The 121,896-nt window shown below is 37.9% G+C and overlaps 5 protein-coding genes across 14 annotated transcripts; 3 read left to right on the forward strand and 2 right to left on the reverse strand.

Moving 5' to 3' along the window:
* Nucleotides 1-32,825: 32,825 nt before the first annotated feature.
* med10 (mediator complex subunit 10) lies at nucleotides 32,826-34,370 on the reverse strand. The gene is made up of 4 exons (XM_079879627.1): nucleotides 34,108-34,370; nucleotides 33,837-33,920; nucleotides 33,493-33,595; nucleotides 32,826-33,206 (listed from the first exon to the last, which is right to left on the reverse strand). The coding sequence occupies exons 1-4, from the start codon at nucleotides 34,227-34,229 to the stop codon at nucleotides 33,111-33,113; spliced, it is 405 nt and encodes a 134-aa protein (XP_079735753.1). The 5' UTR covers nucleotides 34,230-34,370; the 3' UTR covers nucleotides 32,826-33,110.
* A 2,043-nt stretch (nucleotides 34,371-36,413) lies between these two features.
* ube2ql1 (ubiquitin conjugating enzyme E2 QL1) lies at nucleotides 36,414-46,176 on the forward strand. Its single transcript, XM_079879628.1, has 2 exons — nucleotides 36,414-37,496; nucleotides 42,717-46,176. The coding sequence occupies exons 1-2, from the start codon at nucleotides 36,789-36,791 to the stop codon at nucleotides 42,846-42,848; spliced, it is 840 nt and encodes a 279-aa protein (XP_079735754.1). The 5' UTR covers nucleotides 36,414-36,788; the 3' UTR covers nucleotides 42,849-46,176.
* Nucleotides 46,177-68,100: 21,924 nt separating this feature from the next.
* Nucleotides 68,101-91,558, reverse strand: nsun2 (NOP2/Sun RNA methyltransferase 2). Its single transcript, XM_079878210.1, has 19 exons — nucleotides 91,339-91,558; nucleotides 90,954-91,111; nucleotides 89,586-89,690; nucleotides 89,380-89,485; nucleotides 87,933-88,004; nucleotides 87,717-87,801; nucleotides 87,419-87,611; nucleotides 85,595-85,669; nucleotides 84,949-85,079; nucleotides 84,408-84,481; nucleotides 83,210-83,340; nucleotides 80,040-80,136; nucleotides 79,600-79,808; nucleotides 79,052-79,144; nucleotides 78,444-78,579; nucleotides 77,474-77,554; nucleotides 76,726-76,864; nucleotides 71,212-71,251; nucleotides 68,101-68,803 (listed from the first exon to the last, which is right to left on the reverse strand). Exons 1-19 carry the CDS (start codon nucleotides 91,420-91,422, stop codon nucleotides 68,488-68,490), a joined length of 2,325 nt encoding a protein of 774 aa, XP_079734336.1. The 5' UTR covers nucleotides 91,423-91,558; the 3' UTR covers nucleotides 68,101-68,487.
* A 456-nt stretch (nucleotides 91,559-92,014) lies between these two features.
* srd5a1 (steroid-5-alpha-reductase, alpha polypeptide 1 (3-oxo-5 alpha-steroid delta 4-dehydrogenase alpha 1)) lies at nucleotides 92,015-98,799 on the forward strand. 6 transcript variants are annotated; one of them, XR_013822036.1, is made up of 7 exons: nucleotides 92,015-92,435; nucleotides 92,561-92,727; nucleotides 94,353-94,454; nucleotides 95,458-95,608; nucleotides 96,634-96,707; nucleotides 97,479-97,826; nucleotides 97,943-98,799. XR_013822036.1 is itself a non-coding variant. In XM_079879183.1 (6 exons), exons 1-5 carry the CDS (start codon nucleotides 92,125-92,127, stop codon nucleotides 96,698-96,700), a joined length of 798 nt encoding a protein of 265 aa, XP_079735309.1. In that variant the 5' UTR covers nucleotides 92,015-92,124; the 3' UTR covers nucleotides 96,701-96,707; nucleotides 97,479-98,799. The 6 variants fall into 6 exon arrangements, 5 of the variants coding, with proteins under 5 accessions (XP_079735309.1, XP_079735310.1, XP_079735312.1 ...); XM_079879183.1 differs by having other exon boundaries at nucleotides 97,479-98,799; XM_079879184.1 differs by having other exon boundaries at nucleotides 96,634-96,705; nucleotides 97,744-98,799.
* Nucleotides 98,800-100,867: 2,068 nt separating this feature from the next.
* On the forward strand, nucleotides 100,868-120,383 carry tent4a (terminal nucleotidyltransferase 4A). Of its 5 annotated transcripts, none has more exons than XM_079879190.1 (13): nucleotides 100,868-101,822; nucleotides 105,657-105,780; nucleotides 105,894-105,940; nucleotides 106,775-106,895; nucleotides 107,043-107,150; nucleotides 109,749-109,877; nucleotides 110,126-110,339; nucleotides 111,373-111,499; nucleotides 111,594-111,700; nucleotides 113,003-113,184; nucleotides 114,721-114,867; nucleotides 114,959-115,012; nucleotides 117,878-120,383. In XM_079879190.1, the coding sequence occupies exons 1-13, from the start codon at nucleotides 101,119-101,121 to the stop codon at nucleotides 118,025-118,027; spliced, it is 2,214 nt and encodes a 737-aa protein (XP_079735316.1). In that variant the 5' UTR covers nucleotides 100,868-101,118; the 3' UTR covers nucleotides 118,028-120,383. The 5 variants fall into 5 exon arrangements, with proteins under 5 accessions (XP_079735316.1, XP_079735314.1, XP_079735315.1 ...); XM_079879188.1 differs by having other exon boundaries at nucleotides 114,959-115,114; nucleotides 117,878-118,591; XM_079879189.1 differs by having other exon boundaries at nucleotides 114,959-115,114; nucleotides 117,881-118,160.
* Nucleotides 120,384-121,896: the final 1,513 nt, after the last annotated feature.

Consider the following 121,896-nt stretch of genomic DNA (forward strand, 5'->3'; position numbering starts at 1 on the left):
TAGTCAAGGTAAGCCCATCTTCGATTCTCTGCTTATTTTGTATTTTTAACCTCACATAATTCTGTATTTTAGTTAGACGCGTTGCCACAGTAAACAAACAGCCGCGAGTGAAACTTACTATTATTATTGTTGCAGTCTAAGTTGCACGTAAGCCTTTGCTCCTAGCACTTTCGATTTGGCACATTTTCGCGTCATTCACTTAATTGCCCGACCGAAACAGCATCTGTAAGAATAAATATAAATTGAGGAGATTCAGATCATTCCGTCAGGACAAGCGAACAGCATACTAGAGGCACGGCAAGAGCGCGCAAGTGTGTTTTTCTAGAATACTCTGTTCTCCTGTTATTTCAGTGCTGCATTTTAGTCAAGGTAAGCCCATCTTCGATTCTCTGCTTATTTTGTATTTTTAACCTCACATAATTCTGTATTTTAGTTAGACGCGTTGCCACAGTAAACAAACAGCCGCGAGTGAAACTTACTATTATTATTGTTGCAGTCTAAGTTGCACGTAAGCCTTTGCTCCTAGCACTTTCGATTTGGCACATTTTCGCGTCATTCACTTAATTGCCCGACCGAAACAGCATCTGTAAGAATAAATATAAATTGAGGAGATTCAGATCATTCCGTCAGGACAAGCGAACAGCATACTAGAGGCACGGCAAGAGCGCGCAAGTGTGTTTTTCTAGAATACTCTGTTCTCCTGTTATTTCAGTGCTGCATTTTAGTCAAGGTAAGCCCATCTTCGATTCTCTGCTTATTTTGTATTTTTAACCTCACATAATTCTGTATTTTAGTTAGACGCGTTGCCACAGTAAACAAACAGCCGCGAGTGAAACTTACTATTATTATTGTTGCAGTCTAAGTTGCACGTAAGCCTTTGCTCCTAGCACTTTCGATTTGGCACATTTTCGCGTCATTCACTTAATTGCCCGACCGAAACAGCATCTGTAAGAATAAATATAAATTGAGGAGATTCAGATCATTCCGTCAGGACAAGCGAACAGCATACTAGAGGCACGGCAAGAGCGCGCAAGTGTGTTTTTCTAGAATACTCTGTTCTCCTGTTATTTCAGTGCTGCATTTTAGTCAAGGTAAGCCCATCTTCGATTCTCTGCTTATTTTGTATTTTTAACCTCACATAATTCTGTATTTTAGTTAGACGCGTTGCCACAGTAAACAAACAGCCGCGAGTGAAACTTACTATTATTATTGTTGCAGTCTAAGTTGCACGTAAGCCTTTGCTCCTAGCACTTTCGATTTGGCACATTTTCGCGTCATTCACTTAATTGCCCGACCGAAACAGCATCTGTAAGAATAAATATAAATTGAGGAGATTCAGATCATTCCGTCAGGACAAGCGAACAGCATACTAGAGGCACGGCAAGAGCGCGCAAGTGTGTTTTTCTAGAATACTCTGTTCTCCTGTTATTTCAGTGCTGCATTTTAGTCAAGGTAAGCCCATCTTCGATTCTCTGCTTATTTTGTATTTTTAACCTCACATAATTCTGTATTTTAGTTAGACGCGTTGCCACAGTAAACAAACAGCCGCGAGTGAAACTTACTATTATTATTGTTGCAGTCTAAGTTGCACGTAAGCCTTTGCTCCTAGCACTTTCGATTTGGCACATTTTCGCGTCATTCACTTAATTGCCCGACCGAAACAGCATCTGTAAGAATAAATATAAATTGAGGAGATTCAGATCATTCCGTCAGGACAAGCGAACAGCATACTAGAGGCACGGCAAGAGCGCGCAAGTGTGTTTTTCTAGAATACTCTGTTCTCCTGTTATTTCAGTGCTGCATTTTAGTCAAGGTAAGCCCATCTTCGATTCTCTGCTTATTTTGTATTTTTAACCTCACATAATTCTGTATTTTAGTTAGACGCGTTGCCACAGTAAACAAACAGCCGCGAGTGAAACTTACTATTATTATTGTTGCAGTCTAAGTTGCACGTAAGCCTTTGCTCCTAGCACTTTCGATTTGGCACATTTTCGCGTCATTCACTTAATTGCCCGACCGAAACAGCATCTGTAAGAATAAATATAAATTGAGGAGATTCAGATCATTCCGTCAGGACAAGCGAACAGCATACTAGAGGCACGGCAAGAGCGCGCAAGTGTGTTTTTCTAGAATACTCTGTTCTCCTGTTATTTCAGTGCTGCATTTTAGTCAAGGTAAGCCCATCTTCGATTCTCTGCTTATTTTGTATTTTTAACCTCACATAATTCTGTATTTTAGTTAGACGCGTTGCCACAGTAAACAAACAGCCGCGAGTGAAACTTACTATTATTATTGTTGCAGTCTAAGTTGCACGTAAGCCTTTGCTCCTAGCACTTTCGATTTGGCACATTTTCGCGTCATTCACTTAATTGCCCGACCGAAACAGCATCTGTAAGAATAAATATAAATTGAGGAGATTCAGATCATTCCGTCAGGACAAGCGAACAGCATACTAGAGGCACGGCAAGAGCGCGCAAGTGTGTTTTTCTAGAATACTCTGTTCTCCTGTTATTTCAGTGCTGCATTTTAGTCAAGGTAAGCCCATCTTCGATTCTCTGCTTATTTTGTATTTTTAACCTCACATAATTCTGTATTTTAGTTAGACGCGTTGCCACAGTAAACAAACAGCCGCGAGTGAAACTTACTATTATTATTGTTGCAGTCTAAGTTGCACGTAAGCCTTTGCTCCTAGCACTTTCGATTTGGCACATTTTCGCGTCATTCACTTAATTGCCCGACCGAAACAGCATCTGTAAGAATAAATATAAATTGAGGAGATTCAGATCATTCCGTCAGGACAAGCGAACAGCATACTAGAGGCACGGCAAGAGCGCGCAAGTGTGTTTTTCTAGAATACTCTGTTCTCCTGTTATTTCAGTGCTGCATTTTAGTCAAGGTAAGCCCATCTTCGATTCTCTGCTTATTTTGTATTTTTAACCTCACATAATTCTGTATTTTAGTTAGACGCGTTGCCACAGTAAACAAACAGCCGCGAGTGAAACTTACTATTATTATTGTTGCAGTCTAAGTTGCACGTAAGCCTTTGCTCCTAGCACTTTCGATTTGGCACATTTTCGCGTCATTCACTTAATTGCCCGACCGAAACAGCATCTGTAAGAATAAATATAAATTGAGGAGATTCAGATCATTCCGTCAGGACAAGCGAACAGCATACTAGAGGCACGGCAAGAGCGCGCAAGTGTGTTTTTCTAGAATACTCTGTTCTCCTGTTATTTCAGTGCTGCATTTTAGTCAAGGTAAGCCCATCTTCGATTCTCTGCTTATTTTGTATTTTTAACCTCACATAATTCTGTATTTTAGTTAGACGCGTTGCCACAGTAAACAAACAGCCGCGAGTGAAACTTACTATTATTATTGTTGCAGTCTAAGTTGCACGTAAGCCTTTGCTCCTAGCACTTTCGATTTGGCACATTTTCGCGTCATTCACTTAATTGCCCGACCGAAACAGCATCTGTAAGAATAAATATAAATTGAGGAGATTCAGATCATTCCGTCAGGACAAGCGAACAGCATACTAGAGGCACGGCAAGAGCGCGCAAGTGTGTTTTTCTAGAATACTCTGTTCTCCTGTTATTTCAGTGCTGCATTTTAGTCAAGGTAAGCCCATCTTCGATTCTCTGCTTATTTTGTATTTTTAACCTCACATAATTCTGTATTTTAGTTAGACGCGTTGCCACAGTAAACAAACAGCCGCGAGTGAAACTTACTATTATTATTGTTGCAGTCTAAGTTGCACGTAAGCCTTTGCTCCTAGCACTTTCGATTTGGCACATTTTCGCGTCATTCACTTAATTGCCCGACCGAAACAGCATCTGTAAGAATAAATATAAATTGAGGAGATTCAGATCATTCCGTCAGGACAAGCGAACAGCATACTAGAGGCACGGCAAGAGCGCGCAAGTGTGTTTTTCTAGAATACTCTGTTCTCCTGTTATTTCAGTGCTGCATTTTAGTCAAGGTAAGCCCATCTTCGATTCTCTGCTTATTTTGTATTTTTAACCTCACATAATTCTGTATTTTAGTTAGACGCGTTGCCACAGTAAACAAACAGCCGCGAGTGAAACTTACTATTATTATTGTTGCAGTCTAAGTTGCACGTAAGCCTTTGCTCCTAGCACTTTCGATTTGGCACATTTTCGCGTCATTCACTTAATTGCCCGACCGAAACAGCATCTGTAAGAATAAATATAAATTGAGGAGATTCAGATCATTCCGTCAGGACAAGCGAACAGCATACTAGAGGCACGGCAAGAGCGCGCAAGTGTGTTTTTCTAGAATACTCTGTTCTCCTGTTATTTCAGTGCTGCATTTTAGTCAAGGTAAGCCCATCTTCGATTCTCTGCTTATTTTGTATTTTTAACCTCACATAATTCTGTATTTTAGTTAGACGCGTTGCCACAGTAAACAAACAGCCGCGAGTGAAACTTACTATTATTATTGTTGCAGTCTAAGTTGCACGTAAGCCTTTGCTCCTAGCACTTTCGATTTGGCACATTTTCGCGTCATTCACTTAATTGCCCGACCGAAACAGCATCTGTAAGAATAAATATAAATTGAGGAGATTCAGATCATTCCGTCAGGACAAGCGAACAGCATACTAGAGGCACGGCAAGAGCGCGCAAGTGTGTTTTTCTAGAATACTCTGTTCTCCTGTTATTTCAGTGCTGCATTTTAGTCAAGGTAAGCCCATCTTCGATTCTCTGCTTATTTTGTATTTTTAACCTCACATAATTCTGTATTTTAGTTAGACGCGTTGCCACAGTAAACAAACAGCCGCGAGTGAAACTTACTATTATTATTGTTGCAGTCTAAGTTGCACGTAAGCCTTTGCTCCTAGCACTTTCGATTTGGCACATTTTCGCGTCATTCACTTAATTGCCCGACCGAAACAGCATCTGTAAGAATAAATATAAATTGAGGAGATTCAGATCATTCCGTCAGGACAAGCGAACAGCATACTAGAGGCACGGCAAGAGCGCGCAAGTGTGTTTTTCTAGAATACTCTGTTCTCCTGTTATTTCAGTGCTGCATTTTAGTCAAGGTAAGCCCATCTTCGATTCTCTGCTTATTTTGTATTTTTAACCTCACATAATTCTGTATTTTAGTTAGACGCGTTGCCACAGTAAACAAACAGCCGCGAGTGAAACTTACTATTATTATTGTTGCAGTCTAAGTTGCACGTAAGCCTTTGCTCCTAGCACTTTCGATTTGGCACATTTTCGCGTCATTCACTTAATTGCCCGACCGAAACAGCATCTGTAAGAATAAATATAAATTGAGGAGATTCAGATCATTCCGTCAGGACAAGCGAACAGCATACTAGAGGCACGGCAAGAGCGCGCAAGTGTGTTTTTCTAGAATACTCTGTTCTCCTGTTATTTCAGTGCTGCATTTTAGTCAAGGTAAGCCCATCTTCGATTCTCTGCTTATTTTGTATTTTTAACCTCACATAATTCTGTATTTTAGTTAGACGCGTTGCCACAGTAAACAAACAGCCGCGAGTGAAACTTACTATTATTATTGTTGCAGTCTAAGTTGCACGTAAGCCTTTGCTCCTAGCACTTTCGATTTGGCACATTTTCGCGTCATTCACTTAATTGCCCGACCGAAACAGCATCTGTAAGAATAAATATAAATTGAGGAGATTCAGATCATTCCGTCAGGACAAGCGAACAGCATACTAGAGGCACGGCAAGAGCGCGCAAGTGTGTTTTTCTAGAATACTCTGTTCTCCTGTTATTTCAGTGCTGCATTTTAGTCAAGGTAAGCCCATCTTCGATTCTCTGCTTATTTTGTATTTTTAACCTCACATAATTCTGTATTTTAGTTAGACGCGTTGCCACAGTAAACAAACAGCCGCGAGTGAAACTTACTATTATTATTGTTGCAGTCTAAGTTGCACGTAAGCCTTTGCTCCTAGCACTTTCGATTTGGCACATTTTCGCGTCATTCACTTAATTGCCCGACCGAAACAGCATCTGTAAGAATAAATATAAATTGAGGAGATTCAGATCATTCCGTCAGGACAAGCGAACAGCATACTAGAGGCACGGCAAGAGCGCGCAAGTGTGTTTTTCTAGAATACTCTGTTCTCCTGTTATTTCAGTGCTGCATTTTAGTCAAGGTAAGCCCATCTTCGATTCTCTGCTTATTTTGTATTTTTAACCTCACATAATTCTGTATTTTAGTTAGACGCGTTGCCACAGTAAACAAACAGCCGCGAGTGAAACTTACTATTATTATTGTTGCAGTCTAAGTTGCACGTAAGCCTTTGCTCCTAGCACTTTCGATTTGGCACATTTTCGCGTCATTCACTTAATTGCCCGACCGAAACAGCATCTGTAAGAATAAATATAAATTGAGGAGATTCAGATCATTCCGTCAGGACAAGCGAACAGCATACTAGAGGCACGGCAAGAGCGCGCAAGTGTGTTTTTCTAGAATACTCTGTTCTCCTGTTATTTCAGTGCTGCATTTTAGTCAAGGTAAGCCCATCTTCGATTCTCTGCTTATTTTGTATTTTTAACCTCACATAATTCTGTATTTTAGTTAGACGCGTTGCCACAGTAAACAAACAGCCGCGAGTGAAACTTACTATTATTATTGTTGCAGTCTAAGTTGCACGTAAGCCTTTGCTCCTAGCACTTTCGATTTGGCACATTTTCGCGTCATTCACTTAATTGCCCGACCGAAACAGCATCTGTAAGAATAAATATAAATTGAGGAGATTCAGATCATTCCGTCAGGACAAGCGAACAGCATACTAGAGGCACGGCAAGAGCGCGCAAGTGTGTTTTTCTAGAATACTCTGTTCTCCTGTTATTTCAGTGCTGCATTTTAGTCAAGGTAAGCCCATCTTCGATTCTCTGCTTATTTTGTATTTTTAACCTCACATAATTCTGTATTTTAGTTAGACGCGTTGCCACAGTAAACAAACAGCCGCGAGTGAAACTTACTATTATTATTGTTGCAGTCTAAGTTGCACGTAAGCCTTTGCTCCTAGCACTTTCGATTTGGCACATTTTCGCGTCATTCACTTAATTGCCCGACCGAAACAGCATCTGTAAGAATAAATATAAATTGAGGAGATTCAGATCATTCCGTCAGGACAAGCGAACAGCATACTAGAGGCACGGCAAGAGCGCGCAAGTGTGTTTTTCTAGAATACTCTGTTCTCCTGTTATTTCAGTGCTGCATTTTAGTCAAGGTAAGCCCATCTTCGATTCTCTGCTTATTTTGTATTTTTAACCTCACATAATTCTGTATTTTAGTTAGACGCGTTGCCACAGTAAACAAACAGCCGCGAGTGAAACTTACTATTATTATTGTTGCAGTCTAAGTTGCACGTAAGCCTTTGCTCCTAGCACTTTCGATTTGGCACATTTTCGCGTCATTCACTTAATTGCCCGACCGAAACAGCATCTGTAAGAATAAATATAAATTGAGGAGATTCAGATCATTCCGTCAGGACAAGCGAACAGCATACTAGAGGCACGGCAAGAGCGCGCAAGTGTGTTTTTCTAGAATACTCTGTTCTCCTGTTATTTCAGTGCTGCATTTTAGTCAAGGTAAGCCCATCTTCGATTCTCTGCTTATTTTGTATTTTTAACCTCACATAATTCTGTATTTTAGTTAGACGCGTTGCCACAGTAAACAAACAGCCGCGAGTGAAACTTACTATTATTATTGTTGCAGTCTAAGTTGCACGTAAGCCTTTGCTCCTAGCACTTTCGATTTGGCACATTTTCGCGTCATTCACTTAATTGCCCGACCGAAACAGCATCTGTAAGAATAAATATAAATTGAGGAGATTCAGATCATTCCGTCAGGACAAGCGAACAGCATACTAGAGGCACGGCAAGAGCGCGCAAGTGTGTTTTTCTAGAATACTCTGTTCTCCTGTTATTTCAGTGCTGCATTTTAGTCAAGGTAAGCCCATCTTCGATTCTCTGCTTATTTTGTATTTTTAACCTCACATAATTCTGTATTTTAGTTAGACGCGTTGCCACAGTAAACAAACAGCCGCGAGTGAAACTTACTATTATTATTGTTGCAGTCTAAGTTGCACGTAAGCCTTTGCTCCTAGCACTTTCGATTTGGCACATTTTCGCGTCATTCACTTAATTGCCCGACCGAAACAGCATCTGTAAGAATAAATATAAATTGAGGAGATTCAGATCATTCCGTCAGGACAAGCGAACAGCATACTAGAGGCACGGCAAGAGCGCGCAAGTGTGTTTTTCTAGAATACTCTGTTCTCCTGTTATTTCAGTGCTGCATTTTAGTCAAGGTAAGCCCATCTTCGATTCTCTGCTTATTTTGTATTTTTAACCTCACATAATTCTGTATTTTAGTTAGACGCGTTGCCACAGTAAACAAACAGCCGCGAGTGAAACTTACTATTATTATTGTTGCAGTCTAAGTTGCACGTAAGCCTTTGCTCCTAGCACTTTCGATTTGGCACATTTTCGCGTCATTCACTTAATTGCCCGACCGAAACAGCATCTGTAAGAATAAATATAAATTGAGGAGATTCAGATCATTCCGTCAGGACAAGCGAACAGCATACTAGAGGCACGGCAAGAGCGCGCAAGTGTGTTTTTCTAGAATACTCTGTTCTCCTGTTATTTCAGTGCTGCATTTTAGTCAAGGTAAGCCCATCTTCGATTCTCTGCTTATTTTGTATTTTTAACCTCACATAATTCTGTATTTTAGTTAGACGCGTTGCCACAGTAAACAAACAGCCGCGAGTGAAACTTACTATTATTATTGTTGCAGTCTAAGTTGCACGTAAGCCTTTGCTCCTAGCACTTTCGATTTGGCACATTTTCGCGTCATTCACTTAATTGCCCGACCGAAACAGCATCTGTAAGAATAAATATAAATTGAGGAGATTCAGATCATTCCGTCAGGACAAGCGAACAGCATACTAGAGGCACGGCAAGAGCGCGCAAGTGTGTTTTTCTAGAATACTCTGTTCTCCTGTTATTTCAGTGCTGCATTTTAGTCAAGGTAAGCCCATCTTCGATTCTCTGCTTATTTTGTATTTTTAACCTCACATAATTCTGTATTTTAGTTAGACGCGTTGCCACAGTAAACAAACAGCCGCGAGTGAAACTTACTATTATTATTGTTGCAGTCTAAGTTGCACGTAAGCCTTTGCTCCTAGCACTTTCGATTTGGCACATTTTCGCGTCATTCACTTAATTGCCCGACCGAAACAGCATCTGTAAGAATAAATATAAATTGAGGAGATTCAGATCATTCCGTCAGGACAAGCGAACAGCATACTAGAGGCACGGCAAGAGCGCGCAAGTGTGTTTTTCTAGAATACTCTGTTCTCCTGTTATTTCAGTGCTGCATTTTAGTCAAGGTAAGCCCATCTTCGATTCTCTGCTTATTTTGTATTTTTAACCTCACATAATTCTGTATTTTAGTTAGACGCGTTGCCACAGTAAACAAACAGCCGCGAGTGAAACTTACTATTATTATTGTTGCAGTCTAAGTTGCACGTAAGCCTTTGCTCCTAGCACTTTCGATTTGGCACATTTTCGCGTCATTCACTTAATTGCCCGACCGAAACAGCATCTGTAAGAATAAATATAAATTGAGGAGATTCAGATCATTCCGTCAGGACAAGCGAACAGCATACTAGAGGCACGGCAAGAGCGCGCAAGTGTGTTTTTCTAGAATACTCTGTTCTCCTGTTATTTCAGTGCTGCATTTTAGTCAAGGTAAGCCCATCTTCGATTCTCTGCTTATTTTGTATTTTTAACCTCACATAATTCTGTATTTTAGTTAGACGCGTTGCCACAGTAAACAAACAGCCGCGAGTGAAACTTACTATTATTATTGTTGCAGTCTAAGTTGCACGTAAGCCTTTGCTCCTAGCACTTTCGATTTGGCACATTTTCGCGTCATTCACTTAATTGCCCGACCGAAACAGCATCTGTAAGAATAAATATAAATTGAGGAGATTCAGATCATTCCGTCAGGACAAGCGAACAGCATACTAGAGGCACGGCAAGAGCGCGCAAGTGTGTTTTTCTAGAATACTCTGTTCTCCTGTTATTTCAGTGCTGCATTTTAGTCAAGGTAAGCCCATCTTCGATTCTCTGCTTATTTTGTATTTTTAACCTCACATAATTCTGTATTTTAGTTAGACGCGTTGCCACAGTAAACAAACAGCCGCGAGTGAAACTTACTATTATTATTGTTGCAGTCTAAGTTGCACGTAAGCCTTTGCTCCTAGCACTTTCGATTTGGCACATTTTCGCGTCATTCACTTAATTGCCCGACCGAAACAGCATCTGTAAGAATAAATATAAATTGAGGAGATTCAGATCATTCCGTCAGGACAAGCGAACAGCATACTAGAGGCACGGCAAGAGCGCGCAAGTGTGTTTTTCTAGAATACTCTGTTCTCCTGTTATTTCAGTGCTGCATTTTAGTCAAGGTAAGCCCATCTTCGATTCTCTGCTTATTTTGTATTTTTAACCTCACATAATTCTGTATTTTAGTTAGACGCGTTGCCACAGTAAACAAACAGCCGCGAGTGAAACTTACTATTATTATTGTTGCAGTCTAAGTTGCACGTAAGCCTTTGCTCCTAGCACTTTCGATTTGGCACATTTTCGCGTCATTCACTTAATTGCCCGACCGAAACAGCATCTGTAAGAATAAATATAAATTGAGGAGATTCAGATCATTCCGTCAGGACAAGCGAACAGCATACTAGAGGCACGGCAAGAGCGCGCAAGTGTGTTTTTCTAGAATACTCTGTTCTCCTGTTATTTCAGTGCTGCATTTTAGTCAAGGTAAGCCCATCTTCGATTCTCTGCTTATTTTGTATTTTTAACCTCACATAATTCTGTATTTTAGTTAGACGCGTTGCCACAGTAAACAAACAGCCGCGAGTGAAACTTACTATTATTATTGTTGCAGTCTAAGTTGCACGTAAGCCTTTGCTCCTAGCACTTTCGATTTGGCACATTTTCGCGTCATTCACTTAATTGCCCGACCGAAACAGCATCTGTAAGAATAAATATAAATTGAGGAGATTCAGATCATTCCGTCAGGACAAGCGAACAGCATACTAGAGGCACGGCAAGAGCGCGCAAGTGTGTTTTTCTAGAATACTCTGTTCTCCTGTTATTTCAGTGCTGCATTTTAGTCAAGGTAAGCCCATCTTCGATTCTCTGCTTATTTTGTATTTTTAACCTCACATAATTCTGTATTTTAGTTAGACGCGTTGCCACAGTAAACAAACAGCCGCGAGTGAAACTTACTATTATTATTGTTGCAGTCTAAGTTGCACGTAAGCCTTTGCTCCTAGCACTTTCGATTTGGCACATTTTCGCGTCATTCACTTAATTGCCCGACCGAAACAGCATCTGTAAGAATAAATATAAATTGAGGAGATTCAGATCATTCCGTCAGGACAAGCGAACAGCATACTAGAGGCACGGCAAGAGCGCGCAAGTGTGTTTTTCTAGAATACTCTGTTCTCCTGTTATTTCAGTGCTGCATTTTAGTCAAGGTAAGCCCATCTTCGATTCTCTGCTTATTTTGTATTTTTAACCTCACATAATTCTGTATTTTAGTTAGACGCGTTGCCACAGTAAACAAACAGCCGCGAGTGAAACTTACTATTATTATTGTTGCAGTCTAAGTTGCACGTAAGCCTTTGCTCCTAGCACTTTCGATTTGGCACATTTTCGCGTCATTCACTTAATTGCCCGACCGAAACAGCATCTGTAAGAATAAATATAAATTGAGGAGATTCAGATCATTCCGTCAGGACAAGCGAACAGCATACTAGAGGCACGGCAAGAGCGCGCAAGTGTGTTTTTCTAGAATACTCTGTTCTCCTGTTATTTCAGTGCTGCATTTTAGTCAAGGTAAGCCCATCTTCGATTCTCTGCTTATTTTGTATTTTTAACCTCACATAATTCTGTATTTTAGTTAGACGCGTTGCCACAGTAAACAAACAGCCGCGAGTGAAACTTACTATTATTATTGTTGCAGTCTAAGTTGCACGTAAGCCTTTGCTCCTAGCACTTTCGATTTGGCACATTTTCGCGTCATTCACTTAATTGCCCGACCGAAACAGCATCTGTAAGAATAAATATAAATTGAGGAGATTCAGATCATTCCGTCAGGACAAGCGAACAGCATACTAGAGGCACGGCAAGAGCGCGCAAGTGTGTTTTTCTAGAATACTCTGTTCTCCTGTTATTTCAGTGCTGCATTTTAGTCAAGGTAAGCCCATCTTCGATTCTCTGCTTATTTTGTATTTTTAACCTCACATAATTCTGTATTTTAGTTAGACGCGTTGCCACAGTAAACAAACAGCCGCGAGTGAAACTTACTATTATTATTGTTGCAGTCTAAGTTGCACGTAAGCCTTTGCTCCTAGCACTTTCGATTTGGCACATTTTCGCGTCATTCACTTAATTGCCCGACCGAAACAGCATCTGTAAGAATAAATATAAATTGAGGAGATTCAGATCATTCCGTCAGGACAAGCGAACAGCATACTAGAGGCACGGCAAGAGCGCGCAAGTGTGTTTTTCTAGAATACTCTGTTCTCCTGTTATTTCAGTGCTGCATTTTAGTCAAGGTAAGCCCATCTTCGATTCTCTGCTTATTTTGTATTTTTAACCTCACATAATTCTGTATTTTAGTTAGACGCGTTGCCACAGTAAACAAACAGCCGCGAGTGAAACTTACTATTATTATTGTTGCAGTCTAAGTTGCACGTAAGCCTTTGCTCCTAGCACTTTCGATTTGGCACATTTTCGCGTCATTCACTTAATTGCCCGACCGAAACAGCATCTGTAAGAATAAATATAAATTGAGGAGATTCAGATCATTCCGTCAGGACAAGCGAACAGCATACTAGAGGCACGGCAAGAGCGCGCAAGTGTGTTTTTCTAGAATACTCTGTTCTCCTGTTATTTCAGTGCTGCATTTTAGTCAAGGTAAGCCCATCTTCGATTCTCTGCTTATTTTGTATTTTTAACCTCACATAATTCTGTATTTTAGTTAGACGCGTTGCCACAGTAAACAAACAGCCGCGAGTGAAACTTACTATTATTATTGTTGCAGTCTAAGTTGCACGTAAGCCTTTGCTCCTAGCACTTTCGATTTGGCACATTTTCGCGTCATTCACTTAATTGCCCGACCGAAACAGCATCTGTAAGAATAAATATAAATTGAGGAGATTCAGATCATTCCGTCAGGACAAGCGAACAGCATACTAGAGGCACGGCAAGAGCGCGCAAGTGTGTTTTTCTAGAATACTCTGTTCTCCTGTTATTTCAGTGCTGCATTTTAGTCAAGGTAAGCCCATCTTCGATTCTCTGCTTATTTTGTATTTTTAACCTCACATAATTCTGTATTTTAGTTAGACGCGTTGCCACAGTAAACAAACAGCCGCGAGTGAAACTTACTATTATTATTGTTGCAGTCTAAGTTGCACGTAAGCCTTTGCTCCTAGCACTTTCGATTTGGCACATTTTCGCGTCATTCACTTAATTGCCCGACCGAAACAGCATCTGTAAGAATAAATATAAATTGAGGAGATTCAGATCATTCCGTCAGGACAAGCGAACAGCATACTAGAGGCACGGCAAGAGCGCGCAAGTGTGTTTTTCTAGAATACTCTGTTCTCCTGTTATTTCAGTGCTGCATTTTAGTCAAGGTAAGCCCATCTTCGATTCTCTGCTTATTTTGTATTTTTAACCTCACATAATTCTGTATTTTAGTTAGACGCGTTGCCACAGTAAACAAACAGCCGCGAGTGAAACTTACTATTATTATTGTTGCAGTCTAAGTTGCACGTAAGCCTTTGCTCCTAGCACTTTCGATTTGGCACATTTTCGCGTCATTCACTTAATTGCCCGACCGAAACAGCATCTGTAAGAATAAATATAAATTGAGGAGATTCAGATCATTCCGTCAGGACAAGCGAACAGCATACTAGAGGCACGGCAAGAGCGCGCAAGTGTGTTTTTCTAGAATACTCTGTTCTCCTGTTATTTCAGTGCTGCATTTTAGTCAAGGTAAGCCCATCTTCGATTCTCTGCTTATTTTGTATTTTTAACCTCACATAATTCTGTATTTTAGTTAGACGCGTTGCCACAGTAAACAAACAGCCGCGAGTGAAACTTACTATTATTATTGTTGCAGTCTAAGTTGCACGTAAGCCTTTGCTCCTAGCACTTTCGATTTGGCACATTTTCGCGTCATTCACTTAATTGCCCGACCGAAACAGCTGTACTCACTCAAGCGGTGAAAGCATTATCTGTATATCGGTGTAATTTGCGCGCTGTCGCGGAAGCGTCAGCGGAAGCGTTCAGCCTCCTCGTGTGAAGACCGACTCGGGTAAAGACCATCGACTCTACCTGCGCGACTCCACCGAGCAAGGACACCAGAAAGGCACTTAAGTATCTCCTTTTCCCTTTTCCTTCACTCTTTTTATCTTATTGTTCACCTTAAACAACATGTGCTTTCAACACATTACTGTTATCACTCGGCAACGCCCTTTTATCACGCTCAAAAGGCAGCGCAATACTGCCAATCTGCGTCCCATTCTCTCATCCACACACACTCCTCTCTCTCTTTCCGTGGGTCTATGGAATTGTCAGTCAGCAGTCAATAAAGCTGACTTCATTCCAGCCTTTGCATCTCATTCTACTCTAAATATCTTGGGCCTGACTGAGACCTGGATTCGTCCAGAAGACTCAGCAACCCCCGCTGCTCTCTCTAGCAATTTCTCTAGCAATCACTCCCCTCGCCAGTCTGGGAGAGGTGGGGGTACAGGGCTCCTCGTTTCTAACAATTACAAATACTCTGCGCTCTCTTCTATATGCAACAACAACTCATTTGAATATCATGCTATTACACTCACAACTCCCATTAAGATCCATATTGTAGTCATTTATCGTCCCCCAGGTCAGCTGGGTAATTTTGTGGATGAGCTGGATGTGCTGCTGTCCTCCTTCCCTGAGGACGGCACCCCACTTCTAGTCTTTGGTGACTTCAACATCCATCTCGACAAGCCGTATGCAGCAGACTTCATCTCTCTCCTAGCCTCTTTCGATCTCACACAACTCATCACCACAGGTACTCACAAATCAGGCAACCAACTGGACCTGGTTTACACACGCAACTGCACCACAGACAACATCTTGGTGAGACCTCTCCATGTCTCAGATCATTTCCTCATTACCTTCAGTCTACAACTCTCTACCCCTGCACCACCAACCCCACCACCAGTCACTTTCAGGCGAAACCTGCGCTCACTTTCCCCCTCCCATCTTTCCTCTGCCGTCTCATCTTCTCTTCCCCCACCCCCACAATTCTCATCTCTGGATGTGAATACCGCAACGGATACCCTATGCTCCACTCTAACCTCTTCTCTAGACATTATCTGCCCTCTCTCCTCCAGGCCAGCACGCGCCACTCCCTCTAACCCCTGGTTATCTGAGGTTCTTAGGGAACACCGGACCGAACTCAGGGCAGCGGAGAGGAAATGGCACAAATCAAAAGACGCATCTGACCTGAGTACGTATCAATCTCTCCTCTCTTCCTTTTCTGTTGATGTTCATGCTGCAAAATCTTCATACTTCCACAACAAGATCAACAACTCCCCCAACACACGATTACTCTTCAAGACATTCAACTCTCTCCTCTGTCCACCTCCACCACCACCCGCCGCCTCCTTAACTGCTGACGATTTTGCGATCTTCTTCACCGACAAATCAACATCTATCAGCAGTCAGTTCTCAGCTCCACACACACACGAACCCAGACCGACCCCTTCCACAGCCAACATCCCTCTGCCCTCCTTTTCTCCACTAACCGAGGAAGAAGTATCTACACTTCTCCTCTCCAGTCACCCTACCACCTGCCCTCTAGACCCCATCCCCTCACACCTTCTACAAGCCATCTCTCCCACACTTCTACCAGCACTCACACACATCATCAACTCATCCCTCCATACTGGCATTTTCCCTACAGCATTCAAGCAGGCTCGGGTTACTCCACTGCTTAAAAAACCAACGCTAAACACATCATTTGTAGAACATTACAGACCTATCTCTCTCCTACCATTCATTGCAAAGACACTTGAAAGAGCTGTTTTCAACCAAGTAACATCCTTTCTGTCTCTCAACAACCAGCTGGATGTCAACCAATCCGGCTTCAAGAAAGGGCATTCTACTGAGACTGCATTACTGTCTGTCACAGAAGCCCTACGGATCGCAAAAGCTGCTTCCAAATCCTCAGTCCTCATCCTCCTGGACCTGTCTGCTGCCTTCGACACTGTGAATCATCAAATCCTTCTGTCCAGCCTCTCAGCACTGGGCATCACAGGAACTTCACTCCACTGGTTTGAGTCCTATCTCACAGGTAGGTCCTTCAAGGTCGCATGGAGAGGCGAGGTATCCAGAGCACATCAACTGACCACAGGGGTTCCCCAGGGTTCAGTTCTTGGTCCCCTCCTCTTCTCCATCTACACCACATCACTGGGACACATCATACAAGCACACGGCTTCTCCTACCACTGCTATGCTGATGACACACAGCTCTTCCTCTCGTTTCAACCAGATGATCCCACAGTAGCTGCACGGATCTCAAGCTGCCTGGCAGACATCTCGACGTGGATGAAGGAACATCACCTGCAGCTCAACTTGGCAAAGACTGAGCTTCTCGTCCTCCCTGCCAATCCGTCTCTACAGCACAACTTCACTATCCAGCTAGAGTCATCATCAATCACCCCATCAAAGTCGGTGAGAAATCTTGGAGTAACGTTTGATGACCAGCTGACCTTCACAGATCACATTTCAAAGACAGCTCGATCATGCAGGTTTGCACTGCACAACATCAGGAAGATCAGGCCTTTCCTAACTGAGCATGCAACACAACTTCTCGTCCAGGCCCTGGTCATTTCTAGGCTTGACTACTGTAATGCTCTTCTGGCCGGACTTCCAGCATGTGCAACTAAACCTCTACAGATGATCCAAAATGCTGCAGCCCGTCTTGTCTTCAACGAGCCAAAGAGGGCCCACGTCACTCCTCTGTTCAGCTCACTGCACTGGCTACCTCTCGCTGCTCGCATCAAGTTCAAGGCATTGACGCTTGCTTACAGATCTATCACAGGCTCAGCTCCCTCCTACTTTCACTCACTCCTACGAGTCTACATCCCTGCCAGAAGCCTACGATCGGCCAACGAGCGACGTCTCGTGGTTCCATCCCAGAAAGCCACAAAATCACTTTCCAGAACATTCTCATTCACAGTTCCATGCTGGTGGAACGCTCTCCCCACCCTCATCCGGAATGCAGAATCCCTGACAACCTTCAAAAAACATCTGAAAACCCATCTCTTCCGGGAGCACTTAACCTCATAAAAAAAAAAAAAAAAAAAAAAAAAAAAAAAAAAAAACACCTCCCCTTTCCCTCTAAACCTCACTTATCGGGCTTATGCTACTCTGAATAATGCCTGAACTTTGTATCTTGAGCACTTCTTGCGCTGCTTTTTGTTTTTTGCCTCTTCATGATGACTCGCTTAATCTAGTCCTACTTTGTAAGTCGCTTTGGATAAAAGCGTCTGCTAAATGACTAAATGTAAATGTAAATTTAAATAACACTTGCCTGATGGCTAATGCTACCGCTAACCCGCACGTCGAGTTCACTTCAGTGATTAGGGAAAAGCGCGATTAAGCACACTTCTTTTTTACAAGGACAATATGCACAGTTTACATAAGCTAATGCTTCAAGGTACAGACATGGACTTTGTTATTAGGCATATCACTCCAGACTGCAAAGAATGCTTAACTGCATCCAGCAGGTGTTACTTCAGTCTGTCTCACTCAATAACATACTGTTATTCAGTCTCCCAGGCCTCTGAAATGCTGTCTAGCAGCACAGACTCTCTTTTCTAGGAGTGTAAAAAATGATGTATTGCTTTTCTTCTTGGTTTTACCTGCCCTCTGCAGTGCGGTGCTGTAAGTTATTTATGTCTGGCATCTATCGACTGCATTTAAAATCACATCAGAATGAATGAAGGTCCACACCTACATTTAATAATCTATTTTGCTGCTTCTGGTAATGCTGTTTGTCTACGTCTTATCTTTATTGATTGTCAGCCCACTGTTAAATTGTTCTTTCTCTCTTTTTTTTTTTTTTCTTTTTTTTTTTGAAAGCACATTAATTGAATCTGGCATATGCATAATTTTTAGTCTTTTTCATGCGCATAAATGACTATAAACGCAAATAGAGTGGGATGTGCACACATGGAAGAAGCTTAATGGGGATTAATTGGATTACTGCAGTTAAATCAGAAAGCTCAAAATTATGAGGTCTTCATGAGGAAATCCTATTTCAGTCACTAGTGCAGTTAGAACCTAAAGGTTATATAACATTATATAACAGCGAGTACAGTTTCATTGACCTCTTGCTGCTGGAGGATGCAAGTAAGAGCATCATCCTCATTGCTGGAGTTAATTGGTTTTATTCTTAGAGGCTTAACACTTACAGCAATCACTGACTGCAGTGCAGAATGACAAATAAAGCAAAACAGCCACAGCTAACTGTAGCATTATATTATTATAAGCATGTAAATTAGTATATTTTTGAGTAGCCTGTAGAAAGTATATTGGGACATACAGTGTCATGAAACTGACCACCATTGACCCCTTTGTATACTGTTTGACCTTGCATGTAAGCATTTAAAATTTAGCTAAATCAATTTACATAAAATTCATTATTATCTTAAGCCTTAAGTCTACGGCATTTGCAAACTGTCCAAACTGTCGTGAACTATATGCATACCTGTTTCAGAGCTTGATTTTATCCATCAGGAGTTTGATTGTTGGTTAGCATTAGCTATTAGCTTGTGCAGCTTTGTTTACATCTTGGCTTTGGTTAGGTTTGTTTCAAGTGGAGAAAGTTATTACATTTAGTAAAAGATTACGCAATCACATTTTATTTAACGACAAGCTACTTCAGTGACACACTCTCATGATTTTTTAAAAGCTTTACTTGTCTTGAAAAAGACGGTTGCTAACCAGTGGCTAAATAATGAGACTACAGAGGTTGTCTGGGTCATTTAACATCAGCATGCCAAACAGGTAAATTCATCTACTCACAAGATCACTTCACAGCCTCACTGTGTTTATAATCATGTTCTTGCAATCTATTCTAACTCAGGCTTTCAGGGGGAATCTTTTAAAGACTGAAAGAGTTGTCTGAAGGTTATGGTGACATTGAAGTCATGCGATTGTGGTATAGTTCATTCCTAGCCTATGTTTAGCTTTTAATTGTGGCGATTTAGGCTTCAAAATTTATAAACGTTGTGTTCATTTGTGAAAATTATCAGGATGTGTAAGAATCAAACTTTTGCTGGTCACTGATATTTTATTAATTTATTAATTTTATTAATTTTCTGCAATAATTCAAAAACCAATGGAAAAATCCTATTGGCTTTTTATTGAGGCAACTAGTGTGATGCTAACTTCCAGATTAGCCTACAAAAATACATTATCACAGCAGTGCTCGATGTTGAAAGACAACCGTCACAAACTCCTCATCTTCCAAAGCGCAAAGGGTTGAGGGCAATATTAGACCTAAAATCATGCACACTTCTACTGGAAATGGTACACTACCTGAACACTTCGGCATAATATTTTTTTAAGTATAGGATTTGAGATGTATAATCTTAATCTCACATACTGTGATATGCACATTTGGAAGTAACCTTCATTCAGGTTTAAAGAGCTTTCCATCTGACCTTTCATATGAGCATTTTAATATCAGCATTCAAAATTTGGTACGTTAAACTTCTTTTTATCCTTATAGTGAAGGGCATTCATTGTATATTCTCCACACGAACAAGACTGTGCCGTCTGGGGGAGGAATCCCGCGTGTCATGATACATTTGGCAAACAACAGAAGCTGGAGATGTGGTATATCAGCCCACTGGAGAACATCCTGCCCAGAATAAGTAAAGATTGATGGCGAAATCATGTCTGAGAACTGAATCAATAATTATCAGCAGAGCCATGGCTATACTCATCTTACAAAGCAATTAGCAACTTGGAAGGGATAACTTGAACTTGGGAATTTCTTAGAAAATTGGCATTGAGCATTAAATCGCATAATCGTAGGCAGATAGAAAGAATTAAACCTGCGGATGGTACCACGGATTAAAAGAATGTCCATCCCTTCAGTACAATAAGCCGGTAGCACTTTTGAACATGCTATGTACTTATTATAGTAATTGTAATAACTGGATAATAACTAGTACTAACCCCTAACCTACCCCTAAACCTAACCTTAACTCGTGTAGATGATACATATTACCCAGTAATATCTTAGGTAAGTAAGTACACTGTATGTACACGTAAGTGCATTTACTGTAAAATAAAGTGCAACCAATAAGACTTTCACAATAGGATGAATAGAAATAAGACAATAATAATTGAAAAAATAAGGGCAACATTATACTTATTTTAATCAGTCCACTGTAAACGGCATTGGTTCAAAATTGTTTGGAAAAATCACTACACAGTAGAAGTGTACAATGTAGTCATAATATGGGTCTTTTGTTGAGAATTAAATTAGGACATCTTACTGTACACCTACAACAGTGTAGGCAACTGTGACCACTAGTCCTTGAGTTTAAGATATGTGGGTTTGAATCGTGCATGTGGGCATGGTAACAGCAATCCCTGTTACATTTCATAAAAAGTCTAAAATCCTCTGCGTCATTCAATGAAATGCTGTATACATATACTGTAAGCATTACCATAAAAATAAAAGATATTAACCCAATTGTTCTAAACTGGATTTGCTTCAGGATCCAGACATTAGACATCAATCCAGGGATTTACAATGCATACCGCTCAAAAGTTTGGGGTTGGTAAGAATTTTTTTATGCTTTTGAAATAAGTCTCTTATGCTGCATTTATTTGATGCTGCATTTATTTGATCAAAAGTACAGTAAAAACAATAATATTGTAAAATACTACTACAATTTAAAATGACTGTTTTCTATTAGAATATATATTCAAATGTAATTTATTCCTGTGATGGCAAAGCTGAGTTTTCAGCATCATTACTCCAGTCTTCAGAGTCACATGATCCTTCTGAAACCATTGTAATGTGGTGATTTTTAAATATGTAAAAAAAAAAAAAAAAAAAAAAAAAAACTGCTTAATTTTTTTAATTTTTTGTGGAAATGTGATTTTTGATAAATAGCAGTTCAAAAGAATTGCATTTATTTGAAATAGAAATCTTTTGTAACATTATAAATCTCTGTACTGTCACCTCTGATCAATTTAATGCATCCTTGATGAGTAAATTTATTAATTTCTTTAAAAAAATAAATCTTACTGATTCCAAACTTGGTTGAGTATATCAAGTAATATTTATTTTTTATTATTATAGTATTAGTCACTATTTTTATATTTTATTGTGCTGCTCATATTTCCTTATTTTTTCCATTATTTGCCATCATCTAAAGCTCATTTAATCTTTAAAAACAGTAATAATTTAATAGAGGTTAAATGTAATCTTTACCAAATCTCAAAATGAATATCCATTTTTTATAATGTGCATTATAATGTTGTAATGTTTTTATCATTTAAAAATGTCTTGATTTTAGTGCTTGATTTTTATCATAGTCAGGTATCAGTCTGAATTTTAACATCATGCATTCTTAAAATCACTGGAAAAAGCTGGAAAATAACCAAAGATACCATATTGATCACCCACTAATATGAATATTGGATGGCACGTGTCCCCCTCAATATCTACGATTACGTCCCTGCTTTCACAGTTTTAGGAGCAAAAAGAAATGACTAGGAGATTCATGCCCCCTCCTCCCCTCTAGCTGAAGCCATAAAGACTTGATGACATTCAGATCTGCACAGAATTAAACTGAGGTTGCCCCCCTGCACATCCTCCCTGTGGGACACGTGTGCAAGTGCGTAAAGACACAGAGACGGGCTGTACTGATGATCTGGGGGGCAGAGAGCAGAGGAGACAGAGATTAATTATCTTCAAATGGCCATGCATAACTCACATCTGCTGCACCTAAAGATCCCGAGGCACGAGTTGGATACAATGTGCCTGTTTCAGACTATTAGACATGCAGGCGTCCATATCCTCCCCCCAACTCTATTCATGCAGGGGTCCCTGAATCATGATGGCTGACCCCCCTGCAAACCTCAACCCCCAAACAACTGCAAACCAATCATTTGAATTAGATTTTTTCATTTTAAGAAGGAAATATGAGGGTGCTTGGGAATGCAAAACTCACTTCTATAAAACTCGCAGCTAGATTGTATTGACACAAGTAAAATCTTACGTTGGATGGCTTGGAAAATAGTGGCATGACTTTTGTCAATAAGGTTCATTCATGTCTTCAATACAAATGGTGCATGTGTTACATGACACATTGACATTTAATATTTAGGTGTCCCCCTCCTCCACTGTCTTCAAGGTCATTAAAGTCGCTCCAGGTTTAAGTGGTAGACAGTATATGTCCCATTTGAGGTGTGTATATAAACACATTCATACACAAACACGTGTCAAAGGGGACAGAAGTGTGGGACAAATGGCAAGACAAAGGCAGGGTTGTGCCATAGAGTTTTATGGGGCTTGATGTACGTCTGACATCGTCCTTCCAGATCCAAAGGGGACATTCTGCTCACATAAGCGTCTGTCTTACGACACTGTGGAGTTATACATAAAATAAATTAGCATCCAGTTGGCATTTATAGCATGCTAATTACGATCCCTTCTGCTGAAGCCTTCTAAATTAAAATCAGAGGCATACGTATTGTTCAGAGTACAAATGTAATTATTTAATGAAGAAAACAAATGTAGCAGAATATCCCAGACTATTTTCCATACAATTAAACTAATTTCATTTACATTTGCATATTTTTATTATACACATAAGTAGAGGTGTCACAATATACTAGTATTGACGATAACCATGATATTTAAAAAATGACATGAATGATATTGTTAATACCACCAAATGATAATATTGTAAATTATCCAGCACCACAGTAACTATCTGGTTGACACTCCAACATAGTTGCCATTATTGCACCTTAAAGCTGCTTGCCACCAGTCACAAAATGGACAAAAAGTAGTAGTAGTGTGTAGCTTCTACTGAACATAATCATGTTGGAGGAAATAACAGACAAAAGCGAGACACTCTATCTGCAATGGTGTTAGGAGTGGATCTTCATGACCTTTATTGTAAAAATCGTACGTTGTCATACGATTCACATCATACGAATTCATACCAAATCACCACCTTGTAAAATAGTAACGTTTTCCGTGAGATCGGGTTGGACGCTTCACACCATGTGCCTTGTAAGTGTTCGCATTGCATCAAGTTTGTGCAAAAGTGCAAACGAAGTGGGAATCTTTTCAGTGAATGACAACGTAAATCAGTATATCACATGATTTTGTATATGGGGTCTCACATTACCAATACCCATTCACTTCACTATTATATTGAAAAGAATAGAAAAAAAAGTGATATAGATGTGGAATGACATATACAGTATAATGGCAGAATTTTCATTTTTGCATGAAATTTTCTTCCGAGTACTCGCTTATTTGCACATAATGAACCATGTGACCTTGTACTCCATTTAAATCTTTCAACATTAATTGGAAATTGAATCATCCCTTGAGAAGAGAACAAGTCAGGACAACATCCTGAGAATGCCCCTTTCCTTGTATATGATATCACACTTGGATCACACTAGGAAGTGTGAGAATACTATGCATCCCGGGCAGAGCTGCACGGAGGACAACAAGCACACAACCAGTAGACCCCATATTAATTATCCAGCTGCCAAAATCACTCATCTGTAAGTACCTGTGTGAAACAGGGATGGGCACTGATAGATTTTACATTGGTGCAACAACCAACATAACACCATCATTACTCCTACAGGAGGACAGTGGTTGAAACCTGAAAGCTGTCAACAAACAGCTCTAATTAAGCCTGTGGGAACTCAAAGAGCTGCGTAAGCCTCTGCGCTCTTGCAATGCGCTAGATGCTTGTCAGGAAATCATGCTGATTGTATATTAAATAAGAAGCCCTGGGGCTGAGGGAAGATAGACAGTGAGGAAGGGAAGAAATTAGGTTTGAATCCCAACGGGCCTGTGATATTCAAATGAATGCTGCAGGATGAGCAAACAAAAGCCTCTCCTTCTTGGAAAAGGGAAGGAGGTTTCTAAAAACAAGCCTCACTTCAATATCTTAAAGGGACAGTTCACCTAAATTGGTATTGTTTACTTATCCTCATGGCATTCCAAATTAGGCAAGACAAGTTCAAACAACTAAGCAACTGACTAGTCGATAACTACAAAAATGTTGCAATTCTCTTGGCAGCACTGGTGTAGCTAGCATGCTAATAGCACACCATGCTTTAGCTGTTACACAGTTTGCAGGGTTATATTCTTTGGAAAAGTTGCATATTTAAATTCATCCTCTTTAAAGTCAGCATGAAAACAAAACTATGTAGTCAAAATCAGAAAATTTTGAATGCTGTTCATTCTCTGATTACGTCATTCTGACAACTTGGCAGAACAGGAGGTGCGCTAAAATCAAGCCTCACCTACTCTTTTTTTTCTCAGTTTTCTCTCATTTTACTCAAAAAGTAAAGTCTTTGGTTCACCACCTTTAAAGTATCGCTGCTGCAACCATAAACATTCTGACAAACATCTTTTGCCATTGCCTTGCTTTTTAACAATTGCGTTTTTTTTAAACGTTCATCATGGTTATTGTGTTTGCGTGTTTTGTTCTATTAATTTCTGCCTTACGTAAATGCCCCCCATAGAAACACAAGTTAAAACCAATTACTTGAATCGTCATTCAGGCAACTAACAGATTAGTTAAAGGGCACCTATTATGACTCTTTTCACAAGATGTAAAATAAGTCTCTGATGTCCCCAGAGTATGTATGTGAAGTTTTAGCTCAAAATTCCCAACAGATCATTTTTTACAGCATGTTTAAATTGTAATTTTTTGGGGCTCAGAAAAACGCGCTGTTTTAGTGTGTGCCCTTTAAATGCAAATTAACTGCTGCTGCACGGCACAGGGGGCGGAGCCTCACGAGCTCGCGCTCAAAGTCAGGACAATCTCATCTGATAATATCAGAACAGAAACTCTCAGTTGTGGTGTTCATTTCGACTCGGAGTCGGACAATAATGCCCACAGAGCCAGAGAATATATGCTGTATGGACATAGAACAGGTATAGTTTAGTTTAATTATGGTTATAACTTATTTGTCATCTGCTTTTATCCACTAATACAAGCCTGCTGTAGCAAAACCCCGTCTGAATGATGACCAAAATATACTGATGAGTTCAGTGAAGTTTATTGTACATCACACAAAAGATGAGCGTTAGTTTTACTCCAGAGAATCTCTGTAAGAGCTGAATAAACATAGTATAAGAAGTACGCATTAAAGTCTTATCCATAAACTCTCTCTCTCTCTCTCCCTTTCATTATCAAAAACATACACAGCAAAGTACACAAAACACTCGTTACAACTAACAGTAAACAAATATACACACCTTTTCAGTGGGTGCTAAATAAACTGGTAAACCTTATATCTGTAAAATGACTCGAAGAGCTGTCATAAAGAGCGCGCTCGCAGTTTCATTTCTTCCGTGTCCAGTCACGTTAGGCCTGTTGCTCCGGAGAGTGTAAGCTTGATCACAAACAGTACAGATCCATCCTCGAGTAACAACGGGAGTAAATGAAGACTGCTATGTTCATTCTTACATCCATCAACAACACACCTCAATCGCTTAGGAGACATTCTTGTCTACAGCTGCTCAAGCGTCGAACACTGGTGGACTGTGTCTGTCCAGCTCCCTCAGGGCGGGTCTAGGCTCAAACTGAAGTGTCACTCAACAGTCGTGGGAGGGGCCTGCTCAATTCTACGTCACAATGCGCCGAATCTGAGAACAGCTCATTCTGAGACAGTGCTTATGATTTTTTGAGATTGTAAAAAAACCACTGGGTGGATTTTTATCATTCTAGGGTGGTTTTGCTCAGACACTGCCAACACACATTTATGTTCAAACACCATGTAAAAGTGAATTTTGCATAATAGGTGCCCTTTAATATTGAAAATATTTAGATTGTTTCATTAACCCATAATTGAAGACCATATACACATATATTTTTTAGACATATATATATATATATATATTTTTTTTTTTTTTTTTTTTTACATGAAACACAAAAGAAGATTTTTTGCTGAAGATTTTCTTGTGTGTGTGGAAAGGAGCTGCAGGAAGATTCTTAAAAAAATTATCCTTTTGTATTCTACGGAGAAACAGCAGTCTGGGTTAAAATCAACACGAGGGTAAGTATCATGACAGCACTTACATTATGGGTTGAACTATTTCGTTCAAGTAAACATTTGCATGGGTATATAAATGTTTAGCAATGTAAAGGTTGGTTTTTCTCCAGTGAAAGGGCGAGATACGGGATCGCATGATCTGCCGTGGCTTTGTGCCATGTCGGGATTTAATGAGGAAAGGATTGAGAGAGCAAGACTTCCATCTCCATGGAGACCAGAGAGATCAACAGCCTTGCCCTTTCTCTGAGCAACCCTCAAGGCTACACTTTCTACCTCCAAATGAGTCCACGTTCCTGGCACGGGAAAGTCGTACGTACTGACCATAAAAGCTGAACACCCACCAAGGAAACTTCCATCCTGTATGAGTCATGAAAATTTACGTATGAAGTGCGTCAAGTGTTGTTAAATTTAAGGTTTGAGATGTTTGCTGCTTTGATATTAACATGCACGCCCGCACTTGCACGCTAAAACCTGATCCATTTCAGCTAATTCAGAGCTATTGCAACCTTTGACCCTAAAGGGCAAAAAATAAATGACAAACTCAAACACACATGGGATGTGCAGTTTGCTCAGAACATATGTGTGTGTGTCTGCTGAATATGCATCAGTTCCTTTTCCGACACATGCCCCTTTTTCTCGTCCCCTTATACGGTGGCTTTTGTCTTCATCAGTGGCAGGCGGGATAAGTTGCTATGGTGATAACTGCAACAGAAGGCTGAGGGGTTTGACTTCCTCATGACCTTCACAGAAGGGGGTGATTGTCCTTGAATAGAGCCAATGCTCTCCTTCATGTGGAAAGTGTTTAATCAAGAGGAAAAGATGATCAAACTGTCCGGAGCTCTTCAGGATTGCACGCACAACTGCAATCACAGTCGGTCTGCAGCACCTTTCATTAGCATTGCAAAGCCATTACGATAATATTATCAAAGGTAGCATTGGGTTGCTGCTAACCAAGAGAGTCGTACGCATGTGATTCTGACTTGCTTGTGCTGGCATCATGTAAAATGAGGGTCAAAGGAACATATTTGCTGTGGGTTAAGACTCTAATAGTCATGGTCTAGTGGTTAGAGAGTCACACCTGAAGGTTAAGGGTTTGATTCTCAATGCTGGCAGGAAATGACTGAGGTGCCCTTGAGCAAGTCACTCCCAATCGCTCACCTGGGGCAGAGGACAAATTCTGAGTATGGGTTACCATACTTGGTCTTCACATGCCACTTAATAGAGCCACACACATGTATTCATTGAGAACATTTCTTGTTCATCAGTATGTGAAAAGTAATTTTACTTCCTGATATCATGCACACTTAAAGAGCCAACAGAGCATCAAATGTGGGGCTTGATAAGGCAAGTATTGATATTAAAAACATACTAAGGGGTAAATAAAATGGCACCGGTTTCAACTAAACGTAAAAATTTTTAAGCCGTTTAGCCATTCATTTACACAACAATGGCTTTTTGGGGGCCTGAAAACACAAACTTTTCAAAACGGATTTCAAAGTGCAAGTTTTTAAAAAAACGACACTATTATCGTCTCTGTGTAAACTACAAAAACGCAAATTGACGGTATGCGCATTCGTATTGCATGTTCAGTTTATAGGCGCATGGTGTTTCTTTACAAAGTGTCATCGCCAACTACTAGCCTTATTTGCATAATACAGTGTTTTTAGTAGGGCTGAACGATATGGACAAAATTTCATATCTCGATTTTCATGCCAGATATCTCGATATCGATACAATACGATATGACTACGTAAGTACTAAAAAAACAATACATTTAGAGTTTGTAAAATACACGATGATGTCTATGGAAGAGGTAATAATAATCCTTTCCATTATAATTCGACACGTTTTATTCATATCAGATACACATTGTGTAAGTAACTTCAATGTTTACTCTATTCTATTCCCAGCTCACCAGCCACTTACTTTTAAGTATTTCGGGAGAAGTGGATGAATTCACGTGTTGTAAACATAGAGGTTGTAAATCCAACAGATCCGATTCTCTGACCTGCGTCTGCGGCACAAACTCATATGCGCCCGCCATCGCGCATACAGCTCAACTAACGCGATCGTTATAATGGTGTTTAAACAACAATATACTTCCACTTGCATGTATTTGACAATCGGAATATCAGATATTTCATGCCATAGCTAACACATTTGTGAATATTCTGAATAAAAAAGGAAAAATGACATAAAGGAAGATCATCATTCATTCAGCGCTGTTGCTGCTGCGGTGTGTCACGTGACAAGCAATGACGCGTCACCATGGAAACGCCGCCCCCCCTCTCACAATATAGTTCCCACGTCCCTGGTAGTGTGCGCCATAGAATTATGTCTATGGTGTGCGCGCGCTGGCTTTAGCGGTGCATTCAAGGGCACTCGTAAAACTGATGTTTGTTGTGACTGCCAGAGTTGTATGCAGGGCGAGCGCGGAGAGGGAAAATCTATATCGTCTATATCGTTGCTTTTTTCGATAGTAATATCTTGAAAGTTCATATCTCGATATAGATACGATAACGATATATCGTTCAGCCCTAGTTTTTAGTTGTTTTCGCAGATCCGTGGGAACGGGGTTTGTTTTGACAACGTTGTCGTCCGTACACGAAAAATGCAACAACAACAACAACAAAAATTTGCTTCTAGTACTTTTCACCTGGCAGACAATTAGCACCAGAAATTTATATTGAAAGAGAACTAAAATGTCACCATTAACGTCTTTCTGAATTGCTAAAACACTAAACTCCATTCTCTGAACCAAATTCTCAATAGCCTAAACCAATTTGTTGAATAAATCACTCTTTCTGTAAAGCATTAAACAAGTTCAGGTAGTTAAAACACTGTTTGCAAATCTCATGCACAATTTTTGCAAAACTCTAAACACATTCTCACTCACTAAAACACATTTCGCACTGTGATGCACTTATGTTTCAAAACGCTTAAAGGAGAACTCCGGTCAATTTTAACATTGAGCTCATTTTCTTGTAAATTTGGAGTGCTGTCAGTACAGAGAACAACGACAAAAATCGGTGTTGCCTACACCGTGTTATCCTCTTTTTAAAATTTGCACCCTGTTGACTTCAATGGGGCAGGTTTTAAACCTGCGTTTAGCCTCTTAACATCCTTGATGTGTCATTACAAGTGCCCAGCCATGTGAGTGAGTTTATTTAGAGTGAACACGGTGAATCTGACTGCAGTAGATGTGAAAGAAATGAATAAAAGTGATGTTAATTCAGCCAGCGAAAATACCTGTATTTACTTCCTGTTTTCGGTCGAAGCCCACAGTAATCGATTGTCGAGTTCACGCGCGTGATCATAGATACTAAACCTATGCGTGTGAACTCGACAATCGATTACTGTGGGCTTCGACCGAAAACAGGAAGTAAATACAGGTATTTTCGCTGGCTGAATTAACATCACTTTTATTCATTTCTTTCACATCTACTGCAGTCAGATTCACTCGTGTTCACTCTGAAGGAATCACTCACATGACCTGTGCACTTGTAATGACAAATCAAGGATGTTAAAGGAGGCTAAACGCAGGTTTAAAACCTGCCCCATTGAAGTCAACAGGGTGCAAATTTTAAAAAGAGGATAACACGGTGTAGGCAACACAGATTTTTGTCGTTGTTCTCTGTATTGACAGCACTCCAAATTTACAAAAAAATGAGCTCAATGTTAAAATTGACCGGAGTTCTCCTTTAACACAGGCAGGCAAACGTTAAACACAACTACAACACTGTTGTCATCGTTTACACACACAACTCAAAATTGTTAACACTTATTTCTAAAGATGTGACCAAACCAACTGTACATAATACAAGTCAGTTCAGAATGTAATTCAAAATGTTGCGCTGAATGTTGATATCAACAATGTATGGAAACAATATTAGAGGAAGAGTATGTGTGTAAGAGGTGGTGAACAAGGAGGAAGAGTATGAGAAAGAGCAAGGTCTGGAGAATGTTGTCAAGGCTGGATCTGCTTTAAGTTTTTCCCTTTGCCTGCAGAGACAACATTGTCTGTGATGTGGACAAAGTCCTTAGGCCGGACCCAATATGAAGACATCATACTGAAGCAGAATCAATCTCTCTCACTGACCTTGATTTTGCAGTCGCACAACTCTTCTTTACTGAGTTTACTTTACTGTAACATACTATTCATTTAGAGTTTTCTGTAACCTTTTTGGCTTTTGCAGTTGGGTCACTGTATTTTCACAGTATGGAAGTGCTGAATATACAGACATTTAATAGGCCTACTATTATTACAATACATAATACAATACATAATGCAGGCCTACAATACAATATAATAAAATACTATACTTGAAGATACAGTATACAATTTATTCACCTTACTACTGTAAAATGTCATTACTTTTTTTTACGTAATGGCAAAATTTGTTTACACTTTGTTACAATACTTTTTTTCTGTAACTGCATGCTTTGGATTCTGTGTTCTCCATTTTTTGATGTAGTGTCTAACGAATGATCTGAAGTGTTTATAAGATTGACTCGCTGTGTGTATGATCTGAAAGCGTTGTTTGATTTTGAGCACAGATAAAATAGTTTTGAGGCAATTGTGGTTTGAAAATTTGGTTTTGTGTTTAAGGTTTTGAGAAAGTGAGTGATGTTTCAAGAAATGTGTTCTAGCAATTCAGAAAAACTGTACTATATTGAAAATAGATTAATTATAACATACAGGATAAGCATTATATAGAAATGATGTATAATTTCTTATTGAACCAAATAGTACAATTTACTGCAGTTAACACATGAATTTGGAGTTACATCATTTGTTGTCCCTGAAACATTTTAAATCCATTATTCAATAACTGGAGGACAAGTCATCGAACTGAATGTTTGTAATGTTGTTTAATGTTGATTAAGAAGTTGTTTTATTAGAAATTGTTTTGTGTATATGTTCATTTGCTGCCTCAATTGGCAAGGACACTCTTGTAATTCTCAGAAAGGTTTCTCTCCTGGATAAAGAAAAATCAAATCAAATATTAATGATATCATAGCAGTAAGTCATAGTATTACATTTTGTATAGAACGCTATATAGGCCAATAGAACGAGACAGCTAGAATGATTTAGATATTTTAAAATGATCACAACATTAAGACAAAACTGCTTAATTAGCAATATATTGTTAATTTCTTCCGGATGTTGTGTCACTGCTCTTCAGTTAGAAGATGTTGAAGAGGTGTTTGTTGAAATGAAGGTCATACTACAGAAAAAAAACATGATCCATCTCATGAGTCACAAGATGAATTCACGATTCACCCACAAAAACGTTTAGCCTCTGAACAAAGCCTGCAGGTTGCCCATGCACACCACCTCTCAAAGACGTATTTGGAAGTGTTTTTTTGTGTAACACTACTACGTCTGTCCTCCCACTACAGGTGTTGTGTTTGAGTGCTTACAAAAGATGAACTCTAAGAAAAAGGGCAGCTCTGAAAATTAAAAAGCAATGGAGAACTCACAGAGATAATTCTCTTCTGTGATGACCTTGTTCCACACACATTGAGACACATCTATACTCCCCTTTGTCAATCAATAATGTTTATCCATCTCTAAATGACTCTGCATATACTGTTTGTAAATCTAGCAGAAGTATTATTGTCATGGTAAAATAAAAATACAAATTTGAGCTGTTTAATTTTAAAATGTACACATAATGACATCACGCAACTGTCCGCTACATTCTTGTTGCATTGTATACTGTATTTGTCATTGCATTATACATTTCCCAAAAGTTCCTTTTTTAAATAGGCAGAGCATACTATGCAGTATGCAATCCACTATATTCCAGTCCAAACACTGGCTAAAAGTCTAAAGAGAGTCCTTTTGTGAAGGGGAGTGACTAATCGTACAGCAGATGTTCTGAGTTTGAACAGTCTTGAAAGACTTAAAGCCTTACAAAGGAGTTACAAAACCACCACCGATTGGACCAAAGGTATTTCAGACGCACGTTTAAATCTCCAGTCTTTGTTGCCCAAGTACAAAGCTTTACCATTCTAATGACCCATCTTTCAATGTTCAGAATGAGACATTCATAAAGAACGCCTCTGATTTGTCATCACATGAAAGACAGTCCTTAAATTGTCATCTAGGGTAAAGTCCCACTGTAAGCTCCCAGTTCAGCTCAGTCATGGCTCGTGAATAATGCCATGTGGTTTAAGGAGGACACGTACCAATCAACTCCATCACCACGGCACCAGACAAGTAGTGTGAGATTACACGCATGGCGAAAAAGAGCATGCCAGAAAGTAACTTGAGACCACTGGAGCCAATGCAACCGAATAAACACCCGATAAAGGTTATATAACAGCTTGCTGAAACGATTATACATTCAAAAACAACGTGGTCGATATAACAAAAAAGACTGGTTGTTGTGATTACACAAAATAATCATTTATTCAACTGAAAAATAAAAAATTATGCTGCGAAAATTACAATGCATGGAAAAAAAAAAAGCTTTTCACTGTTTCAAGGGTTTCTCAAAATATCCCTCAGTTTTCAAATTGTATTCTTGTGAATTACAAAGGCAAATACAAAGATGAAAAAGCTGTAAAAATTTGCATATTTGACTGATGAATTGAACCTTAAAAAACATGTTATATTAATATCAACATATGTACATCTTGCGTTTGAAGTGTTGTGGCACTGGTAAATCATGAAGGAGGGTCATCTCCATGAATGGCCTTATATTTAGCCATCTCTTCAGGAAAAACCTTTCCCAGCTCAGAAATGAGGAGGCTTTTAAATTTCTGGAGAGAAAAAGAGAAACCGCAAAATATTGTAAGAGGGTGAGATGATGTGCCTTTGTTTGTATTATTCAAAACATATCGGGAAATTGTCTATCTACAGCAGAAATGTATAAAGCAAAGAACTGTCTAATCTAGCATCTAACTGTCTATCTAATGAATATAATTACAATAACTATAAGCAGGAGTGGTAGCATAATTATAAAAAACTTATGTCCTTTTATAACAAATAACCTGCTGGCACTCCCAAATGAGTCATTCATTGTGTTAGTACTGGACCAATACTCACAGTCAAGGTGTCAATCTTTCCTTTGACCTGCTCATTTTTAGCCAAAGCTCTCTCTAAGCACTCCTTGGTGTAGAGTTGAGGGTTACGACCCTGATCAATATACCTGTGGGCACAGTGCAAAACATCAATAATCAATCATAGCAATTCATGTTTTTATACAGATGTGATATCTGATCTTTCTTGAATATAACAGGTATGTTCATTAAATTGGTACATAGAAGGAATGAGTGCAAAAGAAGGGTAATTTAAAACATAAAATAAAAAAGTCAATCAACAACAAAACATTTACAAGATGATTCAAGAAATAATCTCAATGTATCTCCATAATGAAATGTAATACTCACTCAAACACTTCCAACGGTACGTTGATATCATGTAGCTGCTGTCGGCATTTCTCAATGTCCTGCAGTCCTGTGATCATAAAATTCCTGAGGAAATAAATAACCCAATCATTTACAGGCTTTACTCGTGAGTCGTGACTGAATGAGGCAAAATGACAGATATTGAGCCAATAAAGTCTACAGCTAAAAACATCGCTATTACTTTCTAGATACGTTTTGTTTAAACCAACATGATGTTTGGGATTCGTGTTCAAAAAAACAGATTACAACTCACAGTTTCTGATTGAGTCCTGTTTGACTGCTAGGCTGAAAATCGCTGACAATAATTCCAAGCTGTCGTATGTTTTCGACGAATTTCTCGAGGTGTTCCTCGAGATTATCAAACTTTTCGGCCATGACGTGCTGTATTTTTAAATAAAGGTTAATTTTATCAAGATAAAACTATACAATTATTGACAAAAGACGGACATCAGCTCACGCAACGAAGCTTCCATGACAGCGTACTGCTTTCCGGCTGCGTTTCATCCAATAGCGAGTGAGAATGGACTGTTACCCTGGTAACAGAATCCTTCGTTGTGCTGTAAAGCGTTTCGAATTGCTGCAAAGTCATTGTTGAAAAAACGTTCCATATAATATAATTGTGAAATATTTTGGATTTACTCTGAAACAATTTCATTGACCAGTTTGACAGTATTACGCTAAATATAATTCAACATAACATATGGATGACATAATGTATTGGTTGATGGCCAGCAAGGTTCGTTCAAACACAAAAGATTAATGCAACTAGCCTACTGGTGCACTTACCTTTTCAATGCGAGGTTTAAGTGAAGAATGTGTATTGATTCATTGGAAGCTGATCATAAACTCGACCTCTTCCCAACCCAAACATTAGGCCAAAGACGCATTATTTATTTAGAGTTTTTATTATTATAATGCTGATAGCATCTTATATAATATTACAGTGATTTGTAGAAAACGCCAGGGAGAAAACAAGCAAATACACAAGGCTGTGCAATGATACAAAATTTTATTTATGAGATTTCTTTGTACCCAACAACATATAAAGCAGCCCTCATTTCAAATACAAGAGTTTAATTTTATATACACGGGTTTCTTGTATACAAACAATACCGGATGCGCGCGCATCCAGGAGGCAGAAAACCGCTAGCTGTTATGCCGAGTTCTGTAAAAGAACATTGTAATTAACGTAGATTTCGCATTGTTTGTAATTTCTTGTTGACTCAATAATAAATTGCAATTTCAGAGTTGGATCTGTTTGTGTTTCATATTAATATAACATTATGTAAAACGTCCAACTGTTTACGAATCAAAATCCGGACATACTGTGATGTATGTATGAATTATCATGTTAGACTAAGTTAGTAATGTAACAAATAAAATATAAAACATGAAATTAGATCATTGACAGTCTTATATATTAAGAATATATTACATTTTTTAGAAAGGATGTGAATTAAAACAACCACAGCAGGCAAGTTGATAAATTCTGTTAAATTTAAATTGACCAACTTATCTATTTGTTTTCTGACAGAAACGACTGATCTATATGACATTCTATATAGATCAGTGCAGGAAACACATGGAACGAATCACCGCTCCACATTTTGATTGACAGCCGTCACAACCTACTAGTGACCGTGTTTACTCCTTTCCTTTCAACCATTGGATAGGATTTAAAAAACGGCTGTTGTATTTATACTTCTGACGAAGCGCTGTTAAATATAGGTGAGAAACTACTCGGCAAAAATAATAAATAAAACTTACTCTGGTGAGATCTTGCCGGATCCCTACGCAATACATGACGATCTTTGGATTGTGGATGACAAGAAGTGGCCAGCAATTGTATGGCCTGATATATAGCCATAATTATCTTATTCAAGCAAGTGTGTATAACTTACAAGAGAAATTATTAGAGCGTACAAATCCCTTGATGCATACAACTACGTGCTATGTGGTCATGTGCAGCTCGTCAAATTATGAATAGAAAGAATAACATACAACTTCCTCCTTCTGTCCCACTCTTCCATTTGCCTAGATTTGGAATTACTTGCAACATGTATAATTTAAATGAGCAGATAAAACACAACAGATAGGCCTGCATGTAAATAAATTACGCAACAACTCCTTGGTATTTTGACTTAGCGACAACACCACCACTAACTGTAGCCTATGCTACTAGCCTAAACCCTTTACTCCAGTACGAAGACCGCGGGTCTTTCTGCCTCCTGGATGCGTGCGCAAGCAGTGATGACGTCGCCGAGAAATCCATGTATAGAAATTACATGTAAAAACGAAAAAAAAAAGAGAAAAAAAACATAGAATAACAATAAACAAATGCACAATACGCCAAATATGACTTGTCTTATAACAGAAAAATGTACTAACAATACAAGCGTTAATAATATAGATGTCGAGCAACGCGTTATTTATATTTCATCCACCAGCATCCAGACAAGTCCAGCGTCCAACGGCAGGATTGGTTAGGATGAGACTTCCGGTCTGTGATTGGACAGTTTAGAAGTCAATCACATAGCTGTTGCAACTCCAGCAAACAGTGATCAGGTCAAGGGCGGGACTTGTCGGAATACTGGTGTGAAGAAAAAAAATAACTCGTGCAGGACCCTTGATTACTCATTCCGTCCAGGTACAGCGGAAGCCAACTGACCTGAGGTGCTCCGCTCCCGCTCTTCTAATTCTTGTATGCCTGCGCCAGATTCTCGGTTCATTTTCTAGCAACGTTATCGCGCCTCCTGCAGCAGCCGCGGGTGTGCAGCCTCACAGGGAATTATAGGAGTAGGAATGCGTATTAAATGAGAGCTCTTGTGTTTCAGTGCACTCGCGGGGAGAAATGATGCATTGAGGAAGAGCTGCTTTGCGGGCGTCTTTTTTTCCGAGCTCCATTACACTCACCTCGAACGGCGAACCATCACAATGGCTACTCTTTTGAGAAAAATCGGGCTCATTCGACTGCACGACCGAGACACGGAGGACCCGAAGCATCACCACCAGGGCTCACTGAAAGGGACCAAAGGCAACCAGAAAAACAACAACACGAAGCACTGCAACACCAGCAACGAGACCAACAACATCCTCAGCACGCCCGAAATCAAAGCCAGGCGCTTCGACGTGTCCGGCAAGGACAAGCCAGCCGTCAAACAGGACAAACCGAGCAAGGACACGAAAGAGAAGCAGTTAACGGCTGGCAGTAAGGCGACGAGCGGCTCCGTGATGCCCCCGCCGGCGGCGAACCGACAGCACTGCACCCAGGTGCGGACGCGGAGGCTGATGAAGGAGCTGCAGGAGATCCGGCGGCTCGGCGACAACTTCATCACGGTGGAGCTGGCGGACGATAACCTGTTTGACTGGAATGTCAAGCTGCACCAGGTGGACAAGGATTCCGCGCTGTGGCAGGACATGAAGGAGACCAACACCGAGTACATACTGCTGAATGTCACCTTCCCCGACAATTTCCCCTTCTCTCCGCCGTTCATGCGCGTCCTCACGCCGCGGCTGGAGAACGGATACGTGCTGGACGGCGGCGCGATCTGCATGGAGTTATTAACGCCCCGCGGCTGGTCGAGCGCTTACACCGTCGAGGCCGTGATGAGGCAGTTCGCTGCCAGTCTGGTGAAAGGACAGGTGAGGATGGGTTATTGCCATAGCAGCGTTGATTTCTTCTCATCTCATGTTTCTTGACGCCATCCTCCATTTTGGCATCGGCGCACAGGTGAAAAGCGTGAAAAAACCATGCAACGTCCATTCAATGCGTTGTTACTCTGTTACATATGTAACTACGAAGTAAAACAGAATAAAACATGCCTTCATGTCGTTCCAGACCGGTATGGTTTTATTTCTACCCAAAAGATACCCCGGTCTCCATTCACTTCCATTGCATCTTTTTCCATACATCAGTCTTATAAATAAAGGTTCTTTATTGGCATCAATTGTTCTATGAAGAATGATTCTATGAAGAACATATATGCAACCTTCAATTGTACATAAGGTTCTTTAAATGAAGAAAATGTTCTCGCTGTGAGGAACCCCATTTGGAACCTTTGTTTTTACGAGTGCATTGAAGTATATGGTGGCTGAGGCTGTTTTTATCTTCCACGCCACACCAGTTTGGAACAACATGAGGCAGAATTGTCATTTTTGAATGAATTCTATCTTCAGCAAAGAACCATTGGTTATCAAGAACCGTTTTGGACCTCTATATAAGGTGCTTAATTTGTCTTTATGGTTCTGTGGAGATTATTAAAGCTCCTGATGTTCCATTGGAGGTTCTTCTGATCAGCGTATTGGTTCATCCATTAACAGAACAAAGCGAAGACTTCTTGGATTTATTGATGCTAGTCTAGGATATATGTGATTCTCTGAAGTACCATAAAAAAGGTCATCACATTGCACTGTAGGAACTTTAAAAAGAGTCTCTTATGTCATCAGAATAAAAAACCCATTTAGGCACCTTTATTTTTAAGAGTGTAGGGTGAAGTGTGGGTTTTGCTGTGGTTGCAAGCCAACAGAATTATAATCTGGTGCTATTTCGGGCCATTTTTCTCAAGAGTGTACTGCAGCCTGGATCTTAACTAGTAATGTGATTAGATGGGCTCCATAGATAGATCACATCGGTCATTAGATAGTCCCTTTATAAGGATGATTGCAAAGACCAGCGTGAGTAATGGAAATGGATGAGAATCCATAATGAAGCTAGAGACTTGCCATTAACCCTCTGCTGTAACTTACCTCAACCTGTCAAGAGCTTTAAAATGCCAAATTCATGATGAGTCTGAGGCAGCGGTGACTAGATAACAATTTTCCCCAAATGACCCAAAGCACTCAAGGGTAATTACAGTTTTAGTTGCCACTGACACAACAGACCCCCAATTATCATGCAGCTATTGTATTATAAAAGGAAAGGACAGGCCACATTTTGCTGCTGAGCATTCGTGGTTTATCATGGTTTAGCTACTTTGGAGAATTTTAGCTTCACTGAATCGTTCATTCATTCACTTCATTCACTTTTAACTTAATGTGCTTTGACAATCTTTTAAATTTTAAGTTTGTTTTTGTAGTTTTTCTTTGATTTTGGGAGATATTTCTGCATACCAAAGCTCAGACATTTGCTGTTTTTTAAGGCTTTCTAAATCAGAATAAATAAGCCATAAAACTATTGGGTCCCACTTTATATTAGGTGTCCTTACTAACATTTAGATTAATAATTTTATACAATGCACTTCTTGTATACGTAATTTTACTCTGTACTATTGCTAATGCTTAAGACCATTGCATGCATTGACCAATAGGCTATAGATTGGAAATGAAAAGACCTGTCATGTGTCTCTAATCAAGAGTATATTCTGCCTTACTGTAAGAGATCATCAACTATATTGCTTCTTTGTCATGTTAAATTTACAGACAACTTCCCTTTTGACATGAGACTGTAAGCAGCATCAAACAGGTATACGCTTCATGTGATGCTATGATGCAAAGAGCAACTCTGTTTACCCTTATCTGGCACATGTCGGTTACATAATCCCTACCGTCTGTGTTGTCCCAGAATGCACAGAGGCCGAGCGAGACCATTGACTGATCTCAATTCACAGGATTACCCATCCGGCACTTCACACGGGTACTGCGTTGCACTCTATACACACCAAACCAAAATAGCGTAGGGAGACGTCAGTGATGCCCTTAGCATGCTGCAGGGAAAACGCTGATGCAAATAACCTGGATTAACATCGGCACGACTCCCCACGCATTCTCGCTTTCGTCCCTAGCGCTTTCCACCGTTGCCTCTCAAGCATGAGAGAAGCGATTTCCAAGAGAGACCGTAAACAGAATAAAGCTTAATTAAGGCTCCATTGGCTCCTTTTAATCCAAAAATCACAGGCTTTTCTGAGAGGATGGGGCAGGCTTTTCTCGATTGAGCACAGGCGGTTACTTCTGGGCCATTAGATCTCATCCTGACTGATAGAGCCTGAGGGAAGAGCTGGCTATTTCTGTCTCACTGTCCCTGCTGTCTTACATCAGCACTGGCACTAGACTGACCTCAGTCCTGGGGCATCTGAAAGCACATCCTTTTTGCTCATTTAGTGGATGCTGGGTCTGTGAGTTCTCATACGTAGCCTGTAGTGGCATATTTGGATGGTTGTGGATTGCATGCCAAACCTAATCCTTCGACTGGTCTTAAAGTATAAATTTACGCCAAAATTTATAAATTTGGTCATTGATTTCGGTGAAAAAGAATTCGATTTTAGAGCAGCTTAGACGTCCAACTTTGTTGGAAAGGACATTCTGCCTACGTCTTATTTTGTGTTTCACATTGTTTGAACATTGTGAGTAAATAATTTTTTGGCCTTTTTAAAAAAAAAATTCAAATAGGCATTTGGTCTAATTTTATTTTTAAATATGCCATTTGTTCTGCCTATGCAGAGGCGTACATGTGTCTCACTGTCACACCTTAGCTTGTTTAAAATGTCTACCCCGTTATAAAATCATTTGTTTGGTTTGGTCATGCCAGGTTGTTGGCTGGTATTTTAAGGATGTCAGACCAAAAACATTGGCAGACTGCAGAACAGGATTTAGAGTTTGATAAATACTTTTCCATTTGCTATACAAGTACCTGGTCTTATTGTGCATGATTCATGTACATTATTCCAAAAAAAACAAAACTTTGCTTTGCTAACCTTTAATAAACATGTAATGATGCCAAACTCCCTTAATTAAAAAAGATAAACCCAACCCCTACATCTATCTATCTATCTATCTATCTATCTATCTATCTATCTATCTATCTATCTATCTATCTATCTATCTATCTATCTATCTATCTATCTATCTATCTATCTATCTATCTATCTATCTGTCTGTCTGTCTGTCTGTCTGTCTGTCTGTCTGTCTGTCTGTCTGTCTAAGACAGATAAGACATAAGTAAGGGGGATCCCATTTCTTTGCCTTGCAGCATTAAAAATCTCTTTTTTTAACTTTGAAATGATCACTTCAGGGAGGAATGACATACTATGAGAGCTGGATGTTTTACTGTGGGATGCCGCAATCATGGATGCACCATTGCATCATTTATATTCCCATTATCCTTTACCAGTGATCAAAATGGCTGAACCTGGTGTTAAAATGGTCTTGAAGCTTGTTTAAATAATTCAGCCTGAGGTTTTATCACGCACAGCCTCTTGATTTACTGTGTCTTCAAAGCTCAGAGCAGTCGGCTTTGAAATTGAAAATTGGAAAACCTCTGAAAATGGAGCACCAGGACCATTTAATCACACCATAATCTGTCATTCACACATCTGCTTCTGCATGTCAGTTACACAATATATGAAAAAACAGGTCAATAAATCTGGTATCAGACTACACACACCTAGAGGCCTAGAGGTTGATTTTGGCATACTAGACTGATCTGATTTAAGCATCTTTGATTGTTTGTATAGAAAACCTCAGACGGCTTTTTTGGGACTAAAGGGATTCACTTATAAGTACAATCATATACATGTATATAATTTATAGGGTTAAATTCGTTTTCTTTGCACATTACATGGAATAGTGCAATTGCAAATAACTCATTCAGCTCAAAATTTAGCATTGGTCAAATTACAAGTTAACATACTGACCTGCTCAACATTCAGAAAGGACCATAGTGTTTACACTCTTCAGGGTGTATGAATGTCTTACGTATAGTTGTTTGTTTGTATATTAAACTGGCATAGAAACCAATGTAACATGATTAAATTACACTTTACCTTTAAATTGTTAGACATGAATTATATTTGAAAGTTAAATGTTGTGTCCAACAGGAAATGTCACAATCCATTAAGATCATTGGTCATTTGTAATTTTTCTCTTGGACACACATTCCATGTACTGCCCTATGTTTAAGTTAAGAGGATGTTGAAGAATGATACTTTTCTGCTTCCCATCTCTTGAAATATAATGGATACGTTTAAGATTACGTATAGTGTGTCTCTCTGTAGCAGGTAGATATGTAATAGCTGAGAGTCATTTAGGTTGAACAAAATCTATCAAATTGCAAAATCTGACTTTAGAGTGCATATCCAGGAATCATAAACTTCTTGTCAAAATGTTTGGATCGTTGCAGCCGATTCTGGACAAAAGCGCCTATTTAGACAGGAAGAGACGTCTGATTTGCATGTTAAACTGTAAAATAATAATGAGAGAATTCCAAGACCAAAGCAGATTATCCAGGTGTCCTCAAAAATCTCATTATCTACAAAGTGCTTCAAAAATCTTTCAAAAATGTTATAATATTATTAAATAATATTCACCAATATTGTAACATAATATTCACTGCAAAATTGATCTCTGAAGTTTAGATACAATTTCTTTTGCATGTTCATGTTCATATTTATTATTTTCTATCTATCTATCTATCTATCTATCTATCTATCTATATATATATATATATATATATATATATATATATATATATATATATATATTCATAATATAGTTGTTATATATTCAGCAGTTATACACTGATATGATTATGAAGTATTAATTTATGTAACATTTTATATTTTTAACAATATTCATATCCAACTATCCAAAAATGTTCTATAAAGTTTAGATAAAAATTTGTATTGCGTGCTTATATTTATAATTATATAGCTTATGTTGTTGTTACATCATTTATAATATATTTAGCAAATTGTATGCTGATATGAAGCATTACATTTTTTATTTTTTATTTTTATGATTAGAATATTGTTTTGAGCACCTCATCCAACAATTCCATTTCCAGTATTCCTTTTGAAGATCATTAAATTCAGTATGTTTCACTTTGACAGATGAAAATCTTGATTTCTCCAAATGTTGTTTTCTCTTTAGGGTCGTATTTGCAGGAAAGCAGGCAAGTCTAAGAAGGCCTTTAGTCGCAAGGAAGCTGAGGCGACCTTCAAGAGCCTTGTCAAGACCCACGAGAAGTATGGCTGGGTGTCCCCTCCCGTGTCCGACGGCTGATGTCGCGATCCCGACATGGCTTTTTTCAGTTGGGTTTTCTTCTTTTTCATCATCAAACTTAACTACGAAAAAAAACAAAAGCTAGGGCATCATATCTTATACATCAACGTGGCACATTCACCATCACCCAGTCCTTCACTCTTCTTCATCGAGGTGCCATGGACCGAACACTCGCTGCGACATCACAATTACTCATGAGTGTGGGCGTCACTGCAGCTACATACAGCTAAGGACTCTGGATATGATTGAGGCTCCAAGCAAAGTTAAATGTGCACCAATCCCACATCCTCACTCTATATCCTTGTCTATCTGTCTGTTTTGCTTATTTTCTTCGCCATCCAATCCCTCTTTCCTTTTATAGCTGACAATGCATTGCACTGAACAGCATCAGACTTGCCTCCATTTACATGCAAATGACTTTGTTAACACTTAATAGATAAGCAGATCATTACACTACATTTGAGGTTCGGTTTTTCTGGTTTCCTCCTCATCGGCTGTGCTGTTTTTCACAGTTGGATGCAACATGATGATTGTAATTTATGTAGAGCTGTGCTCTTTCTTTTCCTCTGTACGCGTGGCAAAATTTAGACATCACTGTGTTGCGTAGCTGGTCATTGATTTCCAATGGAGAAAAAATACTCTAGGTCTTTGTTCAGACAGGCAGCAAATATCTGATTTTTCAAATTCAATTGTTTTTTTGAAGTCTGAACAGAAAAAAAGCCAGTTTACAAACCCATATGTGTTCAAATACAATGAGAAAGTCTGGCATCATGCTAATGCTTACATCAATACAATGGCAACCAACATAATCTGAACCAACACCAGATTTCATCACTTATAAAACAATGGACTGCCAGTCCTAAAGATCGGATTTGAAAAATTGGATAGATACGCAGTCTTTGTTGCTTATGCAGAGGTCAAAGAAAAAAAATGTGAACCACCTCTATTGGTCATTCTATTATTTGTTTTTGGAGAAGACCAAAAGCTCTTAATTCTGATGATTTAGATACCAGATGGCATTAACGAATGTCGACATCCCAATGGGATCTTAGTATTGGCGACAGAGAGAGGCATGTGACAGACATGGTGATGTTTGCACATGAGATGCTGAGTGTTCATCGTGGCATCTGTCCCCATGGAGCTCTTAGCGACAGGACAATGCCGATTGAGCGGACCCACCCCTTTGTGAGACAACATAGGGAATTACTGTAACTTGGCACCTTCACATGCCGATGCCACAGCTGATGCCCCAAACACGATCAAACATTAATTGTGCTGATTCACTCGTACTATTTTGGCTCATCGATCGATACGCTCGTGGTTGTGGGCCCCGATTCATCCGCCTTGCACTGACTCTGCATCACTGTGCTGTGTGCTTGATCAATACTAGACTAGAACAACAGTAAACAGGACAAAATGGCCGACAGCCCAGGATATAAGGTCTCATGACTATAAACATCGCTCTCGAACTGCGTAAATCAACGCACAATCTCAGTTATGACTTAAAACCTGGACTGGTAGCTGGTGCCGCTACTGTTGACAAGAGCCAGATGAAGAAGGACAGAGATGGAGAGAGAGAGAGAGACGCTGAGGGGGCGACTTCTTTGTTCAGAAACCTTGAGGAATGAGGGCGGCTCGTTTAGTTGCCTGATTGATGCTCCGAGAGAGCTGCAGCTCGACGCCTTGATGTTTATTGACTTCTCCTTCAAATGTCAGCGTGAATCCAGAACGGCTCAGATTGCATCTTGTGAGCAGTGAGATTTTAGACCCCACCCCACCCATGGTGCTCTTCATACGGTGTGTGAAATACAAATGACACAATAGTCGAGAAGGCAAAATCATGGGTGTTGCTGACATGAAGATTCTGTCATTTTCTCGCCTTGATGATGTTCTTTCTTCAGTGAAACACTAAAGGAAAAATGCTGAAGTGTTGTACTGGCTGCTCTTTTCCATTAAATTGTCAATCTCGAAAATAGTCTTTCGAAGCCATAGATGAGAGTAAAGGCCTAGGTAAAGAACTAAGAAAGTCTTGCGCTTCACTGTCCGTGTCCATTCAAATCTGGCACATTTAAACTCCACGAGTCAAATTTGATGTCAATGTTGTCATTGACATGATAAATCCTGATTTTGAAATTTGAATATGTGGAAATGTCAATGAGATACCGTATAAGAGCTACGGCGAATGGGAAGATTATACAAGATCCCACTTATATTGGGATTTTGTTGGCAACCCAAAGTTATCATGTCTTCAGAAGACTAGAATATAGCGTTCACAACCGTTGACCAATATTATTATACTTTATGGTGAACTTGACAGCCCCAATCCACATCCATGTTTACATGGAGAACCACCATAGAATAGAATGACCATATATATAAAGAATGACCATTACATTCTTCAAAATGTCTCCTTTTATACTACAGAAGAATGTCAGTCATACTGGTTTGGAATGACGTTAGGGTGTGTAAATGATGACGGACCTGTCATTTTTGGGTGAAAAATATTCCCTTAAAATTATGCTTCAAGGTTTGAAAAATCATAGAAGACCACCCTCAAGAAATTGTTGTGAGATGCTGTTTCATATGGTATTTTGAAGGTAGTCTTCTCCAGACATGAAACAGTATGTGCCAAATGCTTAATGTACTTTGTCACCATTTCCTTGTGTGTTTTCCCGTGTGTAACTGCTGCGCTCTCAGTAGAAAGACTCTCTGCTATTACTGACGATTTCAAATGTTAGATGAGAAGCTGCTAATTAATTTAAAACAAGGACGAAGAAACTGATGTATAAATGATACAACAGCAAATGCTGATGCCCTGAAGGAGGAAGGAGGCGAAACAACACTGTTGATCCGTTACTGATATATTTATTTCTGTCTGGTAGCTTTTTGTGTTATTGATATTAAGGTTCTCTAATGTCCAGTGCTTCAATCTGGTGGAAAGCACTACATTTTGCTGTATCCTGGTCATCGAAATTAAAAAACACGCTGGTCACTGGACAACCTGTAATTGGTGTTCGTATCACTGCAGTGATTGTAAAAACATCGCGTAAACCCTCGTGGGTGGCTTATTGCAGATTTCTGTCTAGTCGCAAATGGTATCTCTTATCACTACTGAAGTGCATTTGGTCTTCTCCAGACTCTGTTTGGACATTATTGAGAAGTGGTCGTGTGTTTTCCTATTTAGCGAGAGGAGATACTATACCAAGGACTTATTATAACCAGTCAAAAATATCGCGAAATTGGATGTTTTCCGGTTTAAAGCATAATTTTGTGATATAGTTTAGATCAGTAGTTTGCAGAAACTAACTAACAGAGTTAATCGTCCAAACGAGTGAGATGATTCTGTTGTATTATATCTGCATGTGGTCTGTGATTGTTAGCTAGCTAACTTGTTTTCTTTTTCTTTTTTCAAAAAAAAAAGCAAGAAAGTAATGAAAAAGAGCAGAAGCCGCTTCTTTGTATTTCTTTTCCCTCCGTTGGTTCAGTTTGTCCTAATTTTCTTTATTAATGTCTTTAAATGTCAAATTGTGTTCTATGAATGTGTTTTAATTTATTTGTAGTTTGCCAAAATGAAGATTTTGAAGCATGTTGCAGGCATTGTCACTGATGATAAAAAGAGAAAGAAAAATAAATGAAAAAATATAATATATGTGTACCTGAATTGAAAGGAGTCTGGTATATGTAGTGATCTCAGGCTTTCACAGGGTGAAAGGTAAAACTACAAGACAATGTGTTTTCTGCACTGCATAAACATCATGCCAGGATGTGGTCAGAGCAAAACCAAACAGGAATGTGCAATAAAGGCTGTAGGCTGATTCCACCCTGGAACAATTTTGTGTTTGTCGTCCTTGCTCTCTAGGATCTCTGCAGTCACTGAGGTTTGGAACATGCGGTTTTGTTCTGCGCAGTGGGTTCGAGGATATCAAATCACCCATGACGGTGAATGATAACACCAGCTTCTCACCAGAAACCCTTCAATGCAGTGCACTAGACCTCATTTCACCTCATTAAGACCATATGTACATTTCTAGAATATCTCTCACTTGTTGCCACAGTAATTATATTACGATATAACAACTGTTCATTTATTTGTTTATGTTTAAAACCCCTGACATAACAGCTCATTGCTGTGCAACAAAAATAATGATCTGCAATGGGTTCTGCACAGTGATATGTCTGCCAAGTGAGCATCTTTTACTATATTCTGGGTTTTAGCACAGCTGCTGTCAGGGATGGCAGGTTTGTGTCACACAACCAACCCAATTGCTATTCAAAACTCGGCCAATCAGGGCCAAAACTAGCCCAGTTGTGTTCCAGTTGTGTACAAATCGCGTTCCGGGGGGTTAAAAGTTTTCATTCCACTGAGGTCGCTTCAACCTGCGGACTAAAAAAACAACCCATGGCAAGTATTATAAAAGTATAGCTACTGGCTGCTGTGTCATACAGTATATGATATATAGTATAATAATAATTACTTTTCGGCATAGTGAGAATGACATTTGTATTAGATTAATGGCAATTACTCGAGAATGTAAAAAAGAATGACAAAATATCATTTTAAAAATAGAAAAAGTATATTTTTGATCACTTGGAATTACGAGTGGAAAAAAGTCAGAATTCCAAGGTATAAACTCGCAAGTGTGGAAAAAAGTCAAATTGTGAGAGAAAAAGTTACAATTACCTTTTTTAGTCTGTGGCAGAAACAAGCTTCCATAAATAGCCTATATATATTTAAAAACTTAAAATATATATATATTTGGTTTAATTTAAAAAAGTGAGTAACCTAGCTGCCTTTTCAATTTTGAGTTCATTGAAATAATTTTTTTTAGTTAAAGGGGACATATGCTAAATCCACTTTTTTAGCCCTTAAATGCATTTTGTTGTATATTTGGAGTGTTTAGAAGTACAGAAAAGTTGAAATTATTCTCTTCAGGTGCTTCGTTGATATCTTTATATTCTGTTTTGGCCTTATTTTTCAACCTGTTCAGATTTTTCTGTTATCTATGACGTTTTGTGAACTATTACGTCACAGTATTTGCAGCGGAACTATAATAAGGACATTGACTTCCAGCCCAACACTTCGAGCAATCCGCCATTTTTATTTCTCTCTGCAATTTTGTAGTCCAAGCTAAAAGATGCAGAAGTTACGACAGGGTAAGTTAAAATGTTCGGTTGTTGGATGTAGTAACCCACACGCTTCATTACACTGTCTAATGTAGATGAACTGCCGCGCTTGTGACAGGCATGTTTAACTGAAAGAACGAGCAGAGAGAGAGAGACCCGGTCGCGCGCACGCACTCTCTCTCTCTTCAGAGCCAGGCGAAAGTGTAAACAAGACACCGTCTCCAAACTAGACGCTGTCTTGCTCTCTCTCCCTCGCACATATTAATCAAAATAAATCGACACGGTGGTAAAAGGTCGGAAGACCAAAGTTTCATGTGTAAATACAGTAACACACCATTGCGATACATCCATATGAAGACGTTGTTCTGCAGGTTCGTCGTCTTCATTTTCATCTCGCTCCGGCTCCGACTCTGGCTCGAACATGTAAGGCTGGCTGGACAAGTCTTCCGTTGTTGACATTTTGTTAATAACGTGTGAATAAAAAGTTTCTGTGCCGCTAGATAATCGTATCTCTGCTATCAAAAGACAAAAATGGCCGAACGGGGTGGAGTTGAACCTCTGCATCCTGGAGAGGCGGCGGGGTATGAAGTGTCTCAATTGAATTTAAAGAGACCGCACCAAAACGAGTTGCTCTCAGACGCACATCAGAAAAGGGGTAGAAAAGGGGCCTGTGGAGCTATAATAATGAGGAATTCAGACCCAAGCATTGCAGTTCCGCTTTATATAGACTACAAATGTATGATTTATATGTAAAAAGGAACGATTTAAAAGCATGATATGTCTCCTTTAATACAATGAAGGAATTATTGTATTATTATTAGTTAATACAGAGGTTAATACACTGTTGTTGTTTTTTAACAGTGTATGACCCTGACATGTTTATGAAAGGCTTAGAAAGAGGCTCATGGTGTCATGATGAGGCATTTTTAGGTGTTAAGATTGACTTATTTGCATGGTTAAATAATAAAAATGCTTCATTTGAGGCACACAAATCATCAAATAACAGAGACTTGGTGGAGAAGGGCTCTTTTGGGGGCCCCAGAAACATGGTTGCATGGTTACATTACAGCACCACTCACATTTCCTTCAGAAAAATGTAAATGGAATTAGGAAATGGAATTAGCTTAAGTCAGGTTAAATGGAATACAGCAGTTGGTAGATCCAGGAACAGTCTCTACAGGAAGGAAGGACAGGTCTCATCCCCTGTTTACTCTGCCCTAGGGCGCACAAGGACACTGATAAGTACGTGTGGGCAGGTCATGAGGTCCGAACACATTTCTCACCCAAACAAAACACGAGCCAGCCTCAGTCACAGTCTGTCTGTGCTGAAACCACCTCTAATTGATCCCAGAGCACAAAGCAGTTTTCTCAGAGAGAAAATACAGAGAGAGAGAGAGAGAGAGAGAGAGAGTTTGGTCGCAAGCTAGCTGTTGTCTTATGCACAAGAATTATATTTGCATGCTTGAATTTAATAAATATGCAGGACAATGCTTTATTTATTTTCCCTTTTGACAAAATATTGCAAATGAAGCTTAGTTTAACTAGTCCACAAAACATTTTCATTTGCGATTCAGCAAAGCTATTTCATAACAGCGTTGTGAAACACTGCAAAGTTACATTTTTATTGACAATATTTTCAGCAATAAAGACTATATTTGTACTGTTCTCAGTCGGCTAGTTAGAATGAGAGCAAGCAATGACAGATTCAAAAATTACTTTTTTGAGTCTGTCCTTTGTAATGAATCATACGAACAAAGGAATCTGAATTATTTTTATCTAAATCAGTCGGACAAATTCAAGCATAAATCCTTTACTTAACTGAAATGACAGAAATCTTCACGCATGTACATTTATGCTGCAAATCTTCAACATGGATGAATCTTAGCATTGTCTGACTGCAATCAAATATCCAGGTGAAATCTAACTTGCTGAAATCTAACTTAAAGTTAACAAGCTGACACATTGTTAACTTTATCTCTTCAGCAAACAAACACAAATAAAGGGATATATAAGGTTTGTATACCTCTTTTGGAGACATTTTTTGGTCATCTGAAGAAATTAAAGCTTACAACTTTTAATATATCACACATGAACAATTATCAAATATCAAAGTAAGTTTTTTTTTTTAAATCAGGAATATTACAGTATATATTATAAATGATTTATCTGTGCACATCATGCCCTTATTATCTTTAATCAAAATATATTCTCCCACTTGCAGCAACATCTCTTCAAGCAGAACCTGTCATTTACAATAGAAATCCACAATCCAATCAATTCCCAATGGACAAAATCAAATCATTTTTTCTAGTTCAAGTTGCCATTTCACTCGGATATATGTCACAATAGAGAAGAAAAGACTACCGCAGCTTAAATTTCATGTCTTTTTTGAATGTATTCAGCTGCTTTTTACATGTAGCATATAGTTCAACTGCTTCCTTTATCTGAAGGGTGCTATTTAGCTTAACTAATTGTTCTCTAAAGAAGATTGTAGCTTATCTAACTACATTCTTTCATAGCATGCCCAACACTAACAATTCCTTTAAGACCAAGTCTCTATGCGTTCATGATAAACAGATAAAAAGCCATTCTGCATACTGCCCTCCCTCAAAGACTAAAACGGTTTACTTTGAATGAGAACAGATAATCGATATGACAGAGAACATTTCATATACAGCATTAAAGCCCTCCTGGTGTACTCCCAGACCAAACTAGATAGCGAAATTCACTTTAAAACGCAGTAAACAAGCACTGCTGGACGGCAAACAGCAGATAGGCAGCAGACAATACAGCTCCAGCCTTATTTTCCAGCCCTCTGAAGGTTTTTTCTTCAAAGAGCAGACAAGCCCAGTTGGCTGAGATAAAGGAGTGGGTGTATTTCCATTTGAATGCTGCTGGGTGGTGCTAATATGGTTTGCAGTGTTGCTGCACTTCCCAGAAGACAGTCACAATTCTGATTTCCTTCTGACCTTTGGGCCATGATGACTGTCACGGTCGACGAGGCGTTATGAGCAATGAGCGTGTTTCAAATCACACTGCTCTTTAATATTCATATTAGGCCTTCACAAAATTGTAGAAGCAGACCAGAAGGTCTGTGCAACCCCAACCCGAGTAATCATTGCTCCTAGTGAAGACATAAGTTACATTATTAATGAAAAAGGCATCCATACATTTACATCTGAGAGGCGAGCAAAAGCATCCAGAGTGGGAAGTGAGCCTTATATGTTTTTATTTTGTTCTTTTATTCAAGTACTCTAACTCAAGGACTTCAAGTAAACTAACTTAATTGAAATGTTCTAAATTCAAATATATATATATATATATAGTAAAAATGTTGCTGTGGAACGCAACAGTTTTCGCACTGCAGCAGTTTTTGCAATAATAGTGTCCATGTAAATCTCTTTCTTAAAGGAATGGCCCTGGTTCAACACAAATTAAACTCTATTGACAGTATGGCGTGTGATTAATTATTTAGCATAGAAAATTATTTAGGCTCTCAGTTTAGACAACAGAAAATTTGTTTTCATTAATGCACATAATATACATTTAAGCAAAGCCAATTCAGAGGGTTTAAAAGCAAAACGGTGCAGCTCATTTTTTAAAGCACTTGAATTTATTACATTAATTAAAATGTGTTTATTTTAGCTTTGGAGTTGTCTAAATTTTCCTTTTAGCAGTGGAACTGCTGTTCTAGACAAATAAATGTATGGTTTCTGGAAAGAAAGTTCTGTGCGTGGATGTAAAAAGTCAATCTTTCCAAGCATATAAGGTTACAGAGTCTATTGACTTTCAAGAATTGAAATTGGATATGACTTTGCACAGACAAGGTTACCAAGTGATGTTTTCACATTTTGTCTAGTATAAAGTTAACAGTTTGTAACTATACTATACTATACTATACTATACTATACTATACTATACTATACTATACTATAGGCTACTATACTATACATAAACTAATAAGAAGAAATATTCTGAAGACTGGAGTGATGATGCTGAAATTTCAGCTTTGACCATATGAATAAATTATATTTTCAAATATATTAAAATAGAAAACAGTTCTTTTAAATTGTAATACTATTTTACAATATTACAGTTTTTACTGTATTTTTGATCAAATAAATGCAGCCCTGGTGAGCATGAGAGACTTTCAAAAAAGCCTTCCCCAATACTTTCCAACGGAAGTGTATACAATTTACATACAATTTTCTTGTTTTTGGAATAATTTTCATAGATTAGTCATTCATAATAAGACCAGGAACACGCATAAGTAAATATGAATGTATGCCTTGTCTAAAATAGCTTGATATGCAGTCTTGTTAGCTATATAAAGCAATATATTTTCCTCTTCTGTCACCAAACAGCAGCAGCCACATGTGAGAAGTGAATGTGCATTTAGTCATTGTCTGAAGACCTCTATATCCTACACTAAAATATATTGGTGTGAATGTGTGAGAATGTCCTGGTTGTATAAGACTGCAGAGAGGAAGGCAGATCGACAGCAGGGCAGAGATGAAGAGCGCTAATGTCACCATGCACTGCAGCATGAGGATAGACTGGCTGTTGATACGCGTGTCTAAACCTGCGCCCTCATCTCAGACTGCGGCTGGTGTATTATGTAAGCGTCTCTCTCTCTCTCTCTCTCTCTCTCTCTCTCTCTCTCTCTCTCTCTCTCTCTCTCTCTCTCTCTCTCTTTTTTCCAGTGTTCTCTCTGAGCCAACAAGCTAGCAACCTTGTGAATATTTCAAGACTGTTGCGTCAACGCCAGTGTAGCAGATTGTGGTGGACTGTAAATGTTTTATGACACAGTGCATGTGGGAAAATGTATTTTTAGAGCCTTGTTGAAATCATGAACGTACTGTAACTCTGTACATCTCTCTCTTTTTTCAGCCAGGATGAGGACACTGACAGTAATAAATGAATCGCTGTCCCGCTGCATCATGCAGGAAGTCTCGCTCAAGGTGATTCCACGATTCTTCAGCTTTCTGCTCTCCAGAAGGATTTCCGTGATTTATGAAATGCTTCAGTTTGGGTAGGAAAAGGACACAGAGGACAGGAAGGAGGGGGATTATAATGACATCACATAGGCAGAGCTAGAACACTATGATCTAGAGATGAGTGATAACATTTATTTTCTTTTTGATCTGATACCAAGCACTTTCAAGACCAATTTTGATATCAGAACTGAGAACAGAAATTCCTGCTTTCTAATCTATCATTATTTATAAACAAACAAATCTGTCATTATTTACTCACCATCATGTCGCTGCAAAGCTCTGTGACTTTTCTTTTGTGGAACACAAAAGAAGATATTTAGCACAATGTGCAAGCTGCTCTTTTCTATATAATGAAAGTCAATGGGGACCAAAGCTGCTCTAGTTCCAAAAAGAGAAGCTTGAACATTCTTGCTAAATTATATCACCTTTTGTGTTTCACAGAATAAAGTCATAATGCTTCTTTACACAACCAAATTAAGGCTGCTCTGTGCCTGCTCAAAATTCAACATAAAGACGCAATGCAAAGCAGAACCTTATTTAACCAAGTGGAATCAACATATTTGTTGATCCTGGAACAACAATCCAATCAACCAATCAGATATAAGGGACAGGTTTACAGTTTATGTCAAGTTTAAGCTTACAACCGTGTGTCTTCATCAGTGTAATTCACATTTCCCTCTGATTTTAGGGATAAATAACTTGTGGTTAGGTTTAGGGGGGATATGGTTAGGGTTACATTTTCAGACAGGAATATAGTTCCAGGATCAACAAAATATGCTGACCCAGGAATGCATCTCTGCAAAAATCAAGACGTGCCAATGCCACACTGATCCGACCCACTTAGTATCAAAGTATACAATTATAACTTGTACATTTTTGCCACCTCTGAGCAGCATTAAACAGTCTATGTCAAAACACCTAAATGCCTTCTGAAGTGCTTATGTGCCATCTTTTCAGTATACATTTGGCAAAACAGGTTCAAACTGACATGACGGTGAATAAATTATCACAAAAAATTCATTTTGTGGTGAATTACCCCTTTAAATAAATCTAAACGGCAAATTATCAGACGGTTATCCATTCAGTTATCTTAATCCAGTCCAAAGGAGTGGAAGGAGGTGTAAGGCCCGTGAAATTGGTCCAATCTGCCGGTTCGCCAATACACGGGGAAGGAATCACGTGTTCTTGTCCTCACTCTTGCAAAGTATTGGTTGGTTAAATTTACAATACATTTAGTTATGTATACTCTCGTTTATTTCATCTGACTCTATAAATGAAAGGTTTTAATAATATCTGTGCCTCACTAAAAGTGAGCGAATGTTTGACAATTCCTTTTAACCATTAAATGAACAATGTCAAAATCAGTTAGAATAATCACATGTAATAATTTAATATTTCAGATATCGGAGATTAATTCCACAATCAATTCAAATATCTAGAACATGGTTATACATTGGTTACACCAAAGAATCTTACCCAGTTTGTACCTGAGATAGAGAGAGAGAAAGGGATAGAAAGAGAGAGAGAGGGAGAGAGAGGGAGAGAGAGACAGAGACCCTATTCCATTTGTGTCCAGCAAAGAAGACCCCCGATAGAGCACGCACACCTTCCTTTATCCTGTGTGCCCAGGTGATACGGGGGATGGGGAAAACCACCCTCAAATGGCTTAACCAGTTTTCTCTAAACTTCTATGAACCTTATTACCTTTTATTTTATCTATCTGGATATGAGATATCTGTACCACTCACTTTGAGACATTTCAAATGACACCAAAAACATAACAGTCAATGATAAACATTCACATTAAACCATATTCTTGTGTGAGTTCTTAGTAGTTTGCGGAAGTGAGGTCGTATGGGGGAGGTCAAATGGTAATTAGCCCTTTGTCTCAGACCAGGGCCTCAACCAGTATTTTCTGTCTTACAGAGGAGACAACATTTTCTTTCAAACTTTTGAAAGATATGCTTTAAATTTCAGGGTAAATAAATAATAATAATAATATTAAAAACATCATATTAAAACTTAGTATCGACATTATTACGTAAGGAGTCACCCATCCAAACAATCCACACATGCTCAGTTCATTATGTGTAAAACACATATTGATCTGCCAATCTCAGTAATCTTTGCACCGTTTATGAAAAATGGACTATGGTTTAACATAGGCGAAGGAGATCATCCACACTGCACCGGTTGATATCGAGGTTGCTATAATGCTTCTGTAGTTTAGTTGAATAATCTCTGCATGTGAAGGAAATAATCCTGGGTAATGCAGGTCAGGATAATCTGGGCTGGTTATATTGGGCAAATAATCTCACCGCATCAATGTGCTGAGTAAACCCAAATGATTCTGCTCTGTAATCTTCAATGAGATGAGTCAAATGGAGCTCTGAGAAATGTTCTAGGCTTATGTGGCAGTTTTCCATCTCTATATTTTAGACATTATTAAAGCAATAAACAAAAAGAGGATGTCAAGAGTTGTTATTATTAATAAAAATCTGAAGAAACATCTCTTTCACCAAGTAAAACAGTTAACAAAGTTCTTGAACTTTTAAAAATTATGTCCTTCATTAAGTTGCATCAAACTCAAAATACAATGAGGTCAGTGCAGTTGTCACCAAGGATAAACTCAAGAGCTCATTTCCATATGTAACAGCCGTACAGGTTTATGCAGAGGGTCATAGGGTGACCATCAGTCATTAAGGTACATTAATATTCATATGCTTTGGAAAACACAAATGAACACTCAAACAATAGTGGCACACTTGACTGTTTCTGATGACCTTAGAAATAATTTGATATAAAGGATTCTACTTGAATACTTAATAAAATGCTTTACAAAAAGTACAGTTTATTGCTTTGTTTAGATTATAATGTATTAAACATGCATAATATTTTTATCATGGATTTCATATGGGTCTATTACGGTGGCCGAGAGAGCTCAGCACGCCACGACTGAAGAAAACACACGCAAAAAGAAAAACATCAGCAAACTGAGAAAACATCTCCATCAGTTTGACAACACGTGCTGCAAATACTCACAATGCAACCAAACACAGTTCAACACGCTGCAAATATTCACAATGCACACATAATCAGGAAGTGAAAATAAGCGAAAAACTCACTTTTCAGGTCTTCAACAACACCACTGACGAGTAGATATTGAACAATAAGCATGTCAGTTCGTCGTTGTGGTGTCCCACTGAAACATTTCCATTGTGGTCTGTGCTATTTGCAGTGTGTTTCTGTATTTGGTTGCGTTGTGAGTATTTGCAGCACGTGTTGTCAAACTGATAAAGATGTTTTCTTAATTTGCTGGTGTTTTTTCTATTTGCATGTTTGCAGCGTGTTGAGCTCTCTCGACCACCGTAGTCTAGGACAAAGGTAAAGCAATAAAATGTGTATATAAAAGCATTTAAAAAAAAATAAAAAATTGGGTGGTTGGGAAGATTTTTATCTTAAAAAATAAATAAAAGTATTTTATGCTCACTGAGGTTGCACTCCTTAAAGGAATAGTTCACTCACCCTCAAGTTGTTTCAAACCTGTATGAATTTCTTTCTTCTGTTGAACACAAAGGAAGATATTTTGAAGAATGTTGGTAACCAAAGAGTTGATGTACCCCATTGACTTCCACAGTAGGAGAGCAAAATACTATGGAAGTCAATGGGGTACATCAACTGTTTGGTTACCAACATTCTTCAAAATATCTTCCTTTGTGTTCAGCAGAAGAAAGAAATTCATACAGGTTTGAAACAACTTGAGGGTGAGTAAATGATGACAGAATTTTCATTTTGAAGTGAACTATTCCTTTAATATGTTTGTGGAAACAGTGATGCATTTTTTTCAGGATTCTTTACTGCCACTATTGATAAATTGAATGCATCCTTGCTGAATGACAGTAGTTTTAACCTCAAACTTTTGAACAGTAGAGTATATATTTTTAAAAAAACAACTACTGGGAAATTAAATTGGAATATGAAGAAACAGCCTCTTCAGAGAATCAAGATTGACATGCAAAATCGTCTCAACCTGCAGTCATAATAAACCGCCATGCAAAGAGAAAGTTGGTTTCAGATTTTCCTATGTTAGTTCAGGTGAGATATGAATGAATGCAGCAATACATCATCAGGACATGACAGTGTGCAGACTGAACTCCAGACAGAAGTGCAGAAGAAAAACCATGGCAACCCTCAATCGTTTATCATCTCTGTGTACAACAAAAGATTTCTTTGTAGCTCCCGCTCCACTTTTCTCTTTTTGTAAAAGATCCCTTCTCTAAGGCCCATTGAAAATATCACCAATATCTGAAAATGAACACACTCTTCATTTCTCTCGTGGCTTTTGTGCCACCATTGGAGTTTGTCAAAAGGGTGATCAGTCCGGGGGAGACTGAAGGTTTGTGGGGTTGTGAAGCTAGATGTACGTCCCCTCGGGCCTCCACCCCCAACCTGTTACTCCTGTTACTAGGCAACACCTGCTGGCATGTGCTAAATAAAGATTAGCACCAGGCGAACTGCCTGGCAGCAATGTAAAGGCTTCTAAGAGACAAAAGCACAGCTTTCTTACAACTTTCAACGTCCACCTCACAGTCTCTTTCTTAAAATTACAGATTAACAGCCAGAAGCACATGTTCTAGTTCCTGTGGAAAAAATAGCATGCTAGACCAGATATGTAATTATAATTTTTATCCTGCATAAGTACATAAGGCATCAGTGTACAAAGCTGTCTACCTTACCCCAATTTGCAATGCTATAAGTTTATAAAAATTATTTATAATTTGAGCTGTCGGGTCCGATTTCACTGTAAATGTCAATTTGACGTCATTCATCTTTGCATGGTCACGTTATGTCCGTAAACAGAAAGAAGACCAAGCTATATGAGTGTGTTGCAGTTACCTCTCGTTGGTTTCAAATGGATTACATAATCAGATAATATTTGTTTTCGATTTGAATTGGTTCATTTTAAAAGCAGACATTTCAATGTCTCTCATGTCTGTGCGGCAAGTAGGTTTTGGATCATTTTTGTGACACGCTCCAGGATGTAGTTCACGGATACCGAGACGGCAGAAAGCGCATGCTGCTTGTTTTCTTTATTTTACAAAAGCATTTTGACTGTTATCATGAAAAAATCCTGTCATCTAGATGGCTGCTTTTGACAAGTCAATGCATGACTTGTCATCTAGATGGCTGCTTTTAATCTAGAAAGGTCTAAACAATCATCATCTAATCACCTGTTGTCAAAACCAAGAAACCCTGAACTGCGGAGAGCCTGCAGTCAACAGAGGAAAGCGACAGAACCATGCTAAAAAGAGAGTAAACATCAGCATGGCTTTTGAGAGGTGGTGCCAACTTCGAGATCTGAAGAGATTGAAGACTGACGCAGAGATTTTTCCCCAACCCAAGACATTTTTGGAGTATAGCTCAAAAGATAGCTAATTTACTTCATGTGATCTGATCTGACAGAGTAATCGTTTGATCTAATAGTTAGTAGTGAATAAAAAAAAAAAATGTAAATTGAATTTGGTCAGAACAAAAGTGGCAGATCTGTTACTTGCTTGTTCAGATTAATTTTTTTTTTCAGATATGCATACTAGGGCATACTTATTGTCTACGTTCAGACTGCAGGGAAAAGTGTACCCAAATCACCAAAAAAAAAAAAATTATCATAACAGTGTGACCAGCACAAACTACATGTAATCTGATCTTTTCGATTCTGATTTGGCCCACTTCCAAATCAGATCCAGGTCTGATGTTTTGCAATGCAACCTCAGTCTGAAAAGAATTTCATTCTACGTCATTTTAGATCATCATTCGTCACAGTTCATCTGATGGAAGTCACACACAAGATTTTACATACCGGTAGTTCTTTCATCCATGCAGAGGAGCAGGTCAAAGCACAACCCATGTAAAAAAAAAAAGAACTCCAAGTAACTTGCAATTTTATCTTTCAAACAGAGTTAACGAAAGAGAGGCAAAAGTTCCGTACTGCAGCTTTACTTATGTATTACTTAAGTACTTATGAACAAGAACAAACAACAATCACAGACTTTGGGAACACAAAAAACATCAGTAACTAATCGACAGAATAGCAAAACTTATACCATAATGATTGATGGTTGAAAAAGTGTTGATATGTAGTTTCTAGCGTGTTCTAGATGGTCAAAAGAGACATAATAATGATTAATACTGATCATTTTACAAAGTTAAAGTGGGATGTCTAAGAATATTTACAAATGGAGTCATGTGATGTTTGAACAGGTGTGACTGGGTGTACAGGGTGGAACGGAGTGAATGTGAAATGGGAGAAATGGGAGTGAACGTGAGAAATATGCATGGATATAACTGCTGAACGACTGAAAACATGGAGGAAAAATGTCTAATCCTCACAAAAAAACACAAGCTCATCCGCCGGTGCTCTCCTTCTGTGGCTGGCAGCCATTGCATAACCCTTTCATTACATAATCCCAAATGTACATTCATGACAGAGGTTTATCTTTAGCACTTTTTAGCATGAGGCATCCTGGAGTGTCCCATATGAGAGGAGGGGAAGGAGAGAGAAAAAACGGGCCCACCAACACCCCCGAACGTCCTGTTTTAGCATCAGAAGCATCATCATGATAAGGGGGACGCTCGAGTGATGCTTCACCCTCTTCCCACATACGAGGATTGCTTTGAATTTAAAATAAGAGTATGACAAAACCAAGCATGAACGTGGGGGTGTTCGGTTCAGGAAATAGAGACATTTAAAGCTGGATAATATAATATCATCCAAAAATCATTTTGTCTGGGGCTGGTGTTTAAAGATTTTAAACTAGAGAAAGCAATAGAGAAAACATGATTTCTAGTGAGTCAAAACTGCCCAATGAACTGAACCAAACTGCTCTAGATGGTGGATTAGCAAGACAACCAGCCAATGACATCAAGGTCAACAATGCAAAACCACTTTAAACTGGTATACAGGCACGGATTTAGAAAGCAGAGGCCCCTGGGCACAAAATCTTGGAGGCCCCCCTCCCCCTCGTAGGCTTGTGGCCCAAACTAACACAACATCTTAATTTTTAGAAACAGTAAAAGGAAGCTGTGGGTTTTTCTTTACTTTAAAACAAAACCACTTTCTCCAACTCCATTTCTTGTAATGTTAACTGTGACAGCAAAGGAGATCTATAAATGCACTGTTAGACATTTTATCGTATTTTTGCGGTAACTTACTGGCAGCACTATTGCCAGTAAGTTACTGTAAGTTCCCCTTTACAGTAGCTTACCTGTAAAATGTGTTTTACGATATGATGCCCTTACCACAATTTAATTTTACAGTATGATGGCCTTACTGCAATTTAATTTTACAGTAAGATGCCCTTACCGCAATTTAATTTTACAGTATGATGCCCTTACCGCAAGTTAATTTTACAGTAAGATGCCCTTACTGCAATTTAATTTTACAGTAAGATGCCCTTACTGCGACTTATTTTTACAGTATAAAACAGTACTATTTTATTATTTATATTTTACATGAATGCTATTGAATTTAATAAATTCCAAAAACGTGACTTGGGTCCATGTACATCAGCATATTCTTTATTCACTGTCACAATCAATTACATACATTTTTATTGTGATGCAACATAGGCAAGGCAGTTTTATTCATATAGCACGTCATACATTTTAGCAATTAAAAGTGCTTTACACAGTAAGGAATTAAAATAATCACAAAATAAAAGCAAGGAAAATTAAAGTGCCCCTATAATGGATTTTTGAAAATGACCTTTCATGTAGTGTGTAACAGCTCTAAGGCCTCGTTTACACTGTAAGTGAAATGTAACCCAATTCCGATTTTTTGCTCATATGTGACACAGATCGGATGTGTTCTATGACAGTGTAAACAGGAATAAAAGGCATGCATTCGGATATTTTGAGATCGGTTTCAGGCCTCATTCATATGTGGAAATAAATCAGATATAAATCAGATATGTGCCAATGTGACTGTCATATAAACAGGCTGATTGGATTTTCTGAGGCATTAGTCAACGTCTCCGCGGTTTAATGATGAGAGCAACCCCAACGCGCGTCTGCAAAGGGACGGATGGGCCTCGTTTACACTGCAGGTCTTGATGCCCAATTCTGATTTGTTGCCTATATCCAATTTTTTTGACCGTCCGTTTGTGACGTCAAGACGAAACATTAGCATATTGCCGACACCAAGGAAAACTTGAAACCCTTCAAACACTACAGCTGATCCCTGTGGATGCTGGATAGCATCATGTTGAGAAGACGCTGTGCTCTACAATGTGAAGGTAAAGCCAGTTTTATTTTCACTGCCCAAGAATGAGTAAGTGAAGAATCAGCGGTTAAAGTTCATCTTTACCACGATATCATAGCAGTATAATCCTAAACTTTTGCTGTGTTCCCTTTATTTTACTGACGACTGCTTCTCAAATCTCGGAGTTCAATGCAGGATTCGCAAACCGCTTGCTCTTGGAAGATGGAGTTCAAAATACTTAGTTTTGAGTTGTATATTGTGTAGGTCTCCTGCTAACTGGCTAACTCACGTTATCACTGTCTTACTTAAATACCTATGCTAATCAGTTTGTGGGCCACTATTACCTATAACTGTGTCTATTAATGCAGATTGTCTGTCGTTCTCACTACTTTGAGGAAAGATTAAGCATGGAGCAAGATTTGTTTTACCAACGTTTATGTTACATCAGTCATTCACGCTAGACCTCGGCTAATGTATGCATTGTAATTGATACAGTTTCCACGAGTTCACCGCAATAAATTAGAAAAATACTCTGTAAATAAATAAGCACAAGTAAAATAATCGGTTTGTTTGATGTACATGCACTTGTTAATGCTGATGGTGAGGAATTACAGTTGCAACATCTCATGATTTACCTCAAACTGAGTAATGTATCACTGAGAAACGTCCTGCTCGAGTCGTCCTTGCGATGGAGGTTCGGGTTGAATAACTAGTTCTTCCAGTGTTTCATTATTGGACTCACGTTTGGATTGATAAGGTAAAATCGACGTCATCGTTCGTTACTGTGTTTAGTTTATGGTGTAGGAAGTCACAGCCAAAAAACTGATCTGATCATGATACTTTTTTTGAATGCAAATAAATTATTGTTTACACACATACACACAAACTCATTAATTAATTTTATTTTAATTTAATTAAAAAAAAAAGAAAAGAAAAAAAGAGAAAAAAGGATGTCACACAGTTAGTGGGGTCTTGGAGGCCCCCTAGAGGTCGGAGGCCCAATCGGCCCGGTGGTAAATCCGGCCTTGCCGGTATATGTTTTTTTCTCTGAAAAATAATTTATTCAGAAGAAAAAATATGTTCGATGTTTGCCTTTTCGTACAAACTGCATATGCTAACTGCGATGGTTAGGTTTAGGGGTTGGGTGATGGAGCTTTACGCTTACTTTATTCTAAAAACTGTAAATTTTACAAATTATACAAATTCGGTAAAACATGAAATGGTTGCGTTTTCTCATGAGATCAGGTTGGGGTGTTGCAATGCTTTGATGTAATTTTCAAGTATTTTGCACCTGGGTTTCTGACTGTTTAAAGGAATGTAATTTAAGACTTTTAATTAAATACTTTTAATGCAAATTTCAAAAAGAATTTAAGACTAATTCTACAACACAACACCAATAAAAATACAAAAGCTGATAAATAGTGATGTGTTAACAGGGAAACATAATTGTACACACCACATCAGTCAATGCTGTTCTTGTAGGATGGAGATGAGAATGATTTAGCCTTTTGATGATATTTAATCATTTTTTTCTGGAACATAAAAAGATATTTTGTGAAATTTCTCACTGAAGAAATAAATTCATATGAATGCCATATGAAAACTTCTGATACAAAAGTTACATGAATGAAAGAGTGAATTTATCAGTCTCTGCAAAAAATAAAAATAAAATAAAATAAAAAATGTTTTTATAAGTCCCCCTGTGGTGAAAATCAAGTTTTTAATGTTGTTTATATGTCTATGTGGTGTTTTTATTATGCTTTAAGACAAACCATGTGCAAATTCATAAGTCAACACCATTGTTGAGTATTTTCTCTTTAAAACCGCAGTGAACTAAAGACAGTCTCAAAAGCGCGGTTTGAAATCGCTGGTGTTTCTGACGTCACAAACTACCTTGTAGCCAATCACTTCAACGAGTGGATCTCTGAGCTGGTGCAAGTGAGTGGAGGCGGGGGTAATTTGCATATTCATAGAACCGCATACGAAATGAGGCAAGGGTGTGGAGTTACATTCAAGCCATTTTAAAGCATGAAGACATTTTTTTCAAGGAAAAAACATTTAAATATGTAATTTTAGTGATGAAAGATGAGTTTTAAGGGATACAATTATTTACTACAGGGGGACTTTAAATCAGTTTTCAATATTGAAGACAGTAAAAAGTATTTGATACTTCAAGGACCTTGTGCATAAATGGTACAGTATATACTGTATAATATGAACTTTTTGAAGCGTCAAAGTGGTAGTTGCGTGGACTGTCAATGTGTTTCGAAGACGAAAGACATTTTTGGGTGAACTAACCATTTTTACGGCAATAATGAGGGCATCTTGACTAGCGAGAACCTCGTCTGTCAGGACTTGTGCACCGGTGTGACTGTTAAGGGGCATATTGGAAGGTGGATGCTTGTGAAGTAGATGGCTGGACCTCAGCTTCTTCATTCCCGTCAGCTGGGTGTGGATTTTCTGCAAGGGCTGGTGGAAGTTCTCAGCTGTGATGAGCAGTACTTAAATGCATTTCTTAAAGATTTATTTTGGATTAAAATTACCATGTTGTAATTGCTCATGTATTAGGTCACTTTGACCTTCTGTCCTTATAATGCCACTCAAGCTTGAATGTCTTTTTATTGTAGTCATCCTTTCATCAAAAGCAGATACATCCTTTGTTGAACTGAAATGCTTCCTTTTGCATCAAACTTTATATCAAACCAAGTTTTTCTGCGTTGCAGAAAGCCCTTAAATGGAGCTGGTATGGGCATGTGTTATGCAAATTACTAACCTCGGTCACGTGGTCGCTCATTTAGAATACTCCGAATTCAACAACATCAGAACGTGGTTAGGAACAAATTGTTAGGTTTTAGTGAGGGTTATATTAGATCTCTTTCATGTGCTGTGCTATGACATTCCCTGCATGTGGTGGTTGTGTCTGTGTGGTTAATTATGTTCGAGCTCTCTGCAGTGACCATAGTAACAATCTCCAAGGTCTGTAGGATCACTGCCTTGTCTCTAGAACAAACCAACACGCCAGAGAAAAGAGAGAGGGTTGAGTCTGTCAGTCAAAGCAGGAGACCAGACAGCTCCTGTCAGTCCGAGAGAAAGAACACTAACTGATAAACAGGAAGTGAGATGGATGGCTGCAGGGAAACAATTACCATGAGCTAACGAAGGGAGATAAACCAAACAGCTAGCATTCAACCCAAGACAGACAGAGAATTAAAGGCTAAAAAAGGGCAAGATTGTGATCATGCATTACCCTACCCGACAAGTTTGAATCAGGGAAGGACAGTGAAATAATACTGAACGGGATTGAACCACGACAGACAATACCGATCCTGACGAATCTGTGTGAAAACCAGAAGATGGATACTTAAGAGACAGATACGATTTTTCAGACTTACCCATCCCTATACTGCTGCATGACATGCTCACTAGAACAGGTTTTTTTTTAACTTATCCTGGAGGACCTCCTGCACTGCACATTTCGTAAATCTCCCTTATCTGACACACCCACTTCAGGTCTTGCAGTCTCTTTTATAGAGGTCATGAGTTGTATGACGATGTCTTTACTGCCTTTCTGGGGCTTGAAAGTGGTAATAACATTGATGTCTATGGAGGGGTCAGAAAGCTGTAGGATTTCATCAAAAATATCTTAATTTGTGTTCCGAAGATGAACGAAGGTCTTACGGGTTTAGAACGACATGAGGGTAATTAATGACAGAAATTTCATTTTTCGGTGAACTAACCCTTTAAAAGGGACAATGTGTAGGAATTTCTCCCATCTAGTGGTGAAATTGTATTTTGCATTCAAACGAATATTGCTCTCCAGCGCCTCGCTTTTTCAAATGCGTGTTGCATCTACGGTAGCCGTTACGTACCATAAAGCTATGACAGGATGTCTTTTAATAGCACTTCATCGAGTTCTACTGTCTGTCTATATAATAAAGTACACAACCAAGCAATGAAAAAAAGCTTGTAAAAATTAAGACTGTAACATTGACTTACCTGTCGAGAAGAAAGCAGGCAACTTCAGCGTCTCTTTTGAAAGCTTTCTCCTGCATTAGCTCTTTCCACCTGGAAAAAGCTATCCCGACATTAACCCTTGTTTTTTGTAATCTCCGGTCACTTTCGTTTTTACGGTCTACTTTGGACTTTTTCGACGACGAGGACTCCTTATCCTGTAACTAACCGTACAGTGCAGCCTTTTAAACTTGCCGGGGCAGTGACAAGCGCCTCTCACTGCTCTGCTCCACCGCTTCTGCTGGTTTCAGTCATGTGACGCTGGCTCTGAACGAAAACGCGTTGTGGAAACGCATTGGCCTAGTACTTTTTGTCCCTCTTTGCTATTATAGTTTTTCAAGATGGCGGAACTAAATGGAAGCCTCCATGGACCTACCCGTCCCGTGTATATACAGGTGCTGGTCATAAAATTAGAATATCATCAAAAAGTTGATTTATTTCAAGAATTCAACTTAACAGGTAAAACTAATATATTATATAGACTCATTACATGCAAAGTGAGATATTTCAAGCCTTTATTTGTTATAATTTTGATGATTATGGCTTACAGCTTATGAAACCCACAAAATCAAAATCCCAGAAAATTAGAATATTACATGAAATCACACAGTAATTACAGTGATACCATGGTCATTGAACCAGGTTTTGGTTCTTTTGGCAGTGTGGGCAGGTGCAAATCCTGCTGGAAAATGAAGTCAGCATCTCCATGAAGCTTGTCTGCTGAAGGAAGCATGAAGTGCTCTGAAAATGTCCTGGTAGACGGCTGCATTGAGTGGACAGCACAGTAGACCAACACCAGCCGATGACATGGCTCCCCAAACCAACACAGACTGTGGAAACTTCACACTGGACTTCAAGCATCTTGGATTGTGTGCCTCTCCATTCTTCCTCCAGACTCTGGGACCTTGGTTTCCAAATGAGATGCAAAATTTGCTCTCATCAGAAAAGAGGACTTTGGTCCACTGTGCTTTATTAAATCCAGAGTCAACGCAGCCGTCTACCAGGACATTTTCAGAGCACTTCATGCTTCCTTCATTTTCCAGCAGGATTTGCACCTGCCCACACTGCCAAAAGAACCAAAACCTGGTTCAATGACCATGGTATTACTGTGTAATTGCTGTGATTTCATGTAATATTCTAATTTTCTGGGATTTTGATTTCGTGGGTTTCATAAGCTGTAAGCCATAATCATCAAAATTATAACAAATAAAGGCTTGAAATATCTCACTTTGCATGTAATGAGTCTATATAATATATTAGTTTTACCTGTTAAGTTGAATTCTTGAAATAAATCAACTTTTTGATGATATTCTAATTTTATGACCAGCACCTGTAAATATAATAAATTCTTCGTTTACGAGGATAAGTCAGATCATTGGCAGAGGTATTTGTACACCATTGAGGACATATTTAAGAATAAAAATATTGATTTTAGATAATAAAATACCTAAAAAACTACACATTGTCCCTTTAAGGAAATCATCACTAGCTATGTTTCTACCCAAAGATGCAAATTTAACTTGCACAAAACCTGTGCTGTATTGGAATACCACATAAAACATTTGCGAATAAAGCACCATTTCCATCCAGACGAAACGAAAAAAACGTGATCTTGCTTTCAGAGGCGAATGGCTGTTGTTTGGGAACGCAGTCATGTACGCAGTTCAGGGAGGCATTTATACCGAACCACAGAAATCAGCATTTCAGATGCTGTGCAACGATATCTGTCCTCTGGCTAATCCAGTTATGCAGTAGAGGAAGTTATTCATTAAATGCATTTTTATTTTTTTTATCCGATAAACTATCCGACTGAATTGAGCGCATACATTTTTTAATGCACATTTCTCGAATTTATGCGCATCTTGGCATTTCTAACCAGTGTTTTTTAGGCGATATCCCAAAATGTGCTTAAAAATAGGTTGATGGCACTTCTGCTCACATGTAGGGTTGTGGGTTTGTTCGAATCCATAACCCTGGTGTGTCCACTCCTGCTCCTGCAGGGCCACCATCCAGCAGTTTAAATCTAATTCTAATTAACACACCTGAACCAGCTAATCAAGGTCTTCAGGATAACTAGAAACTTCCAGACAAGAATGTTGAAGCAGTTTGAAGCTAAACTCTGCAGGACATTGGTCTTCCAGAAGCAGGTTTGGACACCCCTGCTATTACTGTGTTACTTGAACCTTTTGTACTGTGAACATGAAATACACCTCAAATCCTGTATCTTAAAGACATGAGATTAATGTTAGCAACCAGACAACTTACAACATACTACAGCCCTGCAGAGTTTGGTTCCATTCCTGCGCCAACACAAATACCCCTAGTTTTCAAATAAGCCTGAAGGACTGGATTAGCTGGACCAGGGTTGAAGCTACACTCTGCAGGGTTGTGTAAACTACAAGTGCACAAATCCTGGTTCCAAACAAGCCCCAAAAACTTGCTGGTCTAAGGAACCCATAACTTTAGTGTGCAGAGATTCAACAGCTCTCAAGGGGAGGTAATTCTGAAGGCTTCGATTAGCTGCTTCAAGGAGATTAGTTCGGGTTGGAGCTGAACTCTGCAGGACTGTGGCCCTCCAAATCTACATCCAAAATCAGTAGGTACTACATTTGATGAGGAACGAACTTTGTACTTTTTAACAGTTACATTCTATATGAATGTAATCCAGGATGTACTACATTCATCATGATACCATTGTCATGTGATCTAACAGGATGTGTTGCTCTTCTCCTCTTGTCAAAGTGTCCATTGGATGTGCCCTTCAGAATCTTGGGAAAAGTAGGTAATTCAGGTACTTTCATCTACTGTTATGAATGTGGATGAATGGCATGTGCACACCACTTTAAAAAAAGTGCCAAACTATACTAAGATATTGACAAATGCCGTTTATTTCAAGTATTATAACAATGAATAAATTGGCATAATGTACAGTGTAAATCATGTACAAGTGTCAGAGAAATCAAAATGCACTGTAGGACTGAGCTGGTGTGCAACCATTAAACACTATAAATGCAAAATGACAGTTTAACAAAGTTGACTGAAAAGTGACTTAAATTTGTCCCTTAAACAAAAATGATAATAAAAACATATGCGACAGCAAATTCTTTAATCAATATTAAAAAAAAGCTCTGATAAAATAATTGTTTCCAAATCAGTTCTTCAGAGGTTAGCCAACAAGGTACTCCTGTACAGGAAAAACAGTGAAGGTCCAGTCCATTTTTCTCCAGACTCATATTAACCACTTAGATATCTAACTTATAGGCCCATCACAAGTGCTACCAACAGGTTCTGTGCTATTAGTGTTGGACTCTGAACCGTTTTGCTCCATTTCCGCACCTTCCTGTTTTACAAGATCAGACTCTTGGCTCAGGCCCTCAGCATCTTCTGTGCTTCCTTCCTGGGTTTCTGTTGAACCGTCGGTCCTCTTCCCTTGTTTGTCACGGAAGACTTCCACTCCCACCATGCGGAGGTAATGAAGACGCTCATTACGTGGGACGAAAGCCCTGATGGAAGTTTTCCCCCTCCAGCCGCACAAATCTATAGGACACTGAGGAGCGTCCTGATCCCTGGATAGATGAGAAGAAATTAAAAGTTTAAGTTGATACAAGTGGGAAAAGAGCCAAAGAATGAGTGACAAAGGGGAGGATGAGAGAAGGCAAGACAGAAAAAGGGGAAAGGAAAACAAGCAAATTATTGATCAGCTGCAGCGCAGACAGCGCCAGGAAACGGTGTGGAGTGTGACGGCGGCGGTTGGGGCACTTTTAAGAGCGTCTGTGATCAGATGGATGGAAAAAGAGAGTGAAAGATGATCAGGCGCGCTGTGCTGGAACAGGCAGTCATGTTTTCATATGGGGAGCCAGCAGCACGCTGCCAACAAAGGAGGATGACACCAGAGCGCCACGCGCCGCTAAACACAGTGACATCAGAGCTGCTCTCCGCACTTAAGTCACTCACTGTGATGAAACTGAAGAACAAGTGTGCACACATCAATGAGAAAATAAGTGCTTTATGGGGGCTTGTATTAATGCAAAAATAAACTGGCATTTTCAGATTGCCTTGATGGTGAGGGGCTAATTTTGACATGTTGTATTGTGCAAAAGGAATTCAAACAATGATGCTCTGCAGCAAACATTTATGAACCATACAGTATACAGTTGTTTTCTGTCATTTTGTTGACATTTTGGTGTTTAACAACTAATCACGGACTAAGTGCATCAGTACAAGTTGATTCTGTAGTTGCATTATGGCTTGGCTTATTGTAATCTATAATACCTTTTGCATGGAGACAAAGTGCCACTGCCAGTGATTTTTTTCTTAAATATTTGCCCCCTTGAAATAATTTTAATGTAATTAACATTTATAAATGACACTTCGGTCCAACATACAACACAGCATGTTGTACATTTCTTCAATTTAATAAATCAATAGTATACAGTCTAAAATACATTAAATACATAAATATCAAATAAATAAGTGAATAAAAAATAAATAAACTAAATTTTTCAAATAAACATCCAAGTAAATAAAATAAATTATATAAAAATAAAACAAATACCTAAAACATAATTTTAATAAATACAAAAAGTACAAATAATGAATAAATTTAAATATCAAATTAATAGTTAAACAAATATATAAACATATCTAAGTTAATGAATGTGGTTTTTAGAATAATTTCCACAAACAAAATAAAAACCACAATCGGTCAGGTACATTTTAAACAAGAAATTAGTAGTAGCTGCTGCGAGTACAGAGCATGTCTCATGTGCTGCGAGTTAACAATGATTTGGGGTTTGTTGCAGATTAGATTTACCGATTAAAATTTTGGGTGTGTTTGTGTGTGTAACAGAAATCGAGGGGGAGAGAGAGAGATAGGAGGACACACTTTCCCGCTGGATTGACTAGTTTTCCACACAGTAAGGGCCATCAATTTGAAACATGACTGTCTGGTTGGCCAAACAATGAGCTTTCTGCTGAGAGAGACAATCAAGAGCTATTTATCTGTGAAGAGGAAGCCGGGTGCATCAGTTCAAGCCCTTTAATTATCAGACAAGGGGCGTGATGGCTACAAAGCGCTCAATCTCCATTCATTTGTCTCCTGACTGGCTGATGAATGGCAGGAATGCCATCGCAGAGCCCTCTGTGTACGTACAACACTGTGAAAGTTCCTGCCCACCTAGCGAGCCATCTACCTAGAACGCATTTTAAGACTTCAACTGATGAAGAGGCCGCTCCAGAAATAAAGAAAACATAGGAAACAAAGCTGATCCCTAAAATCTAATTTTGAACCTTTTTTTGCAACGAGGAAGTAAGCTATTTTCTGTCAATATGTAAAACTTCCGATTCATTATCTGCTATAGGTAAGTAACTAGAAATATAAATGCAGTAAACTGTAAAACTATCTGCGCTATAAACCAGTGTGTTTATACTTACGACAATAAAATATGGTAAGAAACTGTTTTGCACAGCTAAAAATAACTGGAGATGACACTGGAACCCAAACACATTCAATTTACAAATGGCTGCGCTCACTCTTGCATTAAAAAGAAGGTGGATAGCCATCGCATATTAATCCCTTTTCATTCAGAAACTTTTTTCACTGAGCTCCATCACAATACATTTAGGAAAATCTGTGTGCCATGCTATTAATTTTTTGTGATGTTAGCTTAGCAACACGGTAACATCAAACTCTATTGGAATCAATTAGAGTCGTGTCTGTTGTGTGCTTCATTTAGAGCTGCGGCCTTTGTATTCCAAACCAGTCACTTATAGGTTACTTGATTAGGATAGGTATTTTGGTTAGGATGTTGCCTTAGAAGGCAGTTCACAGAGCAATGGTCTGTCATATGGAAGAATGAGGCATAGACTACAGGCTAGATCAGAACTCAAGTCTAAAAGGTTCTTTACTCTTGTTCCAAAAACAAAACAAAAAAACAACAGTATGGTATTATGGATTATAAACACGAGCACTTACTTTGGATCTGGTAAGTATCGTAAAACAATGCTGCCCATTTCTGGAGAAAGAGAGAACAACATAAACATCACAACTTTGTTGTCTATAAGATGATGCTGAACTTTATGGAAGGGATTCAAAGCAAATGGTACTGGACACATTGGCAATAACAACTACTATTATTTATTTACATATTAATTTACTTAAAAAATATATATATTAAAAAGTAATATACACACACATACAGTATCTCACAAAAGTGAGTACACCCCTCACATTGCAGCAAACATTTTAGTTTATCTTCTCAAGGGACAATACAATAGAAATGAAACTTGGATATATTTTAGAGTAGTCAATGTGCTGCTTGTATTGCAGTATATATTTACTGTCCTCTGAAAATAACTCAACATACAGCCATTATTGTTAAAATAGCTGGCAACAAAAGTGAGTACACCCTAAGTGATAATAGCTGTACGTCGTTTAACCATGCAAAGTCTGCCTGGCAGGACCATACAAATTTGTGTATCTTGTATTAGAGCAGTTACAATTTGTGCTTCGACTACAATTCTCTTATACTGACCACTGGATGTTCAACATGGCACCTCATGGCAAGGATTTGAGAATTAGAATTATTGCTCTCCACAAAGATGGCCTAGGCTATAAGAAGATTGGTAACACCCTGAAACTGAGTTACAGTACAGGCCAGGGTCATACAGAGGTTTTCCAAGACGGGTTCCACTTGGAACAGGCCTCGAAAGGGTCAATCAAAGAAGTTGAGTCCTCGTGCTGTGCGTCAGGTATAGAAGCTGGCTTCAAAAATCAGACGCATGAGTGCTGCCAGCATTGCTTTAGAGGTTGCAGAAGCGGAAGGTCAGCTTGTCAGTGCTCAGACCATACACCGTACACTGCAAAAAGTCTGTTTGCATGGCCATAATCCCAGAAGAAAGCCCACAAACAGTTTGCTGAAAGCAACCTGTCCAAGAGCATGAATTACTGGAACCATGTCCTGTGGCCTGATGAGACTAAGATAAACTTGTTTGGCTCAGATGGTGTCCAGCATGTGTGGCGACTAGAGCCCGACCGATATATCGGCAGGCCGATATTATCGGCCGATATTAGGCATTTTCAAAACTATCGGTATCGGCATTTATAACGGCCGATAAATGAATATTTCAAAAATAAAATAAAAACGGACGAAACACCCTTCAACCATGTTATGAGTGTTGGCGTTGTATAGTTTGTCCACCAGAGGGCACTCTACACCGTCCCTGTTGGCAACACTCGTGTATAACGCGCCACACATTCTGCAACCTGCTGATCCAGCCAGAGTCGGGCAGAGAGAACCGCGAGTGAGATCATCGGTGAAGTGTGTTCATGGTGAGTTGGTAACGACTCACGAGACATACATTGCTTGAATAACAATTAAAAGAACATCCCTATCAGTTCTCTTAACTCAAATAAGGATGACAAAATTCGTGACTCATGTCCAGTTTTGCTGCGGTTAAATAAGCCGAGAGTGAAGCGGAACAACGCGACGTAGGCTATATTCACATAAAATGTTAACACTGCAGTTCACAAAAGTTCATAATGTGCATGTGCTTTAATGCTTTGTCGGTTAAACATTTAATTTTAAATGCTGATGCGCTGTTCTAACGTGTGCGTTTCTCAGCGCGTTCTTTTAAAGAGACAGTAGCAATTGTAAACACATTGCCGCTTGTCCTTAAAGGGATAGTTCACCCAATAATAAAAATGATCTCATTATTTACAGGCACTCTAATGTTGTTCCAACTGTATTAATTTCCTTCTAATATTTTTCTAATATTAATAGTTTGAAGAATGTGGGTAACCAAACAGTAGCTGGTCCCCATTGACTTCCAAAGGAGAAAAATATACTATGGAAGTCACTGGGGTACATCAACTGTTTGGTTACCCACATTCATCCAAATAACTTATTTTCAACAGAAGAAAAAAACAACTTGAGAGAGTAAATTATGACAATTTGAATTTGTTGTCAATTTGAATGTGAAATTGTTGTTTTTGTTCAAAGGACTAAACGTTTAGTCTTAAAAAAAAATCTTAAGTTTGTATTTGTATACATTTTATTTATCAGAACTTTAATATATTTTGATGTTCCTCTGTTCTGTTGTGACAATAAAAGAAACAAGTTTCTTTTTAAAATGCATTATCATATTATTTTAGTTAAAACTCATAAATAACTACAAATAACTAATGTTAGGGAAATTTGTTAATGTTTTGTTGTGCGTTTCTGAAAAAAAATAAAAAATATCGTCCGATATATCGGAATATCGGATTTTAAAACCAACAAATATTTGTACCGGTATCGGCCTTCAAAATCCTTTATCGGTCGGGCTCTAGTAGCCATCAAAAGTTTGTACACACCAATTGTAAAGTGTGTCCAAACTTACTGTACTATAATACACATAAATAATATTGCTACTGTATTATAATATACACATAAATAATATCGGCCGATATATCGGTGTCTGGCTTTTTTTTTATCGGTATCGGCGCCCAAAAATCCATATCGGTCGGGCTCTAGTGGCGACACCCTGGTAAGGAGTACCAAGAACATTGTGTCTTGCCTACAGTCAAGCATGGTGGTGGTAGCATCATGAGCCGCTTTCCGACCAAGTAGTTACAGGAACTGTCCACTTCTAAACAGTTCTAAGAACTACTCTCCCCCAAACTCGGTTTTGCTGTTTGCGTTCGCACTGGCCAAGTGGCCATAGGAACTGGTAGGAGGGGTAAGGGAGTGACGCAAGCACGGTGACTTTTATTTTGACGGCGCGACGGACCTTTATTTTGGCGGCGCTGAGAACGCCAGAGCAAACAATGCTCGCATTCTCTGTGTTTATTAGTTAGCGATCTGTCTAACAGTACAGTTTAATGTTATTATTAGATAGAACTGCTATAGAAAGTAGACAGTATATGAAAAAAAGGTTATTAGCCTATGCCATGTGGTTGATGTCCAGTGTTGCTAGCTGGGCAGATAAACAATCATGTTTGGCTTGGTCCCCTCAAAGTTGCGTTGGATTTTCTCTTCAGCATAAAGGTTTAGAGACCCATCTATCACTGTTTTCCATGTTTGTATAGTTAGTTTATGGAGTAAATATATAGGCAATGATCTGTGTGTTTACATTCTAGCTGTTTTAAAAATGGCGGGTGCTGGTGTTCCGCGTGCGTTCGGTCAATCAGCGTACACTAACGTCACGGGTAGTTCCTATAGTGCTGTTTTAGACCCTACTCTGAAGTAGGACCTAAATTAGTTCCTCCAAATGGAGTTCCTAGAACTAAAATCGTTCCTAGTTCCTGCGGTGCAAACATGTCGACATCCGGGTACTTTAGCCAATAGTTCTAGGAACTGTGAAAAGGTTCCTCCGGTCGGAAAGCGGCTATGGTCTGGGGCAGCATGAGTGCTGCTGGTACTGGGGAGCTGCGCTTCATTGAGGGAAACATGGATTCCAACATGTACTGCGCCATTCTGAAGCAGAACATGATGCCCTCCCTTCAGAAACTGGGCCAAACGGCATAAAGACCCCAAACACACCGCCAATATGACAACTGCCTTGCTGAGGAAGCTGAAGGTGATGGAGTGGCCAAGTATGTCTCCAGACTGGAACCCTATTGAGCACCAGTGGGGAATCCTCAAGTGGAAGGTGGAGAGGCGCCATGTGTCTAACATCCAGCAGCTCCATGATGTCATTGAGGAGTGGAAGAGGATCCTAGCAACAACCTGTTATAGCTTAGATAGGGCCAAAAAAATAAAATAAATAAATAAATAAAAATCAAGCCCGACCCTACCAAAGCCTGTGTAAGTTGTGTCCGAGCCCGGCCCAACACAATAACTGTAATTATGAGCCCGAGCCCGATTTAAACCAGACCTTTTTTTAATACGTGGGCCGTTATAACTGACGTTCTCAACTAAAATTCCGAGTTGTTTGAACTACAGAAATCTGTTTAGAATTATCTTGGTGAATAATGCAACAAGGACGAAGCATGTAAACTGCGTTGTTTGTTTATTCAGAATGGAATGGATCGCAAATTAATCCGAATGAAGAAACGTTTTTAAAAAAATGCGAACACTCGACAAAGCCAACACATATGTTGTCACTGCCCACGACTTGTTTAAAATGGTTCCATACCTCTGACTTTCCTCCAAACTTGCTCAAAGTTAATTCTCCTGTTTTTATTTTTTTCTTTACATCTTCAAGCTCCATGTTGCACTTAAGCTACACAATAAAGCACAGCAGGCCCGGTGTGATTCGTGCGAGTGGAGGAGACACAGAGCCAAAGGATAGTGGTGGGAAATATCGGCCCGACCAGGCATTACTCACTTTTGTTGCCAGATATTTTAACAATAATGGCTGTATGTTGAGTTATTTTCAGAGGACAGTAAATATATACTGCTATACAAGCAGCACATTGACTACTCTAAAATATATCCAAGTTTCATTTCTATAGTATTGACCCTTGAGAAGGTATACTAAAATGCTGAAATGTGAGGGGTGTACTCACTTTTTTGAGATACTGTATATAATACCACACTCTTATTGTTTTACAGATTTTCTTTTTAGAGCTTCTTTCTATACATCCATCCACCAACCTATAATGTGCATGTCATTTTTTAAATGCATACATTAAATGTAGAAATGCATCAATAATTAACATCTTACATTTCTAATTACAGGGTTCCCAGGCCTTGGTTAACTTCAAATTCAAGGATCTTTCAAGGACTTTCCAGGTCCAATACCTTCAAATTCAAGGACTCAATGTGGGGACACATTTCAAGTGAGAGCAAGGTTACATCATGTTACTTTGTAAGATACAATGTTACAGTTTTCATGTCAAACACAACTACCAAATGACAGAGATCTGATATTCTATTTGTCGTATTTCTGTTTTGCATAAAACTGAAGAATATTCCGTACATCCTATGCTGTATTGATCTGATATTAACTTTTGCATGGATTTTATTGAAAAGATCTTAGGCTCATGTAACCAGCCTATTTTTGCAATGTTTCACAGTGTATCTGTGAAACGTTGAGGTACCATCGTAGTAGTTTCGTGCGCTTGAATGTCACAGCAACGTACTACACAAATTACCTCACGTGGTAAACACTTAAGGTAACGTGGTGTAAATGCGCATAAGTAATGCAAATCAAGCAAGCTAGTATGCATAGGCCACGAAGTGTTGTCGAAATAACACATTAGTGGACCGGAGGGAATAATATGTAATTTTTTCCAGAAAACTTCTTGCACAAAAATTCAAGCACTTTCAAGGACCTGTATCTATGCATGTTTATTTTCAAAAACATTCCAGGGCCTTGAAGTTTTTGTTTTTTTCCAGATTCACAAACTTTCAAGGATTCCAAGGACCTGTGGGAACCCTGTAATAAGTGTGTGTGTCTGTTATGATAGCATAATGACATCTTTAGAGTTCACTCATCTTCTCAGCATTCAAAACGGCAAACCTGTAAATTTTAACATGGCCAAGAATTCATAAATAGCACTGACCAAGTTTCTTGGCGTGACTGTGAGCATCATCTCCAAGCTTTCTGAGGAAGGGGTTCTCCTGCGTGAGAAGAACCTTCACGTCCTCCACAGTGATGTTAATGATTCGGGCTCTGATGTAGGGGCACAGTGTGTAAATACCCTGGAGAAAGACATCAGTATAGAGTCAAGGATTGAAGTTTCTTTTCTTTTTCTCACACACACACACACACACACACACTTTCCAGCTCTGAGAAAAGCATGTGACCTCAGGATGATTAAGTCTAGTTCAAAATGCATTTCCATTTCTCTTCCCCATTAATTCAGCCCAGGAAAGTAGCAGACACATTTTAATCTATTTCTTCATCTATGGGAAGATGGAATAAATACACATACACAAATTCACATAACAGATCTTCCTTTAGTTAAAAATCAATACTTTGTTGTGGAAAATGGAAATGGACGTTCCCTCTAGAGCAGACAGAAAGGCAAGCTGAGGTTATTAACGGCATGTTGAGATTAACTCGTTTCCCTTTAGACCACTGAACCTAGTTTTTGAGCAAAATAACATCTGAGCGTTGTTTTAATTATAGACAGATTATTTCTGTGTGACTTAAAGCCTTTTTGGTTAAAATTGCATGTGAAATTCAACCATTTTACCTTCCAGAAATACTTTTTACAATACTTTGGTTGTATGCAATGCACGTACGTTAATCAAACACAACTACTACATAAACCATTATTTAAATCAAACTGTTTTAAACACACCCACCTCCTGCGCCAGTCTGAAAGCACAACCAAACTCTTCTCCATCAGTATTTCTGGACCAGACCTTAACTCCTGTGTTTATAACCTGCAGAAAGACAGAAAATGTGAAATTATAATATTTCTTATTACTTTATTATTATATACATTAAAAGAGTACATTACAAGTAATAGTAACAATATTTTATGGATAAAATAATAATCCATAATAATAATAATAATAATAATAAACATTTGTATTTGTTATTTATAAATAAAATGTATATATTAATAAAAGTAGTATTTGAGTATTGTGATATCAGCATCATCGGCTATTACATGGCAGATACATATTAAACATTTAACAACATAATATCATAAGTACAACATAATGAAAACAAACTTGGACAACAAAAATAATAATAATAATAATACAAAATGAGTACAAAAAAATGGATCCATAAATAAGTCTTTAAAAGTTTGTCCTGATAAAAAGACATCATCTCATAACATTAAAGAATGTGTTTTACAGACAAGTTGGTACTACAGTATTAACATTTTGGTGCTTCTTCACCCTTCATATATTTATAAAAACAAATATAATTATGATAAAATAAGCAGATAGATGGATAGATAGATAGATAGATAGATAGATAGATAAACTACCCAAATACCATATTAATGGTATTAATTAACCATATTATGTTAATTCCTCTGAGCACAAATAATGCATCAAAGGATGAGGTGTATAAGTGTTTACAGTGCGGTTCTTTGTTCTAACGTATCTCCAGTGATGTCTGTTTACATTAGCAGCAGATGGTTGTTTCATACTTGATGAATGTGAAGGAACTAGAGCACAGATAGAGATGAGATCATAGCGAGGCTGCTGTCCCCATCTGCCTATACGCCATCCTCAATCACTACTAGCACTGATGAAGGACCTTCAGACAGAGAGAGAGAGAGAGAGAGAGAGAGAGAGAGAGAGAGAGAGATCTTGCCTTCATTCTCTCACTGTTGTTGAGCAGAACATTGCGGAGCTCTTTAGACACCATGTACAGGTGCCTCTTCTTCCCTTCGTGGGTTCGAGTCAACACGTTAAGCTTTGGGAAATCTGGAGACAGGTCGTAGAAAGCTCTGGAACAGACAAAGAAATATCACAGGATAAAATAAATGATGGCTAAACAGAGGGGGAAAAAAAATGCACATATGCGCACAGCACTGAACATTCTGCGACATATGGAGCAGAGGCGTTGTCTCCCACAAGTCAAAATGGCGGGGTGCCAGCGCTGTGGCACTGTGCATCTGTGTGAGAAAATAAATAAAATTCATCACAAACAAAAGATGGAGTCACAATGCCTGAATGATAATGATCACATCATCCATTCATGTGATTGGTCACATAGGATGAATAGCGCCATAACAGATAACCACTCACATTTTTACACACATAAAGCTCCAGCCTACTCAGTGTGAATATATTCAGGCATCGGGAACACAGTGGCATCAGACAAATAAAACATAAAAAAACAGAAGCAAGATAAAATTTGTAAAAGCAGTGTGTGTGTTGAGCAGCGAGGTTTTGTCCATGGAGAGGAGAGGCACTCACTGGATGGGAGGAAAGATGGGGTCATCCTCTGTCAGAAACACAAAAGGATCCTCTTTGAAGCCAAAGAGTTTCATCTTCTTTGGAGGAGGGGGGCTGGAACAGACAGAGCACTTCATGTCAATAGAAAGCACAGTAAGTGCAGAAGAATGTAACACCGTCCACCAGGGGGCACTGACATCAACACTACAAGTAAGGCCTGAATGTGGCCTACTTAGTATGTGAAACAGATTATGCAAAGATGTAGGCATTTAAATTAAGACAAAATCACACAAGTATTATTCACATGAAATTGTGCCAGTTGCAACTCAAAATAATATGGCATCATGTTTTTCTTAAATACTACTTTTATTCTCACATTAAGGAGCCATCTAAAAGTCGGATGAAACGGAAGTTGTGGGGGTTTTTTTTTCCTTCTCTATTGTGACGTATATCCAAGTGAAATGCACAGCACAGAAAGAACAAAATTAATGAACAGCAGAGAGAACAATAGGGTGACTGAACAAGGTGCCGGCGTACGCCCACATATACACCTGGCTAAGGACACTCACCCACAGACATTGTCTTTCTTGACCTCTGAAAGGTCAGGGGTATCTGGGACAGACGGGTTTCCCTCTGCAGGAGTCTCTCCCTCCACTGCTTCAACAGGGGTGTCAGTAGACAAGGCGTCTGATGGAGAGACCTCAGCTGGAGACGCCCCCATCTGTAGCTCTTCTGCGGGAGCCACATCACTGGAGGCGTTCACATCCTTATTACGAAGCTGCAGAGACACAGACAAAGAAAGGACAGAGACAAAGGCATCGATGAGCATACGCTAGCTTCCCATTTCAAATGCAATGAAAAATAAGGTGGATTCATCCAAGAAAATGGGCTTGCTAGTAAAACGGCAGTCAAAAATAAAAAAAGATACCATAAATGTACTCCCATACAACTTCAATGCTTGTTTGCATTTTAATATAATATGATGTATAAAGTCTGCATTTTCTAATACCTTTGGGTAACGGCGGTTCCACGGCATGGGCTCCTTCTTAACTAACACAGCCACAAAAAACCCACCAGTGTTCTGGTGATGGGGCAGTATTCTCATACTGAAAACACAAATCAAAGCACCATAACACTGTTACAACTTAAAATCAGAGTAAATTGGGTTCACACACCCCTGTAAGGGTTTACTCAACATTCGTATTGCTCCACTAGTACTGTGGTGGTATACTACCATCTGGTGGAGGGTTTTGGTAAAACACACAGGAGCCCTAGAGGCTTGTGAAAAGCATTTTGTATCATAGGAACATACAAATATATACAGATCCTTTCCAAAAAATTTGAATATCATGGAAAAGTTGATTTATTTCCATAATTCCATTCAAAACGTTAAACTTCCATAGATTATAGATTCAGGGCCCACAACTTAAACGATTTCAAGTATTTAGTTGTTTATTTGTACATAATTTGGGCTTCCAGCTCATAAAACCCACGAAAACAGGATTTCAAAAAATTTGAATATTACATGAAATCACACAGTAATTACACAGTGATACCATGGTCGTTGAACCAGGTTTTGGTTATTTTGGCAGTGTGGGCCGGTGCAAATCCTGCTGGAAAATGAAGGAAGCATGAAGTGCTCTGAAAATGTCCTGGTAGACGGCTGCGTTGACTCTGGATTTAATAAAGCACAGTGGACCAAAGTCCTCTTTTCTGATGAGAGCAAATTTTGCATCTCATTTGGAAACCAAGGTCAGTGTGAAGTTGAAGTCCAGTGTGAAGTTTCCACAGTCTGTGTTGGTTTGGGGAGCCATGTCATCGGCTGGTGTTGGTCCACTGTGCTGTCCACTCAACGCAGCCGTCTACCAGGACATTTTCAGAGCACTTCATGCTTCCTTCATTTTCCAGCAGGATTTGCACCTGCCCACACTGCCAAAATAACCAAAACCTGGTTCAATGACCATGGTATCACTGTGTAATTACTGTGTGATTTCATTTAATATTAAAATTTTTGGAAATCCTGTTTTGGTGGGTTTTATGAGCTGGAAGCCCAAATTATGTACAAATAAACAACTAAATACTTGAAATCGTTTAAGTTGTGGGCCCTGAATCTATAATCTATGGAAGTTTAACGTTTTGAATGGAATTATGGAAATAAATAAACTTTTCCATGATATTCAAATTTTTTGGAAAGGGTCTGTATGCATGTATGTATGTATGTATGTGTATAATATTATATATATATATATATATATATATATATATATATATATATATATATATATATATATATATATATATATACAGGGTTCATACACATTTTAACCAATACTTTTCCATGACTTTTCCATGACTTTTCCATGACTTTTCCATGACTTTTCGGCACATTTCCATGACTATGTATTCCTGAAAATGTCAGTCGACATTATAAGAATAAAAATTTGTGTTAAAATTTACCCTCAAAATTAATACCGTACATTAGGGGTGCGCAATATTGACAAAAATATGTCTCGATATTTTCAAAATTTTGTTGATAATAATTAGATGATATTTTACTGATTGTGTTTTTGTACTGGTATCCTGGCCGGTTTAGGCCTGTTGTTGACAGCAGACTCACGAAGATATTCATATTTTTTATATTCTATGCAGTGATCAGTTCACAGCAGTGACCGAAATTAACATTTTTATTAAGGGGCAAAATTTGCCACCGAAAACTGATTTCCAGGGGTATTTTCACCTATATATGGACATTTTTTCTAAACGTATTTAGAGGTATGCATCACCTTTTATGTCAAATTCTAACATTCAAATTAAATTATATTAGAATAACACAGTACTAATGTCAAATTAAATCATTAAATTAAAATCCATCCTTGCAGTGCAGAGGTGAGACAGAAGCGGCATCAAAACTGGCATTAGCCTACTATATTTATACTTCATTTACAATTGCATAAATAAAGCTATTCAATATTTAAATGATTTATAATTTTAACTTTTTAATTAAAGGATACTTTAAACATGAAACTAAAACCACCAGTAGGTGGCGGCAAGTCTTAATAAGCGAGTTATTGGAGTCATTTATTCAACCGATTCGTTCAAACGGCTGATTCATTCAGAAAAACAAGTGATTGTTCATTGAATCGTTAAAATGATTCGTTCAAAACGCGGATTTCATTAAATAAATAAATAAATAATCGATGTCTGTTGGACTACGACTTATGAAATTCTCGTCGGCGATATAAAGTGAAAATTGACAATATTGTGTCCAAAAAGTAACTCGCAATGTTAACTTTATTGTTAATTTAACTGTTGTATAAAATAAATAGCACATTTGCAATTGTGCAAAGGAAAACGGCACTCTTGCTCATGTGATATTCTAATATAACAACATAATATGATATAAATATAAGACAAAAACTCATTTGGGGGCATCTATAACTGCACTGACACATCACGCAGTGAAAGCAAGCATGAGAGACAAACGCGATGTCAGCTCGCACTCGCAGTGCCTCGTACATAGTTAAAACAATGATTACAATATCATCATAGTTCATAGACAATATCGCACACACTCCTAATATAGAATGAACTCACAATTGAACTGACATTTACTCGTTTTCTTCTCTCCTCTCGCGTGCAGGAGACAGACGTAGGCTAATATTCTGCGTATCGTTTCACATGCGGCCAGAGCAGCAATGCTCTTTCCGCTACATTCTCGACCCACCGGTGCTTGCAAAACTTTAGCATGCTCGTGCCACTTTCCTGCCATTTCAATTAAATTTCTGTCAGCACCGACTTCGCCTCAGCAACATCGCAACAAGTGAATCGGAAGTGAACTGAACGTTATGCCGCCCGAAATAAGGACGTTAAGACAACGCGAAATATTTTTTTTATTAAACAGTTTTTGTATTAATCACATATTATGCTGTGTTAAAAAAAAAAAAAAATCCATGACTTTTCCAAAACTTTCTGGGTCTTTTTATTTTTCCAAAACCTTTCCAGGCCTGGAATTTGCATTTTTCAAATTTCATAACTTTTCCAGGTTTTTTCAAAACGTACGAACCCTGTATATATATATATATATATATATATATATATATATATATATATATATATATATACACACACATACATACACACACACACACACACACATACATATGATCAAAAGAAACTTGCCATCTCTCCAGTCTCATATTCGCCAGCTTCTCGGGGTCTGTTGGTGGAAACATGGTGGGTCTGATCTGGGTGTGTCGACTCTTTGGCACCTCTGACCAGTCAGAAAACCACTGACCCTCTTTTGTCATTACCTATATAAGAGCAGAGCAAGATTACACTATTGTTCAAAAGTTTGGGGTTAGTTATTTGGAAATACAATTATATTTTAAGCAAAGCATGCATTAAACTGATTAAAAGTGCCAGTTAAGGCATTTATGCAAATAAATGCAGTTTTTTTGAACGATATATTCGTCAAAGTATTTTTGAACCATGGTTTCCACAAAAATATTTGGCAGAAAAACTGTTTTCAACATTGATAATAATAAGAAATGTTTCTTGAGCACCACATCAGCATATTAGAATGATTTCTCATGGATCATGTGACACTGAAGACTGGAGTAATGATGCTGAAAGCTTTGCCACCACAGAAATAAATTGCATTTTAATTTATATTCAAATAGAAATGGTTATTTTAAAATTGTAATATATTTTACTGTTTTTACTGTATTTTTGATCAAATAAATGCAGCCTTGGTGAGCCTTCTCTTCTTTTAGTATAAAGTTTGCAATGCATACATTTCAACATCAATGGATATTTAACCTGCATTTCTACCTCAGGGAAATTTTCTAAGATGCAGCGTCACACATGAAATATTCTCATATAAGCAATCAAAATGAAAATAAGGATTAAAATCACAATTGGTCTAAGAGTTTTTCAGTTTTACAAAGATCAAAATAAATAATAAAACAATAATGCAGTTTCATTAATATTTATGGCCAGTATGTGTGACAAAGTTGATTTTGGACCAGCTTCATTTTGTAGCTACATTTAAGAAAAGTCACTACATTGCCTACACAGGTCATATTCTCTCTGGTTTTAGACAGTATATATTCGATTTGGTTAGGAGGACTATCACAGGTGTAGACATGTTATTTTAATATAATGTTACCAAGATATCTTGGACTATCAAAACAGCCGTACTGTGGCCCTCGCTCCAGTGAGAGCCCCAGTTACCAACAGTCTAATGCCCCTGCTGCAATGAATGAAGAGAAATGACTACGCTAACGCAAAAGACAAACCGATGCAGACTCAACATTCATAAGCAGGAACAGCATGAACAGAAATTAATGTCAGAGAGTGGAGGATAACAGTTCATTACTTTCCAAGATGTTATTCCAGGCATATATTTGAGTCCTGGGAGATCTGCAGAGGCATCTGCTAACTCTAAAGCACCTGAGAAATAAACAGAAGCGTGAAGAAGAAACCACAGGAGGGAGAGGGGAGAAAAAGCAGAACAAAGTTGAGGTGACATGGCAAGGTAAATACATCCTATCATGTATTAAATGCTTTACCCAAAATTGCATTTCCCACATGTTTTCTATTTTATATCAATGAAGATACACATAACACGTGTGAGGGTGAACCATAAAAAAAAAAAACCATTTCAGTTACTTGGAACAAAATATATAACTAAATACACTTTCAATTATACAAATTAAATAAATAACTGAAGAAAAAAAAAACATTTCAACATTCATCATGATTTAGTTTAACATGAAGTACTAAAATAACTTAAAAATACAAATTAATAAAACTGAAAAAGACAAAAACAACTAAATAAGGACACATTTTAAGTTAACTTAAAAGAAAATATACAAATAAAATCAAATTCATGGGGCAGAAATGTTTCGTTCACGTACCTTCACTCTTCTCCAGCAGGGCAGCGATGACTGCTTCATCTTCGATGGGGTTCAGAGAGCAGGTGGAGTACACCATCCTGCCCCCTACAGCCAACTGCTCCACACCTCGCACCGCGATCCTTATCTGCAGCCTGACAGACAAGGAGACAAATTGAAAATACACACACACACACAGAGCATAACAAACTGCTCTTTTCTGCAACCACTGCAACCTCAGAATGGAGACAGCACGCACGCACACACACACACAGAGACCCATGCTGACAGAGCAACAAAGAAATTAGATGCAACATCCTGTTTCAGTAATCACGTACAGAAAACACATCACTGCTAATTCACTGCCGCTGCCAAATAGCTAAAGCTCCAGACACAATGATCATCATGCATCAAGACTTGGGTTTATCTCAGAGCATGAAGGCTCTAGGATGTGTTCAGAATGAGTAATAGTGTACTGCTGACAGAACAGTATACTCTGTACTGTAGTACAGAAGTATGATGCATTGTTGTCACAGGACTTCAATTCAGTTGTGTATAACAACAAATACCCAAGAATCTAAAAATGTCTTTATTGGTCTTGAAAAGATTGTGGTCATATCGCCCACCCCAATATTCTGAACATAGCCCAAGTGAATTATACTGGTCTTACCCATGGAGCTGCAGGCTGTTACTGGTTGTCCATTTTTTCCACACGTCAATGTTTTTCCTCATTGTTCCATCTCCACTGTATAGATAAAGGTGCTGATTTTATTGTTTGCAGTTTAACTGTAACTCCATATCAGATCATTTCATGTGTCTGTCAGGCACAAAGCAGACTTAATTAGTGGTTCTTCACAATAAAGCAAAGATGAAAGATTGTCATCACCACATTTATTTCCTTTAAGTAATTTTAAACTGGAATTGATAACTAAAGAGAGTTCCTGTGGTCATATGAGATCATATGGTGTTTTTAAAATCAGTTACATCAGTGTTTGGTTAACAAGGCAGCACATTTTAAATCAAGGAAACTACAGTCCTATATGGGCCAAAACACAAGCCATAATTACACCTTTAAAGTCAACTTCAAATAATTTCATCGCCGGAGAGAAACCAGGCTGACCACACTGTGTATGTGTAAGATGTTTGGCCTGCTGGTACTGAGTAGACTATATTATGCTTGGCACCTGATTCTGCTGCAGGCCAAGTATAGACTCCACCAATTATAAACTTACTCTAGTATATGTTACATGCTGGGAAGAGACTCACCGCTCAACCGAAAACACAGAGCTCTGGCGTTTATGTGTGCCTCTATCATTGTGATGCCTATATTTACATAATCATAAACTTCATATATCTGTGCAAGAAAAGAGCATTCTTTTTTTTTTTTTGGTATGACAACACAATGGCTCTAGAAAAATCGCAAGAAAATCTACCGTTTTTGTGGTTTTAAAGGGGTCCTATTATCCTTTTTTTACATTTTTAACTTTCTTTAGTGTGTAATGTTGCTGTTTGACCATCTGACGACAATATTTAAGCAACCAATAATTACATAGAAACCAGCCTATCAGGTTGAAGCTTCCGCAAAGTTTTTTTCCATACACTTAAAAGTAACCAGACTTTTTCTGTCTGGCATTTTTAGCTCAGATTAGCTCAAACCTTGCCAAAATATTAATTATTTTTAAGGTGGTTTGGATGGGGTTTTTTTTTCAGTTTTATTTTAGTATTATTAGCTTTTATTTTTATATTTAAAGGAGCTGTATGTAAGAAATGCATTTCAATTAATCATAAAATGGCCCTGATATGTCACTAGACATTAAGAAATCATGTTCATTTCGAATACTTATATCACTGACAACAGTAGTACGGCCAGGATATTGTCATTTAAAAAGTGAAGTTGCAGCCCTCAACTGATGTTGATGTTGTCATGTTGTGTTTTGGCCTGATGCCCCACCCTCCACCTATCTACCAATCACGGAGTCAGTTGTGTTTCAGCATCCGGGTTGCCAGCTCTGCTCTAGTTACCACAGCTGCAGCTACAAACGTGTCAGCCTACGTTCCTGCTGGATCCTGCAGCCTATCTGGCAACCTCGAGTCGGGGGGGAGGGGGAGGGGATACACCGCTCTACAGTAATTTGAAAGTGATTGCAGTACCAGTTTTGGCCACAATCTTACATACGGTTCCTTTAAGATTAAATATTTGATATGTGCTCGTAATTTTTATTAGCTTTTTTATTTTGATCATTTAGCTTGAATTTATTTTTAATTCTGTTTTAATCATTTTAGTACTTCACTTAACTTTAGTACTTAAAGTTTAACTTATTTAAAATAAACATTTCATATCAGTTACTGGCCAAGGCAACATTTCTAATTTTCACATATGTTTTTCCATCTAATATTTTCATTGAAAAACTAGATCATTTTCATAAGGGTCAATAAAAAACCACTCAAGTAGCATCTCTGGGTCTAAGCAGAGACCCTCCATAAAATTCCTCACCTGCAGGGTACGTCACACAGGATCCGGTCATAAAACAGGACCTCCTTCTTCCCGTCCTGATCAAAGTGCAGACGTGGAATGCTAGATGCATCATGGTTTACCACCATAATACATGGACTGTTTAATCTCTTGGCCTGGTGGACCAGCAGGTAACAGCGCTTATTATCCACATCATTGGCAATTACAAAACCCTCTGGAGACACAGAAGAGATGGAGGACAACTATAAGATATGATGATCATATTACATCTGTATTGAATTCATTATATATGAACCCATACTAATAAGCAACAGTTTACCAGGGAAAGGCACATCCATATCAGAGTGAAGCATCTCTATTAGTTGAGCAGTTTTGGACCCTGGAGCAGCACACATGTCCAGAATCTGGTTATAAAATCCAGAAAGATGACAGATAAGACAAATTATAAAAAATTTCCCAGTGAAGAAAACACGCTATAGAGAAAACATTCAGTTGGTATTCAAGGAAGCTCATGATGATGTTGTTGAAGATGTACCTTATGTTGAGAATCGATTTTCAGTAGAAGAGGAGGAATCATACTGACTGCTTCCTGTCTGCTGATATTACCCTGATGGAGTAAATAACAGTAAGAAAAAATAAACTACCATTTGTGGTTGATCAAAAAATTATATTACATTTGCATTAATTCGTTTTTTTATTTTTTATAACCGCTAGGACACATTTCTCAATACTAGGGTCACTTTTTCAAAACTCTTCATACAGATCTCCCAACCAACTTTCAGCTCAGCACAGCAGTTAACCTCACATTCAAAATACACTAACTACCAAAACAATTCATACATGTCTCAAATCAACCCATTCTTCCATAACACTAGCAAAGGTTGTAAACTAACAAACACTGTCACTAATAAAACAATGACTAACATCCGGTAGCTTTATACAATGTTTTCTTTTGTGAAATTTCTTTACAAAACAAGAATGACACTCTCTGCAGTATGTGTTACATGGTCCACGTTTACATTACAGAACAAAAGTTTTCCCCACAGCCACATCACCCTGTAGCCCAAGAATGGTTGTCCACTGAAGCTAATGATGAGACATTAAACCGGGGTCATGACTCTCTGTGGTCATTAAAAATCCCATGGCACTTCTCGTAATGAGTAGGGGTGTAACCCCGGTGTCCTGGTCAAATTCCCTCCACTGCCCTTTATCAATCATGGCCTCCTGATATTCTCCATCCACTGAATTAGCTCAATTCCCTCTCCACCTATAGCTGGTGTGTGGAAAGCACACTGACACCGTTGTTCTGTGGCTGCAGTCACATCAGTGGATATTGCACACTGGTGGTGTTTGAGGGGAGACCCCCTGATATGAGTGTATAGTGCTTTGGATGCACAGTAGTACATAGTAAAGTTCTATATAAATGCCTCATTCATTCAATCATGTATGGACTCATTCAAAAATTAAAGCTACATCTAATTGTTTTGATAGCATTTCATTTTTTAAATTCAGTATACAATTCAATATGGTATTACTGTAGAAATATATCAAACTACAATCTTAATTTTGTATTATTTTAGGTTTTTAACTTAAGTTTAACAGTTTTCAAAACAGTATGTAAACTTGTACAAATTGTTTTGTAGGTATATAATTTTGGTGGGGTTTGTGTCTAAGTGAGAAATGTATTCATGTAATTTGAATGCATTTTGTGCCAAAGCAATGATAAATTATCCGCAGTTTAACCCACATAGACTGCTGTTGTGCTTACTGGGTGAAGAGTTTTGAAAAAATTATCCAAGAATGGAGAAATGTGTCAGGCGTCATCACGCATCTGCGGTTAAAAACGAAGCTCAGAATCGATTCTGAAATTTTTAGAATTGATCTACAATTGTGATGCATCGATTTTTTTTCTCCCACCCTTAGTATATACTATTGAATATCTGCAGACACATGCCTTGAAGTGCACCAAAATTTTCATTTACCGATTCAGTTTCGCTGACCAAGAACTGGTGGAATTTCTCCAGGAGTGGAGACTTGCGTAAGATCTTTCTGCTCAGATTAGTGTGCCACGCCAGTTCATCAGGATACCTATAACAGCATGATGAGAGTAAAAATCAGATCTGAAGTACTATGTTCTACAGATTTCCAACTCACAAGTAAAACACAAACAAATTGTTCTCCATCTTACCAACTTAGGGGCTGAGGAGCCTCAATCTTCTGCCCATCCACCTCAAGATCTTGTACCTCTTTGAAGTATTTCTCTTTAAGAGTATGAAGGATTTCTTTTGCATGACTGAATATTAAAGGAGTTGAGAAAGGGAAAAACATTATTGTATAATTGCGTCGTCTTCTGAACTATCCAGGAAAGTTGTTAAACAATATGGCCTTGTCAATGGTCAATGCTGATAACAAAGCAGGATGGCTAATGGCGAATAAACAGGAAAAAGTTTCTCAGAAGTAAATAAAAGTTAAACCTTTTTTTAACCATCACCCCTGTTTTTGAGCATAGATCTGAACTTAAATGGTTGGAATTCATGAATGTTTTCAAATTACAGACCTAAGGTTGGTCTCTTTTTAATGAAGATACTATTTAACATTTTATACCAAAATAAAATGGGACTCTAAAATTGCTAGATAATCCAAGTCATATCATGTTTAACAAAGCTGTGTTCCAAATTTGAATCACAAAAATGCTGGTTCCTGCAAGAATTTGTTTAGGCACTATACCAAAAATAGCCAGCAAGTTAACACCCGCATTCCACTGAATGTTTTTGACCTCCTTTTACAAATTATTATTTCTGTCACAAAATCTCTTCTATAAAAAACAGTGGCCAATATGGAACCTTGAGTCTCAGACCTATCCAACAATGTGTTTTGTCAATATTAGATTTTAAAATAGAGCAGCAAATTTTGTAAAATATGAAACATAATACTTTCAAGTAAGTTTCCATGTCCAATTTCAAAAAGGTTTCATGATGAAATTTGAGTCTTTAGAGTTGGCATGAAACAGAAGCTGTGATAGTCTTATCTTCTCGTTGTGACATATATCTGAGTGAAATGGCATCTTGAACAAGAAAAAAAAAAAAAATGTAGGGCAAGACTTGATTTTGTCCATCGGGAATAGATTTGATCATTGTGGGTTGCTACTTCTGAGATCTCAAGTGAGTGACAGGTTGTACTGGCCTGGCACCATCAGGGTAGAAAAGAGATGTTGTTGCTTATATTGATTAAAGATTATGAGTGCATATGAATTGGAAAAAAACAATGATGTGCACGGATAAATCTTTTATAATAAACACTGCAGTATTCCACAAAAAATAATAATTGTCCATTTTGATTTAATAGTGACTTTCAACTTTTGAACGACACCTAATTTTTGATGATTACTAGAATATGTTATATAGGGAAAAGAGGCAATAAAAAAAGCGTGCTAAGTGTCTTGCTACTAGGAGACTGACAGTTAACAGGTTAACATCATAATTCAAATTGTGTGGCAGTCAAAACACTGTTTGTCATGTAATGTAAAACGTTTGGACCTGCAGAAAATGTCAATCACCTCTTGTATCCTGTGATTCGTATTGTAGCTGGCAGTGGCTCCCTCATGGCCTCCATGAACTCCTCAAACTCCCCATCTGGGACAATCTTCAGCTCTTTATAGTAATGCTCAAAGAGTTTGTTTTCCTTGATGATCTCAGAGTATCCAGCTCCCCAACCCTGCAAAGAGAACCCGTGAGAGTGCACCAATTTTAAGTATACTATTACTACCCACATCCCATTAACCACGAGATTACATTGTTATATAAATATATATATCTACAATAATTTTGATGTGACTATATGATGTGTGTATTTACAATGTAGCATATGTTAAATGTATAAATGAACGTGCAGCATTGGCACTGAGCAGAAAAGTGAGAAGCTAGAGAAGTTAGCAAACTCACAGCATCATCTCTGCTCCTTTTCGCCTCTGGTTTTCCATCTCTGAACTGCTGAGGTTTTTGTCTGTTTCTATTTCTTCTACCCATGTTGCAGACGCATACAACTCTGGATATAAACCTGCGTTGCGTGTTGATTGAGTGTCTTAATAATGTCTAAGTAACTGTACTTCTCAGCTCCTGCTGAACTCAACTCACGTGTATGTGACGCAGTCCAAACAAGCGCACATTCAACTGAAAGACCCCTTCTTTGGTGTCCGCAATATTGCCCGACTGAAAGACTCCTTCTTTGTCGGATTTAAATTTAAATGCAGTAGTATTTACTCTAAACCTTTGCCATTCAATCCAAATAAACGTATTGGCAGATAAAAATAGCACAACATTATATGATGTCAAAATAAAAATATATAAATAAAAAAATATGCCTAATTAAAATTTGAGGTTTCAGCATATTACAAAAGTCTCACCCGTGACATCTTTAGAAAGTTGGATTTGTTTTTTTTGTATTTTCTCAGAAACACTAATAAATTGGTTCTACATTTTAGTTAAATATATATACATTGCTTCTTGCTGTTCTAACGTTTATTTATTGAACATTTATTTACTTGCATATATGAAGGCGTGTTTTGACACATATCCCGCCCATTGGCTCTCATGATTGGCTAAAAACTAGTTGATGGGCGGGTCTCCCAGATTTCCATGGAGTCAGTTCGTGCACGAGAACGAGTTACACACAAACAAACATGACCTAAACCTTTCTTCTGCTTATAAGTAGTATTTCCATTAGCAACTATGGACGCTATTCTGAAGATATTATTTTCTTCGGAGGAGGAAGAACGGTACGTTTTGGATTGTTTGTCGTACTTGATGATGGTGATGGCATTCATAACTTTTGTGACTTTACTCTTTGAGCACGTGCCCTATGGCAGATATGCATCCAGCAGGTATGGATTCCCTGTAAATGTCAAGTTCGCCTGGTTCGTTCAAGAATTGCCGGCTTTTCTGGTGCCTTTGTGTTTAGTACTATGGAGTCCATGTGCAAAGATAATACACCTGCCCAACCAACTGCTTCTTCTCATGTTCATTTGCCATTACGCGCAAAGGTATGATTTGTTTTTGTTACGCAACATATAAAATGGGGGTGGGGAAAAGTCCATACATGTGTCAGTAAATTATTTTATATTGTCTTGCAAGTGGCAACTTTATATTAAACATGTATTTCTCCTAGGTCCCTCATCTATCCATTTTTAATTCGAGGAGGAAAATCAACACCATTCATCTCGTTTGCTATGGCCTTTGTCTTCTGCATCTATAATGGGTACCTGCAGGCAAGATACCTGAGTCACTATGCAGACTACCCACCTGATTGGGTTACACATCCCTGTTTCATCACAGGTGGGTGCTAGTGAGTAATTATTCACAGTGTATAAGTGTCATTTTCAATCATCCTAGTATTAGGATCCTAGTATCCTTATTCTCTTTCATATATGATAGAATCTAGTGTTGATTTCTTTCAGCCTTTTAAAGTCGGCTGAAACAGACCTTGTGATCTCCTTATTGTGACTGTGAGTGAAAGTCACTTGTCCGCTTCTCGAACAAGAAAAAATGTAGGGTGGGACTTGATTTTGTCTATTGGGAAATTGATTGGATTGTTGGATCTCTGTTGTTCGCTATTGCTGTGATGTCATGTGAGTGACAGGTTGTTCCGCCCTCGCAACAGTAAACGCATCATGAGAGAAGAAAAGAGATGTTTTTGTAGAAGGGAGGGGAAGTTATTTTGATTAAAGATTAGTAGAGCATATGATTTAAAAAAAAATATATATATATATTAATCATTCATAATAAATACTGAAATATTCCATTTTAAGAGCTGACACTGGAATTCATCCATCACTACCAGGCCACCATCAGCATGGATATGAGAGAACACGGCACATTCAATGACTCTATTAGTCAAGGAAGAGACATAAAAAATCACTTGCACGTTCTAGATCTTTTCCCTGAACCTTAGGTCACCTGACCTGGTTACTTTAACATTGACCACTGCAGAGTATATTGGTTTTTCTTTTCTGAACTCTAGCTGACATGCCATGGTTGACTGAACATGAGCTGTCATTCACTGTATTCATCTGCATTCCCTACATGCTTTTGTAGCTATTATTTTCTTACAGTATTCAATAATCTGGACAAAATTCTGTTAGTATTTAGATTTATCATATATCTATATATGTATATATATATATATATATATATATATATATATATATATATATATATATATATATATATATATATATATATATATATATATATATTAGGGCTGTCAAACGATTAATCGCGATTAATCGCATCCAAAATAAAAGTTTGTTTTTACATAATATATGTGTGTGTACGGTGTATAATTATTTTCTATATATAAATACACACACATGCATGTATATATTTAAGAAATATTTGCATGTATATACTGTGTATATATATTTATAATATATATAATTTATATTGTATATAAATATTTTATATATAAATAACACATTTTTCTTAAATATATATGCATGTGTGTGTATTTATATATAGAAAATAGTTATACTCCTTACACACACATATATTATGTAAACACAAACTTTTATTTTGGATGCGATTAATCGTTTGACAGCCCTAATATATATATAGATAGATAGATAGATAGATAGATAGATAGATAGATAGATAGATAGATAGATATAGATATACATACATGCATACATACATACATACATACATACATACATGCATCTCAACAGTTTTCCTTGTGAATATATTGTAAAATTTAATTTATTCCTGTGATGTCTTTATATCACTACATCATTACATCATTATAGTCTTCAGTGTAATGTGATCCTTCTGAATGCTGATTTGCTGCTCAAGAAACATTTCTGATCAATCAGATTTCTATCAATGTTGAAAACAGTTGTGCAGAATGTTTCATATTCTGAATCTATTATGCTTTTATATTATATTTTTTGGGTTTTTTTTTTCAGGCTCTTGTATGTGGTTCCTGGGATGGATCATTAACATTCACTCTGACCATATCCTCAGGAACCTCCGCAAGCCTGGAGAGACGGGCTATAAGATACCTCGAGGTAAGACAATAATTTTTAAACTGACAACACCATTTATGATGTTAGAGAGAGAAATGTGGCCTAAATTGTTCAACTGAAATGGACTAAAATGTTTTGTGCTTAGCATCTTTACCATTTTCCACATAATTATAAAACAATCACAACATGTTGAGTGACAGCTTAGGAACATGGCATGCAGCTTTCAATTTTAGGAATAGACTGTTTTGACTAAATCACACTATTTAAATACTCACAATTCATAAAATGTTCATAAACGCACAGTGCCAATATACATACAAATTCAAGAGTATTCAGAACAGCACAAATCATCGGAACCATACCACATGCATTCAGCTCAAATGGGTGGTCAACGCTAGGGCGTCCTCTTCAGTGCTGGTTTGAGTGTTGACGTAATGCTAAAACATCTTTTGAATTTGGCTTTGACTCGGAGTGAAAATAAAAATAGATGCCCTTGCTGGTCATGACTCATTTCCTCAGCAACTTGTCAGGACCAACCAGCTCCAGAGATCATAATAATTTGTGACATGCACTTCTATCTCTTTTCCTAAACACTCAGTCCATGCAAAATATAAATCACGTAAATCATCTCTTATATCACTAACTTTTTCTTTTTTATTAAAAGTATTTTAAAGCTGTCTAACATCACAACTTCAGATGATATTATCAAAAAAAATATTATGCTTTTTTTTCAGCAAGTCAGTCAGCCTTCAAAGGGATTTTAAATTATTGTGGTATGTCAAAGTTGTTTTAGATCCAAAAGCTTGTTCTTGTTTTATTTGATGCAGAAGCGATGACTGACATGACGAATCAGACATGCTTTATTTCTGACAAATTAAACCAGACAGCATGCTGGACAGATGGTTTCACACTTCATTAGACACATGTGATGCAGTTTCACTGCTTTAAAACTGACTTGAAATTAGTTTCTTATTGCTTTGCAAACAGACTGTTTGTGTGATGTCTTCCATTTGAGTGTCTCTTCATAACTATTTTCTGTTCATAGGGGGCATGTTTGAGTATGTATCTGGAGCGAACTTCTTAGGTGAGATTGTGGAATGGGCTGGATTTGCTCTGGCCGGTCACTCGGTCCATAGTGCAGCTTTCGCTCTCTTCACTCTTATTGTGCTGTCCTGCAGAGGAATGGCCCACCACAAGTAAGGCATTACAGTCTGAAACAATGGATTCTTTCTCAATGTGACTGCAATTATCCAAAAAAAAAAAAAAATGCTTTCAGTTCTAATTTATCAATTCTCATATGTCTGATTTAATTCCAGAATCATAAGATATATATATATATATATATATATATATATATATATATATATATATATATATATATATATATATATATATATATATATATATTATAATAATATATTATAAATAATAATATAAATTATTTAAAAGATGAAGCCTATTTTAGGACAGTCAAGATTTTTGTCACAGTTAAGCAAATTTTTTCCCCCATAAAGTCTAGATGATTCTTGTGAGTAATTTTCATTTTCCCAATGATTATTTTCATTAGATTCTCATTCCTGTAATATTATATAATAAATAACTGATTTCAAAAAGCATAAAGGAATTTCAACAGATACTACAATGACATATAACTATTTAAACATTTAACTTGTTAACTGTCAGTATCCTGGTAGCAGGACACTTGGTGCACTTTTTCATTGTCATTTTTCACTTCACATATTTTAGTAATCATCATAAATAAGGTAAATAAATCATCTTGTGAAAATTGCATTGCCTTTGCCATGGAAACAGTATTTTAAAACCTTTAAGTGGGCACAATTTTTGTGATATGAAATCTAGGTTAGACGCATGAGATTTTCTAGCAAATTATTTATACTCTCCAAATTATTTTGGAGGGGAAAAAAAAGAAAATAATTGTATATATTTATATATATATATATAAGAATTTGTATAAAATAAAATAAAAAATTAGTTTATTAGATTGATTTTACATTAATCTTAAACTTCTATAATGTTTTTACTCTTTCATTTATTGAAGTGCTTTCACATCTGCAATAATATATTAAATCATATTTTATTATTTTATTTTTCATTATTTATTTTTTAGGGTGAAATATGACCTAGACATGTTCTATAATAATACATTTTTTGATATCAGTATGACAGATTGTTGTTTAAAATATGCCATTTTATTTTACAGGTGGTATCTAACAAAATTTGAAGACTATCCAAAATCAAGGAAAGCTTTAATACCGTTTGTGCTCTGATCCCGTGGTAAGCCCAGCGGCCACACTCCCACAGTGTTTCAAAGGAAGTGGTGTCGTAACGTATAGAGACTGGGGAAAATGCATTAAACTCAATTTTACAAGACACATTTTTCTTTGTTTTATAGCATTTACATTTATGAAGTGCAAAAACAGCATTACTGTGAGAGATCTCACAGTTTCTCAATGGAGAGATCAGATGAGATACACATGGCAGACAGGTGCTACCATAATGCAGAACTTGCCTATTAGCTCTTAAATGCATGAATGTTTCTACAGTCATTACATATTCGGGTCTTTAGCGACCCGGATCTACATCTAACACGAATGGATCTCTAACTGCCGCAATAGTATAAAACTCTCTTGATATTTTAATGACAATTACAAAAGAATAAATAAGCATATTTTGTTACCTTTTGGAACTTGAAAGGGTTCAATTTGACAAAACATCACTCATCATTGTGTATCAGACAGTGCCACCTTAAGGAATAAAGGTGAATTGCACTTATTGAGTCATCAGAGATTTAACTATTGCAGAAAAAACACACTATTACATACCTCGGGTATACCTATACACTATTACAAAAACATAATTAGAAAACAGATGATTAGACTGAGGAATACTAAGAAGGTTGATGTCTTACTTTTAAAAATGAATGAGGGGGAGGCTAGTGAATGACGTCTGGGTCAATAGTCACTCAATCGTTTTTTTTAAACTGTAACCCTGGGTCAGCAAAACATGGACTTTTTGAACTGTGCTGCTGGTCATGCTGGATTCAAGGTTTTCAGAGTAAGGCCTCAGAAAAGGTGAAGGTACACATGATTTATCTGTTGGAAGAGTGAGTAGCAGGTGTGACCAAATATCATTTTACACAAAGGCTACATCCGAAATCGCTTACTCTCTGAGTAGGTTTTTTTTTTTTTTGAATGAGTAATTCTTTTATGACTGTAAAAAAGTAAATTCTATATATGATGAATTTACTTTTTGCAATCGTTATATTATCATGTTGTCTTTGTCATGTAATTTAACATTTGCATCGCTTCACTGCTATTGACAACTCCTCTTCTGCGGCCTCATGGGATAGTAAAGTGTCCATTGGATGCACACTTCAGAATCTCGCCAGAAGTAGTAGGTCATATGGGTACTTTTTGCCTACTATTTTATGAATACTGTGAATTTAGACACTCTACTCTTTTATATACTGATTTTCACTTACTATATAGTAGGGAATTATGTGATTTCAGGTTCAGCCCATATCCAAAATGTTCAGCCCTACATGGCGAATTTGCATTTGTGTAAAAACTCAAAATGTTCCTGGTTACTGTACAAAGAGTGTTAAAATAAAATCTGTTTAAGTCTTTTGAAATAGATTTCAAAAGTGTGATGGTGTTATGTTTACTGATTACTTGTGAGGTTTAAGAAATGACATTTAATGAATTCCAACAGAGGCACATTGTGTAAATTATATTGTCATAGCAATGAATGGATTTGACTGTTTTAGATCTTAACACAATTAAATGCATCTTCTGTCAAACAGGTTTTTCCCTGACGTTTACCAAGAACTTTTAGGCAACAGATGGCAGGGTTAATATACTGTAGGGTCAGTACACGAAGCTGTCAAAATGAAGTATTAAGATCAATAACCAGAAGTATCCCAAGTCCGAATGCTGCTCTCAAAGAAAAAGAACTGCATACCTTGCCATAAAAGGAAGGCAATGGTTATTTATTTTTCGAAATGTCGTTTTTATGTAAGATAATTATTGTATGTTTACAGAGATTATGCAGGTCATGGTAAATTTACCATAATACTACTATATCCTTACTATATCGAATATACAACAATATTATCACAAACTCATGGATTCTTCATTCCCATTATAGCTACAACTGTTTTTGTATATAAGTTATGCTTGTAACATCATTTACCATCGCTGACATGTTTTGACATGCTGCAGGTTGGCTCATACCTTCAGACAGGCACAATGTATGAAATATGGCAAGAGTTGTATGTCAGCACTGTCAGCAGGGAAAGTGTTCATTTACTATGGAATGTGGAAGGTCATATAAATTGCTTCTAAATATCCCGTTGTCTGTTCTGTAACACTGTGTGAAATTAGTATTTTATACAATTGTATAATATACCTTATCCATCTTTTTAATAGTTCAGCTCCTCTGTTTTCTTTTACTTCAGCATATGCAAGACATATTTCAGGTTTAATTTATTGACATTGAAGTTCAAAATATCCTAGTTTATTCCCCTCAGATGTTCATGGTCAATCTGTTGGAAGAGTCAGGTGGAGCAGTGAGCAATCTGTCAGACCGTTCTTTGGATAAATAACCCCAGCCTCAGGCAAAGCAATGATGAAATCCCCCTGCAAACCACATTGCACGCATACGTGACCTTTTGCAACACCTAGCAACTTAACGTAAGGCTTTGAGTAATGTAGGTGAATGCTAGAGCTTGTTATAACACTGAAGAGCAGCAGGATGCACAATCCGCTGTATGGATTAACCATCTCTGCGTTTCTGCATGTGCTGTGACAATGAGCACACAAGATGTCTGTTCTGACTGTGAGGGGCTTCCTTCCCACACCGTACACACATGCTGCACGTGAGCTGAAGGCAAAGCACTCCTTGCGTAATCACAGTGGGAGGAGCTTATCTGCTCTCTTCAACATGTCAGATTATGATTTATTATTACCAACAGAGAAACCCTGTTCTTTCCTCGAAAGCATGATGGCAATTTAACATTTAGGCTTGCCTTTTATTTCCAGTCTTGCTTGCTTATTAGGATTTTTTTTTAATGTCATTTGCAGTAAAAGGGAAAATTGATTTCAAATTAGAGCGTGAAATTGTTTTACTTCCTTGAAATGAATGCATATTTTTCATAGTTTTATCAGACTGGCATTGCTTCCTTTTGCATATTTCTGTGTACATCTTTAAAAAAAAATGTCTTTTAAGGGACAGGTCACCCAAAAATGAAAATTCTGTCATCATTTACTCACCCTTATGTTGTTCCAAACCTGTATGAGATTCTTCTGTTGAACACAAAAGAAGATATTTTGAGGAATGTTGGTAACCCGACAGTTGACACAAGCCACTGACTTTCATAGTATTTTTATTTATTTTTTTGTACTATGGAAGTCAGTGGCTACCGTCAACTGTTTGATTACCAACATTATTCAAAATATCTTCTTTTTAGTTCAACAGAAGAAAGAAACTCATACAGGTTTAGAACAACATAAGGGTGAGTAAAATGACAGAATTTTCATTTTTGGGTGAACTATCCCTTTAAGGATTTGCTTACCATATTATTTACCATTAAAATACTGGTTTTCAGCTTGAACTTCACATCAGGAACTGGATGGTTTTTTCCAGTAACACATTCTGCATCTGGAGAACTTCTGCAGCATCAAGAAAACAGCTTTGTTGCGTGTATTACTATTTTTTTTAAATGGAAGAATGTATTAAAAAAAAATAGATTAATCATAATTATTAATTATTTTTGATGTCCATCCATCAAAACAATTAATCATGATTAATCTCTATAGATTTTTAAGGCCATAGTTTCTGTTGATAAAAATTCTGTTTAGTTTTTTGAATTTCAGCAAAAGTAGGCCTACAAGAGAGAAAAAATCCGCCTTGATAAGGAAGCCTTCGATTACTGACTAGAAAGTTTGATGAATGACCTTGAAGTAAGATTAGCCACCAAAACAGATTTTAATCTTTAATCTCAAAAATAGTCAATTTAAATAGGCTACTTTTAGATAGTAGATGTCCACTTATTTTTGCCTTTTCCACAATATTTGACAATGCAACATTGTATAATATTATATATCAATGCACATAATGCTACTTTATGATATTAAACAAAGATTCTCTCTTCATTATTATTGCGCACATCAACAAGAACGCGGCCATTTACAATCATGAAGCTGCCGTCGTCGCTGCTCACTGAGCGCGCGCTGCGTTTTATCGCGTCGCGGAGTCGCGATGCAGATTGGTTTTAGCCAGGGTTGTAAATTCAAATGTGTCCTCGCTTGGATGCCGGTTAGAAGGGTGGGGTTGCTGAGCCTGAATAGACTCCGATTGCGCCTGCTCGGTGTGGAGTTGTGTGGGGGTGTGTGCTGTCCCGATGGTTTAAATCCTACACATGCGTACTGGATTTCGGGGTTCAAGGGAATATACGCCATATTGGAAACACTGTATAGTTTAGCTAACAGTTTAGCTAGCGGGGGGAAAAGAGCCACTAATTGATTCCCGTTGGTCGGTTGTGGCGTTTGACACGTCGTTATTTTCCCTGTCGTCTCGCGTAACCCAGTTTACAGGCACATTCTCGCAGTCCGGACTCAAACTTATCCGCTGAACGGGGTGAAAAGGCGTTCGTTTGTTTGACAGGGCTGTTAGAAAGACAAGTTGAATGGATCCGAGGGTCGCTTGGATTCAGCCGGAACAGAAAGGTCCTGCGAACGCTTTATGGATGCGTGTGTGGGAAACGTCTCAGGTAAACCGGACTAACACAGGTCAGCACCAGAACCACCATCACCACCACAACAACATATGTGTCAATTCTCCTGCGTTTGACGTTTATAAGACTGTAGCGTCCAATGCAAATAACAGCACTATCATTAAAAACAACAGCACTGCGATCCCGGGTAGCGGCTCTGTGGCTCACCCGTTAAATGGAAACACGGGAGACGGCGATATGACCCAAAAGACCGGCTCGGTGGTGGATTTGGCGTCCAGTTGCTCTAAAATAAGGACTACAAGCCCTAATGTGATCGCTGGGAATATGAACAAGGGCCATCCATTTTTTACTTGCAGCGAGAACGTGTTGAATAATGTCAACCATCATCATCATCATCATCCTCCTCATCCTCATCTACGGCATTTCAATCAAGAGCAGCAGCAGCAGCAGCAGCAGAGTTGCATGAAGCGCCACCCGTCCCATCCAGCAGCGATTCACAACCACCATCACCACCACCATCATCCGGGCCGGAGGAAAAGCGATAATAAGGCCAGCACCTATGGGATAAACTACTTGCTCTCTAACTGGACTAACGGCAATTATGAGAACTCCGGCACGCCGTGGAAGACGAGGAAATATAACCCAGGGGTTGACGGGTGAGATGAGCTTGATTTATAACAGCAGCAGCGCTCGTTATAATGTTACGCTATTTATTTTTTTCTGTGGCCTTATGCGTGTGATAAAGTGTCACTGGGCCTTTTTTTACGTGTTGGACTGGGACTTTAGCTTTAGCACGATAGCCGGTTGTCCTATGTTTGGTGGGTTGGGTCACTTGTGGAATGTGTGTGACTGTGCGTGTGTTAGCAGTTGTAGGCTAGCGATGTCATATTCGTCAACGAATCGTTCTTTTGAGTCGGATCTCTTCCGGTCTGTACGATTCATTCACGAATTGAATTGAATCATTCGGAGTTACGTTGAGTGAACACCCACTGATTCGCTGAACTAAGAACCGTACATTTTATTTAAGCGAATTTCTTTTAATGCACTGAATCATAGTAGAAAAAAAAAAAACTAACATGGGACACATCAAATTACAATAAACATCCTTATTATTAATAAGGCTTACAAATAATAATAGGCGTTTTGGAACGTTGTAAAGTGCAACAGGCTGGTTCCGAAAAAAAAAAAAAAATCCTGTACATTTTCTCCGTGAGCGGATTTGGTTTTTTCAGTATCTTATATAAACCTAAAGACCGATCTACTGTGAGCTACGAGTAGGGCTGCACGATAATAGTTATACTGATAATCACGATTATTTTGTTCAAATTATAATCGCGATTTATTCTCATTTGAGAAATTACAGAGAAAAAGTTTTATATATATATATATATATATATATATATATATATATATATATATATATATATATATATGATAGTGTAACGATACCCTCATGTCACGATTCGATACATATGATACTGAACTCACCCACAATACGATATTACTGCTATACTCCAAGATATATGGTGAAAGTTTAACAAAAAATTTACTGTTGATTAAAATGCTAAATTTGATTTTACATTGGGGGTGGAAATGAATAGACTTGGACTTAGTCCGGGTAACCCAATGCACAGGACAATGGTGACACCAGAATAAAAATATTGATGATTCTGAAGCTGAAAATACAGAATTATTTTAGACGAATATGCTTGCACTCTGTTACTGGCTAGATAAATTTAAAATAATGTAGACCACTTTTTACTGGTAACATAAGATATTTTGCATTATCAGGACACAAAAATATTCCACCATTATAATACATTATATTCAACATTATAGCCTAGTAGTTTATTGTAGTACTGACACTAAAACTCAGTAAACTCGAATTTTTTCTCACACAGAAATTTTCTTTTTGGGTGAATATCCACGATACATACTGATGCATTTTTGTGTTGCGATATAGGCTATTGTGGCACGATATATTGTATATATGTGTATGTATGTGTGTGTGTGTATATGTGTATATATAGGCCTATATATATATATTATGTATATGTATGTGTGTGTGTGTGTATGTATGTATTATATATTGTTACAATTTTGTGTTAATTTGCATATTTTGTACAAAGTATACATCATTAATAATGTGTATATTGAATTTGGTCTTTTAAAATCCCTGTCTCACTACATTAGTACTTACAACAAATCTGGTAAAAATGACTGTCAGGCAGTGGAGGAAAGCCTTGATTTGCCCTCCAGGTGGGTGTTCCTATAAGGGTAACACATCACGTGAAAACTATGAATTAGGCTAACTGTCTGGTTTTTACAACTTCCACTCAGGAGCAAAAATCTGCCTTTAAATTTGAAAGAAATAAAGATTTGACATTTATCGTGATAATTATCGATATCGACTAATATGAAGAAATTTATTTATTTATTTTGCCATATTGTCCAGCCCTAATTCACATTATCACAGAAGTACCTGGATAAAAGTTTAGGTTACACTTTATTTTACAGTATGTGCACTTGCAGTGTAGTTACCGAAGAAAGTACTGGTAATATAATGTAACTACATGAGTTACCGTTAGTTACGGTTAGTACCTAGTTATAACCCAGTTATTATAATTGCTTTAAGTGCATAGTACGTATATACGCGGAGCAGGACTGTAAAATAAAGTGCTACCAAAGTTTATAATTCTATATAAACACTGATGTCAACAGTAGCGATCAAAATAGGGGCAAATCACATTTTGAAAGTAACTTGTCGCTTTAATTAACGATTGTATTGATTACATGGTTATGCCACTAGGCGGCAAGCGACTTAAAAAAAAATTGTGTTCAAAAACGCTGATTCATCCAGTAATGAAACAAGTGAAGTCTTTGAGTGAGTCATTCAAACAAATTAAGTAATTAACTCAAATAAATTAAGCATTTTAAATAGACTGCACCAGTTAATATTTTGTCAGAACCTCAAAGTTATGCTATTTTGTTCAATTGTCTTTTCAGAATCGTCATTCTTAATTTATTCAGAATCGTGCAGCTCTACTTTTAACTTTATGTTTGTTACATTTGTTGTCATCCGTCTATTGCTGTTGGCTGGGTTCATGATTTTAGTGTTTGCTGATTTATGATTGGCCCTGTCCCAAATGGCAGTCTAAGCACTCGCGGTCTTCCTACGAGTCCGCACTTTTGTGACGTAACACCGCTTTGCGGGAAGTGCGGGCTCGGCAAAAGTGCGTTTCGAGGGCGCATATCGACTGCATAGACTCGTGAGTCTATCGACTCATGAGCACCCTTCTGAGACCTAAAATGACAACTGGGACACCCTAAGGTTTCATGGACTTAACGGATGCTCGCACGCGTGGCAGCCATTGTAAGTCCACTAGACCGAAAGTGCATATGAAGTGTGCCATTTGGGACAGGGCCTTTATTGCACTGGGCACTTAATACAATAATACAAAATATGTTTGAGTCTTTAGTAACCCAGCAATTGTAGGCTTGCATAAGAAGGGATGAATCTGTTGCATGAACTTGTTATATTTGTGGTGGATGGTTGGAGACCTCTGGAATTTTTCCACAAAAGATTCTTGAAACAAGTGAGGCTGGAACTGTGTCTCTCAACCTTGTGAGTGGCCTATCTAGTCCTAGAAAGCATTTCTGTGTATAGGTGCAAAAGGCTGTTTAGGTATAGGCTGCGTTTTAAAATTCGTAGCAGTCTTTGTTTGATTTGAGTTTTTGTTGTTTACTCCAATTATAAGTGTAGCCTGTAAGCAACTGTAAGTTATCTTAAAGTTTAGTTAATTCAGAGACATTGGTTCAGGACAGACTACAAGTGTTGAATATGACAGATTTTTTGAGAGATTAAAAAAAAAACCTAATAAAAATCTAGTCAGCTCATCAAAGCTCACCAGATGTTTTACATTGAGGGGGACCGAATGTAAATGTTCATGAATCAAGTAATTATATAACTCATTTTAATTAACCACTGCACTAAATTTTGAATTCACTGCACTTATTGCTTATTTTTTCTGTTTGGTTAAGTTTTTAATTGATTAGGGTTACCTACATAATGGGTTTTTTTACACATGAATTTGTCAGCACATCATAATTTTTACTCTATTGTATTGTACTGGGGGATCATTTCCATGTTGCAAACATTAAATACTTCTGGCATTTGATTTTATCCATCGGGAATTGATTGGATTATGAAACGTGGCTGTTTCCGTACCAAAATGGAGCCAGATGAATGTGAGTTTGCTAAAAAATGCCTAAACCCCTATTGGTACACATTTAACCAATCAAGTTCTTAATCTTGTGGCCCAAGTATACTTATTGTACAGGTTGTTAATGGATTTAAAAAAAAAAAGTAATCTATAAAAACAAATCTCAAGATTCTTGCTTCATGAGTTGTTTATGTGATAGATCTGCATGAATGGCTTCTTAAATTGTATCAACTTCATTTCCATAATTCCCTTCTTCATTTTTCCAAGGTTGCATGAAGAAATCATGGACTTTTACAATTTTATGTCTCCTCGTCCTGAGGAGGCCACAATGAGACAGGAGGTGGTGGACAGGATAGAGTCGGTCATCAAGGAGTTGTGGCCTACCGCTGATGTAAGCAAGCTTAGAGCTGATGTGTATATATATTTAAAAAAAATGGGCTATTGGCATTATAAATGATTAGCCCAAATATACAAATGTAATTGTTTTTACTTTTATGTATTTAGGTCCAGGTTTTTGGCAGCTTTAGCACTGGACTCTTTCTCCCAACCAGGTAAATGAACATGTGCAACAGTGTGTTTGATCTTGCACATTAACACAACAGTGATATTTTGAACAGAACACTAAGCCGTTTTCAACAAGCACAATGTTGCTCTTGTGATCTGTTGTTGCTGTACGGTCATAACACTATTCTCAGTAAGATGACTCTCACAGAAGGATGGGATGTGACCAAATACATCACAATCATAGCGCGCTAGCCTTTTTTGGCTCTGAGCTGTCTTTCAGGAACTGAGCAAACATTTTATGATAATTTGTTAAATCTGTGGCCCAGTTTCACAGACAGGGCTTAGATTAAGCCAGGATTAGGCCTTAGTTCAATTAGCACATTTAAGTAGCTTTTTTTTTATTTGTTTTAAATGTTCCTTATTAAAAAAATAAAAAAAAACATTACTTGTGTACATCTTGAGACAAAACAATAGCAGTGACTTTAAGTTTTGTCAGTGCAAGTTGTTTTCAGTTAAAACAGCTCAAACACGCATTTTAGTCTGGGACTGGGCTTAAGCCTTGTCTGTGAAACCAGGGGTAAATGTGACTCTGTGTGTGTAGATTTTTGGTTTGTATGTCTCTGAATCCTGAAAGATTTTCCTTGTGTTAAGTCATTAGGCCCCATGTTTTTGGTTGAGCACTATTGAGAAAACAATGAATGTGAGTTTATTTGACAGCAAAAACACTTTGCTGTAAGGTGGTTTTGTTTTCATGTGGAGATCTAGGCCTCCCTTGGGCTTATTGAAAAAAAATGATTTTAACAAATTGCCTAAACAGAAAATTGCAAGGCATTTGTATGTGGGGCTATATGAAAGATTCTGTCTGGTTCTTTTTACTGTAGTGACATTGACCTGGTGGTGTTTGGGAAATGGGAGAAACCACCCCTTCAGCAGTTGGAGCAGGCCCTCAGAAAACACAGTGTGGCAGAACCCTATTCCATCAAAGTTCTCGACAAAGCTACGGTATGTATTTTTCCCTCTACTGTCGATTTAACATTTGCTAAACTCAGTTTAACGGTTTCATATGCTGAGGTTGTTGCTTTTTTGTAACACATTTATGGGTTTCTTGGCAATTAATCATTTTATATTTATATCTTTTGAATTTTGAAGGTACCAATCATCAAACTGACAGATCAGGAGACTGAGGTGAAAGTGGACATTAGTTTCAATGTGGAGACGGGCATCAAAGCTGCTAGCTTCATCAAAGAATATGTGAAGGTAATGTTTAGCTCATTTTGTAAATCTATGTATAGTCCCAGGAGTGAGTCAGATCAGTAATATTGTTGAATATTAAGCATTCCCAACTAAGCAAGCCAGAGGCGACAGTGGCAAGGAACCAAAACTCCATCAGGTGACAAAATGGAGAAAAAAAAACTTGGGAGAAACCAGGCTCAGTCGGGGGGGCTCGTTTTCCTCTGGCCAACGAACGAACACGGTGTCATTATGATTCAGGCTGCATCACATGTCAGAATTTAGATCGGTAGCATTCAAATATTCACCCAGTTCCTTTTGCTTGAAGATCAGATTCATCATGCCGGTATGGAGCCAAAGCTGGCCATAGGGTCTGTGTGGAGGACCTGTCTGGTTCTTTGCTGAGGATCTGTGCCGATGGCTGTCGTGTCAACGAGGCCTTCACAGGGGATTGTCTAGTAGACGCGGTCTCTGCTGACAATCAGGGCTGGGTTTTGGTCGTGTCTAGGTGCAGATCCACCATCTGATCTGGACCGGATCCGGCTGACTACGGTAACCCCGGGATAAGGATGAGACAGACAGACACTAACATTAGCATAGATGCTATTCTTCTTACAATGTAACAAGTACATTGGGTGTTATGGGAAGTGTTCTTGGTTCCGGTCGACCTCATTTATGCAGCCTAACAAATCATTTAACTGATTTGAATAATAGAAATTGATAATGTGTTATGCGTAAAGAGATTTTTTTTTTTAGTCTAGATTTAAGCTGACAGCGTGTGTCTGCTTCCCAAACAAGGCTAGGAAGACTATTCCAGAGTTTAGGTGCTAAATAGGAAAAGGATCTACTGCCTGCAGGTGATTTTGATATTCTAGGTAATGGTATTATCAACTGGCCAGAATTTTGAGATTGCAATAGAGACGTGAAGGACTATAATGCGTTATGTCTCTTACAACTTTTGTGGTAGTACAAAAATGCCAAAGTTTGATTAGTCAAAATTAATTTGTTTTATTTTTGTGAATTGTTTAGCTGCTAATGGAAAAGCATGAAAAAATCACGATGGTCTTAATGTTGTGAAAAGTGGTGTTATGCAACGGACCACTGAGTATGTGTGATGCTGGTTATGACGTGCTGTTTGTCCAAAATATTCAGGGAAAAAACAACTGATTTTTCATATGTGAAATACTTCATGGCCTGATAAAGTTTTTCAGTTCATTTGCCACACCTGCTAATAGCAAGAAGTAACCTTTTTTTTTTTTTTTTTTTTGATCCTGCTTGTATTTACATGTTCTGTGTGTCCTAGATGTACTCCTTGTTTGCTGATCTCATGTCAGTCTTATAGTGGCATTGTTTGACTAGAGGAGGAGGGTGAAGCATAACTTAAACATCTGTCAGCAAGCTTTCAACACAGAATTTTGAATAAGGAGATGACCTTCATAGCTCTCATCTGTGCAACCACAAGAATATAGTACCATTGAATATATGATAGTATTGTACAGTTGCAATAAAATATATGACGATTCAATTTACAGCACCTTCATAAATTGAACAAAAACATAAGGCGAATATAGCTACAAGCAGCAATTCTGGGCCAAACACCAAAGGCACTGCAGGTACAACAAATACAGCAAGCACATCAAACAACACAAGGAGCTTTCAGAAGGACTGCAATGTACATCACATAGCATGTTTTCTTGTATCCGTATTCAACGTAGGCCTGTTATAGTTTGTAGGAGTGGAAAACTGTTTTTCAAATACTTCCACATGGCGGGTGAGCAAAATGTTGGAAAATGACAAATAAGATGTTGTTGAAATTGGCATAAATCAAGGAAGACGTAGAGATAATTCATTTTTTTAAAGTTATGCGATTTTTTTTGTAAAAAGCCCAACTCGGTGGCGCTGTCTGAATACAATACATTTTAAAATGCCGAATACTGTAATGGGTCTTAATGTAAGGTGTTGAATGTGATCAACATGAGTAGAGTAATCGTGTGTAATAAGAATTTAGTTTATAGGACAGAAGAAAAGTGAATATTTGAACTGGTGATGTGTATATATAAATTTGGTCCTAGAGACCACAAAGTTGGTCAGGGTTTTATTCAAAACCACCCCAATAAATATGCCAAATTTCATAATTTTCCTATCCATGGTTCATAAGGTGCCATACACTCCCACTGGGGAGGAATAATAAGAATACTCTCAATTATACGCATCATTAGGGAATGAGACCCAAAGTCTTTAAGACGATGTTGATCTTACATGGAGGAATGCAAGATTTATTGGCCTGTCTCCAGTTATCATAACACATTACCTCATGTAAATATTTCTGCTGCTTCTGAACAGCTGGATGTTATCTCCAGTGAAAGACAGCTGCATATGCAATTGCCATGTTTTAGGCTTTTGAAAACACATAAATGTGCAAGACTTCTCAGAAACCCGTTTGATATTCCTGATGTCAACATGTAATGACACTGTTTTCGTAAAAAGATTAGAATGGTGAAATCTTTGATGTAATCTTATCTCAAGTGGTCACGGAGTCGCCTTTGAGTTGCTTCTTAATGCCTGGTGTAAACTGTCTTTTTTATGTTTTAAAGTCTTAAATATCTTTTTTTCCCTCCCACACAGAAGTATACCGTGCTGCCTTATTTAATCTTCGTGCTGAAACAGTTCCTGCTACAGCGAGACCTCAATGAAGTCTTCACAGGAGGAATCAGCTCCTACAGTCTAATACTGATGGTCATCAGCTTCTTACAGGTGCAACATTAGCAGCCAGTCTAGTTCTCAAGCGTGTAAACTGTTTCGACATTTAGGCGAAGAGAAGAACCATAGTGTTTCACATCAAAAATAACTTGTTCTTGTCTTATTTGGAGATCTGTCATTGTCAAGCATATTTTCCTATCTTTGTTTGACTGCATCAGCCACACTCATTTCATAAATGACTGTGCCAAACAAATAAAGAGAATGTCTCGACTTGCCTGCTGATGTTTGGTTTACACTTGCAGTTACACCCAAGAATTGATGCCAGGAATCCCAACATGAACCTTGGCATTCTGCTCATTGAGTTTTTTGAGCTGTATGGAAGACACTTCAACTACCTGAAGACAGGCATCAGGATAAAGAACGGTGGTGCTTACATGGCTAAAGAGGACATCATGAAGGCCATGAGTAATGGCTACAGGCCCTCCATGCTGTGTATTGAGGACCCTCTTCTTCCTGGTATAATTGCAAGCTATTTATTCAAAAATTGCTCCATTAATGCAAAACCTAGTGAGCTTCTTACTGTCTACTACCTTCTGAGGCAGCGTCCTTTCTGAATTGAAACTTTATAAGTGACCAGTTTAACTAATTCCTCACATGAAGCACACCGAGACTGATCCCGCAATTGATTTCAATAGAGTTTGGTCTTAGCATGTTTGCGAATGAGACTTTGAAGAAACAAATTGTGTCCGATAATATTGTACTATTTGGTAGGGCTGGGTATTCACATGCTTGCAATTCGATATTGATTAATTTGGATATATATACGATATATATAACGCTCTTAGCTTTACAGGGAAATAGTTGGTTCTACATTATTAATGTATATTCATATCAATTCTCATATTCCTATAATAAGAATAATCAAGAAATTGGAAGTATTAACATATTCCTATGAATGCACTTCAATACAGAATCAATCGTTAATCGAAATTTAATTTAATCAAATCTCATTGTGAATCGAATATTCTGCATTCGAAAAATCATTCCTGAATTGAATCAAAAATCTTATCAATTGTGAATCGAATCGATTCACTGTCTACCCAAATATTTACACTCCCATAATTAAAATATTAGCACATAAAGACACTAATTAAATTCTATCACCATATATTTTGGTAGATTTTGTTCTCTCAACTTTAATTGTTTTGGATTTTACATAGTCACCCATGCTTTCCACAATACATTTGTTGTATTGTCTTTTCCTGGAATCTAAATTTGGCCAAAACACAGAATCTCTTAAAAGGCAGCTGCCTATATTTTAAGACAGACTTTAAGGAATCATTAGCATTAGCTTCAGATGCAATGCTGTCATTGATGTGACACTTTAGGAATTGCTTGAGAAAATGAGATGTTCTGTCTCATTATTTGCATTTAGGCATTACTGAATTTCTTTTAAACTTAACCAAACAACTTGCAGTAAATTACTTTTTCTTAAGTATAAAGAACTAATATATGTACTTATTTTCCTTTTCTTTGTGTGACTGCTCAGGTAATGATGTGGGCAGAAGCTCTTATGGTGCCATGCAGGTGAAGGAGGCTTTCGACTATGCGTATATAATACTGGGTCACGCCGTCTCACCTCTTGCACGTTCGTACCCCAACAAAGACAGCGACAGGTACAGCTCTCATGGACATACAAACATGTTTGTATTGTATAATTCTTTTCAACATTCAGTTTTATTTAATATGTCATTTATCTTGTCCCATCAGCACTTTGGGCCGCATTATTAAAGTCACCCAGGAAGTCATTGACTACAGAGAGTGGATCATAAAGAAGTGGGGTGGCAGACACAACTCCCGCTTGGAGAGGAATCCAGGTACGTCTCAATGTGAAGAATTTCTCAGAATATATCTAATGACTGCAGATACTAGGTGAATTTCATTTGTTTGTTTTTGATTGTACTTCATAATGTCTCCCGGTGCAATAAGTTCTCATTGAAAAGGCATTATAGATAGTCACTGATGTCCTGGGGTGGAGTGTGTTCCAAAAGTTTTACAGCATTGTAATGATGCCTTTTAAGATATTGCAAGGCCCCAAACTCCATGCAGGGCCACAGCATAGCATTGATCCTTAAGAAAAGGCAGTCCCAGAATGTGAATACAAAAAGGTGTTCCACTTGTCCTTCTGTAGAAACTAGCAATGACCATAGATTAAAATAAGTAACTAAAGTAATTATAATTACAGTTTAAACTTTCAAAGTTTTAGAAGCCACACATTTTAAGAGCTGAATGTTCTTCAGGGATCCCACTCTTTTTAATCAATGAATTTAGGTTATTTCTTCAGACGTTTGTGATGTACTGGATAAGGTTTTTCGAAAATCGTTTTTACTCAATTTCTACTCAAAATATTATGTAGCTTCGCATGACTAGAAAAACATTTATTCCTTATGAAAGTGGCTAAGGTGTTTTCATCATTTACATGACTTTTCAATCTTTTTAAGTTACCCAGGTTTTTCTAGACCGTGGGAATCCTGGTTCTTCAGAGCCAAAAAAAAGGGTGTGAAATAAAACATGAAAATCTATTTCGGATTATTTTACTGCTTGTTTTGCCGTATTTTAAATCAAGTCGTTTTGAGGCCCCCTAGTGGAAGTCGCTGTCCTAGATGTTGATCGAAGTAAGATATGACTTATGAATGTATCAAAAGTAATTCAAATAAATGAAACCTGCTATTCTGCCCAATAAAATAATAACATTTCATTGGTCAATGAATGCCTATGTTGCAGAACTTCTGATTGCAGTGATGAAGTGCCACTTTGGCAAACCCTTTCATTTTGTCCTCTGTCCTTGCAATGCATTAATATAAATTGGATTTGAAACATTTTCTGACAAAGTGTAGCTTTGTAGGTGCCCTAGAAGTGAGAAAGTGTCCTCCTCAACAGCATTTTATCCCTTTCACACATCTTATTCATGACTGTGACTGTGATTAATATGTTATATTAAACTAAAGCTTGATAGATCAATTTGATAATGTGACCTTTTGAAATGTGGCCGTCGAAGTCTGGTTTGACAGACGGATAGTTTCTTTGCAGTGAATCTGCTTATTTAAATTCAGCCATGTTTCAAATGGAACCTGCTTTGATTTGGCTGACGTTTTGATGGCTTTTGCATGCACATGCAGGTCCATCTCATAAAGACTCAGTGGATCAGGTAGAGACGGTCACACTGCTGGGTGTAGGTGTGGAGGACCAGCAGCAGAGGGACTCTGTGTCCCCTCACAGCGCAGACTCACCCATGTCCCTGTCCAGCCCTCAACAGCACTCCTCTGCCTCTTCTGCGTCCTCGATGTCAGGCAGCGATATCGTAAGCATCATCCTTCATCTGTGTCCGTACTTTAACCCTATAAAGCCTACTCATACATCGTATTTATGCCAAATTATCCTTTAAATGATTATAACTTAAACCTGTTATACATCCCTTCTATATCCCACTGTACGAAAGGGCTTTCCCACAACTAAAAGGGCTTTAGTATAATTATAAAAATCAGTAATTCTTTCACAGAAAAAAAGACGTGTGTACAACAAACTTAAGGTGGATATTTTTACAAGTAAATATAAGAATAACATTTATATTATAGTAATTTTCCAAGATGAACACTTACTGGACTGAAACAACTTAGTTTTACTTAATTAACTTTTTTATGTTTTTATTTTTTATATAATAATCCTGAAATGTGAGCATTAAATATAGGGCTGCACAATTCTTGTTGAATTGAGAATCGTTATATATATATATATATATATATATATATATATATATATAATTAAATTGAATTAAAAAAAAAATATGTTAGAATGAATGACTTACTCAGACTTCACTTGTTTCATTACTGGATGAAGCAGCCTTTTTGAATGAATCTTTTTAATGATTCAATAAAATAAATTTAAGTCACTTGTCACCACCTACTGGTGTAACAATGTAATAGATACAATCTTTTTATGAAGCATCGTTACTTTTAAAAAACGATTTACTCTTATTTTGATCGCTACCGTTGACGTTAGTGTCTGACTTTTATCCTAGTACTTCTGTTACAATAATTCAAATTATCACAGAAGTAATGATGATGTATGGCTGAACAGACTGTGAAGATGTTTCATACCTAGCCTACATGACAATTGCTCTCTCTGGCACAGCGGCAGCGCGAACGCAGATTTGAGTGTTCCGCTCTGGTCGAACTTGTCAGGTTTAATAAACCTAGCTGATTCATTGTCATTTAGGAATTAGATCACGTGGATGTTGGAATCGAAAATGTGATCTTTTAATGATTAACCGTGCAGCTGTAGTGATACATCGGCTGTTGAGGAACATTTATTTGTAAATCTCTCAATTGTATTGAAATGGATTGGATGTTTTGACCCTCCACAATAGAAACGAAAGAGTTTTGATAGTAAGATGATATTTAAATGCTTAGATTTATTACCCATTATTGGAAGATATAGGAAAAAATTAGATGTATATGCATTTTATGTAAGTAGTCTGCTATAAGATCTCATTGATTTACATTACAAGCTATCAGGATTTCATCTTACGCTTTGGCCATATAAATATCAGCGACTGCACCAAATTGCATAATTTTTGAGGTGAAAAAATTGAGGTGTGCTATGAGTAAACTGAGCTTCATATTCTTACTATATTATATTATATTATATGAACCATAAAAGCCTAATCCATCATATGATACTCAACAAAAATATAAAAAAAAAATTTGTCTAAAGGTTCAACAAACTGTTACATAAAAAAAAAAGGAAAAAAAAAGATTATTTCTTGTGTCAGACTTTACAGGGCTAATATGCCTTAGATTGTCATTCCCTCTCACATAACTGACTTCTGCTCCTCCAGGACTCTGACTCCACACCGTATGTCACTCCACCTGTAGCCCCCTTCCCTCTCCAGATTCTGCCGGCGGGACCCCTGTCATCAGCGCTTCAGATGGGCACGGGCAAAGCCAGCATCACGGCAGCACTCACCATGCCTCCGGCCCCCCAGGTGAGGGGCGATTTTGGTCTGGTAGCTAATTGTGATGATGATGACTGGCATGTTCTTGAATCCAACTTCCCCTCTCTCTCTGTTTCTGTAGGCGAGAGTGTCAATCCCAGGCAATCTTTCTCTCCACGCTCTACCTGGCAGACAGGTGTGTATGGCAGATGGACCACCCCCATACCTCCACATGCCCCCCCCTGCAGTCCCCCCAGCTCCCCCCAGCCCTCTACCCAGTCCCCACCATCATCCAAAGGTAGGCTGTCCCACGTGCGCTCTCCTCTACATGCTGTATCTTGACAGTGAGCCCAACTTTCCCTCCTTCATCTAGACTTCACAGACTAGTTTAATGACAGTATAGGGTACAATTATGAAATTTAATGCCCACCTTGGTGTTAATGTAATGTCCAAACAGGAGCATTCAATAAGACGGTGTTTTGAGAAGTTTATTTTAATAACTTGCTCTGTATGTATATATTTTTGTAATTAATAATAGAGAAACATTAAATTTTAATTAAATACACTTTTCATAATAAATATCATTTTAAAAAGCTGCTGTACCTAAAACAATGCCATACAATAAGTATGATGATTGAAATGGCCAACAATTACTTAGAAAACATAACATTTTGCAGTTTATTTATAATACTATTATTTCATTCATGGATTACTTGTGACAGCGCTGCATGCATCTTCAGAACACTCTTATCACGTGAGCCTTGCCCGGTACCTTTTTTGTAATTGTTTTTTTTTTTTTAAGAATTTTGACAATGCGTTGTTGTAAGAATGTGATATGGCTTAGTGCAATCATCAAATCGCAACGGTTGTGATGTAATTATATAAATATATAGTCTGACGCACTGCGTGCTTAAAGTGCCCCATTATGCTATTTTAAAGTTTCCTAATGTTGTTTTGGAGTCTCCTACTACATGTTTACATGCATCAAAGATCAAAAAACTGTTTAATTTCCTCATAATATACATTTGCACATCACCACATTTTCAATAATTCTCTAATGACTCATCAGATGAATCAATCTCTCTAAATCCCTCCTTTCCGCGAGAAACTCTTCTCTGGTTGGCCAGACAGCTCAGTCTGTTGTGATTGGTTTACCGCGTACAGCATGCGTGTCGAAAACAAAAACGCCCCTTTGCCATAACAACGTCAGGTGTGCGTGTCCTGAGGCTTCCTACACCGTAAACTAAACACAGTAATGAACAATGACGTTGATTTTACCATATCAATCCAAGCGTGAGTCCGATGATGAAACATTGGAAGAACTAATTATTCAACCCGAACCTCCATCGCAAGGACGACTCGAGCAAGACTCAGTGTTTCTCAGTGATACACTATTCAGTTTGAGGCACATTATGAGATGTTGCAACTGTAATTCCTCACCATCAGCATGAACAAGTGCATGTCCATCAACAAACCGATTATTTTACTTGTAATAATTTATTTACCGAGTATTTTTGTAATAAATTGCGGTGAACGTGGAAACTGTATCAATAACAGTGCATAAATGCAATGTATACATTAGCCGAGCTCTAGCACGAATGACTGATGTAACATAAACGTTGGTAAAACAAATCTTGCTCCATGCTTAATCTTTCCTCAAAGTAGTGAGAACGACAGACAATCTGCATAGACTCAGGTTTAGGTAATAGTGGCCCACAACTGATTAGCAGAAGTATTTCAGTAAGACAGTAATAATGTGAGTTAACCAGTTAGCAGAAGACCTACACAATATAAAACTCAAAACTAAGTATTTTTAACGCCATCTTTCAAGAGCAAGCGGTTTGTGAATCCTGCATTGAACTCAGAGATTTGAGAAGCAGTCATCAGTAAAATAAAGGGAACACAGCAAAAGTTTAGGATTATACTGCTATGATATCGTGGTAAAGATGAATTTTAACCACTGATTCATCACCTGCTCGTCCTTGGGCAGTGAAAATAAAACTGGCTTTACCGTCACATTGTAGAGCACAGCGTCTTCTCGACATGATGCTCTCCAGTATCCACAGGAATCAGCTGCTGGTTTGAGGTTTAAGTTTCCATGGTGTCTGCGCGCGCAATAAGTGGGCGGGCAATATGCTAATGTTTTGTATTGACGTCACAACGAAATGGCTTATGACTCGTTTGAAAAACGATTCATATAATTGTCTCAGTCGACTCTTACTTTTGAAAGACAGTAACTTTATATACGGTGCACTTTCAGATTTAAAACTTTGCAGGATGTTTTCATTTCACTTCGAGTTATGTTACACACTACATGAAAGGTCATTTTCAAAATCCAGAATAGGGGCCCTTTAAGAGTAAAGCCTGTGATTTTCCGCCAAAATAAAAGCTCATTGGTTTATAGATTGAAATTCCTGAGAATTCCATAAATCATTCACATGTTGTGCTTTATTTATTTAATTATTTTAGATATGCCAATCCCTTTCATACGTTTAGGAGGGTGAGTTTTAATGAAAAACATTTCATGTTCACCAAGGCTGCATTTAATTAATCAGAAATACAGTAAAAACAGTAATATTGTGAAATAATTTTAAATAACTGTATTCAATTTTATATACATCTCAAATTGAATAGTTATTTAAAATTATTTCACTATTACTGTTTTTAAAAAAATTTTTTTTGTCATTTAGTCTTGTGATAGCAAAGCTGAATTTTCAGCATTATTACTCCAGTCTTCAGTGTCACATGATCCTTCAGAAATCATTTAATATGCTGATTTGCTCCTCAAGAAACATTTCTATAAATGTTGAAAACCGTTGTTGTGCTTAATATTTAGATACATTTTGTTCATGTCTTTGATTTAATAGAAAGTTCAAAAGAAAATCATTTTGAAATGGACATATTTTGTAACATTATCAATGGCTTACTGTCTTTACCGTAATTAAACGCTGAACTTTAGAATGGTAGTGCATTTGTATTTTAAATTGTGTATATTTAAATCATTTTTTTTTTTCCAGATGCTAGCATGATTCTAAGTTCCCCTATCTTGTCTTATCTCCAGCAGACAGGTCCCAAGTTCCCTCTGAAGAGCTTCCACAATCCCGCCGTGGTGCACAGTCCCGTCCTTTCCAACCGAAGCCACATTCAGTTCAACCGCAACACCTGGCGCCGCAGGAAGAGGGACAGTCTGCCGGCTAGCGTCAGCAGATAAAGACGACGACGCTCCCCTATGGGCGCTCCCTCTCCACTTGCTTCCTCTTTCACCCCTCTGGTCCCATCTTAAAACGATGAGAACTCATTTAGCCCTCCTACTGATGGTGTGAGCACAGAGAGACCAGCGTTTGAAACCCAGCTCCTCGTTCAGTAGTTGTGGTGATGGTGGTGCTAAGTAGTTCAGTCTGCCACTGAATCTGTGCATGTATATGTTGAGACATTTGTTTGTTTTTTTTGACCTGTGCAATCTTCCTGAGGAAGCTTCGAGAACAGGAACTGTTTTTTCGGTCGTCTACTCCACAACTTCCAGGTTGACAGGTGAAACGTTCCTTTTTTGTATGTGTTTCATGCTTCACATTTTTGGTCTAAACGTGACACCCTTCACTTGTGGGACGATCTAGATTCAGTGGATTTCAAGTGTTTGTTGTATCGGGTGAGGATGTGTGTTTCAAAGGTTGTGTGTGTGTGTGTGTGTGTGTGTGTGTGTGTGTGTAACGTTGGCTTCAAATTCTGCACTCAAAGATGCTTCCAGAGACCCCCACCGTATTGACTGTATACATCACGCAACCCTTACTTTTTTGTGCAATAACTTCTTAATTTCTGTATTTTCCTTCACTCTGGAAACATATTTAATTTCTTTTTTGGTTGTTTTTGTGTCCAGCCTTTTGTTTGTTTTGTAAAAATGTTTTTATTTTTGTAATGTTTTTAATTTTGTTCATCGTTTACAGATCCTGTCAGACAGGCTCCTTAAGGGAAAAAAAATCTGTTTTAAAAGAGTTTTTTGAGAGTTTATATTCCTTCTTCCCCTTTTTCTCGGCATAAATTGCACCTGGACAAGAGCAAGTTAAAGCAGCCAGTCTAGATCTCGCAGAACGACTTTCCACTCTTTACCAACAGGTGTCGCCATTTCTCACTTTGTGTTCCCACATTGAGCTTCAGAATCTCAGCTGTTTCTTTTATTCGTCTCGTTCGTTTTGTCATTAAGGTTGTAGTTGTGTGGCATTGAGGCTGTAGGACTTGGGTTTATCAGATTGAGAATCGAAAAAAAGCTTGAGCTCTTGGTCCTAATGCGCTTTCATTTATATGTGTGTCTGTCCTTTTTAAGTCGCTATAGGTAAGTGTGAGATGTGAATTATTTTAGGGAAGCTCTAATGGACGTGCGAGCGGACTCCAGATCAGTGCAGCTTTATGCAAGGTGCCCTAATCGGACCTAGTTCGACTTCTGAATGGGCACCCGAATCAGACTAGCAGAGAAAGGGAATTTATTTTGATTCCTTTCTGGAATCTTGACGTGCATTTATTGCCAGGTACTTGCGCTAATATATGCCTTTTTGGTAATAACCTATTCCTGTACTGTATTGAATTGATTTTTTTTTTTTTTTTTTTTTTTCTGTTTGTATATGGCACACTAAAACTGTATTGCTGTTGCTCAGAACGTCACAGGCATACAGGTTATTGTTACTATGCAAGTGGAGTTTTGAAAATCTCTCTTCCTGTGTCCCTCACGATGGCCATTTGCTTGTAAATCTTGTCAAGAAACTAAATCGGAGTGACCGTCAACGGACTCAGGCCTGAGATCGACGCACATGTGAACAGTTCCTGTATGCAAGTTCAGACTGTTTTAATGGCGGAAAAACACCTGGACGTCTTGTCTGGAGTTTTTGCAATGCAAATATTTCCTCCTGGATATCAATCGGACTACATTTACTGCTGTTACAACGCTACAACCATGTCCTGCAGTCGGTATTGAATGACTTTGACTTGTGTGATGTGTTTTACAAAGTCATATCTGATACAGAGACTGTGGATTGTCCTTGTAACTCTTGACTCACCCGCCTATCAATGCAATAGGGCAAATGTAACTCTAATAGCAGTTTCTGCTTTTAGATAGAACCAGCATCTTTTGCAAAATGAGTCAGACATTGAGGCAACTCTCCCCCTCCTTTCAAATAAGGACCTACTTTATTGGTGATTTGTCTAAATGAAAATGGCTCCGTTTTTCCTGAGTGAATCTGTAGATGTGTTTGAAAGGTGGAAATATTTCACTCTGTAATGGTTTGACCTTTTGAGGTGATGTACTGCTTGATACAGTGTGGCACTCCTCATTGAATATCAATGATGGATTTTAAATGTAAACTTTTTTTTTTTTTTTTTTTTTTTTTTTTTTTTTTTTTTTTGCTGACGTCTGTTATGTCACAGTGGCCAAAAGCACTCCTGAACTTGTCAATCGTTATACTGAAAGCCCTCAATGTGGCCGCAAAGCATCTAAGAGGTCAGACGGAGGAATTGTTTTTGTTTTCCTTCAATATTTTTATGTAATTTTTTTTCTATTTTATTTTTTAAATAAACATCTTAAAACCATGCATGCAGTTGCTTGCGGTTTATTTTTGCTCTTGTTAATAGTTTGAATAAATTCTAAAATGTTCAATCATGCTTTACAGCTCAGCACTGAGAAATGTTAGATTTGTTAAACTGTTACAGGTGTTTTACCACTAGATGGTGAGCTTGCACTTCAGAGATCTTCTGCTCCTAAAACCCCAAAGAGAAAGTTGAGAACAAATTGCTAATAAGGACTACGACTAACACATGGATGTGAGTTTACGTGCATGAATTGTAAAAAAGGTCTAGGCTTTAAGTTATAGTTAAAAATTCATGTTTTAAGCATGAACTGTGTGTTGTAGAACAGTTATTTTAGTAGTATTTTACATTTTTATATTTTCCATTTTAATTGTAAAGTTTTAGTGATTGTGTTTTTTTTTAAGTCTGTATAATATATATATATTTATTTAGTTAAATAAAATGAATAATTTTGCTTTAGCAGCTAACTGAAATAAAATAAGTTTATATATTATAATTTCAGTTAATGGCAGTCAAGTAATGAATTTTGTGTTTTAAGTTTCAGTTATAGTAACCCTGGTAGAACAAAATGTGAGTCAAGTATTAACTTTATTTTACCCATAAATTCAAAATCCTTCTGATGATTTAGCTTTGTAAGCCTACAATGAACATTTTTGTTGTTTTTTTTATTGCTTGAACATTACAAAACGTACCTCAATAAAAAAAGTCTTAAATCCAAGGAGCAGCCAACCATAACTACTGAATAAATAAATAATAACTTAACATAAATAAAATGCACGTCTGTGGATGAACAGTGAAAATGGTACAGTTACTATTTTCTGACTCTTAAGCACACTAAAATGGTTATAAGTGATAAAGTGAATCACTGAATCGTTCACCAAATCGATTCAATTGGTTTAAAACGCCAAACTGTTGGGAGACATGCCGTGCAGCGGTCCTGCGGTGGTGTCGTTGGGCAGTATTTTCGTCGACGGGACAAAAACGGACAAAGTAACTGGGAAGTATTGGATCTAAAAAGGTAATTTACAATTGGATTGAATCTGAAAATGTGAGTAAACATAATTTTTTTTTTTTTTTTTTAATGTTTCGAAATCGTGCGTTTGGTTTTTACTGAATATCCGCGCCCAAAAGAGGAGGTGTCGTTGTGCTTAAAACCCCCTTAGCTGTTATACATTCACTGTAAACCACGGCTTCACGGGGCTAATTGCTTTTATAAAACGGCCATTTCATATACGTAGCAAATATATGTACATATGTATCAATGCAACTTTAATTTCATCACTTTTCATTCATTTTTTAAAATCACCAAAAGCCTTCCTTCCGTTAACAGAAAAAAACCGTTAACAGCAGCAGAGGTTACATCATTACGCCGTTAAATGGCGGCAAAGACTGTCTTTATGAGTGAGTCAGTAAGTAGCGAAGACTTTTATGTTGAAAGGACCGAAACTTGTGAACACTAATTTATATATTTATACTGATTTATACTTCTGCGTCGGACCTACGCCGGAG

Source organism: Squalius cephalus, assembly GCF_949319135.1.
Source record: "Squalius cephalus genome assembly, chromosome: 8".
In the NCBI taxonomy this organism is placed as follows: domain Eukaryota; kingdom Metazoa; phylum Chordata; class Actinopteri; order Cypriniformes; family Leuciscidae; genus Squalius; species Squalius cephalus.

Coding starts and splice junctions, on each gene's coding strand:
- med10 (XM_079879627.1), bottom strand. CDS start 34,229: ATGGCCGAAAAGTTTGATAATCTCGAGGAACACCTCGAGAAATTCGTC. Junction 33,596..33,836: donor GTACCGTTGGAAGTGTTTGA/GTGAGTATTACA, acceptor CTGTGCCCACAG/GTATATTGATCAGGGTCGTA. Junction 33,207..33,492: donor GAAAGATTGACACCTTGACT/GTGAGTATTGGT, acceptor TTTTCTCTCCAG/AAATTTAAAAGCCTCCTCAT.
- ube2ql1 (XM_079879628.1), top strand. CDS start 36,789: ATGGCTACTCTTTTGAGAAAAATCGGGCTCATTCGACTGCACGACCGA. Junction 37,497..42,716: donor CCAGTCTGGTGAAAGGACAG/GTGAGGATGGGT, acceptor TTTTCTCTTTAG/GGTCGTATTTGCAGGAAAGC.
- nsun2 (XM_079878210.1), bottom strand. CDS start 91,422: ATGGGTAGAAGAAATAGAAACAGACAAAAACCTCAGCAGTTCAGAGAT. Junction 89,486..89,585: donor GCTCCTCAGCCCCTAAGTTG/GTAAGATGGAGA, acceptor ATGCTGTTATAG/GTATCCTGATGAACTGGCGT. Junction 80,137..83,209: donor AATATGAGACTGGAGAGATG/GCAAGTTTCTTT, acceptor TTGTGTTTTCAG/TATGAGAATACTGCCCCATC.
- srd5a1 (XM_079879182.1), top strand. CDS start 92,125: ATGGACGCTATTCTGAAGATATTATTTTCTTCGGAGGAGGAAGAACGG. Junction 92,436..92,560: donor ATTTGCCATTACGCGCAAAG/GTATGATTTGTT, acceptor TATTTCTCCTAG/GTCCCTCATCTATCCATTTT. Junction 92,728..94,352: donor ACATCCCTGTTTCATCACAG/GTGGGTGCTAGT, acceptor TTTTTTTTTCAG/GCTCTTGTATGTGGTTCCTG.
- tent4a (XM_079879188.1), top strand. CDS start 101,119: ATGGATCCGAGGGTCGCTTGGATTCAGCCGGAACAGAAAGGTCCTGCG. Junction 105,941..106,774: donor GGACTCTTTCTCCCAACCAG/GTAAATGAACAT, acceptor TTTTTACTGTAG/TGACATTGACCTGGTGGTGT. Junction 114,868..114,958: donor CCATGCCTCCGGCCCCCCAG/GTGAGGGGCGAT, acceptor CTGTTTCTGTAG/GCGAGAGTGTCAATCCCAGG.